The sequence below is a fragment of the Rhinatrema bivittatum genome, chromosome 4 (assembly GCF_901001135.1).
Source record: "Rhinatrema bivittatum chromosome 4, aRhiBiv1.1, whole genome shotgun sequence".
Lineage (NCBI taxonomy): Eukaryota > Metazoa > Chordata > Amphibia > Gymnophiona > Rhinatrematidae > Rhinatrema > Rhinatrema bivittatum.
This window is the reverse complement of record NC_042618.1, coordinates 220,067,024-220,184,242: the sequence shown is the minus strand read 5'-3', so window position 1 is coordinate 220,184,242 and position 117,219 is coordinate 220,067,024. Positions and strand designations below refer to the sequence as shown.

General features: G+C 45.1%; 1 protein-coding gene across 3 annotated transcripts; it reads left to right on the top strand.

The window, feature by feature from the left end:
• Positions 1–28,037: 28,037 nt before the first annotated feature.
• GAS2L3 (growth arrest specific 2 like 3) lies at positions 28,038–116,389 on the top strand. 3 transcript variants are annotated; one of them, XM_029599723.1, is made up of 9 exons: positions 28,038–28,572; positions 54,754–54,801; positions 59,116–59,284; positions 69,205–69,323; positions 86,026–86,167; positions 94,777–94,840; positions 95,717–95,855; positions 104,206–104,313; positions 114,442–116,389. In XM_029599723.1, exons 2-9 carry the CDS (start codon positions 54,784–54,786, stop codon positions 115,948–115,950), a joined length of 2,268 nt encoding a protein of 755 aa, XP_029455583.1. In that variant the 5' UTR covers positions 28,038–28,572; positions 54,754–54,783; the 3' UTR covers positions 115,951–116,389. The 3 variants fall into 3 exon arrangements, with proteins under 3 accessions (XP_029455583.1, XP_029455584.1, XP_029455585.1); XM_029599724.1 differs by lacking the exons at positions 28,038–28,572; positions 54,754–54,801 and adding an exon at positions 56,900–57,024; XM_029599725.1 differs by lacking the exons at positions 28,038–28,572; positions 54,754–54,801; positions 69,205–69,323 and having other exon boundaries at positions 59,185–59,284.
• The last annotated feature ends 830 nt before the right edge of the window (positions 116,390–117,219 follow it).

Genomic DNA, 117,219 nt, shown 5'->3' with positions numbered 1-117,219 from the left:
GTCTGTTTATCTCTCCAACCATCTGGAGGCACGATAACTCTCCTCAAAGTGGACCAAGCAGGTTGAAATTTGGGGTGAAGGCCAACTACGGTCCTGGAATTCACCTTATTGAAAAAGACCTTAGCCTAGAGATTAGAGTTGGGGAAAATTCCAGAAAATTCGTGCCTTTGTAGGTGTTTCACTTCCTTCCTTCTTTAACTGAATAGAGGATCAACAAACTGAGTTTCAAAACCAAAACATTTCTTGATATGACATTTTTGAGAACTGCTGTCAAGTCCTTGCTTGATTTTGGTCACATTTGAGTGAGCTACTCAGTTCTTTGCAACTAACACCTCCCCTTAGGCCAACTCAAGTTTTTCATTCCCGAATGTCTCAGTGTTAGAAGAAAATAATAATTTTACATACATTTTCTGAGGAACACAATTAAATATAGCCAGGCCTGTGTACATTTTCCAGTTTGTAATTGCTGTTTACTGAAGAGAAACACTCTTTATCTAGGAAGAGTGCCTTCTTATTCTAGGAATTAATGAAAACATTTAAAAAGATGAACTTGGCAGCATTTTATTTGCATTACATATTTCCCAGCTCGCAACAAAGACACATGACAGTTCTTTCCGCACAGCGAGTGTGACAGTGAGATACAGTATATACCAACTAAAAGATATTTCATTCATTTTTTCCCACTGCTATATTAAGAAACATTGAGATAATATTTCAACTTATTTATAGAGGAACATCATTTTGCAACTCTCCTCTCCAACAATGGAATTCTATCGGAAAACGTTTATTTGTAAACATTTTTGGTCACTGACTGAAAACTATAGTACATTGAGCTTTATTTCATTCTGTATATGTAAATAGTTCTTTAATGTTAAATTTTATAAAAAAAAAAAAATCCCCATAATTTCCTTATTTTTTACTTTCGGATATTCAAATGTAGTAAGCAATGTCATGTAAGATAAGAGACATCACAGTACATTTTTAAGCAATGCTAATATGTATTAAATATTACTATTTTAGCAGCCACTTTGAATTCAATTTGATACTTTCATTATTTGAAGGTCAGAGCTTCCAAACGAATACTGAGCGGTTAAGAAAACTTCCCAAGAATTGTAAAAATGCTTCCATTAAATATCTTTTCCATTAAATATCTTTTCCATTAAATATCTTTTCATTGCATTATGCCTCCATTATACTCATTGTTGTTTGTAGATATTTCTTATTGTGTAAAAAATGTGCCTTGCAAACAGGGGAATCAGGTTGATGGGTCCATGTTTATTTATAACAGATCATTCTCACTAGTGGAACGGATTTTCAAAGTCCATCGTACAGAAATACTTATTATAAGAATTTGTGATAGGATATGATAAAGGTGTTTTAAATCATGAGAGGTCTAGAATGGGTAAATGTGAATTGGTTATTTACTCTTTTGGATAATAGACTACCGGGCACTCCATGAAGTTAGCATGGGGCACATTTAAAACTAATCGGAGAAAGTTCTTTTTCACTCAATGCACAATTAAACTCTGGAATTTGTTGCCAGGGGATTTGGTTAGTGCAGTTAGTGTAGCTGGGTTTAAAAAAGGTTTGGATAAGTTCTTGGAGAAGTCCATTACCTGTTATTAATCAAGCTGACTTAGAAAATAGCCACTGCTAGCATCAGTAGCATGGGATAGACTTAGGGGTACATTTTAAAAAACAGCGCACATGTGTACTTTTGTTCACGCACCAGGCGCGAACAAAAGTACACCAGATTTTATAAGATACGCGCATAGCCACGCGTATCTTATAAAATCCGGGGTTGGCACACGCAAGGAGGTGCACGTTTGTACAACTTGCGTGCGCCGAGCCCTGCGCGCGCTGCCTGTTCCCTCTGAGGCCGCTCCGAAATCGGAGCGGCCTCAGAGGGAACTTTCCTTCCAACCCCACGCACCTTCCCCTCCCTTCCCCTACCTAACCCACCCCCGGCACTATCTAAACCCCCCCCTAACTTTATCGCACAAGTTACGCCTGCTTTGAGCAGGCGCGCCGATGGCCTGCTGCCGCGCCATCACCCGACCCGGGGGCTGGTCCGGAGGCCTCGGTCACACCCCCGGAACGCCCATGGGCCGGCACCACGCCCCCGGAACGCCCCCTGGAACGCCCCGAACATCGCGTCGCCCCCCGACACGCCCCCTAGCAAAGCCCCGGAAATTAGACGCGTTCCAGGGCTTGTGCGAGCCACCAAGCCTTGCAAAATAGGCTCGGCGCACGCAGGGATTTTTTTTTTTAAGGGTTACACGCTTAACTTAAGCACGTAACCCTTTTAAAATCCGGCCCTTAGTTTTTGGGTACTTGCCAGGTTCTTATGGCCTAGTTTGGCCACTGTTGGAAACAGGATGCTGGGCTTTATGGACCCTTGGTCTGACCCAGTATGGCATGTTCTTATGTTCTGCCTCTCTCTTTCTCTGTATTCTTATAAATAGAATCCATTACATTATGGAGGCTAACTAAGCAATTCTTATATTTGAAAAAAATGCCTTTTATTTGTAAAATTGTTAATTTACATCTTTAAAAAAATAATGTTGATTGCTTTAGCTCTTTGTGCTATAAATGAGAAGAGGCACAGCATAGCAAAATTGCTTACCTGTAACAACAGGTGTCCTCTGATGGGTGACATCACAATCTCTCAAAGTCAATCGGGTTTCTAGAAATTCTTAGAAATCCTCCTGGGCATGCACAATAGTTATGCACTCCCAGTGTGCCTCAGTTCAATTCCAGAGCTAAGAAAGCTCAACTCCTGAAGAAAAGAAGGGAATAAGGGAGTGTATGAATGGCAACTCCCTTGTTTGTAGACAACACTTATCATAGGTAAGTGACTTTTTCTAGGAAGACAAAGGGGTAGATTTTAAAAGGAGTGCGCGTGCGTCCATGTGCGCTCGGTTCGCGGCATGCACACATGGATGTGCCGATTTTATGACGTGCGCGCTGGCACGTGCATATTATAAAATCTGATGGCCGAGCGCACATGCACACCAGATTTTAAAATCTACGTGTGCATGTGCGGATGGCACGCACGGGGGTGGGGCAAATTTTCCATTAATACGTACAGTGACGCAATCGGGCCTCCTCCAGCTCCCTCGCTCCAATTAAGGAGTGAACTGGGAGGGAACTTCCCTACCCCCCTAGCCAAACTCCCACCCCCTAAACCCTTCCTATGAACTTACTTTTTTTTTTTGTTTTATTAATTCCTGCTCTTCTGGAGCAGAAGTAATCTGTGCGTGCCGGCTGGCTGTCGGCGCGCGCTTCCCCGGGACAGCGTAGCATGGCGCTGTCCTGGCCTAACCCCTGCCTCGCCCCCCAGCCTGCCCCTTCAGAGATGCCTGGCACTTGTGCACGTACCGGGGTTTTCGCGCGTGACCAAGCCCATTTTAATATACATGCGTAAACCCTGGTTTTTAGCGTGCGGGCCTTTTAAAATCCAGCTTAAAGTGAATTACCAGTCACTTGAATGGGATTCCCTAGCTAAGGCTGGTCACCAACAAAATAAAAACATCAACAAGGTGACAGTCAGATTTATATTTTGGGAGCCTATAGGCAGCATTGGGTAGCAGGCACCTCTCACTCCTCCCCCCCAATGTGATGTGTTGTGCACATAAAACACAAATTGAACATAATGAGGTAGATTTTAAAAGCAGCGCGCGAGGCATTCATGTGCGTGCGCTACCCAGCGCGCAAGTTATAATATCAGGGGTCGGCGTGCAAGGGAGTGCACAATTGTGCACCTTGCACGCGCCGACCCATGCTGCCTTTCCCTGTTCCCTTCCCCCCTAGCCTGACCTTCCCACGCCTTCCTCTAACCTTCCCCCCCAGCCCTACTCTAACCCCCCCTGACCTGTATTTTACATTTTGCGCCTGCCGGCTGACTGCCAGCACATAATCCCCAGCACAACAACAATGGCCGCCGTGCCAGGAGCTGCAGACCCCTCCCCCTCCCCGCCTCCGGACCGCCCATGCCCCACCCCCGCCCCTTTTTGCAATCCCCGGGACTTACACGCATCCCGGGGCTTTATGCGCGTCGACGGGCCTTTTTAAAATAGGCCTGGTGCGCATAATCTTTTTAAAATCCGGCCCAATGTGTGTTCATAGGTTGTGCGCACAAAACTCAAACAAATCCTATTTTGTATGTATAAATCTCAAGTACAGGACCTCAGCACCATGAACTCCCGGTGCAGCCGCACTCTAACCCTAGCCAGAAACTTCATTCCACCTCCGACCAGGAGTTAAATTTCCTGAAATGAGGAGGTCCATATTCAAAAGCATTCAGCTGGATAAGTTAGGGGCATTCTAGGGATGTAACTAGGAAGGAGTTGAATTTGCTAGATAAGTTATCTGGCTATCTCCAGTATTCAGTTAGCCAGATGGCTTATCCAGCTAACTCTGGTTGGCCTATAGACCTATGCTAAAATTAGCAGGATACACTTACCCAGCTAACTTTAAGAAAGCCAAGAATATTCAGCCATGCGGCTGAAAACACAGCACTAGTTAGCCGGATACGTTTATCTGGCTAACTAGCTGAGCCATACAGTGACTAAATATGGACCTCTAGGTGTTTATGTACATTTTCTTATTCGTGGTAAAGAGGTCTGTTAAGCAATTAAGCATGTAATACATTTATATAAAGAAAAAAAAAAAAGGATAAGTTGAGCCCTGGGGAGTCTGGGTACACCCTGATGACGTGTGAAATAGAAGAGTCAATGGTACCAGTAGACAGCATCCCCCATCAGGACAATGAAATGAGAATAAACATAAAACCAGAACCAAAGGCAGATCCACAAGTTGTGAGCAAAGCACATTTTGTTTTATAGAAGCAATACCCTCTCTGCTGGATTGATCCTTTTCAAGGTCATAAGGAAGATGAACAAAAAAAGCCCCTCCATTCCATCAACCAAGAAACATACAAGCTATTTTTTTTTTTAATCTTCCTATGCAGTAAGCTAATAGAATGCTAATACATTGGAAGCTAAAATTCACACAAACCAGAAAATATGCACAAAGAAAGGGCTTAGCACATATGAGTTATATGCATAAATCATATTTTATGTGTGGAAAACATGCTCTGTGTACAAAGCATGTTTTCATGCATAAATACCAATTACAGGTCCTAGCACCAAAACTCCAGCTTCTGCCCGTAGACTAACATTAGTCATAAAAACTCCACCTTGAACTAAAAGTTAAGTTTGCAGTGCTAAGGAAAATTTGAGTTAAGCCAGGACACCTCTGCTTTGAGGAAGGTGGTTGTGGTGGGGTGATCGCTAAAGCCATCATTAGCATGAAATTTCAATGCAAGGGCACTAATTTAAAAATGTACATTGTTGTATGCAAAACTCCTTATTAAATCAGCAGTAAAGTTGGCATAAAATAAGAGTTTTGCGTGCTCTGCGGTTTGTTGTTCTGCCTGTGACACTTTCCCCCAGAGAGCTCATTTCCTCTGTGCTGGTCTGCAGGTGGCATTTGACCTCTGCACTGTAGTTCAAGCGGGGGCTTTGGATGCTGCCATAACTCAGAGAGAAGCTTGAACAGCATACACATCCCAGCAGCCTGAGGAAATGGAAGACTGAAACAGCCCACAGTGCTATTGGCCAGAAAACTATTACCAGTCAGAAGGCTATTGGTCAGGGAGCAATTGTTCGTACTGATTGGCCCTGCTGACAGAGAACTAGTCCTGAAGGTGCTAGAACTCTCTAATTCCACTGGGAGTACAGACGAAGCACATCTCTGTGCTGAGGCCCTGTTCACCTTTTGTGGACAGCCATTTTCCTGATCTTCCCAGGCACTAATATGTAGTAAAAAGTGTTTAGTTAGTTTTTACTGTTTAATCCTTGTTTTACCTGTTCCTGTTTGCACAGTAAATCTTGTATCTGTTCACTGTTTCCATTTTTTGTTAATAAACATTATTTTAGTTTGCTGGCTCTGCCTGTCTTGAACTGAATAACAATCCCGGTATTATGTATATTTGGTGTATAGATGTTTTTCTAAGAACTATGTAACCCTTGGATTATGTGGGGTCTCAGTGTCCCTAGGAATCACCAGGGGATAGCTTGTGGGCAGGGAACTTGCCCAGAGGCAAACAGGAAACCAGTTGGCAGGCAGGAGGTTGTCAATGAAGGAATACAAGTGCAGGTGCAAGCAGACCTGGGCAGTGCTTGGCAGGATTCTCTGAGTGGCCATAGGGTTACCCTGAGTCAGTGTTAGGGGTGGCATTGAGGTGTTATGTGACAGCACACAAAAAATGTGTGCACAACTGAGTGTTACAACACTGTGCAATCCTGTGCACACCTTAATGAAATCTGTCCCTAATTGTTCAGAGAGATGCCCAGGTCTGCCACTGTCAGATTGTCAGGAATTATGAAGGAAAAAGACAAGTAAGAGGATTAGGAGTTCACTAGAACTAGCACAAAAGGCAGGCAGTCTGATATCTGTCAGTATCCCACAAAGCAGTGCAGCAGAATCTGTTAACACTGAGCAGGATTTCAAAAGTCACTGCACATCCATGCTGTGCAAATACAATGTAGTGACCTTGGGCAGTAGAAGCAGAAAATGTTGTTTCTTACAAAGATAAGGAGCAGAGAGAACAGGTATTTATAAAAGTAACAGAAAAGCAAGTTTGTTTACTGTACACTGTGTTTTTTGTAGATAGCAGGATGAATTAGCCATGATCCATGGGTGAAGTCATCTGGCAGCAGTGAATGGACTTGTCTCTCCTACAGGCCGATACAGTACAGTGCGCTCCAGCAGAGCGCACTGTTAGCCTGCGTTTGGCCGCATGTTTTCGACGCACTATTTTTACCCTTTATATAGTAAGGAGTAATAGCACGTTGAAAACGCACACCCAACCCTCCCCCCCCCCCCCCCCCGAAACTAATAGCGCCCGCAACATGCAAATGCATGTTGATGGTCCAATTAGTTATTCCCGCGCGATACAGAAAGTAAAATGTGCAGCCAAGCCGCACATTTTACTTTCAGAAATTAACGCCTGCCCAAAGGCTGGCGTTAATTTCGGCCGGCACCGGAAAAGTGCTTTTCTGTATACCCTACGACTTAATATCCTAGCAATATTAAGTTGGAGGCCCCAAAAGTAAAAAAAAAGTAAAAATTAAAAAAAAAAAAATTAAAAATCTGCCTGCGGCCTGGAAGATGGACGCTCAATTTTGCTGGCGTCCGTTTTCCGAACCCGTAGATGTCAGTGGGTTCGAGAACGGACACCGGTAAAATTGAGCGTCGGCTGTCAAACCCGCTGACAGACGCCGCTTCTGTCAAAAAGGAGGCGCTAGGGACGCGCTAGTGTCCCTAGCGCCTCCTTTTACCGCGGGCCCTCATTTGCATGTTGTTCCCTCCTGAATCGCGCGCAAAGGAGAGTGGCCTGTGCGCATGTCGGGAGAGTTAGCGCTCGCCGGCTCTCCCGCAACTTTTACTGATTCGGCCTGCTGGCTAGTAGAGGTTTGAACTCTACTGAGTATGTGTAGGAGTTCCTGCGTGGATGTTGCTTCAGAGCCTCCTCAGTCTGTTTCAAAGCTAACTAGGTGTGTAGTCGATTCTCCGGGGGGGGGGGAGGTCAAGCATTTCATGGCTAATTCATCCTGCTATGGAAAACACTGTTTACGGTAATGAAACTTCCTTTTTTTGTTGATAAGTAGGGCTGAATTAGCCACGATCTGTGTGGAGTCCTAACCTGAGGGTTGCAGTGTAGTGTTTATAGATAAGCAACTCAGACTACACCATGGAGAGTAGACTACCGCAAGATTACAAGATGTAGCATTGCCTTTCCTATTGCACTGTCAGATGCTGTAAGACTCTCCAGACAGTGAGACATGAAAGTATGTACTGATAACCACATGGCAGCTGTCCATATGACCTCCAGAAGTACTTTTCTTTGTGGTGATGGAGGTCATAGCTCATACTTGGTGAGCCTTAAACTGTATTAGCAAGATCCAGTCCCGCAGCAGAGTAGCAATTTTGGATGCATTTCATTATCCATTTTGATAAAGTGTGTTTTGAAACTGTTATGCCAAGTCTGTTCAGATAGTAAGAAAGAAACAGTTGTTACATATGACAGTGAGGCATAGTTCTTTGCTTACAGTAGGCAAGCACTCTCTTGCAGTCCAGGATGTGTAGAGATTTTTTCCCATGCTGAGCATGTGGCTGGGGGAAAAACATCAGAAGGGCAATGGATCAATTGATGTGAAATGCTGAGACAATCTTTGGAAGGAATTGGGGATGTCTCAGAAGAACTACTTTATTGTAGATAAACTGGAGAAAAGGTGCATAATGCACAAGAACCTGCAGTTCCCTTACTCTCAGCTCAATACAGTAAAGTGTGGCCGCGGTTACCCCGCTCCTAACCCGCTTTCTACTCACTTTCCAGCCGCGTTAGCCCTTCCTGCGATACACTATCCCCTTTAACCGATTCTTACCGCCTCTTTAAATCCCCGGGTAACCCCTTCTGCATGCGGCATGTATATCAGATGTAAACGATCGAATTAGCTATTCCCTCCCATACAGTAACGCGCGCCCCGACTATCGCTATTTTACCCTGCCATTTTGCCCCGCGTTTAACCTGCTAACTTACCCTTACCCCTGCGTTAGAGGCAGGAGTAATGGTAGACGGCAAACTATCCCCCAAAAGGAAACCTCTAAAAACCTAAAATCCCCTCCTTCCCTCCTCCCAAAGCGACTCGACATTACTTTCTGTTGTTTTCTTACCTTTTGTTGCTTTTCAGCCCCTTCCCTTCTCTGCCGCCCTCCGGAGGGGGCAGCTGGCGGCGAAAGCGGCTTGCAGCGGTCCCCCCCACGCAGGTCCCGGTTCTCCTGGCTCAGCAACAGCAACAGCAGTAAAACAGCTAGGGCTCCATCTACCCCAATCCTTCCTTCCTTCCTTGCTCAGCCAAATTGTGAAGCAGCTTGCAGTGTGTCCCCCCCCCCCCCTCGCGCAGGTCCCGGTTCTCCTGGCTCGGCGTGAGCCCACTGTTCTGTGCCCTCTCCGGCATGAGCGGAGCGAAGCGTTCTTTTGTTGGCCGGAGCGCCCGTCGATTTGGGCGCTCCGGCCAATGAAAGCACATAGACGGGCGCGCGTGACGCACGCCGTGACGTCACGCGCGCCCGTCTATGTGCTTTCATTGGCCGGAGCACCCAAATCAAGAACGCTTCGCTCCGCTCATGCCGGAGAGGGCACAGAACAGTGGGCTCTCACCTCACGCCGAGCCAGGAGAACCGGGACCTGCGCGGGGGGGGGGGGGGGGGGGGGGCTGGAGGAACGCTGCAAGCCGCTTCACAATTTGTCCGAGCCAGGAAGGAAGGAAGGATTGGGGTGGATGGAGCCCTAGCTGTTGTACTGCTGTTGCCGAGCCAGGAGAACCGGGACCTGCGCGGGGGGGACCGCTGCGAGCCGCTTTCGCCGCTGGCTGCCCCCTCCGGAGGGCGGCAGAGAAGGGAAGGGGCTGAAAAGCAACAAAAGGTAAGTTGGCACATGTCGAGCCGCTTCGGGAGGAGGGGATTTTTGGTTTTTAGGTTTTCCTGGGTTAAAGTTGGGATCCACTTCCTGGTGCCTGTCATTTCAAATGTCATTTGAAATGACAGGTATCAGTGCACCCAGGATACTGTATAGGTGCTGTATTAAGCGCCTATACAGTAAAATGGGTTGCGCGGGCCTAACGCTTCGCCTAACGCTTTGCATATGCGGCTTACATTTGCAAGCAATTTAAATAGAGTATCGAGCGGTATGTGATCAGAACAGTGCGTGGGGCAAACGAGGGTACGCCCGGCACTGCCGCACTCTTTCTAACGCGGCCTTACTGTATCGACCCGTCTGTTAGCAAAGGTGATGTCAACTAAAAAGACTACCTTCCAGGTAAGAAGTTTGAGGAATGCTGTGTCCAACAGTTTGAAGGGCAGTCTCAGAAGTATGAGGATGACATTAAGATCCCAAGTAACTGCCTGTTTACGGACTGGTTAAATTTTAAGAAAAATAAAAATAACCTTAAACTTGGTGATAATAAATATAGCTTCAATTACACACAATCAACAGAAAACTGCAGGAACATATATCATATAAAGAGAGACCTTTATATAAAATTTGAGCATATTATAGGAGCATTGCATCAGTACTAACCACAAGGTTTTCTGATAGTCTCCTTAGTCACGTTCATAGTATCTTTATCGACATTTAAATCAGTCCTACCCATTACTAAATTCTTCTGAATTTGGAAAATCTGTTCGACAACTAGGGAGTTTAAGCAATAGGTTTCCCTTTTGGCATATCATCTTTTTGAATGGGGATATTCTTTCACAGAGGTCAAAAAGGCATTTAGGAGAGCACTGTATTCTGATAGAAAGTGAAAGCAGAAACAGGAATAGAAAGTGTGCGCACTCCAACATTCTATTAAATCTAATATTATAGCAAAGAGTATAAAACAGCACTGGCATGTTCTTGCCCTCCAGGGATCGGATTGTTAAAGCTGTGTTACCTCCGTTGATGGACAATGAGCAAAATGAGAAATTGTGTGTTGACTTTCCTTGCCAGTATTGTCATTTAAATGCTACTACATTATCTGGAGCAGTCTGGATACACCTGGTTACAAAATTTGAAATCAAGTTGAAATATTACACAGATTGTAATTCTGTGAATCTGGTTTATGTCATTCAATGTGCTTGCCCTCTCTTGTATATTGGAAGAACTGAAAGATCAATGAAAAACGAGGCTATGGGAGCATCGCAGCTGTTTGAAGACCCAGAAGATACAAGCTCCAATAGTGAATCATTGCATATCGCTTGATCATTCATTTGAATCACTCCGATGGAGCATTATTGACTCTGTGATACAATCTGGATGTAAAAGGTGACATTCAATCTATATTAAATTTTAAAGAACAACATTGAATTTTTCTTTTGGACGCGGTACAACCAAATGGGATGAATAAGACCCATTAATTAAATTAATTTAGCATTACACTTGCTGGAAGTTGTGAAGGGTGATGAAACTGCAGTCTTTGGAAATGGAGCTCTGCATTGGGGTTGGATGTCAAGTCTTCGAAAATTCCTGTTCTTATTGGACAAAGGTCCCCTTCTTTAATATGATGGGTGTTTTGCTGATACAATGTTATATTTAAATGTGGTGTTTGGAATAGTTTGGAATGGTTTGAGGCTGTCCTCTTCTTCCAAATGTCCTCTTCTTTCTTTTTTCTTCTTTAAATTGATGGCGTTGGCTGGGGATATGCCTGGATTGCGGTGTTGAATCCCTGATGGAAAAGATAAGTGGGGACAGTGAAGTTTTCCAGCCCTGGCAAAGTTTTTTGAGGCCTGGAAGTTTGCTTGGGTCTGAGTCAAGGCCCCGGCATCAGACTGGGGCCTGGGCCGAGACCCCGCTGTTGCTCTTGGAAGTAGGCCGTGGCCTAGTCCTAGGCAAGACACTGGCCTTAGGCCTAGGCCAAGGCACCAGCATTGTACTCAGGCATAGGCCACAGCCATTTCTTTGGGGCAGTTTTACTTTGAGATCGATGATTATAGATAGTTACTATGAGAGTGATTAAGGAGACAGTATCCGAAAACATTTTGGTTAGTACTGGTGTAATACTCCTACAATATGCTCAAATCATATGAAGGTCTCTCAACTCGGACCCATGCCCAATGCCATGACTCACCCTGGAGGCTGGGTCCGAACACCAGGGCCTTGGTCCAGACTTAGGCCCAATGTTGATGCCCGGCCTGGTCGGGTCCTGATGCCTGGGCCTTGACCTGGAGGATGGGTTCTGATGCCTGGGACTTGGCCTAGGATCAGGCCCAGGCCCGGAGCCCAGGCCTCAGAGCAGCTCTGACAATGTCCACTTCTTTCTTCTTTAACTGACGCCATCTGCTGGTTTTGCACCGGAGCATTCACCCCAGCAGCCGGTGCCATTTTGATGAACAGTACTGTTATAAATTTAGCTTGAATTACACACAATCACCAGAAAACTGCAGGAACATATATCATATAAAATTTGAGCACATTATAGGAGCATTGCACCAGTACTATAGGACCCCATTCTGTGTAGGTTATCCCTTTAATTACATCAGGATGAGCCCATGTGAGGGTGGTGGATGCCTGGAATGCCCTTCTGGAGGAGGTGGTGAAGACAAAAACAGTAAAGGATTTCAAAGGGGCATGGGATAAACACTATGAATCCCTTAAGGCTAGAGGATGGGAATAAAGAAAGGCGTACATAAGGGTAATTTGCTGGTGTGGCAGTTACTACCCTTAACCAATAAGCCTTTATGCTGATGATGAACTCCATCATTGCTCTCTGCTTCAACGGCAGGAGGAAAAGAGGAAAAGAGGAATCAGATTCAGACAGCAACCAACAAGGTCATTGAATTGTACAGTCTGGGAAAACAAATAAGCATGGGGGTAACTTGCTGATGCGGCGGTTACTACTCTTAACCAATAAGCCGATATTTCTGATGCAACTCCAACATTGCTCTCTGCTTCAATGGCAAGAGGTAATGGGGAATTAGTCTGAAACAGCAACCAACAAGGGCCCTGATTTCGATGGTCTGGGCAACTGATAATTTTAAAGGTGACTTCTATGGTGCAGTAGTTACTACCCGAAGCTTGCTGGGCAGACTGGATGGACTGTTTGGTCCTTTTCTGCCATCATTTCTATGTTTCTGTATCTGAGGAATATTCTTATTGCGGTTCAGTTGGACCATGGTCCGGGCCTAGGCCCAGGCATCAGAACCTGGCCTCTGGGGTGAGTTGTTGTGTCAGGATGGGTCCGGGCCCAGGCTCTGGCCTAAGCATCGGCCTTGTATCCTTGGCCTATGCCTAGGCCTCACCAGTGGATCCCCACTGGACCTGGTAAATGGAGGCCAGGGGGGATCCTGACCCTGGCATTTTTCCGGGTGGGAGGGAGGGAGAGACGTGAGATCTTTGGAGGCTCCTTTTTCTTTTTTTTTTGTCTGTTTTGTTTTTTTTAATGTTTGATTTTTTTTTTTTCACACGAATGAAATGAATCAAACATTCCACAAACTGAAATTTGTGGAAAAAAACTCCCGAAAACAAAACACATTTTTCCCCTGCACATCCCTAGTATATAGGCAATGACATCTTGTATACTTGCCCTTTCACTGTTTGTGTAAGTCCTTGAAGAGTTTCTGATTACAGTTCACACAGGGTCTTTATTAAAGGCATTACTTTAGACAGATCTTTAGAGTTCAATTTGTGCTGCTTGTTTTTGTCAAGAAAATGAAACGCCATGCTCAGCACCAAATACTATGAAAAGAATTCTAGCTTTCAAGATGAAATAAATTGGTTGCGTAACCTTTCCATCGGTGAGCCTAACCCTCAAGTTAGGACAAAATTAATTTATAATTCCCTGCATTACAGCTGAGAGAAAACATCAACTGATTTTGGCTGAAGTGATCTTTTCCATGGACATAGCACTATGTGTTCAATTTTCAGCTCCTTCTGTTTTGTGGTAGAGGTCTTCTGGGTGTAGACTGGGAGAAGTGAGCACTTGGCAGTGTCAGTCCTTCTGATGGAGCCTGCCTGCTGCTGACCTGATATTTATTTTTACAATGGCAATGAAGAGTTGAATAGCAAATAGGACTCTGTTCTATGTAGGTTATTCCTTTCATTATACCAGGATGAGTCCATGTGATGCATTATTTGTGGAATATTCTTATTCCATTTCAGTAAGCAACGTGACACTATACTATGTGGATTTCTACAGGCCAAATTTGGCTGCTAGAACTCTGCTCTAGAGCAGAGGTGAGATTTTACCCTGATTTAATGCACAGTTGTTCTGGCTGAGCCTGACCAGCTCCTACCCAATTTTTAAACCTTATACCTAACTTGTTCTCCATTTTAAATTCCCGATCCTTTTCCTGCAGTAGTGCATGGTTCATCATAAAAATAATAATAAAACGGCGATGCGCCGGTTTTTCTGGCGGGGGGGGAAGGCTAGACTCCCGTTTAAATGGCTGCAGAATACATGGGCGAGGGGAGGCATGGGGGTCCCTAATCTAGCTTATTATAACATGGCCTGCAATTTGAGGATACTCCGCAATTGGTTAATTGATACCTCAGATTATGCCCCGCTGCGGGTGGACAGGGCCCTTTTACATCCGTTGGCCCCTTCATATGTCCTGCAAGCAAAGTCCTGTCATCTCCCCTCCGTTATCACTACTTCGGCTCTCACGCGGCCTCTGCGCCGTACATGGAGCCGTCTGACACACCTTTTACACATTCCTGCGCTCTGTGCTTATTTCATACCTCTCCGAGGTAACGCGGAGTTTACCCCTGGCTCTCAATCAATTATGTTCCGAGAGTGGGACGCTAAGGGAATCTTCCGCTTGGGACATCTTTGGTCCCGGGAGGGGGTGTTTATGAAGTTTGCGGATGTTCAAGCTCTCTACGTACTGGGGCACTCGCATACTTTTCCATACTTACAAGTGCGACACTACGCCCGGACATTACCAGCAGAGGCCCAGGCGATGGCTACATACACTGCGCTAGACAATATCTTTCATTTTGAGAAGCCCAGTGCCCCATCCCTTTCTGGCTATTATAGGGCTCTGCGGCGGTGTGCTGAGGTGGATGTTTGTGCCACCCTAGAGGCTCGTTGGAATGGGGATGGGGTGTTTCGTATCTCCAGTGTTATTTTACGTATATGTTTTCGGCGTCTAACCAGGATCTCCCCTAACATGTATTACCGGGAAATGCAGTTTTGGTTTTTGAGTCGGGCCTATATATCTCCTCAACGTGCTTTTCAGCTGACCATTGCGTCTTCACCTTTGTGTCCTCGCTGTTCTGGTGCCGAGGGCTCCCTGTCCCACGTTTTTTGGATTTGTCCCCCGATCCTCAGATTCTGGCGTCGGATTGTGGACTACCTGGTGGAACTGCTTGAGGTGGGACTGCCTTTTTCTCCCCTGTGGTTTTTGTTTGGCTGCATTTCCCCCATTCGGGTTCGAGATCCTGGTTCGCGCCTGTTGCTTCAAAAAGCGAGCTTAATAGGGAAGAAGATTATATTGCAGAACTGGCGATCATCCGATGCGCCCTCCTTTGGAGCATGGCGGAACTGTTTTCATGCTATGATGACCATGGACAGCATGGCGGCAAGGGGTTCCCCACGACGACGGCGCCTCTTCCTCAGTGTTTGGAATGCTTACCTTCAACGTCTTCCACATCGTGCCCGGAGTTTGGTCCTGAATGATTGAGGTGCGCCGGATTCCTCCTACTTGACTGGCCTGATGCTCTGGTGTGCACGGACTTCCTGTGGATGTTTGTTCCGTCTGGTAGCTGTTCTTCTGGCAGGGGGGAGGGGGGATTGGGTGGGGGAGGGAGGCGGGTGGGGAAGGTGGGTACAACCTGTTGTTTACCTTGTTGTTGGAACTGATTCCAGCGGAGAGGGATAAGTAACCACCAGTCTCCGTATTGTTGTATGTTATTATTGAAAAATCCAATACAATTGTTTTATAAAAAAAAAAAAAAAAAAAGAAAAAAAAAAAATAATAATAAAGTGCTCATCAGTAAAAAAAAAATAAAATAATAATAACATAAAAAATCCCACCGCCCCATGTGCATTCATTCCTTGCTTTTTCAAGAGGCTGCTGTCTCTCTAGTTCCCAGTAACAGTTAATTCCTCAACTGAAAAACACACCAAGTGCTTATTGATCAGGAGACATTCATATAGAACCTGAAATGAGTTAATAAATTTTGAGCCAACTGTTGGGCACACCAGATGAGCCTTTCAATCTTGATCTGTAATCATTCTGTGGAACTATGGATAGCGCAGACATTTTATTTCTCATGGCACAGTGAAAGTACAGAATCTTCAAAGCCTATGGATGAGGTCAGAAATTAAAAAAAAAAAACCCCAAAAAGAAATAAAAAGCAAAAGGAAATGAAAAAATATCTGTGCAAACCCACATCTGCTTCTGTAACACTAATCCCTTCAATTTTGTTCGAATCTCTCTCCCATTCTCATTGCACTATTCCTGACCTTTTTCTTCCATTTATTTCTGTCTGTCTCAACCAGTCAATGAGATCATTATAGTTCTTTTCCTTCTACTAGGCTTAGCAGTTTCCTCCTGTTCATTGGGTGACTAGCTTAATCAGTACCAGTCCCTATTGTAGCTGTGGTACCATGAGTTTTTATTCACAGGAAATCAGAGTTTTCCCTTATTTTCACCTTCCCCTTATCTAACCCAGTTGTTGTAAGGACAATCCTCAGGCAGAGGCCACAGATCATAACTCTCTCCAAAACCCAATTTGAGTGCATGCAGATTCTGATCAGTAGATGTCGTTACTGAGAAATGCCTGGGATCCCCTTCTCCCTAAGATGTATGAACAGCGCTGTCACAAGGAGATGGGAAAGTATGGCGACTGCCAGGGCTTAATTTGTGGGGGAACTGCCTGAAACTGAGTTCCACCACTTCTTTTCAGATTTAAGAGACAGAGCAGCGGGGATTCCAGTCCCTCCTCTCCAGGCGGCTCCAGGGAAGAGGGAGGAGGTAATCCTTGAGCAGACAAAACAAAGAACCACCACTCTGTTCCCTCATTCCACCCTTCCCCTCCTGTTGTGCAGAGAACAGGAGGGTAGGGTGTGAACCTGCAGCCTAAAGAACAAATACAAAGAGGTGCTGAATTAGCATGTTTGAAACTTGTGAGCAGCAATGCCAGTCATCAAGGCTTCAACCCTGTCTACTATGCTACTGCTCACAAGTTTCAAACCTGTGCTAATTCAATGCTTTTTTTTGTGTCTTTTACTCAGGGCTTAATATCTGAAAGAACAATTTTAAATGGTTTTCTGCCACATCTTTTCCAGGACCAGAGGAAATAGAGCAGAGCTGATGGTGTAAATCAGTTCTGGTGGGTGAAGAGCAGCCTGAGTTTGAGCAGGGGTGAGGGCTGAGGATAAAATGAAATTGCCATCCTGGGTCAGACCAAGGGTCCATCAAGCCCAGCATCCTGTTTCCAACAGAAGCCAAACCAGGCCACAAGAACCTGGTAAGTACTCAAACACTAAGAAGATCCCATGCTACTGATGCCAAGTAATAGCAGAGGCCATTCCCTAAGTCAACTTGATTAATAGCAGTTAATGGACTTCTCCAAGAACTTATCCAAACCTTTTTTAAACCCAGCTACACTAACTGCACTAACCACATCCCCTGGCAACAAAGTCCAGAGCTTAATTGTGCATTGAGTGAAAAAGAATTTTCTCCGATTAGTCTTAAATGTGCTACTTGCTAACTTCATGGAGTGCCCCCTAGTCCTTCTATTATCCGAAAGTGTAAATAACTGATTCACATCTATTCATTCAAGACATCTCATTATTTTAAAGACTTCTATCATATCCCCCTCCCCTCTCAGCCGTTTCTTCTCCAAGCTGAACAGCCCTAACCTCTTCAGCCTTTCCTCATAGGGGAGCTGTTCCATCCCCTTTATCATTTTGGTCTCCCTTCTCTATACCTTCTCCATCGCAACTATATCTTTTTTGAGATGTAGCAACCAGAACTGTACACAGTATTCAAAGTGCGGTCTCACCATGGAGCGATACAGAGGATTTATGACATTTTCCGTTTTATTAACCATTCCCTTCTTAATAATTCCTAACATTCTGTTTGCTTTTTTGAATGCCGTAGCACACTGAGCTGACGATTTCAAAGTATTTTCCACTGTGATGCCTAGATCTTTTCCCTGGGTGGTAGCTCCTAATATGGAACCTAACATCGTGTAACTACAGCAAGGGTTATTTTTCCCTATATGCAACACCTTGCACTTGTCCACATTAAATTTCATCTGCCATTTGGATGCCCAACCATCCAGTCTCGTAATGTCCTCCTGCAATGTATCACAATCCGCTTGTGATTCAACTACTCTGAATAATTTTGTATCATCTGCAAATTTGATAACCTCACTCGTTGTATTCTTTTCCAGATCATTTATAAATGTATTGAAAAGCACTGGTCCAAGTACAGCTCCCTGAGGTACTCCACTGTTTACCCTTTTCCACTGAGAAAACTGACCATTTAATCCTACTCTCTGTTTCCTGTCTTTTTACCAGTTTGTAATCCATAAAAGGACAATGCCTCCTATCCCATGACTTTTTAGATTTCTTAGAAGCCTATCATGGGGGACTTTGTCAAATGCCTTCTGAAAATCCAAATAAACATCTACTGGTTCACCTTTATCCATATATTTATTAACCCCTTCAAAAAAAAAAAAAAAGCAGATTTGTGAGGTAAGACTTCCTTTGGGTAAATTCATGTTGACTGTGTTCCATTAAACCTTGTGTTTCTATATGCTCTGTGATTTTGATCTTTAGAATAGTTTCCACTATTTTTCCTGGCCCTGAAGTCAGGCTCACTGGTCTATAGTTTCCCGGATCACCCTTGGAGCCCTTTTTAAATATTGGAGTTACATTGGCCACCCTCCAGTCTTCAGATACAATGAATGATTTTAATGATTGGTTACAAATTTTAACTAATAGATCTGAAATTTCATTTTTTAGTTCCTTCAGAACCCTGGGGTACATACCAACCAGTCTAGGTGATTTTCTGCTCTTTAGTTTGTCAATCTGGCCTACTATATCTTCCAGGTTTACAGTGATTTGGTTCAGTTCATCTGACTCATCACCCTTGAAAACCATCTCTGGAACTGGTATCTCCCCAACATCCTCATCAGTAAACACAAAAGCAAAGAATTCATTTACCGTAATCTTTCTGCAATGGCCTTATCTTCCCTAAGAGCCCCTTTAAGTTGTTTTTTTTTGCGGGGGGGGGGGGGGGGGGGGGGGGGGGGGGGGGGGGGGGGGGGTTTGTAATTAATTAAATCTGAAGGGTTGGGGTGTTTTAGGGTTTTTTCAATTCGGGACAGCCAAAAAAAATCATCCCGAACCGTGGGAAATGAAATTTCCTGCAGTGGGCCGATAACGAAGGCCGAACCAAAAGGTTCGGCCGAATCACATCTCTAGGATACATATTGTTGCAGTGTGGGGGGTGGGGGGAAGGAGGGGAGAGGGAGATTCTCAGCTGGGGATGGGAGAGAAGGGCATGCTAGGCAGTAGATGGGAGTAGTCATGAGGATGTTGCTGAGTGGTGGTTGGGAGAATCTGTTTAATGATGTTTTATTGTCCTGGCTTCTAATCACCAAACTTAACTCCGATATTTACCCAGAAAAATTAGTCTTTTTTTTTTCAACTAATTTTCTCCTTTGTTCTTGCCCTGATAAATTCCTGGGAAAAATAACAATAAAACCAAACAATAAAACTGAACAATAAAAACCGAAAATGAAGGTCCCTACATATGCACAACTAAAGTTTACAAATGATGGAGATATTTACAGAGAATGCAGTAAAGGTGTTGGCTGGTCCCTGGCCAGGCCCCTAATTCTTTTACGTATATTTAAAACATTAGCTTAAGTTCACTTCACAGAAAATGTTTCTTCCTTCCTTATCCTTTCATTACATAACAGGAGAAGGGGAGATTTGGGGGAGTGAGCTCTAGTGTGCTTATTAAAGCAAGTTGAGAAGATCTCTTAACAAATTAGTTGGCAAGCCCTAGAATAAGATCAGTTATTTTGCAATCAAGATAAAGCACACAATGCATCAAAAAGTGGTTGAGTTTTGCCTGAGTAGCACATAGAAAATGCAATTTTGTTTTAATAGTGACATCTTGTGACTCTGAATTGCATAACACCTTCCATATTCTGTGCACTGCTAGAGAAAACATGAGATGCTGCAACTTTAATCAAGGACCTAAAACAAGAGACTAGGTGGTAAGGAACTGCACCGATATATATATCCTAGCCAAAAGAGAGCATAAGAATCTCACTTACACTCAGGTACGGTATCACTTGCCTGTGTGTTGCGGTGTAAAAGGCTTGGCTTCCAGTCTGCTGTCCATCGCAGCTAACTAGGGTTGGCCACATTGTGACATTTAATCCTGGGGGAAGTGGAAGGGTGGCTGCTGTGCTGGTAGCCATTACTTGCTATAAAAATGGTACAGAGGGATTATTTCAGAAGAGATGTCCCTCCAAGCCTCATGGGCTATATTATTGGGACTGCCGATATCTTTTTTTCTCAAAAAAGTCTCCAATTCTGAATTGATTTAGTGTTTTAGTCCTATTTCTGCTAGCTAAATGTACCTAATTTCCAACCACTCTTGAGTAAAACATCCATTACCCTCATAATCTTAGAGAATGCCCCCTTCTTTTGTTTGATACTGCTTCAGTGAAAACATCATTTACAAGATCCCTATAGGGTTCATTCATGTTTATATTGTGCAATTTGACGTTGACTTAAATGTCTTTTTCTTCTAATACAAATAACCTATTTGGACAATCTGTCAGCATACATAAGCTTCTATGTTCCTTTTATTACCTTTCTGGCCCCTCCTTGTATCTTTTCTAATATTTGGGTATTCTATTGAAGCCTTGAACCTGAAGCCTTTGCTCCAAATGTGATCTTGTAAAAGCCTTTTTACAATGCTAAAATAATACTAATCTCCTTATTCTTTGTTCAACTCTTTGTTTAATGCATGCCATCATGATCCCAGCTAGCTACTGTTCATTTGTTTTAAACACACTTATACTCAGTTCAATATAAACTAAAATATCCAAATTATTTTCCTGGTTAATGTTAATGAGTAATACACCTCCCTATTTGTGTGCCCCAATTGCATCACACTACAGTCATTCACATTAAATTGCATGTCAGTTCTCAGCCTAAAGTATTTAAATTGTAGAGGTGTGCATCCGTTTTCCACGTATTTGTAATCCGCAACTTATTTTTTGCTATCTGTTAAATATGTGGGGAGGCGAAACGCATCGCGACTCCCCACGTATTCAACAGATTTCTGTTTTATTCGGCCTAAATAAAAATTTAAACCCCCCCACCCTCCTGACCCCCCCAAGACTTACCAAAACTCCCTGGTGGTCCAGCGGTGGGGTCCGGGAACTCACTCACACCCTCGGTGCTAGTTTCATCGTGGCGCCGATAGCCTTTGTCACAGGGGCTACCGGTGCCATTGGTCAGCCCCTGTCACATGGCCATCGGCGCCATCTTGTGCTCCTACCATGTAACAGGGGCTGACCAATGGCACCGGTAGCCCCTGTGACATAGTATGGGCAAAGGCTATCGGCGCCATTTTGAGTCCTGGCGTCGGACGGCAGGTCGCTCCGGGACCCCCGTTGGACCCACAGGGACTTTTGGCCAGCTTGGGGGGGCCTCCTGACCCCCACAAGATTTGCCAAAAGTCCAGCGGGGGTCCGGGAGCGACCTCCTTTCACGCCGGCCGTCCGATCCCAATACTCAAAATGGCGCCGATCGCCTTTGCCCTCACTATGACGGCGATCGGCGCCATTTTGAGTATTGGTGGGATGGCGATTTTGAGTCTCAAAATGGCGCCGATCGCCTTTGCCCTCACTATGATGGCGATCGGCGCCATTTTGAGACTCAAAATCGCCGTCCCGCCAATACTCAAAATGGCGCCGATCGCCGTCATAGTGAGAGCAAAGGCGATCGGCGCCATTTTGAGTATTGGGATCGGACGGCCGGCGTGCAAGGAGGTCGCTCCCGGAACCCCGCTGGACTTTTGGTAAGTCTTGTGGGGGTCAGGAGGCCCCCCCAAGCTGGCCAAAAGTCCCTGTGGGTCCAACGGGGGTCCCGGAGCGACCTGCCGTCCGACGCCAGGACTCAAAATGGCGCCGATAGCCTTTGCCCATACTATGTCACAGGGGCTACCGGTGCCATTGGTCAGCCCCTGTTACATGGTAGGAGCACAAGATGGCGCCGATGGCCATGTGACAGGGGCTGACCAATGGCACCGGTAGCCCCTGTGTCAAAGGCTATCGGCGCCACGATGAAACTAGCACCGAGGGTGTGAGTGAGTTCCCGGACCCCACCGCTGGACCACCAGGGAGTTTTGGTAAGTCTTGGGGGGGTCAGGAGGGTGGGGGGTTGTAGTTAATTTAGTAGTAACGTATTTACAGATCGACAACTTATTGAATTCTCCATACTTCCGCATGAAACGGAATTGACCCCCCACGAATACCTATCGCGTACGCAACGAAAACTTTTTGCCTGCACATCCCTATTAAATTATCCTAAAAATTATTATACCCTGCTATATATTTACAACATGATAGTTTGCTGAAATTTGCATAAATGGTTATAGATGTGTAATGCCCCCTTTACCGCTTACTTCACGGGGCGCTCCTGGGTCTGGGACTGACCTAGGGCAGACTCCGTCGGTCCTCACGTTCTTGGTGCCTGGTGCCTCCACCTGGGGAAGAAGATGTTAGTGGGTGGGATTTCCCTTCTTCCACCCCAGGAAAACAAATGGGTCTGTGAACAAGGCTGGCGGTATGTACAAATATATACAGGCTTATTAGACTATACAAGTATATACATTTCTACATGACTATGTACATGGCTAGTAAGATGTCAAACAGCACACTAATCTACTCATGGTTAATAGTCTCAGTCTACACAACTATATACATTCCTAGAAGATAGCAAGAACATTTAAAGTTTGTTAATTTGTGGTTGTTGACCCCCACAGTATACAGCATATAGAATAGAAAGGGACCTTTTGTGTTCCCACTTACTCAAGTATTATTATACCCTCTCCCTTTTTTTCCCCCCAAGTCTCACCCATGTGAAAAGATGCAACTGGGCTGGTGGGAAGTGTTCGTCTGGGGGGCTCTGTTGTATCTAAATTGTCTCCTTCCACTCTGATGAAAGGTCCGTGCCAACACTGGGGTCCCCACCCTCCTGGGGGACCCCAAGACTTTGCCTCCTAGTCTGTTGCTGGGGTCAACACACTCCTGGGTAACACAACTCCACCTCCTGAACAGCTGCTGGGGTCCACACCTTCCTAGGAGACCTGACTCCGCCTCCAGATCTGCTGCTGAGGTCCCCTTGTTCAAGGGGGAGCGCTCCACTGCCAGATCTGCCTTGCTCTCTGGGGATCACTCTATCTCTGAATCTGCCACTGTCCTTTGGCTCTCCTCTCTTGGTAGGAGGGTTTTCCCTGGTGTGGGTTTTACAGCTCCACTAGGCTCATGGCTTTTTAGTGGTCAGTGATTCAGGCCCTCTGCAGTATCAGCTTTCAGTGATTTTAGCTCTGCTAGACTCATGGCCAATCATTCCCTGTCACCCAGCCTGGATAAGTCACCTACTCTTAGTCAAAAGGCCAAGTTTAGCTTTCTCTGTTGTCTGACACTATATGGGTCACCTTCTGTCAGCCAAAAGGCCAAGACCCAGGCAAGACCATGGACAGAGACCAGGCATATACCCCTCCATCTTACTTGAGTTGTCTGGGAACTCAGCAACCAAGTGTCTGAATACCCTCATTAGTCAGGGTGAGAATCTGTTTTCTTCTAAAAAATGTATATTTGTAAGGCAAGACGTCCCTTGGGTAAATCCATGCTGGCTGTGTCCCATTAAACCATGTCTATCTAAATGTTTTGAAAGGTGCGGGTGCACATTCATATGTGCGCTAAACCCCTTACCATATAAGCAGGCAGATACAGTAAAGCGTGGCCGCGGTTACCCTGCTTCTAACCCGCTTTGTACCCACAATTTGGCCGCGTAAGTCCAACCCGCGATTCACTATCCCTTTTAACCCATCCTTACCGCTTCTTGAAATCAACGGGTAACTTTTCCGTCCGTGGCATGTATATGATATGTAAACGATCGGATTAGCTATTCCCTCCGATCCAGTAACGTGCGCCCCGATTATCGCCTTTTTAACCTGCAGTTTTGCCGCGTGTTTAACCTGCTAATTTACCGCCTACCCTTACCCCTGCGTTAGTGTGGAGCATCAGGCAAGCCCCAGCAGAGACGAAATTTCACGGGCAAACTTTCCTGTGAGGCTTCAGCAGCCTGGGGCGGATCGGACGCTCCCCATGCGAGGCGGCTTCCAGCAGCCCCCGGCGAAGGTGCATGAGCGCATGCAAATGATTGCATCACTATCTGACCCCCTCACCCCCCGGGACAAGACCTTTAGAGGAGCCAGGATCGGGCAAATTTTCCCCCAGCCCCTGGCCACGTCCATGGATGCCGGTCTCCCGTGCGGGCGCGCTGGCAGCTCCAGAGCAGCCCCAGTCCTCTCTCCCCTCCTCCCAGGGGCAGCCGGAGGCGAGAGCGGCTTCAGCAGCCCGGGGCGGATCGGGCGCTCCCCATGCGAGGCGGCTTCCAGCAGCCCTCGCCGGCAAAGGTGCATGAGCGCACGCCGTGACCTGAGCGTCCGGCTGGACGTTTGAGGTCACGGCGTGCGCTCATGCACGTACAGGCGGGCGTTCATGCACCTTCGCCGGCGGGGGCTGCTGGAAGCCGCGCCTCGCATGGGGAGCGCCTGATGCGCCCTGGGCTGCTGCTGAAGCCGCTCAGGAGGAGGGGAGAGAGGACTGAGGCTGCTCCGGAGCTGCCAGTGCGCCCGCACGGGCAACCGGCACCCATGGACGCAGCCAGGGTAGGTGACCGGGGGCTGGGGGAAAGTTTGCCCGATCCTGGCTCCTCTAAAGGTCTTGTCCCGGGGGGTGAGGGGCTCAGGCAGTGAAGCAATCATTTGCACAGGACAACAAAACAAACTGCACCAGCCCTTCTCCTGTATCCACTTCCGGTACCTGTCATTTCAAATGTCATTTGAAATGACATTTGAAGTGACAGGTACCAGCGCACCCAGGATACTGTATAGGCGCTGTATAGCATGCTATACCGTAAAATGGATTGCACTTCATGGACGCAGATTGCATTTGCATGCCATTTAAATACTGTATCGAACGGTATGTGATCCGGACTGTGAGTGCGGCAAACGAGGGTGCGCCCGGCACTACCGTACTCTTTCTTCCGCATCCTTACTGTCAGGTCGATACTGTAAGACCGTGGGAGAGCGGACGAACGCCCGCTCTCCCGGCGCGCGCACCGGCCCCTCGCCGGTGCGGGCGATTCAGTATTTAAATGAGGTGACGCGGGAAAAACGGGGAAAAGGAGGCGCTAGGGACACTAGCGCGTCCCTAGCGCCTCCTTTTTGTCAGGAGCGGCGGCTGTCAGCGGGTTTGACAGCCGACGCTCAATTTTGCCGGCGTCGGTTCTCGAGCCCGCTGACAGCCACGGGCTCGGAAACCGGACGCTGGCAAAATTGAGCGTCCGGTTTTCGGCCCGACAGCTGCGGGCCGAATTCAAATTTTATTTTTTTTTTTACTTTTGGGGACCTCCGACTTAATATCGCCATGATATTAAGTCGGAGGGTGCACAGAAAAGCAGTTTTTACTGCTTTTCTGTGCACTTTCCTGGCGCCGGAAGAAATTAGCGCCGACCTTTGGGTCGGCGCTAATTTCTTAGAGTAAAATGTGCGGCTTGGCTGCACATTTTACTTACTGAATCGCGCGCGCATACCTAATAGGGCCATCAACATGCATTTGCATGTTGAGGGCGCTATTAGGTGCCGCGGGTGGGCCGCGTGTTTTCCTCCCCTTACTGAATAAGGGGTAAGGGAAAACACGCGTCCAGAGCAGGCTGACAGTGCGCTCCGACGGAGCACACTTTACTGTATCGACCTGAAGGGGTTGTGGATGCGCGTGGAAATCGCGCATCCAAAGTGCGTAAAACTGTGCACTAGTCCAGGCGTACTTTACTGTATCGGTCTGAAAATGAGCACTGAATTGCTGGCACTCCTGTGCGTTGGCAGAAACGCACCTTTTTTTCACCGCCCTTCTTGTTTGCTCTCTTGCTGTCGGGCCTATCCTGTATCGTGCGGTAGGAAGAGCTGCGTTAGTGCCTACGGCACCCGCAGTTACCGCCCGCACAGAGCAGCTCACCTACCGCGCGATCCTGAAGCCTAATTATATGTAAATGTAAGCCGCGTCCGAAAAGCCTTAGTCCCGCGCAACCCAGGATACTGGATAGAGCGCCTATACAGGATCCTGGGTGCGCGGGCCTAAGGCTTCACGCCACGCTGGTATCTGTCATTTCAAATGTCATTTGAAATGACAGATACCAGGAAGTCTGGTCCGATCGGGTGCAAAAGTAAGTTGCTTCGCCGCCGTCAGTGTCCCCCCCCCCCTTCCTCTCGGAGCAGGGAGCGAAAAGCAGCCTTGCTCCGGGAGGGGGGGGGGACACTGACGGCGGCGAAGCAACGCAGAAGCAACGGCGAAACGACTTTTCAGTGTGTCCCCCCCCTCTCGGAGCAGGGCGCGAAAAGCAGCCTTGCTCCGGGAGGGGGGGGGGACACTGGCAGCGGCGAAGCAACGCAGAAGCAACGGCGAAACGACTTTTCAGTGTCCCCCCCCCCTCTCGGAGCAGGGCGCGAAAAGCAGCCTTGCTCCGGGAGGGGGGGGACACTGACAGCGGCGAAGCTTTCCCCCAGCCCGGACACCGCCAAAACTTGCTGTTTTGCAGCCATGAGCCACGAGCAGGAACGCGAAGATCTGGCTCCGATAGCTCCTCCCGACAAGATGGCCGCCTGCACGGGGAAAGAGTACAATTGGCCGCTGAAGACGTGATGTCGTGATGTCACGTCTTCAGCGGCGTGACATCACGATGTCACGACATCACGGCTCCGAGAGGGGGGGGGACACGTCTTCAGTGTCCCCCCCCCTCTCGGAGCAGGGCGCCTTGCTCCGGGAGGAGCGGGGACACTGACGGCGGCGAAGCAACGCTCACCTGCCCCGGCCCGCTCACCTGCCCCGGCCGCGATCATGGGTGCCGGTCTCCGTGGCAGCCCCAGTCCTCTCCCCTCCTCCAGAAACCAAAAAAAAAAAAAAGCGAAAAAAACGTTGCAGCCCCCCTCCGATGTCCGGACTGGGGCTGCCACGGAGACTGCAACGGCAAAGCGACTTTTCAGTGTCCCCCCTCCTCTCGGAGCAGGGCGCCTTGCTCCGGGAGGAGCGGGGACACTGACGGCGGCGAAGCAACGCAGAAGCAACGGCGAAACGACTTTTCAGTGTCCCCCCCCTCTCGGAGCAGGGCGCGAAAAGCAGCCTTGCTCCGCGAGGGGGGGGGACACTGACAGCGGCGAAGCTTTCCCCCAGCCCGGACACCGGCAAAACTTGCTGTTTTGCAGCCATGAGCCACGAGCAGGAACGCGAAGATCTGGCTCCGATAGCTCCTCCCGACAAGATGGCCGCCTGCACGGGGAAAGAGTACAATTGGCCGCTGAAGACGTGATGTCGTGATGTCACGTCTTCAGCGGCCAATTGTACTCTTTCCCCGTGCAGGCGGCCATCTTGTCGGGAGGAGCTATCGGAGCCAGATCTTCGCGTTCCTGCTCGTGGCTCATGGCTGCAAAACAGCAAGTTTTGCCGGTGTCCGGGCTGGGGGAAAGCTTCGCCGCTGTCAGTGTCCCCCCCCCCTCGCGGAGCAAGGCTGCTTTTCGCGCCCTGCTCCGAGAGGGGGGGGGACACTGAAAAGTCGTTTCGCCGTTGCTTCTGCGTTGCTTCGCCGCCGTCAGTGTCCCCCCCCCTCCCGGAGCAAGGCTGCTTTTCGCGCCCTGCTCCGAGAGGGGGGGACACACTGAAAAGTCGTTTCGCCGTTGCTTCTGCGTTGCTTCGCCGCCGTCAGTGTCCCCGCTCCTCCCGGAGCAAGGCGCCCTGCTCCGAGAGGAGGGGGGACACTGAAAAGTCGCTTTGCCGTTGCAGTCTCCGTGGCAGCCCCAGTCCGGACATCGGAGGGGGGCTGCAACGTTTTTTTCGCTTTTTTTTTTTTTTTGGTTTCTGGAGGAGGGGAGAGGACTGGGGCTGCCACGGAGACCGGCACCCATGATCGCGGCCGGGGCAGGTGAGCGGGGGCTGGGGGAAAGCTTGCCACCTACCCTTACCCATGCCTCTACCGCCTGGGTCAGGGTAGGCGGTAAATTTGCAGGTTAAACGCGCGACAAAACGGCAGGGAAAGGTAGCGTTAGTCGGGGCGCGGGTTACGGGATGCTAGGGGAATAGCTAATTGGCTCGTTTGCATGCAATATGCATGCCGCGGGCGGAAGGGGTTACCCGGGGAATTTAGGACGCGGTAGGAGTAGGTTAAAGGGGATTCGGGATCGCAGGAAGGGCTAACGCGGCCGAAACGTGAGTTAGAAGCGGCTTAGGAGCAGGGTAAACACGGCCGCACTTTACAGGATTGGCCCGACAGGTTGCGTACTACAGATTTCTCTTTAGGGAAACCTTCCTACAGATTGCGCACTAGCAACAAAACCGCCCCCATTTTCCCCATAAAACCCTTTAGTACATCTGTCTACGCCGGTGCCTTTTCTGTATGCTGACCTCCCTGCAGGACGCGCACCCACACCCTCTCTCTCTCGTCCCGCCCCCAATTCCCCTCCGCCGACGCAGGGAGGGATTGGTCAGCCTGTTCCGGGACAAGCTCCACCCTCTCATCCCCGATTGGCCTTTTCGAATGGAGCCGCCTCCGGCCACCAACGAGTGGTTGGAGGAGGGCAGCCAGCGGTTCCTTCGAACAGGAACGGATGATGGGGGCAAGTGGTGGGAGAAGCTCGTGGCGTGGGACCTCGGGATTTCTTCGAGCTGCTGCTACATAAACAGAGGCGAGCGGAAAGTGATGGGTGAGTATCGAGCTGCAGTAGCGGTGGGTGGAAATTCTACCTATTCCTGCGAAGCTGCTGGGTCCGGGGCTGAGTGTTCGTTGGGAGATTTGTGAGTAGTTTGTGAGTTTGCATCTTGACAGGCTTCCCTGTGGGGAAAGTGCAAGTGGCATTCGGCCGCAAGGACCTGCCCTCTCGAGATTGCAGTGTGCAAAGATTTTAAACTGCCTTACGATCACAGCATTGATGCTGCCGGGACCTCCGCCTCTTTCGCTGGGTTTTTAAGTTACTTGATGTTGTGGAGGGCATTGAGTTTTCTGTTTAATATTTGAAGGTGGGTGCTTTACAAAAACTTCGAGAGTTACTATTCTTGTTGTATGCTCGGTTATAGATTGGTTCATAAATGTGCTTATTTGTTCATAAAACTTACTTTTATAGGTCATTGGGTTGCTCTTATCTCAATATTTCTTATCTAAAATGTATTGGAAAAAATGGAAAGAACAAATGTACTTTGAATAAAATGAAAATGTCTTATGCAATCCTATTAGATTTGCTGTATTATATACTCCTGGGGGAATTTTGTGCACATAAACTTAAAATTCTGCAAACTTTATATTGGTCAAAATAACACAATTTACATGTCAGTCTAAGTAATTACATTTTAAATTAATACAGAAAGTTATTACTTAAAGATGCAGAATTTCCCTAGAAATTCACTGTAAGAGTGTCCCTTCCATTTGCTGTCCCTACTCCCCTGGCCACTTTGCCCTCTCAGGCCCCAACTCCAACATCTGCCAGTATCTCTCCCCTCAGCTTCTAGGCTCAACCCCTTCCACTCTATTGCCAGTCCCAGAGTTTGACCCTGTTCTCAGTACTGCCCCTCACACAAGCTCCCTCTCTCTAGTATAGTATGTATATAGTATAGTAACGCATGACACACTGGTGTTGAGGCACACCAGTGTGTCATGCGTTTCTTGGTCTCCTGCTGCTTTTCCCTTCCTCTCCTCACCCCAGCGTGAACACTGTTGCTATTCCTGCCCATGCTGTCAACACTTTCAAGCCCAGAATGGAACATCAGCAGTGTTTATGGAGACCGGCACAGCAACATGGCCTTTTCTTTGTCCTGCCCCTGTGGCTCGGAAGAGGAAGTGATGTTTACCAGGCACGCGGGAAGAAGAAAGGGCCATGCTGCTGCCTCAGAAATCGTGTCCCAAGACTCCCCATGGCCCTGCAGATGTAAGAAAGCAGCACTCAGCTGTTTGCCTGTGCTGCGGTGCAGAGCAGTTAGCTGAGAATGTGGTTGCAGGGATTTCCTAGATTAGCTGCCACAGGTCTGCGGCGTTTAACATTTTTTTTTTTTTTTTTTGTCAAAATAATTTTTATTAACAGGGATGGCAGAAAGAACCAACCAGTACAGTATAATAAACTGAGAAAACACAGTACAGAACACACGGGTACAACAATATCACCGGTGGGAAACCAAGCAAGAGCTCTTTCAACTGCCGCCCCCCCCATTTTTTCTTTATTCCCCCCCACCCTAAGTCCCTCCCTCCCTAACCCGAGCCCCCTCCCCAACCCCCACACATCCAGCCATCCATCATTCACACTTTACTTCCCTGCCCCCCTCTCCCTGTCACTTTAAGGGACCATTTAGTAGTATAACCATTACGGCACAGTTCCTCCTGCAGGGGCGTGGGAAAATTAGCAAAACAAGTGTCCCAACAGTCACAGTACATGGGGTCCGGCCTCCTTTTGCCAACCAAGTAGTCCAAGCGTTCCATCTGTGCTAGGGAGGCCATTCTCCCAAACCAGGCGGCTGCGGTGGGGAGAATCAGGGCCTCCGTCCACCCGGCCAGGATAGTACGGCAGGCCATCAGAACTGCCAGCCTCTCAAATCGGGCCTTAGCACCGCTGCCAGGTTGGTTCCGCGGAGCCCTACTCGAGAGCAACAGCCAGCCAGTGAGCGGAATAGGCACCCCGACACACTTCCCAATCACCTCCAGCACGGCACACCAAAATGGTTGGAGTTGCAAACAGGTAACCAAACGGTGTAACAAGGTGCCATCAGCAGTGCCACACTTAATACAGGTAGGTGAGGTAGCCAACTTCATCCGGAACCGCCGAACATCGTCATAATAAAGCGAATGGAGCAGCTTAAATTGGAGCTCCCTAAGACCTACATCCGGTATCAACCGGTATATGTCTCGACACCAGCAAGACATCTGTCGTTCGGTGATCGGGGAAGCCAAAGCTGCAGACCATCGCTCGGCCAGACGACGAGTCGGAACCACATCACCAAGCTTCTGTCCCAGACGCTTCCAACTGGTGATGGTATTCCGAAGATACGCAGTATCAAAAATGGCGTTTGCAAATCGTAGCTCAGCCTCAAACTCCAGGCGAGTCCAAGGAAAGGCAGCCAAGTAGTGCCGGGCCTGGAGAAAGGCAAAAAATTGCTTGACCGGCAACTGAAAAGTGCGTGCCAACGTAGCAAAGTCCAACAAAGTACCTGTAACAGGATCATACATGTGAAAAGCAAATAATACCCCCCTCTCCGCCCAGTGCTGAAATACCGGGCGACTATCACGCCCTGGGAGAAATTCCACATTCTGCAGAAAGGGGAGCAGTAACGAGCGCCCCCCCGATAGTTTATACTTGGACCTCATCCATCTCCACGCCTTAATACAGGGGGTTAGCAGAACCTTAGGGTAACAGGCAACTCGCCGCTGATCCACCCGCATTTGAATGAGATTCAGCGGAGATCCCGGAGTGGACATGCACCCCAACATCCCCTCATCACAATAGCGATATGACCCCGTTAGCCATTCCCCCACAAACCGCATTTGACAGGCTACATTGTAAAGCCGGAAATCCGGCAAATTGAGCCCCCCACATTCGCGGGGATATTCCATTGTCCCATACGCTAAGCGTGCACGTTTCCCTCGCCATAGGAAACCCTGGATGGCAGAGCGTAACCGGCGAACATCGGCCACAGTCAGCCAGCAGGGGAGCATGTGTAGTAAATACAGTAGTTTTGGCACCAACACCATTTTAACCAGGGCTCCCCTGCCAAATAGCGAGAGGGGCAACATTCGCCACACCTCCAACTGAGCTTGAAATTTAGCAATACACGGGGCGATGTTTAAGGGGTACAACTGACCCAAATCCCTCGGGATCACAACCCCCAAATACTTAATCTGGCCAGGAGCCCACCTAAAGGGAAACTCCCCTCCCCACGTGGCCTGGAGATTCTCATGTAGGGATAATGCCTCCGATTTATCGTAATTGATTTTCAGACCGGCTACTAAATGGAACCGGTCAAATAACTGAATTATGGCCGGAACACTACTACGCGGTTTCCCCACAAATAATAACAGGTCATCCGCAAACATGGCCAGCTTCAGGGGATGCCCATCCAGGCTTACACCATAAATGTCTTTGGCACGCCGTAGACAAATGGCCAAGGGCTCCAGCGCCATGACAAAGAGCACAGGGGAGAGTGGGCACCCCTGTCTCACCCCCCTAGATATTGGAAAAGTCTCAGTGGGCTGGCCATTAAGTAAGATAGTGGCACTAGGGTGATGGTATAACGCCTGTAACCACTGGAGGTAGGCCCCCGAAAACCCATATTTCTCCAACACCCAGAACATATACTCCCATGAAAGCGAATCAAACGCTTTTTCCGCATCCAGGCTCAGGATCAGTGCTTCTGCCTCAGCCCGATAACTTAAAGCTGCCAGTAACCGCCGCACATTCCGCACCCCCTGGCGACCATGGATAAACCCAGTTTGGTCCGTATGGATGAGACTCGGCAAGACAGTGGCCACCCGAGCCGCCAATACAGAAGCCAAGATTTTAACATCCACGTTGAGCAGCGAGATGGGACGGTAAGAGCCCACCTCCGCAGGGTCTTTCCCGGGCTTAGGGAGGACTACAACGACTGAATGGTTAGCTGCAGGGGGCAGGGCACCCGTGCGCAGCAGATCACTGTAATAAGCTTGCGCCGGCTCCAGTACCCCAAAATTAAGGATCTTATAATATTCAGACCCCAGCCCATCAATGCCCGCCGCCTTCCCCAATGGGAGTGTTTTAATAACCGCATAGATTTCCTGGGTAGTTATCGGATTATTCAACAGCCCCACCTGGTCAGCAGTTAACTGCGGCCAGGGTAAGTCAGCGAACAGCTGGTCTGCAATCGCCGTATCCATGGACTTGGAGGCATAAAGGGCCGTATAATACTCCAAGAATCGGTTCGCTATACCGGTAGGTGTGGACTGATGTACCCCATGCCTATCTTTGATACCAACAATCGCGGCACGCTGGCCTCGGGGCCGGACCAGATGGGACAGAAGCCGACTAGCGCGATCACCGTATTTATATAACTGATAACGGTAAAAGCGTAGGGATTTGGAAGCCCGTTGATGAAGCAGGCTATTCAAAGCTTCCCGCGCCCTATCCAATTGCGCTTTAGTGTCCTCCGCCAAATCCCCCATATGAGCACTTTGGGCCGCTTTAAGCACTCCCGTAAGCCTTAAAATTTCGGCATTGCAGCGCTTATTTTTCTTAGCCACATAAGCGATAATAGCCCCGCGCATGACCACTTTCCCTGCCTCCCACACAGTTGCCGGGGTAACCTCCGGGGTCGCATTATGTGCTACGTAGTCCTTCCAGCAAGCCTGTAAATACCCATGAAACTCCTTGTCCAGGTAAAGATCCGTGCGCATGCGCCAAGAATGGAGGGGTCGAACAGTTACTCCCCAATGGAGAACCATGGTCACCGGGGCATGGTCCGAGAGCGAAATGGTGCCTATATTGGCTTCCTGTATCTTAGCAAAGCACTGATCCGATACCAGCAAATAATCTAACCTGGAATATACCTTGTGCGGGTGGGAAAAGTGGGTAAAATCCCGCTCTTGCGGGTGCAATATGCGCCAAATATCTAACAATTGGAGTTCCTGACACAGTAAATTTACCCCTTCCGTACCCTCCCCTCGGGAGGTGAGTTTGGGGGGTGCATGATCAAGCTGGCGATTAGCCACTATATTAAAGTCCCCACCCACTACAAGACTATAATCCGAAAAGTCAGTCAAGAGAGTAACCAAAGAAACAAAAAACTCCCTGGAATAGACGTTAGGGGCATATACAGCACAAAACACAATACGTTGCTGGAACAGAGTGCCCGCCGCCAGAACGTATCGGCCCTCTGCATCCTGGCAGATACGCTCCAGCCGAAAAGGCAAATTTTTGTGAATAAGAATGGCAACTCCCCTTTGGCGCCTGTTATAGGATGAATAATAGGCCTGTCCCACCCAATCCCTTTTTAGTTTTTCATGTTCCGCATCCTCCAAGTGCGTCTCTTGTAACAGCGCTACCTGGGTTTTTAGGCGCTTAAATAGAGCAAACAATTTAGTCCGCTTAATAGGCGAGTGAACGCCGTCCACGTTCATAGTGACAATTTTTAAGGGCGCCATCACGTAATATCCAGAGTACAATCCGTAGGAAAGGGGGAGGGGGGCAGCCGAAGCCACCCGCGTCCCCAGCCCTTAGTATCAAAAAACCCCCCTGGCCTCCCAGCCCAGGCCTGGAGGGGAAGTTGCAACCCACACTCGTGCCATCAACAAAGCTCGTAACGCCCAAGGTCCCTTAGTCCCCTTCTGTAACCAACCCATACCCCGCACACACACACTCACATACATACAACTCAGCCAGACCAACATCAGAACCCCCCCCCCCTACGTCCCACAGAGCCTAAGCTACCGAGCTCCATAGAACACCCCTGTCCTCTTCGTCTCCCCTCTCCCGCCCCGCTCCCCACCATCTACCACCCCTGCCTAAGGTACCCAACCCCCACAAAACTTAGAACCCCCTCCCCCGACCCGCAGTGCATGGGTAAGGTCCAGCAATGGAGGGGTAAACAAGGTCCGCAAACGGAAGCTGAAAAGAAAAAAAGACCAAAAAACAGGGTCTGAGGCTCAAAACAACCAGCCAAAGGTCCACTAAGAGAACTGACTCCATGGGGCAGCAACCCGGCTCCAACACTGTCTCAAAGCCGCTCGAATGAGAGGCGCCGCTCCACAGCATGAATGTGGCACTAGCCAGACTGGATAACCTTAATGAACGGAAGTCCAGGAACAAATAAAGAACCTCCAAAACCATCATATAGGGCTCATGGCTGAGGCCCCTCACTCTCCAGCCGGACGGGGAAGGCTCGCTACGAATCCATCGGCCTCCTCTTTAGAATTGAAGAAAAGGGTGTTATTGTCGTATTGGACCCGCAGCTTGGCCGGGTAGAGCAGGGCAAAGCGAATGCCACGTTGATGCAGGGCCGTGCATGCTGGAGCCATCGCCTTCCTCTGTGCTGCCGTGGCGGCCGAAAAATCGTTAAAGAGCAGCAGTTTGTGCCCATGATAGTCCACCTCCCTCTTCTGGCGATAAGACCTCAACAGGCGAGTCTTGTGGTCCCAGTTAAGGATCCGGGCCATAACCGGCCTCGGGCGCCCCCGACCGTCTCGTAGAGGCCCCACGCGGTGAACCCGCTCACACTGGAGCCGTTCTCCGGATAGAAGGAGGCCTACCTGCTGGGGGAGCCACTGCTCAACAATGTCCTTAAGGTCTCCTTCCTTCACGGCCTCCGGGAGACCTATAATTTTTAAGTTATTCCGGCGTCCCCTGTCCTCCTGTTCCTCCATCTTAGCCAGGAGCTCTTGTTGCCGACTCTGCAGGCCCACCAAACGCTGCTCCGTCGTAACCAGCCGGTCCCCCAGGTCAGAGATGATGCCCTCCGCGGTGTCTAACCGCTTAGCGTGGCCTTCTACCGCCGACTTGATGTCCTCCATCGCGGTTTGCAATTTGTAGAGGCGCCCATCCAGCGCTTCAGTGACACGCTGAGAGATTTTTTGTAGGGCCTCCTCCGTGACCGATGCCAGCACAGGCTCCCCGGAATGGGCTGCCGCGGCCATCTTAGCTGCACGTGGTCTATGCGGTCGGCGCTCAACTTTTCCACGGGTGCTCGACCTGCGCATCACCCGCAGGTCTACCGGGTCCCAGGCGTGCGGCAGCACCTTCAGCGGCCGATCCCGTAGGCAGGGCGGCGAATAGCAAGCTGTAAGTACGCTATTTTTACTGATACTCGGGAGCGGAGCTACGGAGCTTCCCCCGTTCACTTCCTGCTCCTGCTCGTCATCGCCGGAAGTCCAACATTTTTTTTATATGTCCCCTGTTGCAGAACTACAGGTCCCACTGACGTCATCACTGACATCAGCAAGATTGTGACCTAAATCGTAAGAACCCCCAATGCCTTCTGCAGTTTCCCTCTCTCCTTCTCGTACTGGCATGAGGCTCAGAGACTTGCGACTGCGGCCAAGTTCATTGTGGGAGCACTGGCAGCTCTAGTGGCTTGATACGTAGCTGTCTATTCCAGCCCTTCCCTTCGAGAACACTTCCTGCCTCTCCTCAGGCTATGGGGAGCCTACAACTGGCTCCTGCAGTTCAAATTGCAGCCTCATCATATCATATGGGGAGCCTGTCATTGGCTTCCCGGGGCTCTGCCTATCCACAGCCTACAGCCACTATTTTCAGCCCCTCCTCCCTGCAGCCTCTGCAATGTGGGAGCTTCCCCTGCCTTCTGCAGCTAGAATCGTGGCCTTTCTGCTCTTGGCCACTCACCCATGCGACCAACAATGGCCCACAGAGAGATTGTCACTGACTCCCGCAGCCCTCGCACATCACGGCTACTCGACGGATTTCCCAAACAGCCGCATGGCAGGAAATCCCCTCGGCCACCTTTTCAGCTAACTGCTCTGTGCTGCGATGATCGCAGCACAGGCAAACAGAGTGCTGCCTTCTTACTGCTGCAGGGCTGGGGATAAGCTACTCCTGCTGCAGTTCCCAGCCTGTCAGGACTGCTTTAATAGCAGCATACTGGCTGCCTTGTGCTATAACTGCCATGTGTGCTGGGGGTGGGGGTCAGTGAGACAGAGAGAGTGAACCAGCATGTGTGTGTGAGTGTGATTGAGACTGTGTGTAAGTAAGAAAAAATATGTGAAAGCAAGAGACTGGTCTGGGAGGTGACTGGTGTGCGTGAGAATAAGAGACTGGTCTGGGAGGTGACTGGTGTGTGAATAACAGAAAGTGTGTGTGCGTTTGTGTACGCAAAAGACTAGTCATGAGCCCTAAGAAAGAGGAGTGTCAGAACAGAGCTTCAGCAGCCATTGCTGCTTCTGATGTGTGCTATTGGCCTACAAGGGAAAGGAGTAGGAGAGTTGCTGGAGAGGATAAGTAAAGGTGGCTTTTTAAGTTTATCTTTCTTGATTGACTGCTATTTTAATTATTGGGTATTATGTGATGTCTGCTGTTTGAAATATTTTATTGGTGTTTAGAAAACTTTTAATAATTTTGTAAGTTTTTAATGATCTGATAATCTATTAGCTGTCTTGAAACATTTATTCTAGTTTTGGAATTTATTATTTTATATTACTTGAGAAATGTATAAATAGAAATGTGGAGACAAAAACTGAACTGGAAACAGCAAGAAGCCAGACTGAGTTTATGCAGTGTAACAATGGGAAAAACAAAATCATTAGCCTGATGGTCACTTTATTCTGTATCTGTGTTCTACGTATGTAACACAGGTAAAGGTATTCTGCAAGCTTGTAGTTTCTGTGTAGGGATCTGTAGCAGATTGGCTTGTTCTGTTTTCCTCATAGGAGGTATATTGGTGTTTAGGGCCTGGTTAAATATTTGTAGTGTTACCTTTTTCATAGGTAGAATTGTTACTATTTGAATGAGTTCCATAATCCAAGTGTAACTTTTTGCACATTAGTTTGTGCACATTATTGCAGATCCTGGGAGTCTATTAGGTGCGCTATTTCTGTTTCCATTTCTTCAGTTTTGCACTGCATGCAGAGTGGCTTTTTTGGGTTTCCATTCCAGTATGTCTCCATATTTGTAATTTGAGGTCTGTCTGTACTTGGTGAAGGTCAATTCTATGTGTGTGACCGAGGTGAAGTATTTTACTAGCATGTAGGCATTTGTATCAATATTATTGGTTGTGCTTTCTCAATAGAACATGCATTGGTGGTAAATTACTGTTTTTTCATAAGGAGGGCTATTGCACCTGGTAGGAGAGAGTGTTTATGTTGCTGTTGCTGAGATGACACCAGAAATAACTTTTTTGCATGGTAAATTGAAAGGGGAATGTTCTAGTTCTGTTCTGCACTCGTTGGGGGGGGGGGGGTTCAGGGTGGTTCCTGTAACATACAGTATATATTTATATTTAGCCCCATGACAGTTGTGTTCTGTGTCACACATGTGAGAACCATAAGAACATAAGAAAATGCCATACTGGGTCAGACCAAGGGTCCATCAAGCCCAGTATCCTGTTTCCAACAGTGGCCAATCCAGGTTGAGAACCGCTGCTCTAATACACATGCGCGCACATACCCTCATACAGGCTCCCTCACTCTCTTGTGTGCACACACCCCTTCATACAGGGCCCTCTTTTGCATAAACACCCACACAAGCTCCCTTTCTCTTTCACACATACATCCTCACACAGGCTACCTATGTCTTTCTCATGTACCCTTTCACACAGGCTCTGTTTCACACATACACAATCCCTTCACACAGGCTACCCTTACATACACACGAGCTCCCAATCTCTCACACACACACTCCTTCACAATCTCCTCATATAGGCTCCCTCTCTCTGAAACCCATGCTCCCTCTCTGAAACCCATTCTCAAGCATCCTCCCATGCTATCTCACACCCTCCTGTTCTCTTACACCCCCTCTTCTCTCTCTCACACATTCTCTCTCACCGGGGCCTTTATCTTCGCCGCGAGTGGAGCACACTCAGTTTGCAGCACACAGGGGCCTTCCATTTTCACCGCGAACGGCGTGCCTGGGCCTTCATCTTTTGCTGCGAACGGAATGCGTCCCACAGCACACGCAGGACACGGTTTGTTTGCGGCATGCAGGTCTCCTCTGCTATTTTCTGCGCATAATTTGGCATTTCTGCGCAGGTGGGGAATTCTGCGCAAAGTCTGCGCTCCGCAGTAGCTCAGAATTCCCCCAGGACTAATTATATAACCACCCAATTCTAGGAAAGCCTAGAAAACAGTGGAAGTAAACCCTGAAGAATCTCATGGATAAGTTAACATCCCATGCTATTTTTAAGTTATGCATGCAGAAGTTGCAAATGTTAATGCTGATGCTTTTCATGAGTTGTTGCTTAAGATGAGCACATTTTGCATCGGTTTCACTTCTTTTTTTTTTTTTTTTTCCCTCTGTCACACTTTTTGATTTTAATAAAACTTTTGATAACATTGCCGTTTGCTTCGTCATTGGTTCCTCTTGAAAATTCCTGGATGTGTGTAGTTCTCGGAAGCTTAGCAATTCTGTTCTCTGGGGTATCTCGGGATGCCTCAGTTTTTACAAGGACTAATGTATATCCAATATCACGTAAGCAGTAAAAATCATAACTATGAGTAAGAGATTATCATATGCCTTGGTTGTGCATGTGGCTGAGTGCCTTACAGAGACTGGGATGTGAACAGATATTACTTGCCCTGAGTGATTAGCTCATTTTTGCCCCAAACTGTCCGTAGAAACAGGTACTTCAGTGTAGTCTGCTTTTTGTCTTCCGCATACAGCAAAATGGGTATTAGAAAATCCGGATTTTCTATCATGATTATATATAAATCACGATGACAGGGGAGTCTAGCAAGTCTGATATCCTTGGATTGAATAGAGTGATAGGCAGTACTGCAGAAACGAAATCAAGCCTGATATGGAAAATAATCAAGAAAGTTCCACAAAATGAGGGGTTGGGGGTGGAAGCATGTGGCCTTTAAATGAACCATCATAAAATGTTAAAGTATGTTAAACTTTTGAGACATCTTGGATGTCATCTGAAGAAGAGGCTGTGAGGTCTTACTCATGCTTACTGCAGTATGAATATGCCCTCAGATTAAAAATTCATATTTAGGGGTAGCTGCAGCCATTAGAAAAAAAATGCAAAAATAAAAGTTGAAATACAGTGAAATATCAAGAACTATTTTTATTTCTTTATGTATTTGGCATTCCAAGATGGCTGCTGAAAATTCTATGGTGGAATATTGGTCATTTTGAATGACAGCTGCTTTGACCCATGGGGTTATTCCATTGTTGGAGTCATAGAAGAATTAAATCAAGATTTAAAGTGTGGTAAGGCATTTTATTCCACAAAATATGCATAGTAAATTTTGGCAGAAAAAGACCCAAGTGGTCAATCCAGTCTGCCCAGCAAGTCTTTTTTTTTTTTTTTTTTTTTTTAAATTCTTTGGGTAGTTATCACTTTGTGTAGGTTACCCCTTGTCTTTGTCTCCATCATTTATCCATTAGGAATCCCCTGTGCTTATCCCATGCCCTTTTGAATTCCATTACTGTCCTTGTCCTTACTACCTCTACTAAGAGAGCATTACATTCATCCATCACCCTTTCTGTGAAGAAATACTTCCTGCCATTGGTCCTGAAATGACCCCCCCCCCCCTTAGAACTTCATATTATGACCCCCTGTTCTACAGTTTTCTTTCTATCAAAAAAGGTTTGGTTCCTGTGCCTTAATACCTTTCATGTATGTGTCTGTATCATATCACCCTTCATGTCTCCTCCAGTTATACATATTTAGGTCCTTCAATCTCATAACTGGTTTTGGTGCAGGCCCTGCACCAATTTGGTCGCCTTTCTGTGGACCATTTCAATCCGGTCTCCTTGTTGAGATGTCGTCTCCAGAACTGAACATGGTACTCCAGGTGAGGCCTCACTAACTATTTGTACAGGGCATTATCTCGTCCTTTGTCCTGCTGGTTATGAATCAGTCTCTGTAGCTCAACATCCGTCTGACCTTAGCCACTGCCTTGTCGCCCTGCTTCACCATCTTCAGATTGTCAGACACTATTGCCCCGCGATCTCTCACATCAGGCTTTCGCCCTCCTCACATAAAGTAGGTTTGAATTTCTGCACCCTCAAATGCATGACTGCACTTCTTGGCATTGAATTCCAGCTGCCTAATTTTCAACCACTCCCCAAGATTTTTCTAGATTGCTTTTAATTCTCTCTGCTCCTTCAGGTGTGTCCACTCTGTTGCAGATCTTAGTGTCATTTGCAAAAAGGCAAACTTTTCCTTCTAAAACTTTTACAATATCACTCTCAAAGATATTGAACAGAACTGGTTCTAGAACCGATCTGAGGCAATCCACTTACCACTCTTCCCTTTTCAGATTAGGTTCCATTTACGACTACTTGCCGTCATCTGTCAGTCAACCAATTTCTGATCTTTGTCACTATGGCACTCATTCCCAGGCTTTTCAATTTGTTTATGAGCCTCCTATGAGGGACCATATCAAAGCTCTGCTGAAATCCAGGTAAAATCACACCGTGCTCTTCCTTGATCTAATACTCTAGTCAGTCAATGGAAAAAGTCAATCGGATTGGTCTGACATAATCTTCTGGTAAAATCACATTTCCTAGCATGTGGATAGGTGGATTCAGGGCCATTGGGTTATGCACTGAGCAAGCTGATGTTACAGTATATATAGTTTTTCTGCTACATAAGCCTGCCAGTATTCTCCGTCTCTAGATGGTGGACGTACTGGAGATTGCTTTGAAATTGAGTCGAATTAATAGGAGCTTTGTTGCCCTGCTCTCCTGCGGTGATACCTAATGGTCCCTCCCCTAGTTGAGAATTCCTGAGGTGATTTCTGTGGGCCCTCAGATGAGTGAAATGGTCTGGTAGCTGGTTTTTCAACCAGCGTGGACTTAGCTGAATTAAACAACTGAAAGGCAGTGGGTGCAGGAAGCCAAACACGGCGGTGACGGTATATGCCTTCTCCCCCCATAGCCAGAAACCATTTCTGTAGCCAGCTGGGAAAGGCTGAACTTAACAAATTATTTTTTTTTAATAACTATCTTTATTAAATTTTTCCAAAAATAACAAAGTATGAACTTTGTAATGGTAATTGAAAGAACATAAAGAGAAAATATTTTTACAATCTGTAAAATTCACCCTCAGGAAAAAACAAATATCTCATCCATCATAAAGAAACATATAAAGGGGTGGATAAACTGAGGAGAAAATTGGAAACATTTAAATGTTGAAATTGCACATGACATACTCCGAAATAATTACAATGACCCAAGTATAATTCAAGTTGTTGGGAAGAAGTGCATTCTAGCACTCTAGCATTCAAGAAATCCCTCAATTGTTCTGGACCAAAGAATGTGTGTTTTCGCTATACTTAAGATACCCATGCAAGTGTATAATTAACATAAAACTTGCTCCTAATTTTTTGTTCATCAGAGCGCATATTCAAAAAAGCTTTCCGATGTATTTGAGTTGGCCTAGCTAAATCAGGGTAAATACTTTTTTGGGGGATAAAGTTCGTAACTTCTAAATTCTTAAAACAATACCTCATCACAAGACTTACCTTTTTTTCCCAAACAAGATTTAACAAGTAGGACAGATCTATCTACCATTTCTACATCAGAACATTCCCCCTTTCACTAGATAAGTTAACTTGCGATGTTTTGTCTTTGAGAGAGAAAAATTAACTTCTTTACTGTGGGATTAATTCACAGGGAATTTTTAGAACCTCAGACAGAAACTTCTTAAAAGTAATAAGAGGGGGTTCACCAAGAATTCTAGGAAAATTCAAGAAACGTAGATTAAGATGTTTCAATGAATTCTCCAATGATTTCAATCAGAAAATGTACAGTCACGAATAACTGCCACATTAGAAGCTTGTAAGGTTTTAATATCTTCTCCCAAAACTTGAATGGAAGAGGCATGTTCCTGATGATCTTGTGCTATAGTATTGGATAAAATTGATACAAAGGCCCAGCGTTGAGACTTTTCATTCAAGGCAGAGTTCATTCCCACAATCAGGTCCCACAGGGACTCAAATTACCACTACCGGTTTTTACAATCTCAACAAGGGGCCGAGCAGCACCATCCCCCCTCACCGGCATTCACAGCTGTTGGTGCTGGGGCAATGGCTCCACAAACGCCGACACTCCCCGACGCTGTGGCCCATGGAACAGAACCTCCTACCTCTCTACTCTCCCCAGAAAGCTCCATCTCTGGGGGGTGGGGGGCGACATACATACTCTGCGCTACCTCTGGTGAAACATCGTCTATTCCATCTGGTGCGCCGGAGGGAGAAGTCAGCGGCGGCGGTCAAGGGTCAGGAGGAGTCAATATTTCCCCAGATGAGAGCAGTGCTTCTCTCGCCGCCTCACCAGCGGGGCTCGACACCCTCAAATCAGGACTAGGGACCGCATACTGAAAGAACGTTGGTCTGAGGGGGTGCTGGGTTCAGATGAATAGACCTGCACTTACCCTTCCTCTTATGGGGTATAATAGAAGAAAAAGTAGCAAAATAAAGGAAAATTTTAGGAAATCTCAGAGCAGGCAGTGCAGCAGCGTCCTCTCATGTGGCCATCTTGGATCTGCCCTCCTTTTTTTTTTTTTTTAAGTCAGAGGGAGTAGAGGGATTATTGTAAGACTTCCTCCGGTCTCCGTGCTTGGCACATTACAACGTTCATTCCCGCTCTCGTGAAGATTTAAGGGACCTGGGCAGCCTGGCAGGTTGAGCAGCCCGGGTGGGCTAGGTCCGGCAGTTAGGCTTCTTGCTGTGTGCCATGTGATAGGCATTTTTGCCTGCCTTTTTTATGCATGTTTGGCTGCCCTCTGCAGGACTGTCGGTGTGTGCAAGTGCGTCTAGCTGTGAATCTGAATTGTGCGCTGTTTCTTTTGGGCGTGCTGCCTGTGCACACATTCTGGAACATATTGGTTGTGCACCTAGGAATAGCACGGTGACACTGGGCTTAAGAATTGTGACGCATACCCTTGGGACACCTAAATTTTGTGCACTTACACTTTTAGCGAGAATTCAGCTGGGGGCACATCTTCAGTCGCCTGTTAAGTGTACTGATGGCCTAAGGGTTCCTGTGGCTAAGAAACCTAAGCACCTTTCCCTCTGTGCTGCCTGTCATATTCAGGCATCTCAGCTTGGAGTGCCCTCTCACTTGTGCCAGCGCTGCTTAGAGGCTCAGTAGAATTATCTTCCTCGGCTTTTATTAAGCCTGGTCCTTCCCAGCCTGATGAATGCCTAGTTAGACATATCAGGAGGGATGCCTGAACGAGGAACTCCCTGAACTGGTACCTTAGCAGTGGGCGATAGCTCAGTGGGTGCCACACAAATGCCTTCTGGTTTGGCATGGATCCTTCTGCCTTTTTCTTGGGTAGAATTTTTCAAGGATTGCAATCCTTTCTTCAGGCGCAGTCCTCAGCCCCATCTAAACCTGTGGGGTCAAATTCTCAGGCGGTGGCCTCTTCCTCTTCCGCTACTACTGTTAAGCATTGGAGTATACCTTGATTGATGGCAGGTACTCTTGAGAGGAATCCGGATGGCACTGATGAGGCAGATCCTGGCTCTTTTTGAAGGATTGGGGAAATTCCTCCAGGACTGGAAACACATAGGACTATGTTGTGGTTCTGTCATAGAGATGAACTGCAGGCCTTGATTTCCCAGATGCTGGGGGTACCTGGGGCAGATTCCATGCTTGAACCAAAGAAAAATCCCATTTTGGGGTGTTTGCATACTTGACTGGTGCTTTTTAATATATATTATAAATGATCTGAAAAGGGTACGATGAGTGAGGCGATCAAATTAGCGGGTGACACAATTTTGCAAAGTAGTTAAATCTTAAGCGGAAAATTTGCATGCACTGCCTCCACAACATTCAAATTTTCTCTCATGCATATTCATTGTGGATATCCTGAAAACCCGACTGGCTGGTGGGCCCCCAGGACAGGGTTGGGGACCACTGCTATAGAGGGGCGACCTTTCAGAAGACTCAACCTTTTGGTAGGTCTTAGGCCTTTAGTCCCAGATGGCTCAGGCAGGGTGCACGCTCGGGTAGTGGTACCTCCCTGAGTGTCCTAATCAAGGTTTGCCAACCCACCCCTGGGAACAGGAGATAGTGGGATGTCTGTCTCCCTCTTTTATCAGAGGTGGATCCTGGAGGTGATACGAGAGGGATATGTGCTGGAGTTTCGAAGTGTTCATGGGGTCTCCTTGCTGCTCCCTGCAGAAGAAGCAGGCAGTGGAGTGTACACTGTCAAGGCTCCTCAGTCTGAGGGCTGTGGTTCCAGTACCGATGTCTCAAGAAAATACAGGTCACTATTCAATCTATTTCATTGTGCCCAAGAAGGAGGGCTCCTTTTGTCTTATCCTGGATATCAAAGAGTTGAGCCATCATTTGCGGGTGACTCATTTTTGTATGGAAACCTTACGATCAGTGATGATGGCCATGCAGTCAGGGGAATTTCTGACCTCCTTGGATCTGTCTGAGTACTTTCATTTTCCCATCCGATTGGAGCACCAATGTTTTCTGCATTTGCAGTTTTGGGGGTGCCATTATTAATTTTGGGTGCTGCCTTTTGCTCTGGCCATTGCTTTCAGAACTTTTTTTTCAAGGTTATGGTGGTGGTGGCAGTAGAGTTGAGACAGGATGGGATCCTGGTACACCCATATTTGGATGACTAGTTGATTTGGGTGAAGTCGCTGGAAGAGAGCAGCAAAGGTGATGTGCAAGGTTAAGAGAAGCATTGGGGTAACGTGCACGGAGCGGTAGTTACTACCTTGGGAAGCTTGCTGGGCAGACTAGATAGACCATTTTGGGCTTTTTCTGCCATCATTACTATGTTACCATGTGATCTCCCTGTTGCAGGAGCTCGGTTGGGTGATGAACCTAGCTAAGAGTAGTCTTCAGCCATCTCAGTCGTTGGAGTATCTGGGTGCTTGGTTCGATGCGAAGCAGGGCAAAGTTTTCCTGCTAGAAGCTCATATTCAGAAGCTGGTTACACAGGTGCGTCTCTTGATGAACACTATATACCTGACAGTGTGGTCTTTTCTGCAGGTACTGGATTCGATGGTGGCGACCCTGGAAGTGGTGCCGTGTGCAAGAGCACATGCATCCTCATCAGTGCTCCCTTCTATGTCATTGGAACCCACAATCTCAGGACGTTAGATTTGGCTCCACCTGCTGATGGAAGTCTGCTGTCACCTCCTGTGGTGGTTGCAAGTGGATCATTTGAGAGAGGGAATCTCCCTGACATTGGTGGACTGTTTGGTACTCACAACAGATGCAAACCTCCAGGGTTGGGGAGCTCACTGTCAGGAAATAACGAAGTAAGGACACTGGGATACAGAAGAGTCTCCTCTGGAACAACAATTGGCTGGAAGCCCAGGTGATCCTTTTGGCATGCTTGCAGTTCAGCTTCAGGCTGCTGGGTTGAGCGGTCCTGGTAATGTCGCACAACGCAATGATGGTGGCTTACATCAATAGGTAGGGAGGAATCCAAGAGCCAGGAAGTGTCACAAGAGGTAGACCAACATATGGAAGTGCATCTTCATATCTCAGCCTCGCACATTGTAGGACAAGACAATGTAAGAGCAGACTCTCTCAGCAGGCAGAATTTGGTCCCAGGAGAATGGAAATTGTCAGATGAGGCGTTTCAACTGATAGTGGATCGCTGGGGCCTTCTGTTTCTGAACCTACTGGCTACTTCTCACAGTGTGAAGGTTCTTCAATTCTTTAGTCGCAGGAGAGATCCGAAGTCATTGGGCATTGATGTTCTCATGCAGGAATGGCTGGAGAACAAGTTGCTGTATGCCTTTCCCCCGTGGCCCATTTTGGGCAGGCTGGTTCAGCGGGTCGAGAGTCAGAGGGATGGTGCATTTGGTGGCGCCAGATTGGCCCAGGAGACCATGGTATGCAGAGGCTGCTGGTAGATTCCCCCCTCCCCCTCTAGCAGCAGGGGCCTGTTCTTTGTGAAGATCCGACTCAATTTTGTCTTATGGTATGGCCCTTGAGAGGGCTAGTGTGCCAAAGCGTGGATATTCTGCTGTAGTGATTGCCACCTTGCTCCAAGCAAGAAAATTCTCCACTTTCTTAGCCTATGTGCGAGTTTGAGTGTTTGAGGCTTGGTGTGAAGATGGAAGGGTGCTTCCTCATTCAATTAAGATCCCGCACACTTTGGAATTTTTGCAGGATGGCTTCAATAAAGGGTTGGCCTTTAATTCCTTAAAGGTACAGGTAGCGGCTCTTGCCTGTTTAAGGGGTCAGGTGAATGGTGGTCCCTTCTCAGCTCATCCAGATGTGGTCAGTTTCCTGAGGGGAGTGGAACATCTTAGTCCTCCCTTGTGGTTATGGGTGCCCTTGTGGAGTCTTAATCTGGTTTTGGATTTCTTAGCGGGCCCTATGTTTCGACCGATGCGTAACCTTTCCTTGTGATTGCTGGCATTGAAAATGTGTTTCTTGTGTCAATTTGTTCTGCATGTTGAATATATGAGCTGTAGGTCTTGTCTTTCTGGGAGCTGTTCCTTCGAGCTGCGTACTATTCCTTCCAAAGGTGGTTTGAATTTTCACTTGAATCTGTCCATTTTCCTGCTGTCTCTGGATAGGGAAAGAGATGTGGAGGAATATCACCTTGTTGCGTCCATCGGCCTCGGATGGCTTTGACCTCTGTGCCTCACCTTTCTTCCTGCTCTCTCTTCTAGCCTTGGGAAGATGGCTACTGCTGCATCTTCATGCCGCTCTCTCTGGCGTCCCCGGAACAGCAATGGCAAAGCTTATCTGCCATGTTTCTCCTGAGGGCCTCCTAGAGTGCACATGCGCACGCCATCCACGTCATGGCAGGAACCTCGGGGGCATCCCCCCTCGAGTGACGTCATGCCATCCAGGTATTTAGCCTGCCCTTCGTTTGCTAACAACTTGAGTTAGCAAGGATTGGAATGCCTCCGGTCTAAGCTGCTCTGTCGCTTCCTTGCTGCTGCTGGAAGCTCTCTGCCCTTCGGGGTCATTCATCTAACCTGGGTATCCGCTCCTCTGGGGCCCTATGCTTTCTTTCAGGTGCCTATCCGGGATACCAGGTACTTGCTCCTCGAGGGTCTGCTCTCCCTGTCTTGGTGCCTGTAATCCAACTACTTCTGCCTGCCGGGATCTCCATCAATTCAGCTATCAACTTAGTGAGTAATCTAACCTTTGTCAGTCTGTCTCATCTACAGCTCAGCACTAGGAACCTGCATCCGGGACTCCCTCTACTATCATGTGCTGCTAACATCTACCATTATGGGATGGGTCTCCTCTGCCGAGGGGCCCCTGGACTACCACTTCTAGATCACCTCACTACTGCCACCTCTGGTGGTATCCAGCTGTATAATAAAGACAATCTTCTGTGTTTGCGTGTCCCGAGTCTAGCCTAGTACTGCGGTTCCTCACGGGGTTCCTCCCCGTGGGAGTGGCCATCACCGCAGTACCCAAGAATCCACTCCAACACCTCAAAACCATAACACACCTATTGCGACCCTTGGATGTCCAGAGACCTATCATGAGGAATTTGGAAGTTTCTAAAACTTTCTGAAAGTCGGAGGGCCTGTTTTGTCCTCCACGGTGGAGGTAAACAGGGCGAGCTGGCTTCGCAGACTACAATAGCTCGCTGGATTAAGGAGTTTAGTCGTGGTTGCATATGTTGATGTTGAAAAGCCATTACCTAGTCAAGTTAGGGCTCATTCCATTAGGGTTCAGGCAGCATCAAGGGCGAAAGTTAATTGTCTCCCATTGACATTTGCCGAGCTGCATAGTGGTCCTCCTTACACACCTTTCCCAGGTATTATCATCTGGATGTGCAAGCCCAGGAGGACACAGCCTTTGCATGTGCGGTTTTTGACTGAATCGTGGGCAGCTTCATGCACTATTCAGGATTAGCTTGGGTACACCCCCACTGGTTCTGAATTAATCTGTCTGGATACTAAGAAATGAGAAAGTTACTACTTGGCTGATAATTTTCTTTAGATCAGACTGATGAATTCAGCTGATGAATAATTGTTCTATGGTTATCCTGCGTAGCTTCGTGTTCTAGCGGTCACTGGTTAGTGTTAGTCCAGTCCCTGGACTAGTGTCGAAACATTCTTTGTCTGTGCTCAGTGTATACTGTTGGCTGAGTACTGAAATGGTTATCTGATATTAATCAAGTTTTTGCTGGTCTTCCACAGTTGGCTTTGGAAGAGAATCCTGGCAGGCTGATCTCACTGCAAGGGTATATATACTGTGAAGTCAGCTTTGCTCCTTCTCCATCTGCTGGTAGAAGTGCATAACCCACTGGTTCTGAATTCTGTCTGGTCTAAGAAAAGGAAATTATCAGGTAAGTAATAATTTCTCATTTCGGGGGTCAGAACAGCTCCCTTATGAAAGACTAAACAACTTAAGGCTCTTCAGCTTGGAGAAGAGCGAATTGATGGGGGGATAAGATTGAGGTCTACAAAATCATGAGTGGAATGGGACAGGTAATGAGGGAACAGCTATTTACTCTTTCAAACACTTAGGACTAGGGGACTCCCCTTTAAGCTAACAAGTAGCAGATTTAAAAGAAATTGGAGAAAGTGTTTTTCGTTCAGTACATAATCAAGCTGTGAAATTTGTCCTCAAGTGAGACAGAGAATAGTACAGAATGCAGATTGTATGTCTGTTTTCATGGTCATCTTTTCCAGAATCTTTGAAGGAGGGGGAATATTCAGAAGGGGATTTTGATTGAATTTAATTTTTTGTTTGGGTGGCGGCGGTGTGATTAAGGACAAGATGCTTTTGTATTGTGCAGATAAATCTCTTCCCTGAGTCAGGAGATGTCACTGTGCAAGTATGACCCTCTGGGGCTTTGTCATAAATATTCCAACTTGCCCATCCTTAGTATATGTTAAATCAAAGATGCAGTTGCTACATTTAAACTGAAAATAGTTAAAATGTGGCTCAAAAATGTAAATGAAAGGAAGTGAGCAATATTTGAAAGAAATGAAACATTTCTCTCCAGTGTTGCAAATTTAAGCAATTAATAGGGGATGATGCAAAAAGATGGGCGTTAAGACTGCGTGTTGAAATTCAGCGCACGGTTTCTTAACACACACGCTAATTTTTTTAAACGCCCACTGCAGTGAGCTAATGGTATGCTAATGCATCGGGAGTTTAAATAAAATATGCACACACCAGAAAATGTGGGCAAAGGTTCATGGTAATTTCCAAAGGTAAATGTAACATACTATTGTGGCAATTTTCAAAAGCAGATTTACCTGCATTAAGTGCACTTTAATATGGGTAAAACTTATTGACAGTTGAATAGCAAATTATTAAAGCAATTTTCAAAGGCTTTTGAAACATAATGTAGGTAAATGGGCTTGTAACAAAATTGTAGCAATTTTTAAATTTACCTTTTTGAAAAATTAACTTGGTGCACTCAGTGTGTGGGGAAAACATGCTTTTTGTGCAGAAAGCATGTTTTTTGCTCATAAAATACCAACTATAGGTACCAGCACTGAAACACCCACTTCAGCTCTTAGACTAACATTAACCCTGGAAAGTTTACTCCACCTCAAACTGGGATTTGTTTCCAGTGCTAAGAAAACAGCAGGTAAGCAGGTGCCACCACTGGGGCACTTGATTGCCATGGGGGAGGGTGTGTGTGTGTGTGTGTGTGTGTGTGTGTGTGTGTGTGTGTGTGTTTAAAGCTAATGCCTTCATTTGCATGGCATTTCCATATGAGGGCACTAACTTAACACACATCGTTGTGCTCAAAACTCCTTGCTGCATTGCACATATGTGCTCACAACTAAGGGTAAAAGTGTGTTGAGAGCACCTTATTGTATCTTCCTAATGGAGAGCTGGGCTTAGGGAGAGGAGAGAATAGGAGCTAGCTAGGACATGAAGAAGTGTCCAAGAAGGATGGAGATAGGGACACAAAGGTGAGGAACCGAGGCTGGTAAAGAAGCTCACGGATGGGAGGGAAGCTTTTAATATTACTAATGGAAAAAGAAGGGTGAGAGGGTATCTGTACTGGTCAGAGGTATCATCAAACTGCATGTCATGTGTGACACATTGAACCAGTCTTGCATGAATTGTATTAATTTAACTTAAATCATTGCAGTAAGAGGTGGAGTTGTTCCCTTGGCTTTGTGGATACATTCTGTCATGTTGAAGTTAGTGAAGAACAACATTTAGTTGGTGGTTCCTATAGCTTATTTTCACTACAAGCCACTTAAGGACCTTTTTTAGTTAAGCACTTTGTTAGAGAACTTTTGTTTTCCAGAGGCCTATAAAATATTTCTGTGCCAAGAATTCTTCTCTGGATAAAAAAATAAAAAAAAATTGGAAACTTGTGTGAAATGGAGCAAGATGTGAAACTTCTGTTTGTAGAGTTTTCTGAAAAGTTCATTATTTCTTCAACAAAGGAGAAATGATGCATATTCCTCAGAGGCAGATGCTAAACATTCTTGTAATAGCTACTCTGGGAATATTTTATACTGTTCATGGTTTGCTCGGTCCCTGAAAATCAGAGTTTCTTTTGTTCTTCCGTTGGCAGATGCCGCTGCTAAAGCGTGTTTAATTATGTTGTACTCTTTTATTACAATAAGAGCAACTTGTCTTCTGGACTGTTCTGCCACTTTTTTTTTTTTTTTTAAATCCCTGAATAGCTCAGTGTAGCATCTTACCACGAGTTTGATTTTGGTTCTCAGCTGGCACAAAGGGCTCCTTGTACTTCCCACTAGCTGGATAGGAGGGAGTGGATTTTCCTCTAATGTAACAAATGTATTTAGTAATGCCCAGAATATAGCCTGACTTTCAATAGTAAAGCCTGGGCACCCATGTTCTGTAAAATCCCATCCCAATCTTCTCTGCTTCAGAGATTTAATTCTCACCTATGCAGAAAAGGCTTATGGGAGTGCAAATAAGTTCCTATCAGAAAAGAGAGGATTGTATCTGAAGATTGTTGTGTACAGTACACTGATAATATCAAGCTTTTAAGGTAGGTCTGCTACAAACCTCATTCTAAAGATATACCTTCAAATTGGATATAAATAAAGGCAAAATGATTTTGTTTTTTGGCTAAAAATAATAGTTTACAAATTAGTACCAGACTATTATATATTTCTTGATTTAATAGACTGATCTTTTCATAATTAGAGTGAGTATGTCAGTTGAGAAGGTGTAATACTCACACACAACTGCTCATTTGTTGTTCAGACTGGATATGTATGGGGTTTTGCTTTTCTTTGGGTTTCTTTTAAAATTTTTGGTAAAACTTTTTTTTTTCTTAGGCAACCTCAGACCAGTATTCTAGTATATTTTTATTACAGTAGTATTTTGAAGGAGCTGTATGAGTGTGTGCGATTTGTAATATGTAGCACACAGAAAGTAATGCAGGTGGGAGTTTTGCCAGAAGTAGGTAGGTATGTATGTGTGTATGTATATATAATTTTTTTTTTTTGTGGTTTTAGTTCTAGTGAGTCTACCACTGTCCTAATTGGTTGATCTGATTCTTATCCACGCATTGCTATCTGAAGTCCACAGATAACATGATACACATGTGACTATGCCTTCAGCCCAGCATCTAGTTTTTTTTCCAGGGCCAATCTGGAACTCAGCGCTACAACATACAAGTAGAGCTTTCTGTATGTTTAGTTTTTTTTTCAATTGGCAAATAGATCCTAGGAAATTATTATTATTATTTTTTTTAATAAGTTGAAGAAAATTAATTTGCCATAAACAATCAGATTAAATGCAATTTTTTAAATCAAATGTGAATTTTGAATTGTAACTTCTGTAAGAACATCAGAGATTTAGGTTAGGATTACATCTGCTCTTAAGCAAGTAGCCACTCCCTTTACCAGACATTGAACAAATGAAATGTACTGCAAACTCAATTTCTAAGGGACACTGCTTGCAAAATTTCACTTTGAAAATGTCTTGTCCAGCGAGGTACATAAGTACTGGTAGGAAGCTAAAAATAAAACTTCTAATGCATACTTTGCCGGACCAGTCCTGATCCTTTCCTTCACAGGGAAAGTTCTGCATGCTATGGAAAGGGCATATAAACTTTCCTGCACTTTGGGGGAAGGAAAGGAATTTTGAAAGGTGCTCTCTCCATATGTAAACACCTTTTCACCTATGTAGAATTCTTTTAAAAATTGTCCCCTCTGCATAATCATCGGTCCCAAATGTCCAAATTCATATATTAGAACAGTTTTCGATATGCAAATAAAAACTAAGGAATTTTTTTTTTTTTTTCTTTTTGCAACGTAAATTCACTCTAAATTTCCTCTTAGAGTGAAGTATTTGTAGAGAGTTGAGAAGTTAGCAAATTCAGGGAAGTACTTCATTAACATATTCCTTCTACCTTTTTTGTTCTCTGGACTCTCTCTTTACTAGTGTACATAAAAATCCCTTTATTATTACTTATATATGGAACACTTTTGGACATCTGGGATCTATAATTAGAAAGTTTGGGATATTTTCACCAAGAACCACATAGTTTGAAAGTCCTTTAATCAATCTTGTTGGATACTACTGTAGAGATTATAGAAGAGTTGTGGTATCTGGATAGGTCTAATTTGAGTGATACTCCTTAAATACATCAAACCCAAAGGACATCACTCTTAAATATGCCATAGTGTTTGTTTTTTTTTTGTTTTAGATCAGATGTTTTGTTCTTAAGATAAATATTTTGTGTGAATTCCTACTTCATGGTCATGTAATCTGGTCACATACTGCCAATAGAGCTGCAATTTTTAAAATGTACCAGCAATCACCGACCATTGACCATGTGATCCGGGTACCAGTTTTTCTTTCGAGTTGCAGTGAAGAGGGCTCTCTTCTTTTGTAAAATCTCCAGAGGTCAATATCTACTAAGCTGGTGAACTGCAAATTTACCGGGATTACTTTAGTTGAATATTCAGCAGGTCATGTCTTCTGCTAAATATGTTTGGCTAAAGTTACCTGGAATTACGGTAGTCCACTCTGCATTATAGTTGCTAAGTCTTCATGTGATAAGTAAGGTCATAAGTTTTTCGAATCGGCCCTAATCATGCTTGAAATCTGGGTTTGCCTACTTGGATCACTGTCTAGAATAATGACCATAATTCTAGCCACTGATGTCCCAGGTAGAGTAATCACATCTTAATAAAATAATAATAACCTGAAGAAAGAAGATCAAAGGTGAAGCATTACAAATATTGGCACCTCAGTTTTTTGAGGGTTAAGTTTTAACTTAATACCCAACCGAGTGGAAATTGCACATAGGCAGGAATACAACCTCTCCAGACTCTCTCCTTGATTTTTGCCAAGCTCACAGTATACCTGAATGTATGACATTTTACAGTTTAATCCCATATCAGTTTCCCTATAATCTGAAGGTAAATGTTAAAAAAAAAAAAAAAAATGCTGATAAAACCAATCCCTGTGATACCTCAGATTGTAGCATCTGGGGAAGATACAATTGCCTACTTTTTACTTTATTGTGATCTTTCACTGAAGAAAGAGACAAACTATTTCAGCTTGTTGCTTTTCACTCTTTAGCTGGCTGCTCTGCACTTTCTTATCCTTCCACGTTTTGAGCTCACCAGGCCACAGACACACACAGATTTGCATTTGATTGCCCAATGGCAGCTGCCTTTTTTTTTTCCTCCATCAATTGCTTTCCTTTTAGAGCAGAAGCCTCTGACAGGAGTGGTGGCCACAGGGCAGGGAACATACGTCTATCTCTCTATGTTCCCATGGCCCATATTGCCTCAGGGGCCGAGAGAGGCTCTGCACCGTCAGCAGCCAGCAGGTTAGGTTCATTTGGCTGCAGCAGATCATCGGACGTCTTTCAGATGAAAGGAGCCTCTCCCACATGGAGCTTCCTCATTCTCTTGTGGTCCCTGTTTGTGTGCAAGGCATTTCACAGGAAGAGGGTCAGAGGGGCACTTTTGCAGTGAGCTGGCAGAAAGCTTCCTCTGGCTTGGTCTGGTGCTTAGAGAAAACTTTAGGGGTGGAGGGCATTAACTTCTTGCAAAAGTATTTCCATGGGTCCTTAAGGCCCAGAGTACTCATGCAGTGTGCTCTTGACCAAAGGGAAACTGACAGTTGGAGCAAGCTGTTGTCAGTTAGTGGTTGCTTGGCAATAGAATTCAAAGCTTTAGAATGCCCAGCTTGGGGAGGCGATCATGTGAATCCTTGAAATGTTTATCTTTTGGTGAATAATCATCAAAAGATAAATCATTTCTCATTTTAATAACCACTTTGAGACAGAAGTAATGTGTATTGTGTGAAATTAATTTTTTTTTTTCTTTCTAGGTAAAGGTAGTGATTTGACTTCAGTTGATCATGCAGCATGCTGTTCAGGTACTCTTGTGGGGTTGTTTTGTTTTTTGTTTTTTTTATTATTTGTAAAATTAATTGAGAAATTTGTTCATAAGACTTTGAATAATGTTCCTATTGACCTAATTCCAACTTTTTGTGTCTTGGGAAATTTTTCAGCACTTCTAGCCCCGATACATGGATGCATGAAAAGCTTTAAACTGGAGCTTAAACAATGCTAAGAAGTTTTGGATTCCTAGTGTTGGCCATATCTGAAAATCACAGAACTTTGGAGCCAATGCTATACAGTGCGCTTGGCTGAGTGCACTGTAACCCACAGTTGGATGTGGTTTGTGTAGGCACAACCTAATTTTCTTATGCAATAAGGGGATTAGCGGCTCCACAACGAGCATCCAATGTGTAGTGAAACTAATAGCGCTCATCACATGCAAATGCATGTTGATGAGGCTGCAATTTACTCACTCGAAATACAAAAAAAATGTGCATCCAAAACGCACAGTTTTGCGCTCAGAAATTAACGCCTGCCTAGAGCAGGAGTTAATTTCAGAGCACTCCCAAAAGTGCTTTTCTGTACATCCTCTTAATATTGTTGCAGTATTAAGTAGGAGGAACAACATTTAAAAAAAAAAGTGCCATTTCCTGAACCTGTGGCTGTGCACCAATTAGGAAAACGGACACCGATCAATTCAGCTTGTTTTCTAAACCAGCGGACATCTGACTGTTTGCGTGCAATCGACCTTAATGCCTTAATGTGACCTAATTTAAATCATGCTTGGCGCCCACCAGGAGAGGTGCCTGTGGGCGATGAACACTCAGCACCCGCTTTCAGTGTTTGTTTGTTTTTTTTTGCATTGGCTCCTTGGTTTAAAGTAACAAGGAGACCTCCAAATATGGTCTCAAGCCACAAGCTGCTCTAGTTTTCAGGATTTCGTCAATAGAAATGCTTGAGATACAATTGCATGTCTTATCTGCATGCAACTGAGGCATATCTCATGCATATTTATCATGGAAATCCTGAAAACAACTGGATTTGGGGACTTTATTTTTTCAGTTATTGTTTGTTAAATTCCATTACAGAAAGTTTAGGAAAAGAACTTTAAGTTGAAAACAACCAATCCAAATTATATACGTAATTCAAGAATAGCCAAACCAGACTGAGAATGTATAGTCTTTCCCCCACCTTCACCACACCTGGAGAGAGAGGTAGGCATCAAAATGAAAAAAATGAGGCAATCTTGCCCAGTGTACTAAACTTACTCTCACATTGACACCAGAAATTACAATAACTACCAATATACGTATCAGCCAGAATTTATTTATTTATTTATTTAACGGTTTTTTAATATACCGACATTCGTTAGAAACATCACATCAGTTTCCATAAAAACAAGAATGCAGCCAACAAGGCTTTAAAGTGAAACAGATGTTGAACTGGGGAGGGGGGTGCAGGTGAGGAGGGGGGAATGCAACAAGGAGGAGCAAAGAGAAATACAATATTCAAGTTTGGAATATTATGTACAATCCTTAAATATGAACAGACATTATGTACAATCAATAAATGTGGAAAGCTAATATAGAGAGGGAAATTGCCATATGAGACACCGTAAGTAAAGTCATTACAATGAGAGATGCTAGGGCAGCGATGTTACAGTATGAAAAGCTAATATGGAGGGGTGATACCGTAGGTGAATTTGAGATTATTAAAAGATGTTACAATAAGGTATACTATGAGAGCATTGCTACGGCGGGTAGTTAGAGTGATATACTCAGAAGTTACAAAGTGAGGTGAAGGGTTCAGAATAGGCTGAAGAACTGGGGTTTTCTGAGATGATCCCTCCAGATGTAGAGGCTTTATCTCAATGATGCTTTCAGTAAAAATAACTTTTTTTTTTTCTTTGAAATGTAATAGTAGATCTGCATGACATTTTTTTTTTTTTTTTTAAAAGGAAACCTCCTAAGAAAATAGCATGCTAGCATAATAGAAGAAATTATTTTCTTACAACTTGCATTGCTGAAGACCAATCTGGAAAACTTTATATCCATGAAAGAGGCTCTAGCTGATGTTTGTTCCAATGAGGATGGGAATATTTTTTCACTGTTTTTTTTTTCATATGGGGCAGGGAAAAGGGATTGTGGTGGGGCTCTCAGGCCTTGCCCCCTGCTAAAGTTCCTTATTCAGGCAAGAGAGAGGGGATTGCAGCGGGCTGCCAGCTCTGATGCTGAAGTTTCTTCTTTTGGAGAGAAGAGGTGGGTTATTGGCCATCCTGTACCGCTTCAGCCTCTGGATTGAAGGGATGAGTGTGGTAGGTGGAGCAGGACAGTTGGGGCCCCTCACACCACCTCTTCCCACTTTAATTCTGGGGTGGAATGGATGATGATGATGATGTGGCTGGTCAGATTTAGATCTGCAATGGCATCGCCTAGATTTGGCTGGCTAAGTTTTATAGTAGGTGGCTAGTACTGAAAATTAGTGCTAGCCTCCTATCTTTCTCCTCCATCCCCAACCCAATCCTGTGCCTGGACCTTCTCAGAACATGGTACAGCTAAATTTAACCACTTAGTGAAACTTAAATTAAGTTTAGCCACTCAGCTCAGTCATTTTTCAAAGGCTTTGATCCAGACAACTAAATTCTTACTTAACCAGCTACATCCCTGTAAAAAAGACCCTTAAACTATTTGCATAGACAGAATTCTCAATATTTACTTCCCAGTTCATAGAATTTCTGCAAATCGCATACCAAAACTGTAATGTAAAGTTGTCATGTGACATCCACTATAGGCCTGCTTGAATAAATACGTTTTCAGCATGGATTTAAGTTTGTGAATTCTCAGAAGTACTGTCAAATGGAATGTACAAACACCTTAAAAAGGAGGGGCAAAAGGGAAATACAATATTAAGGTTTAGACAATATTCAAGTTTGGATAATTATCTACAATCATTAAATATGAACAGACATGTACAATCAATAAATGTGGAAAGCTAATATAGAGAGGGAAATTGCCATATGAGACACCGTAAGTAGTCATTACAATGAGAGATGCTAGGCAGTGATGTTACAATATGAAAAGCTAATATGGAGGGGTGATACAGTAGGTGACATAACTTTACATTATAGTATTGGTATGAGATTTTCAAAAATTCTCTGAACTGGGAAATATTGAGGGCTTGGTATGCAGACTGATGGTTATTGTGTCCTGTCTGTTGTATTGAACATGCGTTGGGGGGGGGGGGCAGGGGTTTGTGTGGTTTTTTTTTTTTTGTTTTGTTTTTTTTAAATTATGCATATTAATTGTAACAAAAGATGAAAAAAAGAGAGAAAACCTCAGTGAACCAGGCCCTAAATGTTGCCTGTGCAGTATAACTTTTGAGGGTTTTTCTGGATCTCAATTGAAAAACTGAAGGATGTGGCTGAAGGCAGAGGGGTGATTTATGGGTGGGCCTTCTGGAACAAGGTCCTTTGCCCACTCTGGTTCAGGTCTCCCCCCCCCCCCCCCCCCTCCCCCCAAACACACACCTAGAGGAGCAGGGTTATGTTCCATCTCAGCCCTTTAATGGAGCAGGTGTTAGAGGGTCTGAAGGCATTGGAATCACTGTCAACCCATGATCCCCCTGTGCCTTTAAGGAAGCTAATTTGAATGGGAAATGCCACTGCCCTTGGGCTATATATGTACAAAAATGAAACACTGATGGCCTCAGTTTTTTTTATTTTGGCAGATAATCCCCTTTCTCCTCTGAGAACTTTATAAGTTCAGGGTAGAAGGCTGGAAGCCTATTTACATAATGCTCTTCAGCAGCCTGAGGTTAACCCTTGTGTAAAGTAGTTGCCTTAACCACAGAGGGAGAGCGAGAAGCAGCAGAGATAGGTCAAGAAAATGGTAGTGTGTGTTGCCAGAAATCGAAAGGGTTTTGTAGCCATGATTTGTGAAGACTCACCTGGGATGGTGGTCGAACAGGGCACTGGCCGCGCTGACCACCCATGTTAACCTTGGGTTCCTACAAAAATTTAGTTCTGGCTATGCCCCTGGCTGAAGGGAAGAAAGCCATCCTTTTTTCAGTATGTCCAGGCCTGTGTGGTGGGTGTGGTTTTTTTTTTTTTTCTGTCCCCTGTTAGAGGCACAGGAAAACCAGAGGTCATAGAAGTTAGTGCTCTCTATCTGTCATAACCAGTTGTTGATAATACCAGCATCTGTTTCTATCAATGCAAATTAACTTGTTACTCTTTTTCATAGAGTAAGCTGAGAGGATCTGAAGAAAACACTGAAAAACAATGTTATTTATGCTTGCAGTTTTTATAAATAATGCTGAAATGTAATTAATTGACCCTTATCTCTCCCTAGGTGTGGTTTGGAGAAGATATCCCATTAAGTTCCCGGAGCCCTCTGACTCCTAGACATGGTCCAGGACTGGCAGATGTTTCTCAGTATGACCAGTGGTTATCTGTGCGACATGAAGCCACGTTGATACCTATGCAGGAAGATCTCTCAATCTGGTTAACTAGCTTATTAGGTAACCTTTAAAATCCATATGTAAATTCAACGTGCTTTGCTTTCTTGCACTGATAACTTTGATTTCAGAGAGACCCAGTTGGGACTTCATATGTTGATACAAGACAATCATCCCGAATACAACAGAAATGAAGATTGCACCGTGTTTCAGTAACCCAGGAAGAATTCTACTGAGATGTATTTCAAAGCCTAATCTGTTTGGATGAAAAAGAAAAACCAATTTGAATATGCTTCTTTTAGGGAGAATTAAGTTCCCTCCATTCTGTCTTTGTCAGTCTTATAACGTATTTTGAGCTAAGGGCATGGTCAGAGAGGATGACATAACTGATTTAATGCCCCTATTTTCCTAGCAACTAGTGATTTTTACTATGAAAATCAGCTAAACACTTAGGGCCAGATTTTAGTAGGTACGCGCAGGCATAGATTTGTGCGTACAAATCTACGCCCGATTTTATAACATGCGCAGCCACGCGCATGTTATAAAATCCGGGGTCGGCGCGCACAAGGGGGTGCACTTTGCGCGCACCGAGCCCTAGGGGAGCCCCGATGGCTTTCCCCGTTCCCTCCCTGACCTTTGATAGAAAAGTTGCGCCTGCTGGCCAAGTGCTGGTGTGCAATCCCCCGCTACGGCCGCCGTGCCGGAGGCCTCGGTCCCGCCCCTTTTTCAAAGCCCCGGGTCATATGCGTATCCTGGGGCTTGTGCGCTTCGCCGAGCCTATGCAAAATAGGCTCGGCGCGCAGGCCTTTTAAAATCTGCTCCTTAATCTTAATATGGTGATCTTCAATTGGTAGAGCTCTTGGTTTTGCCTTAGGCACTTGGTTCTTCTGCCAAAGGGCTTGAAGCCAGGAAAGGGCCTATTAAATGGCTATTAGTATTCATTTAACGGCTCTTATTTATATAAGAGTTATCCTTGCTGTTCTCAGGGTAACATAATTTTGTGTCTTTGCTATGATTGAAATGAGTGCAACATAGCCTCTTCTAATGAGGCTTGGCACGCTTGAAATCATTGTGATATGGCTGACAGCTAAACCGTTAGTAAATTTTAAATTTGTGATGTCATACCTGTGTTTATAATGATCACACATAGGGGGTGTGGCATCATAATCAAATTGGAATATTAGTATTCAGCTGCATTGTTACAATGAGCATGTTAAATGTTAAGGTGATTTGGTTCAGAAATTCAGAGTATATTAAAGTATGTAGATTTCCTCCATTCAACATTGTCAGCTTGGGTATCAGGAAATCAAATTCCAGTTTTAGTGTCCGGTCGGATGAATCCGGAACAAGTGGGCTATGCATTCCTACCAGCAGATGCAGACAGGGTGAACTGACATCACAGTATATACACCCCTGCAGTTACATCAGCCTGCCAGTGTTGTCCATCTCCAGCAGATGGTGGACGTGCATCTCCGCACTGGGGATGTCTTTTATTTTAAAATAAAGGCAAATTAAGGATAAAATTTGCCCCGCTCTCCTGCGGTGATACCAAATGGGCCCTCCCCCAGTTGAGAATTCTTGAGGTGATTTCTGTGGTCCCTTGGATGTATGCCTTGGTCCGGTAGCTGGTTTTGCAGGTGTGGACTTAGCTGCTAAGGCAGAGGGTACAGGAAGCAGAGTGCAGCGGTGATGGCACATGCCCTCTTCCCCTCACAGCTGGAGACCGTTTCTGTGCTCAGCCAGGACGGTTGAGCTCCGGTAAGTTGGAAAAAAAAAAAAAAAAGGTAGAGACTTAGCAGAATGTTTTTTGTTGTACAGTGTTTCCTCCTCTCCCCCAGTCTCCATGCTTGGTGCGCCGGCCCAACGTTTGTTCTGCTCCATGGGAGGTTGAGGGATGTGGGCAGCCTGGTGGGTTGAGCAGCTTCCTTAGGCTAGGCCCCACTCTGAGGCTTTTTGCTGCATTCTGTGTGGTAGGCTGCGATGGCTTCTCATGCACGTTCTAAGGCTGCCCTCATAGAAACATAGAAACATAGAAATGACGGCAGAAGAAGACCGAATGGCCCATCCAGTCTGCCCAGCAAGCCTCACACATTTTTTCTCTCATTCTTATCTGTTTCTCTTAGCTCCTTGTTCTATTCCCCTTCCACCCCCACCATTAATGTAGAGAGCAGTGATGGAGCTGCATCCAAGTGAAATATCTAGCTTGATTAGTTAGGGGTAGTAGGGGCAGTAACTGCTGCGATAAGCAAGCTACACCCATGCTTATTTGTTTTACCTAGACTATGTTGTACAGCCCTTGTTGGTTTTTTTTTTTCTTCTCCCCTGCCGTTGAAGCAGAGAGCCATGCTGGATATGCATTGAAAGTGAAGTATCAGGCACATTTGGTTTGGGGTAGTAACCGCCGTAACAAGCCAGCTACTCCTCGCTTTGTGATTGCGAATCCTTTTTTTCTTCACCCCTGTCGTTGAAGCTATGCAGGATATGCGTGAAGCATCAGTTTTTTGTTTTTGTGGTTTTTTTTTTTTTCCCCCTGCCGTTGAATCAGAGAGCTATGCTGGAAATGCGTGATGTATCAGTCTTTCTCCCATGCCGATGAAGCAGAGAACCATGCTGGATATGCATGGAAAGTGAAGTATCAGGCACATTTGGTTTGGGGTAGTAACCGCCGTAACAAGCCAGCTACTCCCCGCTTTTTGAGTGCGAACCCTTTTTCTTCTCCCTTGCCGTTGTAGCAGAGAGCTCTGCTGGATGTGTGAAGTATCAGTTATTCTTCTCCCCTGTCAGTTATTCTTCTCCCCTGTCTGGATGCGTCTACTTTTTCATGGCTAGAATTGTCACTCTACAAGATTGTTGGTCCGGCATGTGCATCTCACTGCGTACAGGTTATGCACACAGTGGGGCCTTGTAGTATGTGCACCTACGTTAAGCAGCACGTAGTGGCCACGCAATTACATATGCGCTTTCATTTTTTGTGCGCTCAATTTTTGGCCACCTAGGTGTGTATGCACCTAAATGTTGGATGCATAATTTCTAGGAGCCTAGGTGAGCCCCTGTCTGTGTGGTTTTTTTTTTTTTGTTTTTTTTTTTTTAAAGATAAACGCATGCCTCCGGCTGTCACTCAGCACATTGTCGGCCATTATGGCACCTGTGCCTAAGAAGCCTAAGTGTCTTTCTCTTTGCACTGCTTGTTATATATGGGCATCTCAGCCAGGAGTGCCTGCTGATTTGTGCCAGTGCTGTTTGGAGGCTCAAGGTGAATTTTCTTCCTCTGATTTCATTAAGCCTGGTAGTTCCCAGCTGGATGTGGGTCTGGGTAAAGACTATTCAGGTGGGGGCCTGATTTTGGAACTCTTCTAACCGGTTCCTCTGCAGGGGAAGGTAGCTCAGTGAGTACACATCAGGTCCCCCCCAGTCTGGATGCGTCTACTTTTTCATGGGTAGAATTTTTCCAGGAGTTGTAGTCCTTTCTTCAGGCACAGTCCTCTACCCTGTCCCCTGCTCCTAGAGCAGAGGTGCAGGGGGAAAAAACTTGCCTGGATATTTTTTGGGCACTGGAGTACTCCTGGAACGGTAGCAGGTCCTCTGGATGGAGATCCGGACAGCATGGGTGATGACGCTGATCCTGCCTCACTGTGAAACTCCCCTGGATTAGAACCATATGGCACTGTTGCGGTTCTTTCATAGAGATGAACTACCATCTCTGATTTCCCAGACCTTGAAAATTGCTTGGAGTTCCTGGGGCAGATTCAGTGTCTGAGGCAAAAAGAAATCCCATTTTGGTTTCCTTGTGTAAAGTCTCTTGTATTTTTCCCCATGATGGAGGCCATTCAAGAATTAATTGATCTTGAGTGGGGCACTCAGACTATTTTCAAAGGGGGTCGATTTTGGAAGGCCTGTACCTTCTGGATCCAGTGGTAAGAGAGCGCTTATGTTTTTTCCCAGGTGGAAATGCACTTGTGTGTGCGGTCTCCAAGTGGATCACTATTCCCGTGGAAGGAGAAGCAGCCTTGAAGGATGCTTATGCTAAAAAGATTGAGACTATCATTAAACGAGCATTTGAAGCAGTGGCAATTACCTTGCAGATCGCTTCTTGTTGTTCCTTGGTGGCTCACTCTTGATTGTTCCTCTTCCAGGAGGTGGTTGACTCTGGGGTAAACTTCAGGGCAGTTGTGGAACCAACTGCTGCCTTCTTGGAAGAGGGGGGGGCTGTGATTTGGTCTTCACTTCAGCCAGAGGGGTGGCTTCGATAGTAGCGGCCAAGCATCATTTATGGTTGAGAAATTGGTCGGCTGATGCAACCTTCATGGCTAACCTCACCAAATTGCCCCTTAATGGCTCGCTTTTGTTAGGTTGCGAGTTGGAGAAACTGGCCAGTAAGTGGGGCGAATCTTCTGGTTCCTCGTTTTGCTGGAGGATAAGAAGCAGACAGTGCTCCCTTCACAAAAGAGGATGTGCTAGAGGATCCAAGCATGTTTGACCCTGAAGGGAGCAACCTTCAGAGGATTCAACCCTTCGGTGGGTCTCAGTCTCTTCATCCACAACAGCCTGGAAGAGGTGCAGGGGTAGGGGAACCTCCCGAGCCTCCCAGTGAAGGTTTGCCAACCCACCCCCTGGAAGGAGGAGATGGGCGCCTCTTTTGCTTTTATAAGAGGTGGGTCAAAATCACATCTGATCAATAGGTCCTGGAGGTGATACGAGAGGAATATGCACTGGGGTTTCACAGTGTTTCTCGGGACGTGTTCATGGTGCCTCCCTGCCACTCACCATTAAAAAAAAAAAACCAACCCCCCCCCCCCCCCCAAAAAAAAAAAAAAAACAGGCAGTGGAAACTGCATTGGTAAGGCTTCTCAGTCTGAGGGCTGTGGTCCCAGTGTCCACATCTCAAGAAAATGTGACTATTTTCCATTATTTCGTTGTGCCAAAGAAGGACTCCTTTCGTCCCATCCTGGACCTCAAAGGCATCATTCGTCATCTGCGAGTGAAGCATTTTTGCATGAAGACATTGCGCTCTGTGATAATGGCCATGTAGTCGGGGAATTTCTTACGCCTCCAACAGATCCAGAGGAGGTATCTCCACATTCCCATCTGAGTAGAACATGAACGCTTCCTGCGGTTCGCAGTTCTGGTACGCCACTTTCAGTTTTGGTAGCTGCCCTTGGTCTGGCCACCACTCCCAGAACCTGTTCCAAGGTAATGGTAGTTAAGGCAGAGTTGAGACAGGATGGAGTCCTATTACACCTGTATTTGGATGACTGGCTGATTTGTGCCAAGTCACTGGAAGAGAGCTGCCTGGTGATTCGCAAGGTGATTCCCCTGTTGAGGGAGCTCAGCTGGTTGGTGAACCTAGCCAAGAGTAGTCTTCAGCCTTTTCAGTCATTGTAATACCTCTGGGTTCAGTTTGAGGCAGGCAAGGATTTCCTGCTACAAGCTCACATTCAGAAGTTGATGGCAGAGCTGTGTCTGGACACTCTGCCCCTGACCGTATGGTCCTACTTGCAGGTACTTTTGGTTTAATGGCGGCAACCCTGGAAGTGGTGCCATGGGCGAGGGCACATGTCTCCCCTTCAGTGCTCCCTGCTGTCTCAGTGGAATCTGCAGTCTTAGGACTATTCAATTCGGCTCCACTGCTGATGGAGGTAGTTTCCCAACTGCAGTGGTGGCTGCAGGCAGATCATCTACAGAAGGGAGTCCTGACAACTGATGTGATCCTCCTTGATTGGGGAGCTCATTTTCAGGAGCTGACTGTGCTGGAGTGCAGAAAGTCTCTCTGGAACATCAATAACCAGGAGGCCAAGGCAGTCCGATTGGCATGTTTACAGTTTGGCGACATGCTACAGGGTTGCTCGCTCCGCATAATGTTAGATAATGCAATGACTGGTTTAATTCAATCGGCAGGGAGGTACCAAGAGCCAGCAAGTGTCACAGGAAATACCTCTGCACATTCCATAAGATGATCTATCTCCAGATGATCTCAGTCTCACACATTGCAGGCTAAGACAATGTAAGAGGAGAGTCTGGACCCAGGAGAGTGGGCGGTGTCAGAAGTTTCAGTAGATTCTGGATCACTGGGATCTCCCATTCCTGGACCTATTGGCGACTTTGCGCACTGAGTAAGTTTCACAATTCTTCAGCTGTAGAAGAGATCCAAGGTCATTGGGGATTGATGACTTAGTACAGGAGTGGCCGGAAGACAAGTTCCTGTATGACTGACTTTCCTTCATGGACCATGTTGGGCAGATTGATTCGAAGGATTGAATGCCATAGAGGGATGGTGCTCTTAGTTGCTCCAGATTGGCCCAGGAGATCACGACATGCAGATCTGCAGAGGCTCCTGGTGGATTCACCTCTTTGACTTCTGGTGCACAGTAACCTGTTGCAGCAGGAGCCTGTCCTTCACGAAGATCTGACTCTGTTGTCTTATGGTATGTCTTTGATAGGGCTCACTTGCTGAAACTGGATACTCTGTGGCAGTGATCTCCGCCTTGCTAAGAACTAGACAGTTCTCCACTTCTGTTATGCTGGTGGACCCTTTGACCAAGTGGGAGTTGGTGCTGCCTGTGGGGAGTGGCCCAACAGGGCCCCACCGTCGGTAGATGAGCAGAGACCCCTCTGGAGCTTCATCACTACCAGCCCATGTTCCCCCTTAAGTTGAGCCCTCAGGTGCTGGGGCTGGCTGGACTTGCGTAGGGCCTCTGCAGAGATGGAAGTCCAAGAAGGGGACAAGAAGAAGTAGCGCAGGCCAAGTCGGGAACCGGCAGCGAAGCTGGTAGTCAGTATCCAGGCAAGGGTCATGGCAGACAGCGTGGCTTGTAGTCTGTCTCCAGTCCAAAGTCAAAGCAGATGTCCACTCAGGAACTCTGGAATTCACTGCTCCTCTCTTAAAATGAGAAGACCTGTTGCCAAGGCAATGCCTGCATGCAGGGGCTTGCCTTAAATATCCCCTGAGTGGTGAAGTCGTCAATAAGGGCCACGGGACTTTTCCCGCCTCAGGCCCTTTAAATTGAGCAGAGAGGCACATGTGTGCACCTAGGTGAAGCCAGGTTTGGGAGACTGCAGTGTCCCAGCCGAGAGGCAGCGTGGTGGCAGCAGCAGCATTCAGACGCAAAAAGAGGACAAGGAGCCAGTGGCATGGGACTGTGGATGGCAGCAGCAACAGGCAACTCAGGGCCATGAAGGAGGGCGGCGGTGGCTTTCCGTCATTACCAGGAGGCCTGGGGTGAGAGGCCAACTGTGGGTAACCATGGTCAGCAAGCGTAACAACTTCCTTGGCTTATGTGCAGATTTGGAGAGTGAAGCCTGGTGTGAGGATCGCTGTACTCTTCTTTGTTCAGTCAATATACCATTCATTTTGGAATTTTTGCAAGTTGGCTTGAATAAAGGCTTGACCCTTTATTCCTTAAGGGTACAAGTAACTGCTCTCGCCTGTTTCAGGGGTCCGGTCGATGGTGGATCCTTGTTGGCTCATTCTGATGTGGTCTATTTTCTGAAAGGGATGGAATATCTTTGTTCTCCTTTGCGTTTCTGGTGCCTCTATGGAGTCTCAATTGGTTTTGGATTTTTTGGTAGGCTCTACGTTTCGACTGTAATGTACTTTATCCTCGTAGTTTCTGACCTTGACAACAGTGTTCCTTGTGGCAAATTGTTCTGTGCATAGGGTTTTTGAGCTGCAGGCCTTGTCTTGCAAGAAGCTGTTTCTCTTTTTACCAAAAGCGGTCTCTGCGTTCCAGTTGAACCAGCCTGTCTCCCTGCCATCTCTGGTTAGGGAGAGAGATGTAGAAAAGTCTCATCTATTGCGGCCCTTGGATGTCAAGTGGCATATTATCAGGTCTCTGGTCAATGAGCTATTGTAGCCAGCGAGTCTGGCACTCCCTGTCTACGGCTACAATAGCTCGCTGAATTTGAGGTAGTCACGACCGCATACGTGGATGCTGGGAGCAGTTACCTAGTTGGGTTTGGGCCCATTCCACTCGGCTCAGGCAGTGTCATGGGCAGAAGTTAGATTGTTGTCTCTGTCATTTGTCGAGCTGCGATGTGGTCCTCCTTACACACTTTTCCGGGTAGTATTGTCTGCATGTGCTGGCCTGGAAGGACGTAGCCTTTGCCTGTGTGGTTTTGACTGGACCATGGGCACCCTGCCCCCAGCTCTATTCGGGAGTAGCTTGTGTACATTCCACTTGTTCTGGATTCATCTGACTAGACGCTAAGAAATGAGAATTTACTATTTACCTTAAACTTCCTTTTCTTTAGGAAAGTCAGATGAATCTAGCTTTCCTCTCTTGGCTGCCATAGGATTGCATAATGATCCTCCTGTGTTCCTATATGTTACAGGGCTTACCAGTGTTACTCCAGTCCCTAGACTAATGATATTACATTCTTGTCTGAACTCAATGTTGCCTGTTGGCTGAATATTGCAATGGTTACCTGTTTTTAGTCAAGTTTTTTGCTAGTCTGTCCACGGATGCTTTTGAAGAGAATACCGGCAGGCTGATGTAACTGCAGGGATGTATATATTGTAACGTCAGTTTACTCAATCTCCATCTGCTGGTAGGAATGCATAACCCACTTGTTTGGGATTCATCCGACTGTCCTTAAGAAAAGGAAATTATCAGGTAAGTAGTAGTTTCTCATTGTGCTTTTGTTCAAATATCTTTATAAGGGCGGGAGATAATCTTTATAAGGGCGGGAGATAATCAAATATGTTTGATTATCTCCCGCCCTTATTCCCCCCCCTCTTTTGTTCTCATGTTAACTCGTTATTTCTGTTTGATGTAAATCGCATCCTCAATTGTTTTCATGTTACTTCGTTATATCTGTTCGATGTAAAACGCCTTCCCAGGCGCCAATTTCAGTTACACTGTAAACCGATGTGATATCCCTGATGAACGTCGGTATATAAAAATCTTAAATAAAAATAATAATAAATAATAATAATCTGTTCAGGAGTATTTTAGATAGTAAAACGGTTGCCAAGATTACTGACTGCCAAACTGAGACGGAGGCATTTTTCGTGCATTCTCCAGAGAAATAGACATTATTTCTGTTATATATAAAATGCCATAAATAGAAATATACAGAATGTTCTGTCTTTCCGTGGTGAGGCCAGTGAAATGGCAAGGTAATGGTGGGAAAATAAGCTGAAACATGTATGAAGCCTATCGCAAGGTGACAGATTGTGGCTAAAGGATAAAATCTGTTAATCATCTTTGCAGTTTTTAAATCTATCACAGCATGACTTACCTGAGCTAAATAGGAGTAGGTGGTTTTTTTGGTTTTTTTTTCCCCCATTTTGTTGGATTGCGGTTTAGTGTGTTGAGCTTCACTGTGTGCTATTGGCAGTACAGACTAAAACCAAAACTTGTGCCTTAAACTAAAAAAAACCCCTCGCCCCTGGATTTTACTCCATCTGAGTTGAAAAAGGGGCAGGAACAATTCCTATGTGCTCTTGTCCTACCGGGCTTGTAATTCAAATTGGCTCCACTTGACTTGCACTCGCTATGGTGGTGCAATGATGATTGGGACAGGATTACTCCAGCCCCCTTTTCAGCCCAGGATGGAGAGTAAGATATGTTGGAGGAGGGGTCCAGAAAGGCAAAGCTTTTGTTTGGTTTTAGGGCGGGTCCTGAAATTCTAAAACAATGTTTCTTTAGTGGGGGGGTTTTTTGTAAACCAAAAAATAAAATAGGAACTCTTTTCATTTTCAACGAAAGCAGATCCCTTTATTAAATAGCCTTTTTGAAAAATGCGAATTTTCAGCTAAAGCGACTTACTGCGCGCCATGTTCCTCTCAGATGCAGCCTTCCTCATGGTCTTCTTCAGAACAAAGACATTCTGGATGATCTTGAAGCCTCTGTAGGGCTGTCAAAGTTCTGTATCTGAATGAAGCCACCAGTTGGAGGGGTATTCTAAGGTTCACTCAGTGGAGACTTTCTAAAACCTTTATTTCTCTTAACCGTTCATAGCGTGTTTATGTATTTTGCTTTCAGGTACAGGAGTTAAAGCAGACAGGTTTATGGAAGAACTTGATAATGGTGTGCTGCTTTGTCAGTTGATTTTTGCCATTCAAAATGCACTCAAAAGATGCTGCACCTCCGAAGAACTGAAGGTTTGACTTCTTTTGATTCTTGTGCTTATGCTAATTATTGTCTCCTGTGTTCAAGAGGGCTTTTCATTTGTCATGGTTGATCCAAGTCATGTTCCCCTTAATGTAGACAATAGATTGTGGAGCCTGCTAGGTAAGACATGCAGTTGGGAAAACATTCATACCTTTTGACATAGGAATATAGGGTCATCTTGCCGTTCTGTCAAATGACACATGGGTCTTCATGGAGGTGTAAGGCGTCTGTAGAGAGACTAAATTGACATCTCCCCAATTCATTAATTAGGTTTAGTTTTTGAAGTTTCTGATTCCTGAAAATTATTAAGGGTATTTGAAAATGTTACACTTGCATGTATATTGGAGTTTCACTGACTTTTAGTATAAGAAGAGTGGTGATAACTGGAGAATATTTAGAACCTCCTGCATCAGTCTTAAATATCTTAAACCCTGCACTCTGAGTTCCAGGGTCCACAGGTTTGAACCTGGTTTGGAGGAATAAGGAGGGAAGCAGATCATAGATACTAGTCGAGCTTTTAAGCTGAATGGTGACTTGTGATTTAAAAAAAAAAAAAAACAACTTTAAATGAGGGAGCTGTGAGTTCAAATCCTGTATAGGGGTGAACAGTATTTAAAAAAAAAAAAAAAAAGAGAGAAAAATTGGGGCTTACATGGTAAGAAGGAGGCGCTGTGGGTTAATTTGGAAAGAGGGAATGGAACATCTATTTATATTGGTGTAATATACAGATGTCCATCACAGATAGAAATTTAATGGAGAATATTCACAGGATTGCTATGAAAGGGGGGAGGGGCTGCTGGTAGGTGATTTCAATCTCTTAGCATCCAGTCAGATGAATCCAGAACAAGTGGGTTATGCACCTCTGCCAGCAGATGGAGGTGGAGCAAATTGAAGTCACAGTATATATATCCCTGCAGTGACATCAGACTGCCAGTATTCTCAGTCTCGATCAAATGGTGGATGTGCATCTCCCCACTGGAGATTGCTTCGAATTGAAAAGGAAAAATAGGGGAAAATTAATTTGCCCTGCTCTCCTGCAGTGATACGAATGGTTCCTCCCCCAGTTGAGAATTTCTGAAGTGATTTCTGTGGTCCGGTAGCTGGTTTTTCAGCTGGCAGTGGTCTTAGCTGTTAAGCAGCTGAAAGACGGCGGGTGCCGGAAGCCGAGCACGTTGATGTAGGGAGGTTAAGGGACATAGGCAGCATCCGTACGCTAGGCCCTTCTCTCAGGCTTTTTCTCTGCACGCCGCATGGTAGGCCTCAATGGATCTTTTAGCACTTTGTTAGGCTGTCCTATCCAGGCTTGTCTGTTTGGCTTGTGTGTCCAGTTTCTGGACACCTAGTCGGGCCTCTGTTGTGCATCCAAGTTAAGCAGCGCCTTAGTGACCATCCTGCTTACCTGTGCGCACAGGTTACTGTGTGCTTGTTTTTTGCGGCGCCTATCCTTCAGGGCGCCCAGGTTTGGGACGCCTAAGTATTGGAAAACCTGGACATACGTCTTCAGTTGCCATTTAGCGTACTGTTGGCCTAATGGCACCTATACCTAAGAAACCTAAGCACCTTTCCCTTTGCGCTGCCTATCATATTCAGGCATCTCAGCCTGGCGTGCCCACTAATTTGTGCCAGCGCTGTTTGGAAGCTCCAGGAGAATTAACTTTCTCTGATTTCACTAAGCTTGGTTCTTCCCAACTGGATGTAGGTCTGGGTAAATACACGTCAGGTGGGGCGCCTGATATTGGAACTCCCCTAACTGGTTCGTCAGCAGAGGAAGGTAGCACAGTAGGTATGCCTCAAATGCCTTCTGTTTCAGTATGGATCTTTTTACATTTTCATGGGTAGAATTTTTCCAGGGATTGCAATCCTTTCTTCAGGCGCAGTCCTCAGCCGCATCCATTGCTCTCAGGGCAGAGTCGCAGGCAGGAACCTTGCTTGGATCTACTGGGATTGACAGTGGATCGGCCCGGTAGGGATCCAAATGGCACAGATGGGGCTGATTCTGATGCTATAAGATGGAAAAATTCCTCTGGGATTAGAACCGTATAGGACTATGCTACGGGTTTTCCATAGAAATGAACTACTGGCCCTAATTTCCCAGACCTTGATTATGCTGGGAGTACCTGGAGCAGATTCCATGTTTGAACCAAAGAAAAATTCCATTTTGGTTTCTCTGCGTAAAACCTCTTGTTTGTTCCCTGTGATGGAGGCCATTTAACAATTAACTGATCTTGAGTGGGGCACCCCAGAGGCAATTTCAAAGGAGGTTGGGTTTTAGAAGGCCTGTAGCATCTGGATCTGGTGGTGAGAGTTTACGTTTTCCAAAGGTGTATGTGCAGTCTCCAAGCGGAAAGCCTTGAAGGATGTACACAATAGGAGGACTGAAACTATCCTTAAGCAGGCATTTGAAGCAGTGACAATGACTTTGCAAATAGTTTTTGTTCCCTGGTGGCTCAGTCTTGTTTACTTCTCTCTCAAGAGGTTGATGACTCTGGGGTGAATTCCAGGGCAGTTATGGAGCCAGCGGCTGCCTTATTGGCAGATGCAGGCTGTGATTAGCTCCACACCTCAGCCAGAGGGGTGGCTTCGGTAATAGCCGCCAGTGTCCGTTATGGCTGAGAAATTGGTCAGCCGATGCAACCTCCAAGGCTAACATCAGAAAATTGCCCTTTTAAAGGCTTGCTATTGTTTGGGAGTGAATTGGAGAAGCTGGCCAGTAAGTGGGGCGAATCACCGGTTCCTCAATTACCAGAGGATAAGAAACAGACCATGCTCCTTTTAGAAAAGAAGTCATGCCAGGGAATCCAAGTGTTTTCGACCCTATAGAGGAGCAACCTTTTGATAGGTCTCAGTCCTTTCGTTCCAGACAGCCCAGAAGGAGGTGTGGGCTCAGGTTGTGGAGCCTCCCAAATAAGATTTGCCGACCCATCTCTAACAGGAGATAGAAGAGAGGCGTACCCTTATCAGAGGAGTGTCGAGATCACATCGGATCAATAGGTCCTGAAGGTGATATGAGCTTGAGTTTTGCAGTAATTCCTCAGGACTTGTTCATGGTCTCTCCCTGTAGAAGAAGCAGGCAGTGGAGGATACATTGGCAAGGCTTCTCAGGCTGAGGGCTGTGATTCCGGTGCCCATGTCTCAAGAAAATAGAAGCAATATTCAGTTTATTTCATTGCAAAAGAGGGATCCTTTTGTTTCATCCTCCTATCTCGAAAGTGTCAACTGTGATCTGCAGGTGACGCATTTTTGCATGGAGACCTTTCGCTCAGTGATAACCGTGCAGTCGGAGTTTCTGACCCCTTTGGACCGGTCCAAGGCGTATCTTCACATTGCCATTCGACTAGAGCATCAACGCTTTCTGTGGTTGGCAGCTCTGGGATGTCGTCATTGGTTTCCGGCACTGTCTTTTTGGTCTGGTCACTGCTTCCAGGACCTTTTCCAAGATAATGGTAGTAATTGTGGCAGAATTGAGAGAGCATGGGATCCTAGTACACTGTATTTGGACGATTGGCTGATTCGAGCAAAGTCGCTGGAAGAGAGCCACCTGGTGACCCACAAGGTGATCTCCTTGTTGCAGGAGCTCGGTTGGGTGATGAACCTGGCCAAGAGCAGTCTTCAGCCTGCTCAGTCATTGGAATACCTCAGGGTTCAGTTTGACATGAAGCAGGCAAAGTTTTCCTGCCAGAAGCTCATATTCAGAAGTTGATGACAGAGCTATGTCTGATTTAACACTCTGCGCCTGACTGTATGATCCTACCTGCAGGTACTTGGTTTAATGGCGGATTCTGGAAGTGATACCGTGGGCAAGAGCGCATATGCATCCTCTTCAGCGCTCCCTTTTTGTCTCGGTGGAAGCCACAGTTTCTGGACTACTAGATTTGGCTCCACCTGCCGATTTGATGTCTCCTCCCGACTGCAGTGGTGGCTATAGCCGGATCAGCTAAGGAAGGCAAATCTCCCTAGCTCCACTGGACTGGCTAGTACTGATGACAGATGCAAGCCTCTATGTTTTGGGGACCTTACTGTCGGGAGCTGACAACGCAAGGGCACTGGGATGCAGAAGAGTCTCTGGAACATTAATCTTTTGGAAGTCAGGGCAAGACCGGCTGGCATGTTTGCAGGTTGGTGACAGGCTGCTGGTTCAAGCGATCCATATAATGTCTGACAATGCAATGACTGGCTTATATAAATTGGCAGGGAGGAACCAAGAGCCAACAAGTTTCGCAGGAAATAGATAAACTTATGAAATGGGCCAAACTACGTCTCCAGATCTCAGCCTCGTATATAGCAGGAAAAGGCAATGTAAGAGCAGACTTTCTCAGCAGGGAGAATCTGGGCCCAGAAGAATGGGTGCTATCAAATGAGGCTTTTCAATTGATTCTGGTTTGCTGGGGGTCTCCTGTTCTAGACCTACTGGCAACATTTTGCAATGCGAAAAGTTCTGCGATTCTTCACTTGCAGGAGAGATCCGAAGTTGTTGGGTATCGATGCCTTGGTGCAGGAGTTGCCGGCAGAAGTTGCTGTACACCTTTTGTCCATGGCCCATGTTGGGCAGATTAGTCCAAAGGATTGAGCACCACAGAGATGGTGCTCTTGGTTGTTCCAGATTGGCCCAGGAGACAGTGGTATGCAGATCTGCCGTGGCTTCTGCCGGCCCTTTAGACTTCCAGTACACAGGGATCTGTTGTGGCAGGAACCTGTTCCTCACGAAAATCCGACTCTATTTTGTCTTATGGTATGGCTCTTAGAAAGGGCCTGCTTGCTGAAACGTGGATACTTTGCAGCAGTGATTCCCACCTTGCTAAGAGCTAGAAAGTTCTCCGCTTCCTTGGCATAATTGCGGGTTTGGCAAGTGTTTGAGGCCTGGTATGAGGATAGAAGTACTCTTCCTTGTGTTGGAATTTTTGCAGGATTCATCTGACTGGTTGCTAAGAAATGAGAAATTACTACTTACCTGATAATTTCATTTTTCTTTAGGACAGTTAGATGAATCCAGCTTCTCTCCCTTGGCTGCCGAATGGTTGTATTATGGTTGTCCTCCATAGCTACGTGTTACAGGGATTACTGGTAAGGGTTAGTCCAGTCCCTAGATTAGTGTTAATACATTCTTGTCTCTCAGTGTTGCTTGTTGGCTGAGTATTGACATGGTTATCTGTTTGTTCAAGTTTTTTGCTGGTCTGTCCACAGTTGCTTTTGAAGATAATACTGGTAAGCTGATGTCACTGCAGGGGTATATATATATACTGTGACATCAGTTTACTCTGTCTCCATCTGCTGGTAGAGGTGCATAACCCACTTGTTCTGGATTTATCTGACCGTCCTAAAGAAAAGGAAATTATCAGGTAAGTAATAACTTCTCTTTCCAGATATTGATTGGGACATTCAATCTTCAGTATCCCCTAGAAGCAGGGAGATCGTGATTCTCTGCAAGGAGAACTGTTCTAGCAGCTGGTAATGGAACCCACACTGGAGGAGGCAATACTGGATCTGGTGCTTACCAACAGGGACAGTATTTCTGATGTAGTGGATGATAACCTGGGAACCAGTGACCACTGGATGGTGTGATTAAATATTAGGATGCAAGAGAGGTTCATTCTAAGGTAAGCATCCTAGACTTCAGGAAGACTAACTTTCTAAAAATGGGGGAGTACCTCAAGAAGTCATTAGCTGGATGGGAAAATCTTAGTTTTGCCCACTGCATTCTACTTAAAAGATGCAGAAGAGCATCTAATAAAGGCAACTAATATTTTTTATTAGGAATATAAATAAAGAGAAGAGGAAAAAAGGGACAGTTATGGTTTTCTAAAGTAGCTGAAAAGGTCAGGGAGAAAAGTTTTTAGCATTAATAAACTACAAGAGATCGCAGAAAGAGGGAGACTGCTGGGAAAGTGGTAAGGAATGTGAAAATTCAAATGGAATAAAAAATAACAAATATGGTAAGATAGAATTTTTTTTTTTTTTAAAGATGTTAGTAATAGATGGAAGTGCAAACGTGGCATTTTGAAACTTGAAGGGGAGGGATGTGTAGAGGCTGATGAGGAAAAACAAAACTGCTTAACAAATATTTGGTGTTCACTGTGTAAGGGCCTGGAGTAGGACCACATAAAACAAACACACAAAACTGAAAGTGAGGTAATTCTAAATCTATTTTCAGAACAGTATATTCGTGAGGTTGCGCAGGTGCGGCCAGATGACTCTGAAAGGATGTCAACTTTGGTTTGAGAAGATGAGTGCCTCTTCGGGTCAAAAGTCCAAGCCATCGGCATCGAGGGACCACGGAGCTGCATCGATGGACATCGAACCATTGACATTGGCGGGGCAGTCTGTTCAGTCAGTCCTGTTGGGGATGGAGACTGTCCATCGTCTGGTTTCTTGTCATCTACCCCGGCACCAGGGAAGACCGAGGAAAAATAGTCATCGGTCCCTGTCTTTGCACGGTGCTGGGTACAGGGAAGCACCGGCTCATGCCGTGATGCTTGTAGCGAGGATAGCCACTCCTCGACTGATGCCAGGGATGCACCATGGACTCCATCAGTCCCGGTGACAGCCACTAATCCTCCTCTCTGTTCCGAAGAGGATCTGGTCACACCTCCTTCCTCCCAGTCTGTTTTGTCATTAGCAGTATTCGAGGAGGAGCTCAAGAGGTGGGTGCAGCCAGCTGTTGAGCAGGCACTGCAGAGCATTGTCCTCACGGCACAGACACAGGTACCATCTGTCCTGGAACTGCTGCTGGAATCTCCATGCGCTCATTGGTGTGTTACCGACCCAGCTGGCTTCAGTTCCTGTGATGGCATCAATGCTCAGTGGGGCACCAGAGCCTCCCCGCCGATCTGGTGGTTGTGGTGGGTTCCTCAGAGGAGGAAGCACCCCCCCCCCCCCCAGGCCGGCTGAGCCACCTAGGCCTGTGGCCCTCCAGTACAGTCTGTGCCAGCACTGGATGAAGGCCGCGTGCCCAGGGCCTCATCCCTGGTTGATGACACGGATGGTGACTAGCTGTATGACCTGTGGGGGGGATGATACAACAGAGGTCTCAGGCGATGCCTCAAATGGTCTCCTTTCAGACCCTTCTCTGGAGGTTTTGTCCAGCTTGTGGTAGAGGCCATCCCATTTCAGTCGTTAACTGAAGAGGATGCCCGGCACATAATGCTGGAGGTTCTCCAGTTTGTGGAGCCTCCTAAGGAAGTCATGGCAGTCCTGGTGCACGACATCCTTGAGCTGGTGTTGAGGATCTGTGAACACCCCCTCACAGTGCCACCTGTTAAGAAGGTGGATGAGGTTTACTTCGTCCAAAAGACTGCCGAATTCAACAAACGTCAGCAGTGTAAAGCATCGATAAGACAGGCAAAGAGAGAATTTGAAATGAAGTTGGTCAAAGAGGCAAAAACTCGTAACAAAAACTTTTAAAAATATATCCGAAGCAAGAAATCTGTGAAGGAGTTGGTTGGACCATTAGATGACCGAGGGGTTAAAGGGGCTCTTAGGGAAGATAAAGCCATTGCAGAAAGACAAATGAATTCTTTGGTTCCATGTTTAGTAATGAGGATGTTGGAGAGATACCAGTTCCGGAGATGGTTTTCAGGGATCATAAGTCAGATGAACTGAACGAAATCACTGTGAACCTGGAAGATGTAGTAGGCGAGATTGACAAGCTAAAGAGTAGCAAATCACCTGGACTGGATGGTATGCATCCTAGGGTACTGAGGGAACTCAAATTAAATTTCTGATCTATTAGTTAAAATTTGTAACCTATCATTAAAATCATCCATTGTACCTGAAGACTGGAGGGTGGCAGTGTAACCCCAATATTTAAAAAAGGCTCCTGGGATGATCTGGGTAACTGTAGACCAGTGAGCCTGACTTCAGTGCCGGGAAAAATAGTGGAAACTATTTTCAAGATCAAAATCGTAGAGCATATAGAAAGACATGGTTTAATGGAACACAGTCAACATGGATTTACCCAAGGGAAGTCTTGCCTAACCTTCATTTTTTTGAAGGGGTTAATAAACATATGGATAAAGGTGAACCGGTAGATGTAGTGTATTTGGATTTTCAGATGGCATATGGCAAAGTCCCTCATGAGAGGCTTCTAAGAAAAGTAAAATGCCATGGGATAAGTGGCAGTGTTCGTTTCTGGATTACAAACTGGTTAAAAGACAGGAAACAGAGTAGGATTAAATGGTCAATTTTCACAGTGGAGTGCCTCAGGGATCTGTACTTGGACCAGTGCTTTTCAATATATATATAAATGATCTGGAAAGGAATACGAGTGAGGTTATCAAATTTGTGGATGATACAAAATTATTCAGAGTAGTTAAATCACAAGCAGACTGTGATACATTACAGGAGGACCTTGCAAGACTGGAAGATTGGGCATCCAAATGTCCACATTAAATTTCATCTGCCAAGTGCAAGGTGTTGCATATAGGGAAAAGTAACCCTTGCTGTAGTTACATGATTTTAGGTTCCATATTAGGAGCTACCACCCAGGAAAAAGATCTAGGCATCATAGTAGATAATACTTTAAAATTGTCTGCTCAGTGTGCTACAGCAGTCAAACAAGCAAACAGAATGTTAGGAATTATTAGGAAGGGAATGGTTAATAAAACGGAAAATGTCATAATGCCTCTATATCGCTCCATGGTGAGACCGCACCTTGAATTCTGTGTACAATTCTGGTCGCCACATCTCAAAAAAGATATAGTTGCGATGGAGAAGGTACAGAGAAGGGCAACCAAAATGATAAAGGGAATGGAATAGCTCCCCTATGAGGAAAGACTAAAGAGGTTAGGACTTTTCAGCTTGGAGAAGAGATGGCTGAGGGGGGATATGATAGAGGTCTTTAAGATCATGAGAGGTCTTGAACGAGTAGATGTGAATCTGTTATTTACACTTTCGAATAATAGAAGGACTAGGGGGCATTCCATGAAGTTAGCAAGTAGCACATGTAAGACTAATCGGAGAAAATTCTTTTTCACTCAACACACAAAGCTCTGGAATTGTTGCTAGAGGATGTGGGTAGTGCAGTTAGTGTAGCTGGTTTCAAAATAATGTTTGGATAAGTTCTTGGAGGAGAAGCCTAGTAACTGCTATTAATCAAGTTTAATTAGGGAATAGCCACTGCTATTAATTGCATCAGTAGTATGGGATCTTGTGGCCTGGTTTGGCCTCTGGATCACATGACCGCAATGGTCCACATCACTCCCTGGGCACACTTGAACATGAGAAAAGCCCAAGGGAGCCTGAGATTGCAGTGGCGTCAAGCCATGCAGAGCCTCCAGGGTCGCATCTGAGTCACCCAAGCCCTTCCAGGACTCTTTGTCCTGATGGCAGGGAATTTAAAATCTGGAACAGGGGATTTCCTTTCAGAGCCCTCCTAGACAAATTGTCCTAACCATGGATGCGTCCACCCTGGGTTGGGGAGCTCATGTACATGGGCTCAGCACTCGGGGTATCTGGTCTGCACAGGAACGTTGTTGTCAAATCAACTTCCTGGAGTTCCGGGCATTCAGGTATGCACTGGGGGCTTTCAGAGATCAGTTGTCCAACAAAGATGTCCTGATTCAAACCAACAACCAAGTAGCAATGTGGTATGTTAACAAGCAGAGAGGTGCGGGTTCATACCTCCTGTTTCAGGAAGCGGTTCAGCTGGGCTTTCTCTCATGGGATGGTACTCAGTCATATACCTTCCGGAATGGAGATTGTGGTAGTGGACAGACTGAGTCGTGCCTTCAGACCCCATGAATGATTTCTGGACCAAGGAGTTGCAAATCAGATCTTGCACTTCTTGCAAATAGATCCACATCTGGGCTTTCCAGCACCTTGGAACAGGAAGGTTCCTCATTTCTGTTCCCTATACAAGACACCAGCATCAGGCGTCCTCGCCTAAGATTGGGGCAAGGATCTTGTGTACATGTATCCTCAGACTCCACTGGTAGCGAAGACTCTCTTGAAGCTTTGCAATGACAAGGGGGCTATAGATAACTCCGAAAATTGATCAGTCTGGGGACTTCACCAGGTCTCATCACACATCGAGGCAGGTTGCGGCATCCCAATCTTCAAGTCCTGTCGCTCACAGACTGGATATTAAGAGGGTAATTCTTCATCCACTCGATCTGTCAGAGGATATGTCGAGTCTTGGTAGCCTTCCACTAGACAGTCCTACTGACTGAAATAGAGGAGGTTTTCCATGTGTGAACAGAAGTCCCTAGATCCTTTCTCCTCCCTCCCCCCCCCCCCTTAAAAAAAACAAACTGCTTGACTACTTTCTACACCTAACGGAAACGATCTTAAAGACTAACTTTATTAGAGTTCATCTGAGTGCAATTGGCACATACCACCATGGCGTAAATAGTGCACCCATCTCTGTACAGCCTATAGTTGTACACTTTATGCGGGGTCTGCTTCATTTGAAGCCTCCTGCTGTGTCAACGTGGTATTAACTCAGCTGATGAAAGCTTCTTTGAGCTGCTGCGCTCCTGTGACCTGTAGTATCTGACCTGGAAGGTCATATTTTTGGTGGTGTCATGTCAGTGCACAGAGTTAAGTTCCAGGCCTTAGGGACTTATTCACCTTACACTAAGTTTTTCCATGATAGAGAGTTCTTGTGTTTGCACCTTAACTTCCTGCCTAAGGTGGAGATGGATTTCCATCTTAACCAGTCCCTTGTCCTACCAATATTCTTTCCTATGCCCCATTCGCACCAAGGCGAACAAGCCCTGTATAGTTTGGACTGCAAGAGAGCTTTAGTCATAAGAACATAAGAACATAAGAACTTGCCATGCTGGGTCAGACCAAGGGTCCATCAAGCCCAGCATCCTGTTTCCAACAGAGGCCAAACCAGGCCACAAGAACCTGGCAATTACCCAAACACCTAGAAGTTCCCATGCTACTGATGCAATTAATAGCAGTGACTATTCCCTAAGTAAACTTGATTAATAGCAGTTAATGGACTTCTCTTCCAAGAACTTATCCAAACCTTTTTTGAACCCAGCTACACTAACTGCACTAACCACATCCTCTGGCAACAAATTCCAGAGATTTATTGTGCGTTGAGTGAAAGAATTTTCTCCGATTAGTCTTAAATGTGCTACTTGCTAACTTCATGGAATGCCCCCTAGTCCTTCTATTATTCGAAAGTGTAAATAACCGAGTCACATCTACTCGTTCAAGACCTCTCATGATCTTAAAGACCTCTATGATATCCCCCCTCAGCCGTCTCTTCTCCAAGCTGAACAGCCCTAACCTCTTCAGCCTTTCCTCATAGGGGAGCTGTTCCATCCCCTTTATCATTTTGGTTGCCCTTCTCTGTACCTTCTCCATTGCAACTATATCTTTTTTGAGATACGGCGACCAGAATTGTACACAGTATTCAAGGTGTGGTCTCACCATGGAGCGATATAGAGGCATTATGACATTTTCCGTTTTATTAACCATTCCCTTCCTAATAATTCCTAACATTTTATTTGCTTTTTTGACTGCTGCAGCACACTGAGCTGACGATTTCAATGTATTATCTACTATGACGCCTAGATCTCTTTCTTGGGTGGTAGCTCCTAATATGGAACCTAACATCGTGTAACTACAGCTAGGGTTATTTTTCCCTATATGCAACACCTTGCACTTGTCCACATTAAATTTCATCTGCCATTTGGATGCCCAATCTTCCAGTCTTGCAAGGTCCTCCTGTAATGTATCACAGTCTGCTTGTGATTTAACTACTCTGAATAATTTTGTATCATCCGCAAATCTATCTGGAGTAGTCCGAAGCCTATAGAAAGTCCACCCAACTTGTTTCTTCTAATAAAAATAGGTTGAGCACTGCCGAATCCAAACAGACACTATCGAATTGGTTAGCAGATTGCATTTCCTTCTGCTACACCTAAGTGGGACTACATCTTGGGGGCCATGTCGAGGCTCGCTCTGCTTGAGCCATGGCAGTGTCTGTGGCCCACTTGTGAGTAGTCCTAATGGAGATCTGCAAGACTGTGATGTGGAGTTCTCTCCACATATTCGCATCTCACTATTCCATGGATAGGGATGGCCGCCGTGACATTAGGTTTGGCCAATCTATCCTTTGGAACTTGTTTGAAGCGTAGAACCCAACTTTCTCCTGCTTAGGGCCCATTGTTTGGGTTTAGGCTGTCTTCCCCCCCCCCCCCCCCCCCCCTTCTTGTTATCAGCAATACCATTGTTGTGCCCATTGGCACCTGGTAGGGTATTAGACGGTCCCCTTTTATGTTGGGGGACAAACTGTAGCTAGGGATTCACCCATGTGTGAGGACTACCATCCTGCGGGCCCTTGGAGAAAACAGAGTTGCTTACCTCAGATGTTCTCAGAGGACAGTAGGATTAGTGCTTAAGAAATCTGCCCACCACCCTGCATGGTTGGGGTTTCTCTTATTTTTTTTACTTTATTTTAATTCTATTTTGTAACTGAAGAAGAATTCTGTGTGGATGTGTGGTTATAGAGCATACTGAGCATGCTCAATGTGGCTGGCCAAAGTTCTAAAAACTTTGACATAAGTTTTTTGTGTCTGGGCTCAGTCTGATATCGCCCATGTGTGAGGACTAACATCCTGCTGTCCTCTGAGATAGGTAAGCAAATCTGCTTTCTCTGAGGAGGGAGTTGCTACTAGTAGGGTGCCTCAGAAATCTATCCTTGGATTGGATCTTTTCAACATTTTTTGTGATCGATCTAATGGAAGGGTTGATGATAGAGGTTTTGTCTTTTTGCTGATACCAAAATCTGTAACAGGGTGAATAGCCAGGAAACATGAGGAAGGATCTAGCAAAGCTCGAGGAATGTTCTAAGGTCTGGTAGCTAAGATTTAATGCTAAAAAAAAATGCAGAGGAATGCATTTAGGTTGCAAAACCTAAGGAAAGATACAGTATTGGAGGTGAAATTCTTCTAAACATAAAGGGCTGATGCAATACAGTATGCTCAGCTGAGCGCACTGTTTAACCTGCTGTCAGATGCGGGTTAAATAGGCGCTAATCCACCCCCTAATGCAGTAGGGGGATTAGCGCCTATTTAATGCCTGTCCGATGCGGAGTGAATAAGTTTGCACTCATCACATGCAAATGCATGTGAATGAGGCTATTACTCATTCACTCCAAATGCAAAAAAATAAATGTGTGTCTCAGATGCACAATTATCGCTCGGCTACTAATGCTTGCCTGGAGCAGAAAAAACTCCTTTTCTGTACTTTTTTAAAAAGGAAAAAAAAATCTCTGCTGGCCGCTTTGAAGACCGCCGATAAGCTCAATGTCTATGTTCATAACCGGCAGACCGCCGGTAACTGCGGGGTCGCGTTAGCAAGGAGACGCTAAGGTCGCGCTAGCGACCCTAGTGCCTCCTTGCTAGCGCGACCCCTTAATTTGCGATGTGCATGGCACCCCCCTTGCGGGCACCATGCGTGCGTTTAAGAAAGCGGGTGCCAAAAAGTCAGCGCCTGCTTTCCGTGAATAATATTGCATCTGCCCCAAAGGAAGCAAGGGATCTGGGGGTAATTGTTTCTGATCTTAAAGTGGCCACACAGGTGCATAGAGCGACGATAAAAGCCAGAAAGATGTTTGGCTGCATAGGGAGAGGAATGGTCAGAGAAAAAGGGAGAGATTGCCCCTGTATAGATCTGAGACCTCATTTGGAATATTGTGTACAGTTTTGGAGACCGCACCTTCAAAAGGATATAAACAGGATGGAGTTCCAGAGGGTGGCTACTAAAATGGTCAGTGCTGTTCGTTCTAAAAGCAAGGTAGGGAGATAAGATAGACATTCAAATATCTCAGGTTTCTATGCACAGGAGGTGAGCTTTTTTTCAGTGGAAAGGAGGCTCTAGAATAGGGGTCATGAGATGAGGTCAAAAGGGAGTAGATTCAGGATTAATCTTAGAAAATATTTCTTTACAGAGAGGTTGGTGGATGCATGGAACAGCCTCCTAGTGAAAATGGTGGAAACAAACAGTATCTGAATTCAAGAAAGCATGGGATAAATATAGATGATCTCTAAGGAAGTGATGCTAAATTAAATGGACGGATGAGCAAACTGCATGGGCTGTACAGTTGGTTTTTTTTTTTTTTTTTCTGCTGTCATGTTTCTATGTTCAGTAATGCACATCAGGATGTATGACACACCTCTGATTCACCAATCTCATTTCATATCTGCAAAAGAAAATATGCTGTTTTGCTCTTTCAACATCTTATATACAGTAATAACCTTTAATACACTTTATCTATACACTATATCTATCTATATAGAGATAGATATATATCATTGTGTGTGTGTGTGTATAGATAGATATGGGCCAGGTAGCTATATATGGTTTATCCTAAATTGTCCTGACTGATTTGTGAGGATAAAATACCATAGCCTACCATAGTCTGTCTAGTATCATAAAACAAGAAATTAATGCCCTGCTTCTTCCCTCCTTCATAAAATATATTTTAGTCAAGCACATGACAAACTGCCGAATTGGTAAGTGACTGTTCTCTTGTTAGTTCTTTAAAATTTTCTTCCTGCATGAGTCACACACAGTTGTGGTCTCAGCTTAAAAATCTATTTTTTTTCTGTGTGTAAGACTTAGTTCCTACCAACCTGAATTTTCCTAGTTTCACACTGATGTACCGTTAAGTTTTCTCCCATCTTGTCTGTTTTCAAGAAATTATTATACAAAAACCTGATTCATTCTCTATCCTTTGTCTGCCTTATCTCATTTCTTCCAATGTCACTAATCTGTCTCATTCTCACTTTGTATAGTATAGCTGCTTTCACTATCTTGTACAGTTGTTTTTTGTTTTTTTTTTGGTTTAATTTTGTGAAGTCAGACCTGGATTTTGCTATGGGCCAGGTAGTTAGGAGGTAAGGATGCCAAATTTTGAAGACTGGTCGTGTGACCCAGCCTGAATTGACGCTGGCAGCTATTACTTGTGTAGACGCAGTCTTCACAGAAGTGCTGACATGGCCATAGTGATTCCACTGGACTGTTGCCTATAGAGTGGGGGAGCCAAGGCAACTTGGTGCTGTACTTGTTACTTTACCATTTTACTGAAGGACTAAGGCTGAGGGGAACATGCAGCATGTACCTTATGTATCAGAGCCCGAAGCCAACACCAGTGATTGGGGGGGGGGGGGGGGGGGGGAGAGGATATGTTGCTGGGGGAGGGGAAGGGTAGCTATGGTGTTAGATGCTATGCTGGGGTATCAGTACTTCAGAGAGAGGGAGGTGAATGCTGGGGGGGGGGGGGGGGGGGAGAGAGGAGTGCAGAGATGCAATAGGAGAGCCAGTTTTAGGACTTTGCAATTTCTGGGATCCCCAACCCATCTCTGGCTTTCAAGGGAAGAGTGGCCCTCTCCAACCTCCAGGGGCATCCCCTACCCCTCTCTGAGAACATTTATACATTTTAATGCCCTATGTGAAGTGCTTTAAATAGAAGAACTTATAGATTTAATAAAATAAAGTGCAAAATTTAGAAATTCAGTTTTGATCAATTAATTGATGTTTATTAATGCACCCCCGTTTCATGTAAACCAGCAAGATATGTGCTCATGATTGCCGGTATATAAAAACCTTAAATAATAAGCGGTTATTGATCTTTTGAAAAATTTTCTTAGTATTTAAGAGATAATTACATTCATTACAGCTTTTACTTACTGCTTCAGTGTAACTTTTATTTATTTTACTTCATCTAATTGAAATTTGCTCCCCACAGTTTAAATCTCAAAAAAATTACTATAATTTCTTTACAGATTAAATCTGAAATATGTAATCTATATACATACACTGTGAGGGAGGGAAAAATGGCTAAAGGGCAGTGGTTTTCTGGGCTGAAACGCAGTAGGTAGGGATTGGTCAGCTCTTGATCAATCAGAGCAGAGAACTGGACTCAAGCTAGCATGACTTGATTGTTCTAGTGCAGTGGTTAAGAACGTAAGAAATTTCCATACTGGGTCAGACCAAGGGTCCAACAAGCCCAGCATCCTGTTTCCAACAGTGGTCAATCCAGGCTACAAGTACCTGACAATTACCCAAACACTAAGTAGATCCCATGCTACTGCTGCCAGTAATAGTGGTTATTCCTAAATCACCTTGATGAACAGCAATTAATGGACTTCTTCTCCAAACCTTTTTTAAACCCAGCTACACTAACTGCACTAACCACATCCTCTGGCAAAAAATTCCAGAGCTTAATTGTGGGTTCTCAATCCATTCTCTTTAGCACCCTAGCTGGTTTGCTTTTTTTTTTTTTTTAAATTTCCAATATCTGCAAGCATATTTCACTGTATATTGTGTGTGGATAGCCAGAAAACCAAACCATATGTGGGTCACTTTGGGACTCTGCTGAAAACCACTGTTCTAGTGTATTAGTTAGCATTCAGGAAATGTGGTTTCCCTACTGTTGATATAAATGTATATTCTTAGTTATACCAAAAATACAACAATAATCTGTGTAATACAGAAGTACAGATTTATACTACTGTCTATTATAAATCCAGTTGCAACTTCTAGGTAAAAAGAATTGAAGTGTTGCAAATAATAGTGAAATTTGTCTACTATACTGGACAGAGTAACTTGTTAGTATGGCGTTTTCATTAATAAGTTCTGCAATTAAAATGTACAGACTTGTGCATGACCACAGGATGTCGGGATCTGCATATTATGTTAGATAATTATCTTACAATAATTTTGGATTTCTTCTAGCATTTTCCTATGAGGAAAGTTCCATGCAAGAAAGATGCTCCCTCAGGATCCTTTTTTGCTCGAGATAATACAGCCAACTTCCTGCGCTGGTGCAGGAGTATTGGAGTTGATGAGACTTACCTTTTTGAATCTGAAGGTTTAGGTAACTTTTTGTTTGATAATTGTTTCTGTAATTATTTTTCTGCCTTCTATTTCCTTATTTGTTTGAATAACAGCCTTGGTATGGTTCCCCTGTTTTTATGCTTTTGCATGAAAGAAAGTTACATTCCGTTTTTATCCTGCTGCACCAGTCCGGTTGAAACAAATGGGTTATGGCCCCCCCCCTACCAGCAGATGGAAGCAGAGAACACAGTTTTCCTTGGTCACGACATTGCAGCTACTTAGAGGGGGTGCAGCACATGAACAACTCCATATTCTCTGCCTGCAGCAGATGGTAGGAACTTGGTGGTACAGCAGGATTTCTCCTCCAAGCACTGATGGTGTAATAGGGCCAGGACCCTGGTATGCCCAGGCAAGTTAGTCTGAGAGGATTCCTAGTGCCAGACTTGATAGAGGCCGGGGGGGGGGGTGGGTATTTTGCTCTTTATTCTCCCTTATCACCAACAAAACCTCGTTCCCTCTATCCAGAAATCATACACAGTCCAACGTCAAGGGAACGCCTTGAAACGTGGTAAACGTGAGGTGGCTATTCCATGGGTCAGCCCTTATTATGACTATCCCAGTGCTTAGCCACCGTGGTTTATTCTTCAATTTATTTTATTCAAAACCATTTTTTATGTATATTTATTTTTAAGATTTTTGTTTTGTTTTCATGTGCTTCTTATGCTCTCCCCGGTGTCTTATCCGACCCACCATACAGTTGTCACCTTTGTGCTGGTTCTTATCTCAGTCATTTAATGCTCCTCATGTAGGTCTGGATCCGCCCGCACTGGGATAGTCATAATAAGGGCTGTCCCAGGGAATAGCCACCGCACATTTACCACGTTTCAAGGAGTTCCCTTGACGTTGGACTGTGTATGGCTTCATTCTCCCTTGGCAATAATTTATATAAAAAAAAAAGAGCAGAATTTGAAACTCTGCCTCTTCCTTGCTCCTTTTCCTTCTCTTCCCTCCTCTCCCAGGTATGGTCCAGAACTGATGATTATAGGATGGTTGTGTTTGTTTTTAAACAGTTTTATGGTGTTGAGTTAGTCAGCACTACTCAAGGGTAAGTGCATTCGGAGGATGTGTGTTGAGCCATTTGGAGGATCTTGCTGTGCAGCCTTGGAGGGGGGGGGGGGTGAGGGAAGGTGCTGGGCTCACTCATGGACAAGTGAGCATGGCTGCTGCTGTGGAGCCTGCAGGAGCTCTGCTTCTGCCATGGGGCTGCACTTTTATGGCTTGCGTCCGGGCAGGAGAGGTTCCTGGTGAGATATAAGGCCTTGGGAATGTTGACCATGGTTTTTCTTGCTGCAGGGGGAGGTTTCTTTTCTTTCCCCCTTGATTGGTGCACACTTTGGGAGAAGTGGCCATTTTGGTTGGAGCAGCCGCTATGTTGGATTCTTCCCCATGGATGCTTATGTGCTGCTGCTTTCTGATGTGGTACAAGGATCCTCTGGTTTTAGCTCCCGTAGGAGCGATATTTAAGCAGGCTCCTGCTGGTCAGGGGGTAGATGTAACATGGTAACATAGTAATGATGGCAGAAAGACCAAAATGGTACATCTAGTCTGCCCAGCAAGCTTCCCAAGGTAGTAACTGCTGCTCCGTGCAGGTTACTCCCAAGCTTTTTTATTTATTCCCATCCTCTAGCCTTTAGGGTTCCAGTGTTTATCCCATGCCCCTTTGAAATCCTTCCCAGTTTTAGTCTTCACCACTTCCTCTGGAAGCACATTCCAGGCATCCACCACCCTCTCCGTGAAGATGATTTTTCTCTTGAGTTCTTTGAATTCCTGCACCAGGCCTCCTGTGCAATTTAAGAACCTAAAGGCAAGAGAAGGTTTTTAGAGTGCTTAGGGCTTGCTTCTAAATCACAGCCTAGTGACCAGTTCCCCAGTAAAAGATTCAGGTGGACAGTGGGGTTGCTCTTATCTGTTCCAGAGGAGGTGCAAGATATGCCAGGTTCTGTTAGTGGTGCTTTGGTGGACAAAGGGGAACTCACTACTGACAGAGAAGATGATGCCGTAATTCACTTATTTTATAGGGATGAAATTGTGCTGCTTATTGATCAGGTGGTTTCTGCACTGCACATAGAGGATCCTAAAATGGAGGAGGCTCCAGTTCAGATCCCATTATTAAAGGTGTTCGCAAGTCCATGAAAGCCTTTCCTCTTCATTCAAACATGGAAGAATGGACGTACCCTGAGAATGGCCTCGGGAGAGAAGTATTTTAATAAGCTGTACCCCTTTCCTTAAAAAGCAATTCAATGCTTATTTACAATGCCTAGGGTGGACTCTTGTCATAGCTATAACTAGGTGGACCACAATCCCATTGAAAAGTAACACTTCTCTAAAGGAGTCTCAAGATTGGAAGATTGAGGTGCTGTTGAAGCATGTATATACTTCAGTGGTTCTTGCTGTCCAAATTTGTGTTTGTGATGGTTTGGTGGCATAGGCCCTTTTTGCACTGGATTTAGTAACTCCAGGAAAGTGATGAGGCAGTTAAGATGGAATTGGCTGATATTCTGATTGAGTTACTCTGGATTGCCTCTAAATCAGTGGCTTCTGCCGTAGTGGCCAGGAGGCTTCTCTGGCTCTGCAGCTGGGTAGTGGATTCGTGATCTAAGTCGGTTAGGCAAACTGCCCTTTAAAGGAAAACTTCTTTTTGGGGCAGAGTTCTAAGGGTACATAGAGCCTGGGATTAACTTCAGCTGCTCAGCTAGATGGCAGTCACCTTGAATCTGGTCCCTTGGACCAGGGCTTACATGAGATCACTTCAGTCTCCATCCTATCTCATTGATCACATCAGACACAGGATTATAAGTACTGCCTTCCTCTATCTGTGGCTGTTTAGGTGCAGTCGTCTTTAGTTATCAGTTCCTCAATACCTGTTGAAAGGTGCAAGTTTGGAGCCTCCCTCATATTAATTAAGCTAGAAGCGAGTCTGTTGGGGATGGGTGGCACATTTTCTAGATCAGCCCAGGAGCTCTGGTCTCCAGAAGAAGCCTTATGGGCCATCAATAGGCTAGAAAACAGGACAGTAAGACTGGCTCTTCAGCATTTTCTCCCGCTAATCAAGGGAAAGGCAGTCAGAGGCCTCTTTTGACAATGCCGCAGCAGGGGCATATGTGAATAGGCAAGGAGGACCTAGAAGTCATCTTTTTCCTTTTGTGCAGAGGAGATTCTGCTGCTTTTGACAGCAACTCAACTTTCAGGCCACAAGAACGTGCATGCTGACATCCTGAGCAGGAACCTTTTAGTCCTAGGCAAATAGTGCACCAGAGGTACATACCTCACATGGGTATGTACTGATAGTAACTTGCAAGAATGCCAAGGTTTGGTGGTTTTTCAGTCATTGCAGGGAAAGCAGAGTGAAAGGAATAGATGCCCTGATTCATCCTTGGCCAAAAGGGGATCTACTTTATGTAGTCCCACCTTGGCCTCTAATAGACCAGACTCTGTGCAGGATAGAGGAAGTGAGCACAACTGTGGCTCCGGACTGGTCAAGGAGGCCATGTATGTGGATCTGATAAGGCTCCAAATTGACTACTGTCATCTTCTTCCAGATGCTGGTGGGTTGTTTGGTTCAGGATCCAGTTTTTATGGAGAATACTGTTCTGTTTTTCTTAAGACCTAGCTTTTGAAAGGTTGCACTTGAGGGAAAAAAGGGTATTCTTCAGTGATTTCCATCTTATTGAAGGCCCATAAGACTTCAACGTCTCTGACTTATATTTAGGTTTGTTGGCACTTCTTTGTTTTGTGGAGATTGCTTGCTCTTTCCTTGGCATTTGGATATCCCTTCTATTTTATTCTTTCTCTACTTAGTCTTGGAAAAAGAACTGGCCCTGAACTCTTTGAAAGTTCAGGTAGCAGCTACCTCCTGTTTCAGGGATAGAATCCAGGGGATTTGGGTATCTTCCTATTCAGATAGCAGTATCAGTATCTTCCTGTCTCGCTTCCTTAAAGGGGTAAAAAGATTGTGACCATCTTTTAGGACAACAATCCCTCAGTGGGATCTCCAATTTGTTCCTGAAAACATTGGTTGCGTCTTCCTTTGAAAACTGCTTCACTTAAGGATATTTCCTTGAAAGCAGTTTTCTTAGTGGTAGTCCGTTCCACCTGGTGTATTTTGGAGCTTCAAGCTCTTTCCTGCAGGGGACTGTTGAATTTTGCTGCAGATTCATAGCTCTTTGTATTGTGCCCTCATTTCTACCTCCGTTTATTTGCCGGCTTTCTGTAAAGAGGAGTATCTATGAAAATTGTTGAGATTTTTAGATGTTTGTTAGATATTTGGATGTTGCTAATCATTTCTGTAAGTTGGATAGACTGGTTTGGAGATCTGCATAGAGGGGTGGGAAGAAGAGAAATGTTTTCATTTTCGGGGGCTTGATTTTCTACAAATTGTTTCATCAAATTTATTTTGTTTAAATGTTTTGGTTTTTTTTTTTTTAAACAACCCTCCCCTCAAAAAAAAAAAAAAAAAGGGGGGGGGCCAGGATCCTCCCCAGCCCCCACTTTACCTGGTGTAGGGGGAGGGGGATCCAAAGCCTGGGCCTTGCTTATGGCATAGGCCGAGACTGGAGAAACCTACCATGACCTAGGCCTATGCAAGGCTGAGGTTTCAGCCTGGGCCTAAGCATCAGAATGGTTCTTCACCTTGGATAGACCAAGGCAACAGTAGGTCACCGCAAACTCTGTCTACACCCTAGGCAAGGCCCAGGCTTTAAGGCCAGGATCTGACGTCTGGGCCTTGGCCTTGACCCAGACCCAGGCCCAATGCCAGAACCTGACCGGGAGCTCCTCTTCTTCGTCGTCTTTCTTTGACGCTCGAAAGCCGAATGATGCCATTTGCTAGAGTTGCACCAGATTGGGTTGCAGCACCAGGCCAGGAATTGGAACCTGCCCTCTGGGTCTGGACAGAGCCCCCAGAGTTAGACCCAATCTCTGGGTCAGGTCACAGCATCAGGCCCTGGCCTTCCGGGTTGAGTCGAAGTATCAGGCCTGGGTTGGGCTGAGGCCTGGCATCAGGACCTGGTCTCTGGGTCGGATTGTGCTGTCAGGCCCTAGCTGAGGCCCTGGTATTGAGACCTGGCCGCCTAGTTGGGTTATGGTGTCAGGCTTGGGTCTGGGCTGATGCCCCTGTGTCGAGACCCGGTCTCCAGACCAAATCGCAGTGTTGAGCCTGATCTTGGGCTCCAGGCTAGGCACAGGCCCAGGCATAATGACCCAGCCTCGGGCCTGTGCCTGGACTGCTACATTGGATCCCTGGAGCAGGTGCATTTTTAATTTTTTTTTTTTTTTTTTTAATACATTTTTGGAGTCTAGGTCAAGGGCCTGGCATTGGGCTTGGGCCTCAGCCAAGACCCTGGTGTTGTGCTCAGGCTTAGGCCACGGTTCGTATGTCGGGCTGCGGCCTGTGTCTAGGCAAAGCCCCTTGCCTCTGGCCTAGATCCAAGCCCAGGCCCTGGTGTCTTGCTTTGGCCTAGGCCAAGGTCCTTGCTTTGGGTCTCTGCCTATTCCATAAGCGAGGCCCCATTTTGGGGCCTGGGCCTAGGCCAGATGGATCAATTTTGTTTTCAAATGAAATGTGAAAACCAACGAAACTTCTTCAGATTATCAATCGTTTCACTTTGATAACGCAATAGGAAATTTCATCTAATTTCCTATTTTGCTTCTCCTGAATACCCTTCCCTACTGTGTAGCTGTGAGGCAACCTCTAAAGTTACTCTGGGTAGGTGAATCGAGGACACAATCTTTCATCCTTAATCTCAGGCACTTGGTGACCTCTGAGCATAATTTGTGTTCTTTCTGAACGGAAAAACTCTCTCTAGTGTTGGTGGATATTTGTAAGGTAGCTACTTTGTCGTCCTTGCATTCCTTTTGCTAAGCATTGCAGATTGGATGTGTTTGTGAAGGACGCAGCCTTAACTTCCTCCATCCCAGCCTAGATAGGCGTTGGTACTTTCTACTTCTCTTAGCTGGACTGGTGTAGCAGGGTGAAATGGAAAGAGAAATTTTAACCTGTTTAATTTTTTTTCCATGAATCTTGCTACACTAGTCCAGGACCTTCCTGAGAAGTTAGGGCATTTTAAGGAAAGGGGAAGTCTAGGCGTCAGATTTTTTGGCCTATACATGTGTGTTGTAATGGAGTGAATTTTCCATTCCCTGTACGTACCTGGATCAGTCCAGACAGTGGGTTATGTCCCCAATCCAGCAGATGGAGTCAGCCCAAAGCTTCGAGGGGGCGTCACCATAAATACTACGCTGAATTGCCTCTAAAGTAGTGGCAATGTTGCCAAGGAAAACTGTGTTCTCTGCTTCCATCTGCTGGTAGGTGGACACAACCCACTTGTCTTGGCTGGACTGGTATAGCAGGATTTATAGAAAACATTTCTCCTTTTAGTAAATACTAAAAATTAAATATGGTCTGAAGAGTTACAAACTTGAAGCAGTAGTATGTAGAAACTTAGCTTTAGATAATTCAGTTGACAATGAAAGCAAAAAATAATTAATTAAAACAACCCCCCAAAGGAGGATTTTTACTTTCTTCTAGCAGGTTCCTCCTCCCTTTTTTCTTTTTTTTTTTTGGGCTTCCAGCTCAGTTGGATCCAGCCTCTGCTGGCTATGGCACCTGGAGCTTTCATTTGTAATTTCCTAGGGTTTTACCCTAGTTCATATCCCTCAGCCCAGTTGTCATAGTGAGTCATTTTTAAACCAAAGCCAGAAAAAGTATTCCATTTTATTACCAAACAAGGCCCATTTATTTATGAAATATAACCATGAGACCCCTGGGAAGCAGCAATTCATGAAACATTTTATTTCAGAAAAGCCACACCAGTTTATTTCATATATCATAACAATCAGACAGCAGGGACATTTCAGAAGTTAGAATCGTTAGCATATGAAGGTTTTTGGCTTTTTTTGCCCAGCAGTTTCCTGAAGCTCCTTTGGGCTTTTAGCTCAGTTGAAGCTGATCTCTTCTGAGCAACAGTGCCATGAGCCTTCATTTACACTACCCATTGGTTTTCCCCAAACCCAGTCCCAACTCAGCCCAGCCATTGTAGTGACAGGCCATGGTCAGGGGCCACAAACTATAGCTTTCTCTGGAATGTGACTAATGTGGACCTTAAGTCTGGCCATTAGGCATCATTGTTGAGCAAAGATGGACATTCCCTCTCTTCCTTGGGTCTATGAACACCGCTTCTGTGCATCTCCAGTCCTGGCCAGACTGGGGAGCAAATATCGGACCCAAGAATTGAATACCGGTTCTCTGCATGGCACTTTGGCATTGAACTACCAGACTGGTTCAGTTTCTTATATTCTTGAAGAAATGTTAGTATCTTAAGGTCCTCAAAGATACAAGTTTTTTACTTCGCTGAGGTTCTGATAGACCAGGAAAAAATGAAAAGGATCTGGGACATGCAGTTAGATGCCAGTCTCTCATGAAAAAAATAATTGGGGAACCACTGTGCTATTAAATACTCGGGGGCTGATTTTTTTTTCCAGACTTTTTTGTTTTTTGGCATATAATTCTCAAATGAGGGTGGGGGATTTACCCACTAGAATAACCAGTCATCTAGTCAGACTGACTTGAGTTGACTTTTCTTCCAAGAATCAGTTTGATTTGACTGAGTCTTTTACACATTATTGCTTAATTTTTTTTTTTTACTTATAACTTCCAAAAAAGTAAATTCACAGTTTAATTTCTAGTAGGAGAGAGCATTTTTAACTTGAAAAAGTCTAAACAAAAAAAAAGCTCATATTTCCAGTCATTAGGGGTTATAAAAGAGAAACAGTAGCATGACATAGCACGTGCTGTCTCTTTTTATAGTGGAACAATGCCAAGAACAAGTGCAAGACCTGTGAGATCTAGCGGTTCGGGAACAGGAAGAGTGAGTCATGCACTGAATGAAAGGATGATTATTGAATTAAAAATGAGGGAAATCCCTTCTCTTATTAGTTACATGCATGACTGCTAAATTACAAGATCATTCAGTTTCTGAGCACTAATAAGGACCTTCTATTTTTAATTGCTATGTGCTTTGGCATGCTATGCAAACAAACCTTGTTCTGTTTTTTTGATGAGTTTTAATGGGTATAAAGGCAAAATCTGCTTCAAACTCAGCTGTAACCTTGTGACCAGCAGCTGCCAAGTTTATCTAGATGGAATGAATTCTGTAACAGCTTGTTAAGAAAATGTTCCTATTCATTATATAATTAATTAAATTTCCTTGCATCGCTAAGTAAAGTTAATTTAAGTTTAGGTAATTCCATATTTGCTTGCTGATTACTCATTTTATCATTCAGTGAAGCAATTTAGTCTATTGGACTACCTGCTGTTATGGTTTTTTTTATTCATCCTAAGAGCAGATAACTCCCCATGTTTCTGTACCTATATGAGTATATGATGGCTCTTGCTCTCAGCATATCCTGGGCCCTCAGCAGATCTGTAAAACTCCAATGAATTTGACCTACTACCATAGTAGGAGCAGGAAAAAATTCTACAGTGCCATTATAAATGGAAACATTGATAAAATAACTGATTTGTTTTGCAGTTTGAATGCTTATTGCTTGTTATGGATATTGATTCCATTTTTATCATTTTCATATGTATAGTTCTGCACAAAGATCCAAGGCAGGTGTGTCTTTGTCTGTTAGATGTTGGCCGGATTATATCAAGGTACGTGTTCGGTGAAGTGTAATGATTTATGCAGTTTTTATTTTTACTGTTTTAGTTTTAAAACATCACAAGTTCAGGTTTACTAAAAAATGCTTCTTACATGAAGCATTTTTAGTACTGGCTAAATTGAAGTCAACAGACAAACATTGGTTTAGCTGCAATTAAAGGATGCGTGAGGATTGACCCTTTGGACATTTTGGTCACACTGCCCAAAGCTAATCACATGAATATGAAAATATCCCGATATATTGCTTGGATAACATGGGTGTAAGTTATGTTTGCTTTTCCAGATTCCAGTAATCTGTGAGGCTTATGTAAAAGGTGAACACACAAGAGAGACCTGATATACAGCGATATTTATTTATTAAAGATTCATGTTGATTAAATTGAGGGTGAAGATGGGGTTGAAGGCTATCTGCTTTGTTTTTAATTTTGCATTTTTAGCCCGCCTTTCCAATTTTTGCTCGGTGATTTACAAAGTTTTTCAGGTCCAATAGGTCTCTGTCCCAAAGAGCTTACAATCTAAGTGGGTACCTGAGGAATGTCAATGGGAGAAGCAGGATTTGACACCTGGTTTCCATGTTTTGCAGCCCATTGTCCTAATCTGTAGGCCAGGCCTTTCAACAGATGATATGCAATCACCAAAGCACCTTGGCTGGATGTTTATTTACTTAAGTTTTTTCCATGTGCTCCTTCGGCCATCTCTTTCCTTTTGCTAAATTTTCTAGCTAACATTGTTGCTTTAATTATACAGAATGTCTTCACTTTACTATTCTTTTCTGTTTCTTGTTTCACTCTGTCTTTTCTCTCACTCTTCTTTCTGATTCTTGGGCACTCTGTTTTTACCCTATATGCATTTTCTTTTTTTATTTTCAGGTATGGTGTGGAACCCCCTGCTCTGGTAAAACTAGAGAAGGAAATTGAGTTAGAGGAGACTTTACTAATTACATCAGGATCTATAATCCCTACCAGCACTCCAAAGACCTGTTGTCATCAAGGGGAGCTCCATGAGGCAGTACGTATTATGTATACAATACGTTTTCTCATATTTTTATCCAAGTTTTAGTTTAATTACTATGTTCTTATTTATTTATTTATTATTTTATATACCAACATTCGATCTCAATTGAGATATCACACTGGTTTACATTCAGGTACTGAAGGTATTTCTCCATCCCCAGAAGGCTTACAATCTAAGTTTTTGTACCAAGGTCACAAGGAGTGACAGCAGGACTTGAACTCTGGTCTCCTGGTTCATAGTCCACTGCTCTAACCACTAGGCTATTTCTCCTCCCTATATTATGGGTTTTATTTATCAGATGGTGCACAGAAGTATATAAACTATTTTGTCATGATATCCTACATCATTTGGTAAAGGAAAACCAAAATATAAGTGCAGGTCAAGTAATAACCATAACTGGAAAATTATTTGGTTTCATTGCTAATGATTTGTATTGTCAGAGCAAGTAGAAAGATTAGAATCTCACAGGCTGATGCAGGAAGCTCAGTGTTAACACTGTGCACTTGATTTCAGCACACTATTTTAACGCTCAGATAAAAATATTTTTCAACTCCCAATGCAGTAAGCTAATGCTCTGGAAATGCATTAAATGGGTTGCCTGTAAAATGTGCGTTTAGCACGGGCCAAACACACATTTTAACTCAGGAAGAGGAGGGGGCGGGGGTCGTCCCTGACAAGCAGATCACCCTCTGGGTAAGTACTGGCAGCCGATGCCACTTAGCCAGATAAATACCAGTGCTAAGAGAGATTGCGTTTGGCCAGAGCACCTTTTTGCATCAGGGAATACTGCTTAATGCCCTCATTTGCATGGGATTTCCATGCGAGAGCACTAAATATTACTCCCATTTTAGAATAATCATTTTGTGAGCGTAAAACTCCTTGCTCATGATGGAGCGCCTGCTTTCCTAACGTGCGCCAATACACCTCTCTGGGTCTCCCGATGTTACATTTAAATGGGCTGCTAGGGGAAGTTAATGCCCTACAGAGCTTTAAATCCCACCCTGATAGGCGTCGCGCGCCGAAGGAGCACGACAAAGGGGCCTGCCCCTTTGTGTGCCCCTTCGTGTGTACCGGAGCACAACCAGAAACACCTACGCTAAACGACTCTGCCACGTAACTCTGCCTCTACAACCAAAGCACGCTACATCAGCGTCACCCAAGCATTCGTCCAGCGATCTCATTCTCCAGGTCTCATACACATACCTGCCTCTCCTGCATTCTTCCAGCATCTCCAGCATTCATCCAGCCACTCCAGCATTCTTCCAGCCTCTCCAGCATTCATCTCAGCTAATACCATCTAACACCACTTTCGCTCCTAACAATGCAAACAATGTACCACGGTCTCCCAATACCGATTCTCCACCATAGAACGCTACTCACAGGAAAATCAAACATAATCTACAATCAACGCACCTACAAATCACTTATCCCCATCATGATTACTCCAATCACACAACTTCTAGGATTCACTCTGTTCTCATTGATATTATTTAATGCTCAATCACTATCCAAGAAATCACTAATTTTAAATGATCTTCTCCTAGATGCAAACCCAGACTTATGTGCTATTACAGAAACGTGGTTTAAATCTACAGATATAGCTTTAATTAATCAACTACCTACTCAGACATACAACTTTTTCTCAATCCCACGACAGAAAAAAAGGGGTGGGGGCATTCTCTTAGCAGCTAAGAAAGATCTTAGATTCACTCATCACCCAATCAAATCTGACTCTAAATTGGAAACAGGTCTCTTCAAATCAGACTCACTACAAATCCTTCTAATATATGCCCCTCCAGGACTTCTAGAAACGGACCCATCACCCTTCCTAGAAATCTTAGCATCTTATCTAAAACCAGACTTCCCAACGATAATCCTAGGAGATTTCAACTTGCACGTTGATAACCCCACACTCTCAACCAGCTGCGAAACCATTCTTACAGCCATGTCTGCAATGGGATTCAAACAAATAATCAATGAACCTACCCACAAGGCAGGTCACACACTGGACCTTATCTTTGTGAACTCAGGTATAACACATTCAGTACATCCCACTTACAAAAAAGTTCCCTGGTCAGACCACTCTTTAATCTCCACCACCTTCTCAATGACCCAAATGAACAATAATCACGCCCCTCAACACTCATTTCTCTACAGAAAAGTATGCGCCTCTGAACTCAGCAATCATCTAATCACGGAACTTTCACACATGGACCTCACATCACCCATTGCAGCCGTTAATTCCTGGTCCTCCATAACAGAAACCGTGGATAACAAAAAAAGTCAAACAAGGTCTGCTGAATCAGTTTCCTGCCGGAGGTAGCAGACGTTACCCTGCAACTCTTTTCCTGCTCACCTGTTGGTCCTCGACTCCGGAGGGTGGAGCCCTTCCTGACGCCAATAACAGCGGCATCAGAGCGGTGCAGTTTGTCTGCTGAATCAGTTTCCTGCCGGAGGTAGCAGACGTTACCCTGCAACTCTTTTCCTGCTCACCTGTTGGTCCTCGACTCCGGAGGGTGGAGCCCTTACTGACGCCAATAACAGCGGCGTCTGTACGGTGCGTTCGCCGTCGGCGCGTCGCCAAAGCCGCGCGCCCCTTAGGCGCGCGGCTTTGCCCGGCTTCGCCCGGATTTGCCGGGATCCAGGGAAACTATTCCTTGTCTTAGTCAGCAACCATCGGAGACCGGAGGGCGTTGAGACAGTGTCTTCAAAGGGATCTATTCCTTTACCAGGTATATTTTCTTTTTTCCTGTTATTTCTGGCGTCCATTCTCTTGGTATGCCTCATACCAAGAGAAAAGGGAAAATATCAACATCTACGCCAGTGGCAAGTGACAACCAGCCACGAATACATGATCTTTTTGGGAAAACTGTGTTAGTGACACCAGGTGGGGAAGTCGCTGGAGGGATTGGCCAAGAGCAGGGCCAAACCTCCCTGACTTATGAAACATCTTTGAGCCCTGGTGCTCCTCTGACACCAGAGCCACCTACAGGAAAAAGGGGAGGTGAAACTCTTTCTGAAGAAAAATTGACTATGGAATTACTAAATCCTGAGTTGGCAACCAAGGATAAAGGGACATTGGGAATCCAGGGGAGGATGTTGGACAATATTCAAGTAATAACTCTTAAAAAATTTACACTGGAGGAGATAGGTACTATGCTATCCTCCATGCAAAAATCTATAAATGACCTAGCTAAGATAGTTCAGGAGGGAATGAGTAATCACTTGTTATTACAGACTAACTTAGCGAAGATAGATAATGAAGTTAAAGACCTGAATGTAAGAACTGTTAATGTTGAGCAAATACAAGTAAATTTAATTAAATCAGAAAAGATACAAAAAGATAAGATTGAGTATTTGGAAAATCAAATTAAAAGGACAAATCTGAGGATTTTAAATTTTCCCAGAACCCATTTACTTTCTCCAAAGGAATTGTTTGAGTTACCTTAAGAATGTGTTAACATAGGTATTTCTTTCTCAGAGTATTTTATCTAGAATTTACTATACTACACAGGGTGCGGGTCAGGGTGATTTGCAAGATCAACAGTTGGGAGATTCAAAGGAAGATACTAACTTGTCTGAATTGTTAACTTTATCTCCATTTCAGAAGATTTTTCTAAGAGCAACGCTAATAGTCCAATTTGTTGACATAGCGGAAAGGGATGCCATTTTTAGATTATATTTTAAATATCAAAAGAATAATTTTCATGGCTTCCCTGTTAGAATATTTCCTGATATTTCACATAATACACAGTTAAGAAGGAAAGAATTTTTAACTTTACGGGAAAAAGTTATTCAGCAAGGTACAAAATTTATTTTGCAATTTCCCTGCCGCTGTATTGTATTGTATCAGACTACAAGATTTGTGTTTAATCAGCCTGAACAACTTTCTTATCTGGATTCCTAACCCTATAAGTATCCTTGAGAGAGGGGAGGAAAATAAAATGTATATCACAGTTAAGACACTTTATAGATGATTTCTGTTAATTAACTGCTCTTGTTGTATCTTAGCAAAGCCGGTCTTCTTTTTTTTGCTTAAAAAGTTTTTCTAGTTTTTCACAGTGTGTATAGATATATGTGATATGGAATATCGAATTATGACTTGAAAATTTTCTACACTGCTGTGTAATATCTTAATGAAAAGAAATGCTTAATAAAAATAAAATTTAAAAAAAAAAAAAGTCAAACAAGGTGCGTCAAAAAGGCAGCCATGGTTTACAAATGAACTTAAAAACCTCAAACTCGACCTGCGTCAAAAAGAAAGTAAATGGCGTAAAGCCCCTTCCCCCTCCACACTTTCTACATACAAACTCGCCCTCCAATCATACAAGAGCTCCACTTTAAAAACAAAAAGGGACTTCTATGCACACAAGATTCATAACATTATATTCGATTCCAAAGCGCTATTCACATTTGTCTCCAATCTAACTCAGGCAAACCCTCCTGACATACCACCTAACCAAGCTCAAACAAAAGCTGATGAGCTGGCACTCTTCTTCAGTAAGAAAATCACGAACCTACTAACACAATTAAAGCATAATACCGGCACACCAACCAGCAATTACATTCTTCATAATAAAGACATCTCCCTCCAATCTCTTGAACTCACCTTTTCCTCAGAGATCCAAACACTTCTTAAGAAAATGAAACCCTCATCGCATCCACTAGACCAGATTCCGTCTAAATTACTACTGCTAATCCCGGACACCATAACCAAAACCCTAGCAGACATTATAAACTGCTCATTCATCCAGGGTTTCTACCCAGACGACCTCAAAATAGCATCCATCAAACCGCTACTTAAGAAGCCTAACTTGGACCCCAAAGATCCTAACAACTTCCGTCCAATCTCAAATCTACCTTTCATTGCCAAGGTGATGGAGAAACTAGTTAACACACAACTAGCAGATTACATAGAAGAACACAAAATTCTTTTCCCCACTCAATTCGGTTTTAGAAAAGCCTCAAGCACCGAATCCCTTCTCATCTCACTGACTGACTACATTATTTTGGGCCTCGATAAAGGACAGGCCTTCCTACTGATCTTATTGGATCTATCGGCAGCGTTCGATACTGTGAACCATGCCATATTACTAAAACAACTAGCGAACATCGGTATTGCAGGATCAGCACTAACATGGTTCAAAACATTCCTAGAAAACAGAGGTTTCAAAGTTAAAATCCACAACAAAGAATCCTCCAGATACCCATCATCACAAGGAGTTCCTCAGGGTTCCTCTCTCTCACCAACACTTTTCAACTTATACTTTCTCCCGCTTTGCCAACTGCTAAACAAATTGAACCTAAAACACTTCATTTTTGCCGACGACGTCCAGATTGTGATCCCCATCAAAGAATCCATCACTAAAGTGCTAGAACTTTGGGAAAATTGCTTTCAAGAAATTAACGAGCTCCTATCCAGCTTAAATCTAATCCTAAACCAATCAAAAAGTGAATTCATTCTAATCTCTCCAGATAATTGCAAAATCACTACAAACCCGCCAGCCAACTTGCAAACCTCAAAAGTAAGAGATTTAGGAGTCTCCATAGACAACCGGCTAAATTTGAAATCGTTTATCAACCAAACAACCAAAGACTGCTTCCATAAACTGCACGTATTAAAAAGAATAAAACCCCTATTTCACTTCCATGATTATAGAACAGTGCTCCAAGCAATAATATTTGCGAAAATTGATTACTGCAACTCTATCCTACTAGGCCTCCCATCATCACATACTAAACCGCTCCAAATGATACAGAACACCGCAGCAAGAATTCTAACAAACAAAAGAAGAAGAGATCACATTACGCCAGTCCTTAAAGACCTTCACTGGTTACCAATCCACTACAGAATAATTCATAAATCCCTCACCACAATCTACAAGAATATCCATGGACTGGCTCCACTCCATCTACAAATAGCTCTTAAAAAACACTCCTCCAACAGACCCATCAGAGAAGCATATAGAGAATATCTACAGGTACCACACAACAATACCACCCAACATATAACATTGAGAGATCGGGCCTTCTCCACAGCAGGTCCCCCCACTGTGGAACTCCATCCCCCTAGAACTAAGACAGGAACCATGTCTTCCAACCTTCAGGAAAAGACTGAAAACATGGCTGTTCATGAAAGCATTTCCGGACCTTTAAAGATTCACTACCATCAAATGCAGCATTACTGAACATTTCCTATTAAACTGAAACAGTCACTATCTACCAATCACTACAATGTTTTACTTCTTGTTAAACTTTTTATCTTTCCTCTAACTCTAATCCCAGTTAGAATGACCCCCGTTTTATTGTAACTTTTTCTTCCATGCACTTGTTTTACTTTTTAATGTATACTCTTATGTTATTAGTTATTTACGTTATAATGTATTTCTCACCCCTTGTTTTATGTAAACCGACATGATACGAACTCCGTGAATGCCGGTATAGAAAAATACAAATAAATAAATAAATAAAAAAAAGTTGTGCACCCCTAGCGCCTCCTCGGCAGCGGGTGCCCAGGAGTGGTGGCTGTCATCCGGTTAGGAAAACACACTCAATTTAATGAGCATTCCTTTTCCTAACCTGACTGCAGGCAAACTTTTTTTTTTTTTTTTTTGCATTTGGGGAGAAATAGCTAATAGCCTCATCAACATGGATTTACAAGTGATGAGTACTATTAGCTACGTGCTTGGTTGGATGCGCGTTTTGTACATTCTAACCCCTGTTTTGCGTCGGGGGTTATAGAGTTTTGAAATGCAGGCAAAGCTGCGTGTTGAATGCTGTCCCTAAAAGTCACACTATATTTTGGCATGAAATCAACCTCCATCCCCCCTCTCGTCACACTTAGTCACAAATAGCCAAATCCCCTTTCAACGTAGAAACACCCCCCCCCCCTCCCTGTTGGAGCGTGACATCATTTATGGATGGCCCCCTTGGCCAGAATGTACCTTTCTGCATCAGCTTGTTTGTGTTTACACACTATGGAAACTAAGGGGCTGGTATACTAAAGTGAGTAGAAATTCACAAAGTCTGCTTCATACATAAAAACGGGAACATGTATTCCCAAGTTGTGCCTCAGTTCACAATTCTCCCTTTTTACGCATGAAATGGACTTTACAAATTTTTTTTGGTTTCACATGTAGTAAATCTATCTACTCGTTTGCAAAATTATATGTAGATTAAAAGTCAATGAGCTGTTGTGATTCAAAATCATGCAAAGCATCTCATTAACTACATTTGCAGTGCTAAAATGCATGCGAAAAGGCCTTTGCGGTCTCTAGGAAACATCTGCATTTAAACATTTTCTCCCGGATTTGTTTGCATGGTAGAAAATGGATGTGCGGAATATCACATCTGCGCATTTTAGTATTTCGACCTCCAAATTCTAGCTATACAGAAGTAAATCATTAAAATCGATAAATGCTAATATCTCTAGTACACTGCTAGAGTAAAATGAGAACAAAATAGAGCCAGAACTGGAGAAAAATTACTTTCTGTTCTCTTGCCACAGAGACGCAGTGGTGGTGGTTCTTAGATTGCTTACTGCATCCAAAATACAAATGTTTTTTTTATTTCTGTTAAGTTTTTGAGGTGAGAAATAGAAGCTGAGAAGGTTCTGTTACTGCAGTTAGAAAGCAGATTTGGGATCTCTATTGTTCTGGTAAATAAAGTAAAACAGGGTGAGCGTTGGCATTTACTTGTTTGTGATTTAATTCTATTAATAGTCTGCTTCTAAAGTATTATGATCTTCTCCATAATCTTTTATCTTATGATAATTAAAGATAATTATTCACAGATAGAAATAAGATGATTGAGTAAATGATTTCTTCTGTTTTATTGTTAAATACTGTGAAATGTATCTAATGATATAAAAATTCAATAAAAATAAAATAAAAAAAAGCAGATTTGGGCACGCTTTTTGAAATATGCCTTATTACAAAGACTAGAACATCAGTTTTATCTTTTTTTTTTATATGCATTACTTATTTTGAATTTTTTATAGATGTACTTAGGTTTCTTTATTTTTTTTTTTCAGTTATTCTGGGGGAGACTCCCAATCTGAGCACCCTAATTAGTTTATGTATATATATATATATTTTTTTTTTTTTAAAGGAGTGCAATTTCACATAATCAGATTATTGTAAAGCCAGCGCTAAGTCTAACACAAAAACATGACTGCATTTAGTTTTCTATCTTAAATGAAAATTTAGTATACTAGTGATTTGTTCATTGTAAACAGATAAACTAGGTAGTGCTAGACTTTGCTAGTACTATGTGAATGCATGATATTAAGAATTATAGTTAAACCAATTTATATTTCCTTTAATTTAAATTCTGTTTTGTTCAGGTGAAGCACATAGCAGAAGATCTTCCCTGCAATTGTTCCCATCGATTTTCTATTGAGTATTTATCTGAAGGGCGTTATCGTTTAGGAGATAAAATTCTGTTTATACGAGTAAGTTCTACCCTTTAAAAAAAAAAAAAATTTCATGTGACCTTTTTTGAGTTCTCTGTTTACTCAGCTTGGAATATTTCTAGAGGCCAATATTCAGTAGGCTGTTTAGTGGGCAAGTTATCTGGGTAAAGTTAGCCATATAACTTGTCCTGTATATTCAGCGAGATAAATGTCTCACTTGAATATATTTGTTTTAAAGTATCTGGTTACATGTAACCAGATAATTTTAAAACCGGCTATTTCTGAATAACTTTAGAACCTAACTATATCTGGCCTTGTGTAACCAGTATATCTGGGGAATGGCAGCTAGGCAGAGGAGCAGCAAGACCTCAAAGGTGCTTTCAGTCATCTTGCTACTTGCATGGATATTCTGGAAAACTCAGCAATGGTGCACTGATTTTCAAAAAGACCAGCTTTTCTTTCAACTATGGCACTAAGCTTGAATTGAGTGTTCATGGTGTCTCCTGCCATTAAGAAGACACATTTGCTAGGCATGCTGGCTGGTTGGCAGGAAAGATAATACTGAGCCACCTTGGCCAGACCAGACCATAGACTCGTGCACATAATATGCCAGCACATCTGTGTCCATGTACTTGATGGGCTCTGTGCATGTCACAAACTTCTACTGGGGGTCTCCATTGCTGGGGTGAGCTGATGATCTCTCTTGACCACTCTTTGGCTATAGCCAGTATCAGGAGAGATGGTTCTGTGGTGGCAATGTGGCTTTGGTGTATTGAGGTAGGGAAGGAACTACTAGCTGAGAGGGTGCTGCTTGTGTCTGCACTGCTCTCTGGGATGGCCACCCTTTCTTGTGTTATATCCCCACTGTGCCTCTGGCACTTCTGTTTAATGCAGGCTACCTGCCAGTATCTTCATATATATGAGATGCTGGAATATGGGCAAGACTCCCTTTCATTCATGGATCACAGTAGGGCAAGCATGTATGCATTCTTTTATGTCGGAAGTTTGTCTCACTTGCACCTGCTGTAAGGAGTCTAGAAACTGCAACACCTCTGCTTCCATTTTCTCTTGCTCATGGAAAACCTCTAACTTTTTCTCTGGAATATTTACTATAGTGACAACCCTGTCTAGGATGGCACTTTTGGACCCTCAGCATCCTTAAAGGGCTTCAGGATTTGAATCAGTTGCTTCATCATTACCCAGTCATGCCTCAGGAGGTGATCCACACCGCTTTGTGTTTCCAGAGACAGATTGTTTGTTTATTTTTATATACCAACATTTGATCTGAAATGTCACATCGGTTTACAGTGAACAAAAATCTAATAAGACATTGCCGCCTTATTTTTTACAGAGTAACTTAGAGACAATGTTAACAATAGTGGAATTATAAAAGTTTGTTACTAGGAACATAGTTAGAGTATCAAGGGAACCAGGGAGACCTAGTCTTGATGATCTTTCTTACAGGATAACTTAGTTAACAAATTAAACTTAAATATAGAACAAGGTGCTACTAGGAGCAATTTCAGCGAGTGTCAATGTGATGCATTCATAGGTATTCTTCGGTGACAGAGGTTGGAGGGTGTTAGGAAACTGATGGAAAGGCTTTTTGAAAGAGCCATGTGTTCAGGGTTTTTTGTTTTGGTTTTTTTTTTTTTTAATATTTGAGTAGTGGGTTCGGTTCTTAGTTGTGCTGGCAGGTTGTTCCAAAGGGAGGGTCCTGCCATGATAGAGCGCGTTCTCTTATGGTAGTCAGGTGGGCCATTTTCTGAGAGGGAATTGGGAGGAGCCCGGAGTTTGTGGAGCTGAGGTTCCTTTAGGGTATGTAGAATTGGAGGGATGTATTCAGCCAGTCGATCTTCTTTTTTTTTTTTTTTTTTTTTTAAGTGTTTTGTGGGTGAGAGTTAGGGTTTTGTATTGGATTCTGAAAGAGATGGGTAGCCAGTGTAGGTCTTTGAGGATTGGGGTGATATGGTCAGATCTTTTGCTCTTTGTGAGTAATCTTGCTGCTGCGTTCTGTAGCAGTTGCGGCAGTAGGAGGGCGTTGCAGTAGTGTTTGAAGAACTGTTCGATAGTCTTGGGTGTAAAGAAGCGGTTTGAGTTTTTTTTTAGGACCTGGAGTTTGAAGAATCCATCTTTTATCACTGTGTTGATGTGTTTATTTAAGGCTTAGTTTGCTATCTAGGACAAAGCCTAAGTCTTTTACTGATGAGGTTATTTGTTTCTCCATATGAGATACTGTGCAATCGTGGCTGAGCTGTATGGTGGTTTTGTTTGTTATATATAATTTCAGTTTTATTCTGGTTGAGGGAGAGCGACATTTGTGAGAGTAGCTGAGTTATTTTGGATAGATGTGTCCCGTATCTTTAGGGTGTTCTCAAGGGACTGTTTTAGTGGGAGCAGGATTTGGACATCTGCGTATATGTAATAGGTTAAGCCTAGTTCAGACAGAAATTTACAGGGTGGATGAAAGTTGAGTTTCCCGAGGTGATTTCCGTGGTCCCTCGGAGGTAAGAGCCTCGGTCCGGTGGCCGAATCGCAGCAGGGACCTAGCCCCCGAGTGAGAAGGGCTCGGGCGCGGCATAGAGGCAGCCTCGGTCCCGATCCGTTCGCGGTGAGGACTTGGCCCCCGAGCGAGACTAGTTCGGGCGCGGCTTAGAGGCAGCGGGTGCACTTCCTCGAGTGCGGCGGTGACGGTAATCACCCTCTTCCCCCGCAGCCGGAGACCGCCCGGGTCGCAGCCGGGAAGCGCCGAAGATCAGGTAAGGCGTACATCTTTACTTTTGCTGGTCTCCGAAGAGCGAGGATTAGCGGGATCTGCCTACGTGGAGGCCCGCCATTTAGCTTGCCTGCTCGCAGTCGCCATCTACCCTGGTTCGCCGCCTCTATCTAGTGTGCAGACTAAGCACACAGGCAATGGGCGCGTATGTTAGGTGCCCGAAAGTAATTGGGCGCATATTATATTGTATGGGAGCACGTTGATGGGCGCACCGGCGCATAGAGATAACAGACCCGATGGAGCGTATGAGAGCCCATGCGTCCACAGAGCCGGCACCTCCAGAATCAGGCATAAGAGCTCTAGGCCTCTGCTCAGCATGCTGCCTCAGAGCCACACAGAGCGAGGAAGCAGACTCCCTATGTGCCCAATGTGAGGAGGCCCTGGGAGTTCCAGGCCAGGGCCGGTCCCAGCCCAGATTAATTGCCAGTTCCTCAGGGAACACCCCAGACCTAGCAGGCCGAGGTGAGCAGCCGGGGAACCCTAGAGCCCTGGTGCCCCTAAGGCTAGAACCTGCCTCGCTCTCCTGGGTGGAATTATTCAAGGGGATTCACGCCTTTGTCAAAATGCAGTCTGATCCCCGAATGGACCCATACGTACCGGATGACCCTGCCCCTGGACCCTCTAGACCTAGGCACGGCCACCCAGAAGCCCCACTTATGGGGATTCAGATTGTTCTGAGGAAGAAGGTGAGCTCCCCGAGCAGGGAGAATTTCCCTCAGGGATAGAGCCGTATCGAACCATGAGACGCTTCTTTCCTAAGGAGGATCTCCCAGACCTAGTCTCTCAATGCCTGTCGGAGCTGGCTATCCCGGGCCAAGGCACCCCAGGTGAACCTAGAATGAACCCCCTGCTAGAGGGCCTTCGCCAAACAGCTCACCATTTTCCCCTCCTTCAAGCAGCACAGCAGCTAATCGATCTGGAGTGGAATGCGCCGGAGGCCTCATTCAAAGGGGGTCGGGCCTTGTCTAGCATGTACCCCCTAGACCCGGCATCCAAGGAGCTGCTGGCATGCCCCAAGGTAGACGCCATAGTTTGCACAATTGTGAAGCGCACCACCATTCCAGTGGAGGGAGGGACGGCCCTCAGGATGCACATGACCGGCGCCTGGACGCCATTCTGAAACAAGCCTTCGAGGTGGCAGCCATGTCCCTACGAATCACGACCTGCTGCACCGTGGTGACGCGTTCCTGTTTATCACAAGCCAGGAACACCCCAGGAGAAGAAATGGAATCAGCTCTCTCGTTTCTCACTGACGCTGCCTCCGACTTAGTTCGTACAGCAGCCAAGGGAGTGTCATCCTCAGTGGCAGCCAGGAGACAGCTCTGGCTTCGAAATTGGTCGGCCGACTCCTCCAAGGCGCGCCTTATTTATTTAGGATTTTTATATACCGACATTCTCGATACAAATATCAAATCAGGTCGGTTTCCATAGAACAAAACTGTCGCGGTTAAGGCGTTACATTAAACAGAGTTTCTGAACATAAGAACGTAAATATTAAATAGACAACAATAACTCGTCAGATAACATGAATAAATGTAAAAAAATAGCTAAAAATAAAGGGTAAGTTAAATTGGGATATATTCTTAAAGGGCCTTACCAGAATGCCCTTTAAGGGATCCCTCCTATTCGGCAGCGACCTTGAGAAACTGGCTAACAAATGGGGCGCCTCTCCATTACCCCGTCTACCAGAAGACAAGTCAAGGAGGAACCAGCGCCCTTTTCCTAGGCCATCCAGAGGTAGAAGTTCTCAACGCTTCAACCCCTACAGGACTAGCTACCAAGCACCTCGTTCTCAGACCCGGAACCAGTCCTTTCGGACCAGGCACAACAAGAGGGGAACCGGCTCTGGTTCGGGTCCCGGCCGCACCCCACAATGAGAATCAGCCGACCCATCTGGGGGAAGAAGCCATAGGGGGCAGGCTAACCCTATTCTACCGCAGATGGGTCGAGATTACTTCGGACCAGTGGGTCCTCACCATCATCCGAGAAGGGTATTACCTGGACTTCCTTCATCCTCCTCCGGACAAGTTTGTGGAATCTCCTTGTCCACCCCTCAAGAGGGCGGCACTGGAAGCTACCTTGTGGAGGCTCCTGTCCCTAAAGGCCATAATCCAAGTGCCTGCATGGGAGATAAATTCTGGCCATTACTCCATTTATTTCATCGTACCCAAGAAGGGGGGCACCTTCAGACCAGTCTTGGACCTCAAGTCAGTCAACCGGCACTTAAGGGTCCCAGGATTTCGCATGGAAACTCTGCAGTCAGTCCGAAGTGCGATACAGCCAGGGGAGTATCTCACATCCCTGGATCTGTCAGAGGCCTACTTGCATATCCCAATCCATCGTGATCACCAGCGCTACTTACACTTCAAAGTCCTGAAACAACACTTTCATTTCCGGGCTTTACCCTTTGGGTTAGCCACCGAGCCGCGGACCTTTACCAAGGTAATAATAGTGGTGGCGGTGTCACTCAGGAAGGAAGGAATTCTCATCCATCCCTACCTAGACGATTGGCTGATCAGGGCAAAGTCACCAGAGGAGAGCCACCGGGCAACCAATAGAGTTATATCTCTTCTGGAAAGCCTAGGATGGGTAGTCAACACAAACAAGAGTTCCCTACAGCCATCGCAGTCGCTAGAATACCTAGGAGTCCGATTCGACACCCAGGGAGACAGTCAGCCTGACCTCCAAGAGGAGATCAAAACTCCGGAATTGTTTACAGATTCTGCTGAGCACCTCCTGGTCCACAGCTTGGGATTACCTACAGGTCCTCGGCCTAATGGCATCCACTCTGGAAGTGGTACCATGGGCACGGCTCATATGAGACCGTTACAACGCGCCCTCCTATCTCGGTGGAGCCCACGATTACAGAACTACACCGTGCATCTACCTCTACCGGCCAGAGTACGGAATCAGTTATGGTGGTGGCTGCAGCCCGACCACACGAGCAGGGGGTAAAAAATGTCCTCCCCAACCTGGACCCTGCTCACTACAGATGCCAGCCTGAGCGGCTGGGGAGCACACTGCGAAGAGCTAGCCGCCCAAGGGTGATGGAACAGAGAAGTCTGGGTGGAACATTAACAGACTAGAGGCACGGGCAGTCAGGTTAGCCTGCCTGCGATTTGCCCACAGACTTCGAAACAGAGCAGTCAGAGTAATGTCAGACAATGCCACCAAGGTGGCATACATCAACCGACAGGGCGGAACCAGAAGCTGACAGGTATCCTTAGAAATAGCCCCCCTGATGGCTTGGGCGGAAGCAAATCTCCAGAAAATCTCCGCCGTCCACATCGTCGGAAAGAACAACACCACGGCAGACTTCCTCAGCAGAGAAAGCCTAAACCCGGGGGAATGGCAGCTGTCATCCACGGCCTTCCAGATGATTGTGGATCAGTGGGGGACTCCGGGCATGGTCCTACTAGCGGACAGGTCCAACGCTCAAGTACTCAGATACTTCAGTCGCAGACGAGATCCTCTATCCCACGGGATTGACGCCCTGGTGCAGCCATGGCCTCAGGGGATCCTGCTATATGCCTTTCCCCCATGGCCCCTGCTGGGCGCCATTATACACAAGATTCAGCGGCACAGAGGCCTAGTTCTGGTGGCCCCGGACTGGCCAAGAAGACCCTGGTACGCAGACATGAGAAGACTACTGGCAGGGGATCCTCTACCCCTGCCCCCTCACAGGGACCTGCTGCAACAAGGTCCCATCCTCCACGAGGATCCAGCTCAATTCTCTCTTACGGTCTGGCCATTGAGAGGGCTCGACTGAAGAAAAGAGGATACTCGGGGTCGGTAATAGATACACTCCTCCGAACACGCAAGTTCGCCACATCACTAGCTTATATAAGGATCTGGAGAGTATTTGAAGCCTGGTGCGAAACTCGCAACACCAATCCACATGCCGCTAAAATCCCCATCATTCTGGATTTCTTGCAAGATGGGCTTCAGAAGGGTCTGTCCCTCAATTCAATCAAGGTTCAGGTGGCAGCGCTATCCTGCTACGGCCCCAGGTGTGACGGCAACAGCATTGCCACACACCCAGACGTTTCACGTTTCCTGAAAGGAGTCAAACACATTTGCCCGCCACTGAAATGGCCAGTGCCCCTGTGGAACCTCAACCTAGTTTTGGAATTCCTAGCAGGACCCACCTTCAGACCCCTCCGAGGCCTGTCCCTCCGTTTGTTAACCTTGAAGATGGTGTTCTTGCTGGCCGTATGCTCAGCACGCCGCATCTCAGAGCTACAAGCGCTGTCCTGCCACGATCCGTTTCTCAGAATCACCCCAGGGGCTATCCATCTTCGCACGGTTCCTTCCTTCTTACCCAAAGTAGTCTCACACTTCCACCTCAACCAAACCATATCCTTGCCAACCATGGAAGGGTTGAAGAAATCGGAAGCAGGTCGAATACTGCGTCATCTCGACATCGGCAGGCTGCTGTCCAGAAATGTCGGAAGCAGTACAAAAGACGGACCACCTGTTCGTCCTTCACAGTGGGAAGAGGCAAGGAGAAGCGGCCTCACGGGCGACTATTGCTCGCTGGATCAAAGAAGTTATCAAGGCGGCCTACGTAGAAGTGGGAAAACCACCACCTCTACGAGTCAAGGCTCACTCTACCAGAGCACAAGCGGCCTCCTGGGCAGAAACTAGGATGCTGTCGCCTGCAGAGATATGTAGAGCGGCAACGTGGTCCTCCATTCATACCTTCTCCAGATTCTACCGTCTGGACGTCCAGGTCAGGGAGGACACAGCATTTGCAAGTGCAATCCTAAGCGGACCTCGGGCAGCCTCCCACCCAGTCCGGGAGTAGCTTTTGTACATCCCATTCGTTCTAAGTCCATCTGCTACACGCTAGGAAATGGAGAGATTACTTACCTGATGATCTCGTTTTCCTTAGTGTAGGCAGATGGACTCAGCATCCCGCTCGGCTGCCGACATATATGGGGATTCACCGTTTCAAGGTAAGCCATGTTTCCTTACATAGGGCATCCACCCTGCCGGGTGTCGACGCCTTCCGGTTGAGAACACTGGCATCTCCAGCTACTGTCAATCGGTCAGGTTAATCATGTTCAGTTAATCAATCGGTCAGTCACACATATATCCATAATGCTTTTGCAAGGAAGATTACTGAGCTTCTGCACTTCCTGCAGGGGTATATGTACTACGTGCTGACGTCAGATCAGTCTCCAACTGCTAGCACGAGCACACTATACCCCATTCGTTCTGAGTCCATCTGCCTACACTAAGGAAAACGAGATTATCAGGTAAGTAATCTCTCCATTCCTTATCTCATCCTGATGTGGGCTGTTCTTTGAAGGGAGTGAAGCACATTAGACCTCCCTTGAGGTTACCAGTTCCATTTTGGTGGGCCCTACGTTCCAAACACTGCGTAGCCTTTCCTTACGGTTGTTGACTCTGAAGATTGAATTCCTGGTGGCTATGTGTTCTGCACGTCTGATTTCTGAGCTGCAGGCATTGTCTTGTTGGGTAACTCCGGGGGCATTACAGCTGCGTACTGTTCCATCCTTCTTGCCCAAGGTAGTCTCAGACTTTCGTTTGAATCAGTCAATCTCCTTGCCATCCCTGGATAAGGTCAGGGATGCGGAGGAGTTTCGCCTTTTGTGCTCCTTGGATGTTAAGTATATTGTCATACGGTATCTGGAGGTCTCTGAGTCTTTTCGAAAGATGGATCACCTGTTTGTTCCCCATGGCAGGAGTAAGCAGTGTGCTTCGGCTTCATTGGCTAACATAGCTCATTGGATTAAGGAAGTGGTCAAGGCCACATATGTGGATGCTGAAAAGCTGTTGCCTACTCAGGTTAGGGCTCATTCCATTATTGCTTAAGCAGTGTTATGGGCGGAAGTTAGTCTGTTGTCTCCCTTCTATCTGCCAAGCTGCGATGTGGTCCTCCTTACACACTTTTTTTCCAGGTTTTATCATCTGGGTGTGCAGACCCGGGAGGATGCAGCCTTTGCACGTGTGGTGTTGACTGGACTGCGGGCAGCCTCCAACCCTATTGGGGATTAGCTTTGGTATATCCCACTGGTCCTGAGTCCATCTATCTACATGCTAGGAAATGGAGAAATTGCTTACCTGATAATTTCGTATTCCTTAGTGTAGACAGATGGACTCAGCCTCCTGCCCTCGGCTGCCACATGAGTGTGCCAATAGTCCTCCTGTGGGGCTCTGGGTCCCAAGGGATTACTGGTAAGTGTTCATCCAGTCCCTAGTTGGGGTACCTAGCATCGTATGAGAGTTCAGTGTTTGTGGTTGGTTGAGTACAGTTCTGGTTATCGGTTTTTAATCATTTTTTGCTAGTCTGTCTACAGTTGCTTTTGAAGAGAATACTGGCAGGCTGGGATCACTGCAGGGTTCTGTATACTGTGACGTCAGCTTGATAAGTCGCCATCTGCTGGCAGGGGAGCATAAACCCACTGGTCCTGAGTCCATCTGTCTACACTAAGGAAAACGAAAATCATGAGAGATCTTGAACAAATAGATGTGAATTGGTTATTTACACTTTCTGATAATAGAAGGATTAGGGGGCACTCCACGAAGTTAGCAAGTAACACATTTAAGACTAATTGGAGAAACTTCTTTTTCACTCAATGCACAATTTAGCTCTGGAATTTGTTGCCAGAGGATGTGGTTAGTGCAGTTAGTGTAGCTGGTTTCAAAAAAGGTTTGGATAAGTTCTTGGAGGAGAAGACCATTAAGTGCTATTAATCAAGTTGACTTAGGGAATGGCCTCTGCTATTACTGGCATCAGTAGCATGGGATCTCCTTGGTGTTTGGGTACTTGCAAGGTTCTTTGGCCTGGTTTGGCCTCTGTTGGAAACAGAATGCTGGGCTTGATGGACCCTTGGTCTGACCCAGCATGGCAATTTCTTATGTTCTTAAGTAAGTACGTTCTTCATTAGCTTAAAGAATTGATGTGCACTGAATAACAGATTTAAAGTGATTGAATCAAAGTTCAAAATAGAAAATCTGAAGTTTTTTCACTAGAAAATCCTCTAGATCAGTTACCTTGCATCAGTAGATCTGAAACATGCACATCTCCAGGTTCTTATCAGTCTCAAAAGTTAAAGATTATTATTATTACCAGGCCCACAGAGAAGTTAATCTGGTTTTCTTTACTCCATTTGGCCTAATGAAATTAAAACAATTTCAGAATAAATAATTTGTTTACTCAGAGCAAGATTTTAACTTTTGAACTGTTCATTTAAACAGATATTGCTTTGCCTTTCATGATTAGAGCAGACTACTTTGCCAGTATCCTAGGGATTAAGTGTAAAAATGTGACTTTACATTGATATCTGCATTCAAAATAGTGTATTGTTGTGTTTGACCCCCTGAATTGTTTAGTTATACTAATGTGTATCTTGGATTTTCAGATGCTGCATGGAAAACATGTGATGGTACGGGTTGGAGGAGGCTGGGACACTCTTCAAGGATTTTTACTTAAATACGATCCATGTAGAGTACTGCAGTTCACAACTCTGGAACAGAAAATTTTGCAGTTTCAGAAAGGAGGTCAAAATGGAATTGCTCTGCAGTCAGGAAGTGCTCCACAGATTCCTGTCATGAACCCTTTATCAGCAGTGAATATAGTTGAGAAGCAGAAGTCTAAACCCTGCACACCTATTGCCACTTCAAAAGCTACTCTTGGTGGTATTCAGACACTATCTAAACATACTCCATCTCCTGCAACATCCAGAAGAGCGGCAAAGCATTCTCCTTCCTCTGTAAAACCTGACCAATTCAGTTCTTTGCCAACACACCCTAAATTGCAAAGCTCCTCGGCAAAAGGCTCCCAGCTGTATGCCGAGTCTCTAAAAAGAGCTCCAAAAAACCTGAAGTCACCTGCACAGAGTTCACCATCTACTCTTATTTCAGAACTTTCACGGCCTATTAATAAAAATCCTTCCTCGCCAGCTTTACTAAGAACTGTTGCTCCTTGTTCACAGTTACCTGAGAAATGTATCGGGCCAAAAAATAAACCTAAATTAACCCCTTCAACCAAGCCATCTCCATACTCTTCCTCATCATCACTACATTTGATTCATCCTGGCACTTCCAGTAAACTTTCTACCACGCCGCCTTCCAAGACTATAATGCCTTCAAAACATAAATACACATCATCTAAAAGTGTGTCTGTATCGAAACTAACAAGAACAGACTCTCCTACTTCAGAACCGTCAGTAAAGTCTCTCAGAACATTCTCCACACCACCTCAAACAGATTCATCCCCCAAAATATCATCTCTGGTTTTTCCAGTTGCTTCTGAAAAGCGCAATCTTTTATCTAAATATCACAGCCCTGCTGAAAAAGAAAAATACAGTTCCCAAAGCAGAATTCTGAATGTAGGCAAGGTCCACAAACCACCAAGAGTGGAATCACAAACTCATTGTGGCCAGAAGCAGAATCTCAAAGCCACTTGCCCCGTGAAACAGCCAGCTGTGATAGCTTCCTGTTCACATGGAAAAGGAGTACGATTTGCCGCAAAACAAGAAGCTCTAGCTGGGAACCTGCCTTCGACTGTTAAACAGCCTGCAGCAAAAAGTAACCTAGAGACTCGCAACAACAGGATTCCTCAGCATGGAGCAAGCCGAACACAAGCACCTGAACGAACTCCGTTGTCTACAGTGCGCCTTCCCCAGGCTTCAACCAAAGTACAAACTTCAGCAAAAACATCCCAGGATGTTACAAAGAGTCAGCCTTTGAGAAAAATGGCACTCATGCCTGGTAAAGTCCAGGTTTCTACAACCAAAAGGGTGGTTTTGAATTCAAAAAGTTCATCTGCATCTAGAAAGGGTGCACTTGCGTCAAAAGACTTGGCGTCCAAGATACAAAAAGAAGATAACTATTTTGTTATGAATGGAAATAGAAAACAAAAAAAATGAGCATGTTGGATTACAAAAGAAATCCTAATATATAAATATGGGTAAACTTGATAAATATAGGCAGAGTAAGTACTGACTTCTTTGCGTCTACAGTTTCCATTTGGACCTCTGAAACAAAGTACACTTAATTTTTAAATCAAGATTTTGGAGATTTTTTTCACATTTGGACTTTTTAAAATATGAAACCATGGTATACAAAGCTAATATTTTAGTTTATTTAATAGATATTAATGTCAGAGTTTTAACTATATAGTGAAATGCATTTGGGGTTGGTTACTCATTCAACAGATGTTTTTCTTAAATGCACTTTCTATATTTTTATTATTGTCGGTGTTTGTTTCCAGTCAGCCCAGAATCATAAACTTTTTTTTGTTTTAACATAGTTATAATTAATATACTGCATACTTTTTTACTAAATAAACATTCATTTTTTAGTGCTGATTATGCTGAATTATATTACACGCTATACATTTTAAGCCTGGTAATTTCATTCTTCTCAAAACCATCTAGTTTTGACCTTTCTAACAAATTGTATGTGTGTGTGCCATCCTGCTAAGATGATTGATGCAGTTTTCCATTTAAAACAGCATTGCTAGTATTTTATTAATTCATTCTACCTTTCGTTTAGCTTTGGTGATGCAATACGTGTTAGATTTTCAAAGGTCCTCATGCTTAGCCATTTGCACTAGTACAAATCTGAGTGAACTGGGGTGTTGCATTGCTGCTTATTGTAAGGCTGTACAGTTATTACACAGGTTCAGATAAAGCAGAACACGGAGGTTCTTTTAAAAATGTGGTGCAACAGCACTTATTGCACACCTTTTTACTGGTTAAAAAATATCCTTGCTATAAGACTTTTCAAGTGTGAAAACCTGACAAGTTCAGCTTTTAGCAGAGTTTTGATAAGTAGCTTGGGCTCAGAATTAAATTTTCTGTATTTTCTGTTGTGTTAGTGTAACTTCCTGCTTGACAGATGGGATAATGGTACTGCAACCAACCCTGATTCATAGCGCCTTCACCTACCTTGTTCTACAGCTGCTCTAGTAGTATTGTATATCCCACCATTGAAGGAAGTTTAAAAAAAAAAAATTAGTGCTGTTCTGGAGAGATCTGGCTTTATTCAGTTACTGAACTTGCATCTTTGTGTTGAAATGGACATAAGTTTTTAGATCTGTGTGATACTAGCATAGTTCCATATATCAACTAATGGATTTTTTTTTAAATCTTGCTTACGGATTAGTAAATGCTGCACCATATCTGTGTATCAGT

Bases quoted from the DNA above. Each gene is read 5' to 3' on its own strand.
- GAS2L3 (XM_029599723.1), top strand. The intron at 94,841-95,716 runs GTACGTGTTCGG...TTTTATTTTCAG, and splicing joins GTTGGCCGGATTATATCAAG to GTATGGTGTGGAACCCCCTG. The intron at 95,856-104,205 runs GTACGTATTATG...TGTTTTGTTCAG, and splicing joins AAGGGGAGCTCCATGAGGCA to GTGAAGCACATAGCAGAAGA.